This window comes from Nerophis lumbriciformis, linkage group LG16 (assembly GCF_033978685.3).
Source record: "Nerophis lumbriciformis linkage group LG16, RoL_Nlum_v2.1, whole genome shotgun sequence".
NCBI classification, from domain to species: domain Eukaryota; kingdom Metazoa; phylum Chordata; class Actinopteri; order Syngnathiformes; family Syngnathidae; genus Nerophis; species Nerophis lumbriciformis.
Window position 1 is genome coordinate 37,013,798 of NC_084563.2, and position 144,179 is coordinate 37,157,976.

At 40.9% G+C, this 144,179-nt stretch overlaps 1 protein-coding gene across 3 annotated transcripts; it reads left to right on the forward strand.

The window, feature by feature from the left end:
* Nucleotides 1-36,200: 36,200 nt before the first annotated feature.
* On the forward strand, nt 36,201-95,637 carry LOC133617228 (high affinity choline transporter 1-like). Of its 3 annotated transcripts, none has more exons than XM_061977087.2 (9): nt 36,201-36,478; nt 54,642-54,842; nt 54,937-55,050; nt 63,303-63,458; nt 71,948-72,096; nt 87,924-88,067; nt 88,289-88,442; nt 88,538-88,755; nt 92,902-95,635. In XM_061977087.2, exons 2-9 carry the CDS (start codon nt 54,659-54,661, stop codon nt 93,421-93,423), a joined length of 1,641 nt encoding a protein of 546 aa, XP_061833071.1. In that variant the 5' UTR covers nt 36,201-36,478; nt 54,642-54,658; the 3' UTR covers nt 93,424-95,635. The 3 variants fall into 3 exon arrangements, with proteins under 3 accessions (XP_061833071.1, XP_061833073.1, XP_061833074.1); XM_061977089.2 differs by lacking the exon at nt 36,201-36,478 and adding an exon at nt 53,563-54,156 and having other exon boundaries at nt 92,902-95,637; XM_061977090.1 differs by lacking the exons at nt 36,201-36,478; nt 54,642-54,842; nt 54,937-55,050; nt 63,303-63,458 and adding exons at nt 67,546-69,211; nt 71,283-71,329 and having other exon boundaries at nt 92,902-95,631.
* Nucleotides 95,638-144,179: the final 48,542 nt, after the last annotated feature.

Below are 144,179 nucleotides of genomic sequence, written 5' to 3' on the forward strand. Positions count from 1 at the left end.
TACTTGGTTCTAAACATTCATCATCCACAATTATCATGCCTTTTTCTGGGATATGTTTTCTTTCTACCTTACAGTCAACAAGGGCACAGCCGTTGTAAAGGATCGTTAGTCCATTTGCAGCATGAAGTGTCAGCCAATGGACGTTGTCAGCACCAGTCATGTCAGGCCCTTGTAAGTGTTTTGCAAGCAAGCTTTTGCTTAGCAGGGTAACTTGAAAGCCTGTATCAAGCACAAAAGAGACAGGGCATCCATTAATTTCTACAATGACATCAAGACACTCACCGACCGAGGTAGGCTTTTGCTGTGTGGCTATAGAGCCTGCATCTTGTGCAGTCACCCCCACGGCCCAGCCGTTGGCTGCAGGGGAAGTTAAAAATCCTGGCGCCTTGATTGTCTCTGTCAACACCATCGCTGAATATGTCCCACAGCACCACATCTGCAAGAAATAGGTCCTCCAACTGTAGTCTGCTGAATGTTATGGGCTGTTGTGGCTGCTGATCTGTGTCTGTTGGGCAGCAGGTGCTGAAGGGGTCTAATAGTTTAGCAGTGAGGCTCTAGGAGATGGCTTTATCTCTCTGGGGAGCGGAACCTTCTTTTCAAACTTAGCGGTAAGCGCTTCCATCATGTTCCATGAGCGCTTTCACTTCATCCATAATATTGGCTCGTAATCCAGTCTGTATCTGTAACTTCTCGGTTTCAGTTGCAATCCTAGGGGATGGAGCAGGAACTCTGTGAGCATCGATTGCAGCTTCTGCTCCAAAGCTTGTGCTTCTTTGCAGGCATCCAAAAAAGTTCTGCAAGCATTGCTGTGACTGCTCAGTTCTTGTTTCATAGGTCCTGGCTGAAGCCCAACTATCAGCTGGTCCAGCAGGAAATTCTAACCCCCAGCCGTGCCATCTTCATCATGCGCTTGCCATCTAAAAAACAACTCTTTAATTCTTAAAATAAAAACATGAGGACTTTATTTTTTCTCTGGGCTTGATCACCTGCAACTCATGCTTAGCCTCTCCCTATAAAACACTAAGGACAAAATCTGCTGGTTGGTGACTTAGCCCCTGTGCTCGCAGCATAGCTTCCACCTGAACCCTCCATTCTGTAAATGCATTCTTTTCACCATTGAATTTGGAAATCCAAGCAGCCCCCATAAGTTGTGTACTTACTGGTGTATTAATATTACCCTGAGTAGTATCATTTCTCAGCAGTGGTGGTGGTACTGCCAAATTGTCACGCAAGGCGAAGTTCTTTTGATGTCTACCAGCAATTAAAAGGCAAAGTTCCACAGTCAAAATAAAATACACCAAATGTTTCAAATAATTTGATTCCAGCTAGAAAATTATATAAAAAGGATGATTAAAATCAAACAATAAAAACAATTGCAACAAATGTGCAATAAAATATTAAAAAGTTACACATCAACTAAAATAGTTCTCAGCTCCAGTTGAAGCCCCTTGATTTGTTCCAGCTGCTTTCCTTTTTGCTGGGGGGAGGGTCCAGAAGGTGGCCACGCCCCTTGACGTATTTTGGCTCAGCCCTGGAACTCCTGCTCCAGTCCATCATGTGACGTCGCTGTGAAGGGAGCAGAAAGGTGCACTCACTAAGCAGTACGTGACAACTTACAATACAAAACACGGCCGACAGACAAACATTTTTTTGGCTTTCCTTAATTAAGCGTATTGTGAATGTTGAGCCGATATCTCCATTCGGCGCACACTCTTCCTGCCGTCAGTCGGCCGTGCGTCCTCATTCAAGAATGATGCTCCACATCAGACTCTCGACAACCTCTGCGTCCCGTGGTCACTAAACACTGTGTGTGGCGTGTTACTGCTCCTCAATCAATCATCAATCAAATTTAACATATGTAGTCGCTAATCACAAATGTCTCAAAGGGCTTGGGTGACCGGTGCAATGGATGCCGAGTGGATACGGTTAATAATGTGAGATGCCGGGTCCATAGTGGGGCCAAGAAGGGATCTTCTTGCACACCGACTGATGCATAAAGAGTGGTCCACTACGGGTCCCGACTTCATAATGTGAAAGACCAGTCCATTGGGAGGCCAGCAGGGTATCATCTTGAATGGAGACAAGTCAGCAGCGCAAAGACGTCACCAACTGATGCAAAGAGGAGTGGTCCATCCTGGGTCCCGACTTGGAAAAGCGAGCACCTCCTCCATGGAGGCTGATCCGTGGTCAGATGATAACCACTCCATGCAGGAGGGGGTCAGAGCCAAAAAGAGAGACAGTAGATCAGTTGGTCTAAAAAGGGGTCTATTTAAAGGCTACAGTTTGCAAATTAGTTTTAAGATGGGACTTAAATGCTTCTACTGAGGTAGCATCTCTAACTGTTACCGATAGGGCAGTGGTCCCCAACCTTTTTTTTAACTGCGGACTGGTCAACACTTGAAAATGTGTCCCACGGACCGGGGGCAGCTGGGGGTGGGGGGATGTTTTTTTTAAATTTTTTGGCATAAGAAAATACAATCATGTGTGCTTACGGACTCTATCCCTGCAGACTGAATTGATCTATATTGGTATATAATGTAGGAACCAGAAATATTAATAACAGAAAGAAACAACCCTTTTGTGCGAATGAGTGTGAATGAGGGAGGGAGGTTTTTTGGGTTGGTGCACTAATTGTAAGTGTATCTTGTGTTTTTTTATGTTGATTTAATTAAAAGAAATGTTTTTTTTATTTTTATTTTTTTTTATTTCTTGTGCGGCCCGGTACCAATCGATCCACAGACCGGTGGTTGGGGACCACTGCAGTAGGGCATTCCATAGTACTGGAGCCCGAATAGAAAATAGCTCTAAAGCCCACAGACTTTTTTTGGGTTCTGGGGATCACTAATAAGCCGGAGTTCATAAAACGCAGATTGGTCCAATACAATCAGCAAGATAGGATGGAGCTATATCATTTAGTATTTTATACGTAAGTAGTAAAACTTTAAAGTCGCATCTTAGTTGCACAGGACACCAGTGCACTTTAGTACTGAGTATAGGCATAATATGATCAAACTGTCTTGTTCTTGTCACAAGTCTAGCAGCCGTATTGTATACCAACTGTAATCTTTTAATGCTAGACATAGGGAGACCCAAAAATAATACATTACAGTAGGGCTGGGCGATATGGCCTTTTATTGATAGGTTTTTTTTATAGATTTTTTTAGGCCATGTCACGATACACAATATACATCTCGATATTTTGCCTTAGCCTTGAATTAACACTTGATGCATATAATCACACCCGTATGATGATTCTATGTGTCTACATTAAAACATTCTTGTTCATACTGCATTACTATATGCTCATGTTAAACTTTCATGCAGAGAGCGAAATCACAACTAAGTCAATTTACCAAAACTGTATTTATCAAACAGTTATTAAGCAGTGGCACAAACATTGATGTAATTTCAAAACAGAAAGTGCAAGATTGTCAGAGACATTTTAAAACAGGCTATTAGTGCACTTTTGTGCATGATGTCACTAAGAAGACTTAGAAAGTTTTTTTTGCTTTGTGCTATATATAAACAAACTACATTTTACATTTATGAAATCAATGAACGACTGCAGAGAAAATGAAAGAGCATTTTTGAATGCAACAAAATGTTTTTAACTCCGAAAAAGACTTCGGGTTGAAGGTTAAGTAAAATACTTAATGTCTATTTAAGTCCTCCTTGTAGTAATGAAACAACAAAACGCCAAACTTAAATTATGAGTGATGACAACCTGTCGTCACGTCCGCTTGGCCAACCAAAAAGTAACCACAGAACACTATATAGTGTTCTGTGGTTACTTTTTGGTTGGCCAATGGTTTACGTTGTATTGCACAGAGAGAGAGAGAGAGAGAGAGAGAGAGAGAGAGAGAGAGAGAGAGAGAGAGAGAGAGAGAGAGAGAGAGAGAGAGAGAGAGAGAGAGAGAGCATAAAGCTTGGGCGTGGGTGTGTCCCGAGGTTTGACAAGCAGAGCGCATGGATGAGGCAGCCTTGACAAGCTGAGCGCATCAGAGTGATCAAAGAGCCGCGTGCGTCTCCGGAGCTGCGGCTTGCCGAACCCTGCCCTAAGGCTATGTTGATGTTTAATAGCAGACACTACCAATTAGTGATCTTGTATTGCGTAACACACATGACGCTACTACCAATAATGCAGTGACATGCGGTGATTTTCATGGCTGGTGAGGCACTGACTTCATCACAGTCAGATTTACAAACATATGAACCCTAGAGAGTATCTTATTCACCATTTGATTGGCAGCAGTTAACGGGTTATGTTTAAAAGCTCATACCAGCATTCTTCCCTGCTTGGCACTCAGCATCAAGGGTTAGAATTGGGGGTTAAATCACCAAAAATGATTCCCGGGCGCGGCACCGCTGCTGCCCACTACTCCCCTCACCTCCCAGGGGGTGATCAAGTGGATGGGTCAAATGCAGAGGACAAATTTCACCACACCTACTGTGTGTGACAATCATTGGTACTTTAACTTAACTTTAACTTTACACATACAAACTGTAGCACACAAAAAAGCACATTTGATTTAAAAAAACATTATTATGGTCTTACCTTTACTTATAAATGAAGTCCATGCGCTGCTCCTTTTGAACAAAGGCATCAATAACTTGTTTATAAAGTTAAAGTTAAAGTACCAATGATTGTCACACACACACTAGGTGTGGCGAAATTATTCTCTGCATTTGACCCATCACCCTTGATCACCCCCTGGGAGGTGAGGGGAGCAGTAGCAGTGGCCGCGTCCGGGCATCATTTTGGTGAATTAACCCCCAATTCCAACCCTTGATGCTGAGTGCCAAGCAGGGAGGCCATGGGTCCCATTTTTATAGTCTTTGGTATGACTCGGCCTGGGTTTGAACTCACAACCTACCGATCTCAGGGCGGACACTCTAACCACTAGGCCACTGAGTAGGCCTTATAGAAGTCTTCCTTATCTTTCTTCAGTTTTAAAAGTCACTCTGTCTCGATGGAGATCTTCCTTTAAGTATTACCTCCTGCTTCGATTGAAAGTCCAGTTTAGAAAACTGTTTTATTTTAGATATGTAATCCTCCATGTTAATAGTCCAGGCAAGAGGAAAAGATAAACGATCGCTGCTAACTGTTGCTGCTTGTTGTCACTTCTTCTGCAGCCGAGAAGTCGTAGAAATGCTCCCTGGGATCACTACCGCCCTCTACCACCAGGAGGCGGGATTACTGCGAGCCTCACACAGTGCGTCTTCGCAGCAGTTTTATGATTGCTCAGCACAAGAAATACGTTACACACATACAGTTGTTGACAAAATACACTGTACATTATATACCTCAGCTAACTAAACTATGGAAATGTATAATATAATTCATATAGCAATACGGTCTCACTGCACAGCAGGCCAGCAGATAGCCGAGTCATTGCGCAATCCATGGTGAGGCTCAACTCAGTGACGTGCCTCAACTGGCTGCTGACTCACAGGAAGTCTCTTCTCAGTATTTGAACGGAAAATGTGAAAATTCAGCGATTTTGAATACAAAATAATCTAAAACTGGTGAAGTTAAATGGAAAATAACTTTATAGTATAATCACTGGATACATATAACAATTTAATTATTTATTTTTAAACACCAATCAGAAGTGCACAGTGTGTTCTCAGGTGCAGCCCACACCTATCAGCTTATGGTTTGCGTAAAGGCTAACTTGTTATTTTCCTTTGTAATGCCTACTGAGCCTATGGTGCTGTTAAGTTATTGTGGCTCAATTTGCCTTAATTTTTTTATGTTAATGTATTATTATTTAATATGTATTATTGTTTTAGTTGCTTAAGAGATATTCCTGGCTCTGAATTTGCTCATTGCTATTTTTATGTTTTTGTGCATTATTTGTTGCCGTCATCATTAAACGAACAGGATACTCATCATTTACTCAGTACTTGAGTAGTTTTTTCACAACATACTTTTTACTTTTACTCAAGTAAATATTTGGGTGACTACTCCTTACTTTTACTTGAGTAATAAATCTCTAAAGTAACAGTACTCTTACCTGAGTACAATTTCTGGCTACTCTACCCACCTCTGGTTATAAGACATAAAGTGTTATAGTGTGACATATTTTGTATTTTGTGACAACTCCATGTCCCTTTAGAAAAGGACATTTGAGATTTGAGATTTAAGATTTGAGATTTAAGATAAAGACGAAAATAACTCCGTGCCTACCTACTTTATGGGTTATAGATAAACCTATGGATAACGGAGACATATATAATAGTCTCCTTTTCAGGTGAGAGACGACGCTGAAGGCAGTGCCTTTAAGGCAGGCCCCCAATATAGTTGTCCGGTGGTCCAAGTTCCTCTATACCGGGGGTCGGCAACCCGCGGCTCTAGAGCTGCATGCGTCTTTTTAGCGCCGCCCTCGTGGCTCTCTGGAGCTTTTTCAAAAATTTATGAAAAATGAAAAAAGATGAGGGGAAAAAAAAAAGTTTTTTGTTTTAATATGGTTTCTGTAGGAGGACAAACATGACACAAACCTCCCTAACTGATATAAATCACACTGTTTGTATTAAACATGCTTCACTGATTCGAGTATTTGGCGAGCGCCGTTTTGTCCTACTAATTTTGGCGGTCCTTGAACTCACCGTATTTTGTTTACATGTATAACTTTCTCCGACTTTCTAGGGCGTGTTTTATGCCACTTCTTTTTCTGTCTCATTTTGTCCACCAAACTTTTAATGTTGTGCGTGAATGCACAAAGGTGAGTTTTGTTGATGTTATTGACTTGTGTGGAGTGCTAATCGGGCATATTTGGTAACTGCATGACTGCAAGCTAATCGATGCTAACATGCTATTTAGGCTAGCTATATGTACATATTGCGTCATTATGCCTCATTTGTAGGTATATTTGAGGTCATTTAGTTTCCTTTAGGTCCTCTTAATTCAATTTATATCTCATGACACACTATCTGTATGTAATATGGCTTTTAATTTTTTGTGGCTCCAGACAGATTTGTTTTTGTATTTTTGGTCCAATATGGCTCTTTCAACATTTTGGGTTGCCGACCCCTGATCTATACTATCGGAGCACTGTTGTGTTTTTAGGAATTTTCTGCAAAAATGTTTGTCCCCCAAGTTTTGAGCTGAACTCCGGGGCCAGTATGGTGTTATTCCCAGGCCAGATTTTTTGGCCATCTCCACGCCAGCAGCCAGGAAGCGGGTTTGTAATTTGCAACCTGTTTTGAAAATGATTTTTTATATAATATTTAAACAAAGGATGTCGCAAATTTCACCCCTGTGGTTTAAAACTCCTTTATTATCATCCGTTCTCCTAATGTCTCTGGCAAAAATCTTAAGTAACTGAGCAAGCGCCTACTGATTTCAAGTTTGGTTATTATTATTTTCAGTCAACCTGTCAGGCTTGCCCCTGACAGTTTGGTTGTGTTTTAGTTTTTCCTCTGTGTGTGTGTAGTATTTCCTGTCAGCTCTCTTGTTTTGGTTCTGTTTCCTGTTTGTCTCCCGGAGTGCTGTGTCCCCTCAGCTGTGGCTGATTGGCACCTGGCCACACCTGGTGTCAATCAGCCAGCTGCTAGTTGAACCTGACTTCCCATCCAGTCTGTGCTGGATTATTGTCATTCCTACTTGTCGGTGTCAGTGTAACTGTAAGCGGTAGTGATGGGTCCGATGCATCGGCGCATGCGTCGAGCTCATAGAGCAAAACCCTTTGTCGGTGCGCGTACCGCTTTTAGAAAGTCACGTGACCGATCATGAGCTGTTTTGGTCACGTGACCGATACGCGAACTGTGTCGCACTGACGCCTCCTCTGTGTCTTTTCTACAGTCGGAGAAATAATAACTAAGAAGAGAAAGCGTCTAAAATTGAATACGTTGGAAAAACTGTTTTTTTTAAATAAAAATGTGTAAAAAAATAATAATAATTTCCCAGTCCACAAGCATCCTCATTCACAACACGTTCTCTTAGATTTCCATGTTATGATACATGTTCACATTATTTATTGACTGTATAAAAAATATATTTTTATTTAAATTAAGTTATGAAATAATCCTAAATTAAATACAATGACTTGGTTTATATTATTGTATATACTAGGTCATAACATCAGTTTCAGTTGAGTCGGTTGCCTGTAGGGATTTTTAATGTCCAGCAGATGTCAGTATTTAGTGACACAGTATCGACACAGTATCAATACAGTTTTGCAATGTGTCGAAACGCTTCATGACGCCTCATCAACCCATCACTAGTAAGCGGTAGCGGTAAGCTATATATTGTAGATGTTTGTAGCTTGCTGTCTTTTTGTTCCTCGTCTTCCAGTTCCTGTTTTCCTGGCATCCTTTTTCCTGTTCCTGGTTCCTGGTTTGTGTTTTTTCCTTTATTTTATGAACATTAAATCATGTTTTCCTGGACAAAGCCTGCCATCTCTGCATCTTGGGGTTCGTCACCAACAACTCACTGTGACACAACCACTGATGTCGATGAGTGTCAGCCTGTCCGAGGTGCATCAACTTACTTATCTGGTTCCGCTACAGTGTTTCAATGTAACTATTATTCATTTGAAAGGCTTTCCTGTCTCTTTGTGGATGATTGACTGATCACTCAGGAAAAAAACACGATGTAACAATCATTTATTACAAACCCAAACATGTCACGTATGTGAAAAAATAAAAAATTTAAAAATGATGCTGCACACTATTCCTTGTCCCATCTGAAATGAATCACTGTACCAGAACAGTTATTCTTTGATGATCCAGTTGTTTTGATGACGTATAATGTGCTCCTGTTTTCAGCCAAACACAACACAAATCATGTCCTACCGATTGATTATTAACTGTTTTACGCACAACCTGTCTCGTATTAAAACAAGGTGACATCTGGTTAGTGATGTTTGAAAATAATCTAAATCAAATAAACTGAACAATGGAATGGAACTTTATTGTCATTGCACTTAAAGTGCAACACACTTACATTTTCAGTACAAATCAGGTGTGAAGGAGTTGGAGGGTTTAGGTACAGTAAAAAGGCCTTTACTCTTCATGTTTTTTAGGACCAGGTAAAACATTTTAAAACATAAACAAACATTTCAGGTTTTATATTATCTTGAAGATTGGATAGTTTAATTTCATATGCCTGTGCTACAATATTAAATTAATGTCCTTTTCAATTTTCTGTTGGTGCCTATGGTTACCCCCAGAGGGCTAGTTATAACAGTTAAGGATGTATAAATAGCTCATCATTAGTACATCATTATTACATTTGTAATATTTTACTTAATTATTAATCTATCATTCCTCTTTCTACACCATTGCTCTCATTAGGACAGGGGTCGGCAACCCGCGGCCAGTGTTGGGACTAACGCGTTACAAAGTAAAGCCGTTAGTTTCGGCAGTAACTAGTAATCTAACGCGTTATTTTTTTATATTCAATAACTCAGTTACCGTTACTACATGATGCGTTACTGCGTTATTTTACGTTACTTTTTATGTAGTATCGGCTAAAAACTGAGGATCTGAGTGTGTTTTATTCCAGCGAAGCAGAGACATGCTTCTGATTCTTCCTCTGCGCTCTCTGTGTGTGCGTGTGACTGTGTGTCTGAGTGTGGGAAGGGGAGGGGAGGGGAGGGGGGTGCGCAATACAACCGTTGGCCAACAAAAAAGTAACCACAGAACACTATACGCCTATACGGTATAGTGTTCTGTGGTTACTTTTTGGTTGGCCAAGCGGACGTGACGACAGGCTGTCCCCACTCAGATCCGCACAGACCGGGAGGGGGCGTGCCTTAAGTCCGGCTGGAAATCGGCAGAAATTTGGAGAATGGTTGTCCCAGGGAGAGGCAGTGAAATTCGGGAGGGTTGCCAAGTATGAGATATTCTCACTTCTTTTCTTTTGTCGAGCACAAAGAAAAGAACATTTTAGTTAAATGTAAGTTGTGTCTTGGATCAAAGATCCCGTCTACTGCCCAAAACAACAATTCAAATCTGCCTGGTTAGGCTCTGTGTATGTCACGTGTGCCTTCCTTAGGTGAAGCCAGCTTTACAGCTATGTTGTTGATTGATTGATTGATTGATTGAAACTTTTATTAGTAGATTGCACAGTACAGTACATATTCCGTACAATTGACCACTAAATGGTAACACCCAAATAAGTTTTTTAACTTGTTTAAGTCGGGGTCCAGATACAGAAATATACTATCAAATATATACTAACATCATAATACAGTCATCACACAAGATAATCATCAGGGTATATACATTGAATTATTTACATTATTTACAATCCGGGGTGTGGGATATGGAGGGGGGGGGGGGGGGGGGGGGGATTAGGTTTGGTTGGAATCAACACTTCAGTCATCAACAATTGCATCATCAGAGAAATGGACATTGAAACAGTGTAGGACTGACTTGGTAGGATATGTACAGCAAGTAGTGGACACAGAGAGAGAGATCAGAAAGTATAAGAAAAAGTGTCTACATTTGACTATTTACAATCCGAAGAGGTATTATGTGGAAGGGAGGGTGTTAGTTTAGGGTTGTAGTTGCCTGGAGATGTTCTTTTAGTGCGGTTTTGAAGGAGGATAGAGATGCTCTTTCTTTTACACCTGTTGGGAGTGCATTCCATATTGAAGTGGCATAGAAAGAGAATGAGTTAAGACCTTTATTAGTTCGGAATCTGGGTTTAACGTGGTTAGTGTTAGTGTTAGTGTTAGTGTTAGTGTTATTATGCTGTTTGTTACTTATGTATGTTATGTTGCAGCTATTTAAAATAGTTTTGTCAATTTGTTCTGGCCTGAAATAAATTGGCCCTTTGAAACATATCTTTGTCTTTGTGTGTTGTATGTAGACCACATTGCTTAGCAGAGTTCAGTGATGCAAATGTATGTCAAGTTGATCAACAGATTGTATTATTCTCCAGTGCAATAACAGTACTAAAATGAAGGCTAAAAGGGCATTAATGGGAGCTTTAAAAAAAAAAAAGTAGAAGAAGTAACTAAATAGTTACTACTCACAGTAACGCATTACTTTTTGGTGTAAGTAACTGAGTTAGTAACTGAGTTACTTTTGAAATAAAGTAACTAGTAACTGTAACTAGTTACTGCTTTTCAGTAACTAACCCAACACTGCCCGCGGCTCTAGAGCCGCATGCGGCTCTTTAGCGCCGCCCTAGTGGATCTCTGGAGCTTTTTAAAAAATGTATGAAAAATGGAAAAAGATGAGGGGAAAAAATATATTTTTTGTTTTAATATGGTTTATGTAGGAGGACAAACATGACACAAGCCTCCCTAATTGTTACAAAGCACACTGTTTGTATTAAACATGCTTCACTGATTCGAGTATTTGGCGAGCGCGTTTTGTCCTACTAATTTTGGCGGTCCTTGAACTCACCGTAGTTTGTTTACATGTATAACTTTCTCCGACTTTCTAGGACGTGTTTTATGCCACTTCTTTTTCTGTCTCATTTTGTCCACCAAACTTTTAACGTTGTGCATGAAAGGTGAGTTTTGTTGACGTTATTGACTTGTGTGGAGTGCTAATCAGGCATATTTGGTCACTGCATGACTGCAAGCTAATCGATGCTAACATGCTATTCAGGCTAGCTATATGTACATATTGCATCATTATGCCTCATTTGTAGCTATATTTGAGGTCATTTAGTTTCCTTTAAGTCCTCTTAATTAAATTTATATCTCAAGACACACTATCTGTATGTAATATGGCTTTTAATTTTTTAAATTTTTGCGGCTCCAGACAGATTTGTTTTTGTATTTTTGGTCCAATATGGCTCTTTCAACATTTTGGGTTGCCGACCCCTGCATTAGGATAAGATGGGGCCGATTTCAAACAAGTTTTGAAATCATAAATCAAGGAAAGACTGTGCTTAGCATTGGTTATAAGTTGCTTGTTGACAATGAGTCAGAACTTAAAATGTTATAAGCTAATGATCTTACATTACTTTAGTGTACGGTAGTACCATAACTTTGGAGGTGGTGACAAGGACGAGATCTATCGTATTACCGTTGCGATGCGTGGGTTCATTTATTATTCGTGTAAGACCACAGCTATAAATTATAGTCCTAAAGGGGAACTGCACTTTTTTTGGAATCACAATCATCACTGACAGGATGCAGTGCGTCTCCCATAACAATTTGACCTCGGAGTATGTTAAGGTTATGTGCGCAGTTCTTGGCCCTGCACTCGTCAGCATCTACATGCTGCGGCTAGGTGACATCATACGCAAATACGGTGTTAGCTTTCACTGTTATGCTGATGACACCCAACTCTACATGCCCTTAAAGCTTACCAACACGCCGGATTGTAGTTAGCTGCAGGCAGGGCCGGCCCGTGGCATAGGCCGTATAGGCAAATGCTAAGGGCGCCGTCCATCAGGGGGCGCCACGCCAGTGCCACAAATGTTGGAGAAAAAAAAAAAAAGTTGGTACTATTATTTCTAAATACAAAAAATAATCCCACGTTAATTAAAATGCAAAGTAAAGCCTATTTAATATAAATATTATTTGTTACAACATTACCCCCCCCCCCCCTCCCGCACGGTGCGCCCCCTCCCTTCCCGTATCATGACTCTTTTTGGACGTCACCACATCAAAAAATCAACACAAGATGTCAAAACGGCCAAAACTGTCAGGTGCCCAGGGAAGAAAAAAGAGAAAAGAAGAGGAGTAGAAACGAGAAAAGACAGAGGTAGCAGGTAGGTAACGTTAGCCTACATTAAATTATTTGTCTGTTGCAGAATGTGATAGTAGCTGGCTTTTTAGCATTAAGCTAATGTTACATGATTCGGCAATTGCTAATCAATAAATAGCTAGTTCTGTTTTAACGTCGGGTTAATATTGTGGAGGGGGCTAAATTGTTATGGAAAATAATAATGTAATGTTAGCTAATTACATTCCTCAGGGACATTTGTATTAGATCTTTTAAGCATGTGTTTTCTTTGTTTACATTGTTATTGTCTTCTGGTTAGCTAATGTTTGCCCTGCAGGTAATAGTCACTTGTCCACCCCTTTATATATTAGGTGTAGTTGCAAGGAAAAAAAAAGGTCAAAGACAAAGCTATTCGGTTTCTTGTGAGTATATACACTTCACTGCCGATGTGGGGGGGCGCCACCTAAAATCTTGCCTAGGGCGCCAGATTGGTTAGGGCCGGGCCTGGCTGCAGGCGTGTCGAAATTAAATTAAACAATGGATGTACAGCAACTTTTTGCATCTTAACACTAAGAAAACGGAAATGCTGATTATCGGTCATGCTAGACACTGGCACCTATTTATTAATACCACCTCAACATTTGTCAACCAAACAATTACACAAAGCAACTCGGTAAAGAATCTCGGTATTACCTTCGACCCAACTCTCTCATTTGAGTCACACATTAAGAGTGTTAGGAAAACAGCCTTCTTTCATCTCCGTAATATCGCAAAAATGTGTCCCATTTTTTCCACCAGCGACGCTGAGATCATTATTCATGTGTTCGTTACGTCTCGTCTCGATTACCATAACGTACTATTTTCGGGTCTCCCTATGTCTAGCATTAAAGATTACAGTTGGTACAAAATGTGGCTGCCAGACTTGTGACAAAAACAAGAAAGTTTGATCATATTGTGCCTATACTGGCTCACCTGCATTGGCTTTCTGTGCACTTAAGATGTGACTTTAAGGTTTAACTACTTACGTATAAAATACTAAACGGTCTAGCTCCATCCTATCTTGCTGATTGTATTGTACCATAAAACCCGGCCAGAAATCTGCGTTCAAGGAACTGCGGCTTATTAGTGATTCCCAGAACCCCCAAAAAAGTCTTAGGGCTTTAGAGCATTTTCTATTCGGGCTCCAGTACTCTGGAATGCCCGACCGGTAACAGTTAGAGATGCTACCTCAGTAGAAGCATTTAAGTCGCATCTTAAAACTCATTTGCAAACTCTAGCCTTTAAATAGACCCCTTTTTAGACCAGTTGATCTGCTGTCTCTCTTTTTGGCTGTGCATGGAGAGGTTATCATCTGACCACGGATTGGCCTCTTAGGACGTGCTAGCTGTTCCAAGTCGAGACCGAGGATGGACCACTCCTCTTTGCATCAGTTGGTGACGTCTCTGCGCTGCTGACTTGTCAAGATGATCTATTCAAGATGATCCCCTGCTGGCCTCCCAATGGACTGGTCTTTCACATTATAAAGTCGGGACGCAGAGTGAACCACTTTTTATGCATCAGTCGGTGAAGACTCGGCGCTCCGACTTGTCTACATGCAAAAGGATCCCTTGCCGGACCCTCTATGGACTGGACTGTCACATTATTAACCATATTCACTTGGCATCCATTTCATCGGTCATCTGAGGTGCCTTCCAGGGTTTCACATTGTTACCATTGGGTTAATTTTTTTTTCTTGCCCTGATGTGGGATCTGAACCGAGGGTATCATTGTGGCTTGTGCAGCCCCTTGAGGCATTTGTGATTAAGGGCTATTCAAGTAAACTTTGATTTATTGATTGAAACAGATTTATGCAGTACAAAGTACAAATGAACGCACAAGAAGAATTCTGAGAATTTTTGAACTTGTGAATATTCACGACAGAGACCCCTCATTGACTTTTCATGCCCAGAAGAGATGGTATCCAGTTCAAAGTTTGATCAAATGTTGTGATGACGCAGGCTTTGTTAGTCTTTAGCATTCATTTACTTGGCCTTTGACGTCAATGTCTGTTGTTTTTTTACCTTAATGGCTTAAACTTTGATTACATATTACAAACATAAATAAAACACACACACACACACACACACACACACACACACACACACACACACACACACACACACACACACACACACACACACACTACCTAATCAACACCTCACAATTTAAATCATTCTGTTTTACTGAGTTTCTGTTTCAAATGTTTTCTTTTGCCAAAACAGGCAGCTGATCCCCAATGGGCAGCATGGTCTCATTTGAGTTCTTATAATAAGTCCTGCAACGCTTGTATCAGTAGACATCTGCTAAGGGGCCTAGAAACCGGGGGTGTCATGTAAGGAGGTTAATTTGTTTCTTTATTACAAAAGCTTTTTTAAACACTGAATTAATTGTATTATATTAATTAATTATTTAATCAATATAATAAATATTTTGCGTTTTAATTTTGTGAACTGAATGTTTTACATCAAATTATGCTGACAATTTAATAAAAAAAAATCAGTGTATAAAAATTCAATGTTAAAAAAATCAGTGTACAAAAAATCAGTGTAGAAAATTCAATGTATAAAATTTCAGTGTAAAAAAAAGTCAGTGTAAAAAAATTTGCTGCTACAAAAAGGAAGACTCACTTTCGATAAACTAAGGTTGAAGCAATCGATCCTGCCTCAGAACCAGCCAAGGAAGTGTCGTGTTTGAAGTCACGTGAAACGTGTGTTTACAGCCATAAACACCAATAATTTATATATAATACATAAAGTCGTGAGGCAGGTGGAGTAATGAAAGGTCGACTGAGAAGACTTTGGTAAGTTCATGAAGGAGTGAAATATAAATGAGCTAGTTATCATTTTTTTTAGATACAAAAATTAACTAACTAATACAGTCAGGGAAGAGAAGGGAGTGTCAAGTGGAATTTTAAGGTATAACAAAATATTTGTGTGTGTGTGTGTGCGTCCCCCCCCAATGTTGAACCCATTCCTACGCCACTGGAGCTGCTAACTTACCGCCACATAACCGTAAAAACGTTGGCTGCATAAATGAACTAAACAATTATGGAATACAATTCAAACTACAAGCAGTTAAATGGAAACAAGAACGCAAGAATTTCATAAAACAAAACAGTAATGCAGGGGTGTCAAACACATTTTCGCTCAGGGGCCGCATGGAGGAAGATTTATGCACACGGGTGCTATTAAAATCATGGCATTAAAACAAAAAAATAAAGACAACTTCAGATTGTTTTCTTTGTCTTACTTTGGCCAAAAATAGAATCAATAGAACATTCTGAAAATATTACAATAAGAATTTAGAATAAAAAACCAGCAGTGGTAAAGTTTAGATGCATGAAGGAAAAAAAAAAGTGAATGAATGTTTAGAACTGAATACATTTACATATGCAAAAATATGAATTAAGTAACGTTTATGACAACCTTTTTCCAAAACACAATATAGAAGTGAGATATAACAGGATAATGCATACATTTATCATTTGTTCTCAAAACGGTTACAAAAAAGTGGGACCCAAACAGTTTACTTAAGACTTGATTTGGTCCCTGGGACCCCATTTTGAAAATTCCTAGCGCCAACATGATGGAGTATTGGTGCGTGCAAAACAGCAGCAGGCGGTTGTGGCCTACGGGTTGGTTCTAATACTAATCAAATATCATTCCGGGGGCCATAGATAATTCATTACTGGGCCGAATCTGGCCCGCGGGCCTTGACTTGACCCCACTGCAGTAATGCAAATATTAATTCCTCTACTACTAAAACTGAAAGTTGATTAAATTGTATGACTTTTTACATCAAAGTCTCCTATTTACTTGCCAATTGTATTGTACCATATGTCCCGGCAAGAAATCTGCGTTCAAAGTACTCCGGCTAATTAGTGCTTCCCAGAGCCCAAAAAAAGTTTGCGGGCTATAGAGCGTTTTCTATTCGGGCTCCAGTACTATGGAATGCCCTCCCGGTAACAGTTAGAGATGCTACCTCAGTAGAAGCATTTAAGTCCCATCTTAAAACTCATTTGTATACTCTAGCCTTTGAATAGCCCCCTTTTTTTTAGACCAGTTGATCTGCCGTTTCTTTTCTTTTCTCCTCTGCTCCCCCCTATCCCTGTGGAGGGGGAGACACACAGGTCCGGTGGCCATGGATGGGGTGCTGGCTGTCCGGGGTTGGGACCCGGGGTGGACCGCTCGCCTGTGTATCGGTTGGGAACATCTCTGCGCTGCTGACCCGTCTCCACTTGGGATGGTTTCCTGCTGACCCCACTGTGGACTGAACTCTTACTGTTATGCTGGATCCACTACACTCTTAGAAATAAGGGTTCCAAAAGGGTTCTTCTACAAGGGCTGCGGTTCTAACTGGAACCATTTGCTTCTGAAAAATCATTTCCCGAAGAAAGGGTTTTTGAAGGGTTCTTAGTAACGCTAATGGTTCCAGTAAGAACCATTTTGATCCAGAGAACCCTTTAAAACCCCTTTTCTGAATAATTGGTTTTAAAAGGGTTCTCACTAACACTAAGGGTTCCAGTAAGAACTATTTTGATCCAGAGAACCGTTTTTGGAAGAAAGAGTTCTTCAGGGATTGTTGAAAGCATGGGTAAGATCCTGTGTCACCAGGGACATACTTCCTGATAACATTTGCCAATAATGGTGCAAAATACATTTCCTTGTGACTACTGATACAAATACTTTTCATATACAATTTTTTTGTTTATTTTAAAGCAAACTCTTCTTCCCCAGATCCTGTTGATCAAACTGTAACATAATTGCCCATCTTGGGATTTGAACACCTGCCACCCAGTCTAAAGTCACTGGCAATAGTGACTGAGCTAACCAGCTGGCTGCCTTCAGTCATCAGGTCCACCATACTAGTCTATTACCTTACACCTTCTGATCAGACATACACATAATGGCAGTCCTATAACTGAAATGTTCTGTTACCAATTTATTTCCACAACCATTAATTATAAGAAAGCAAGATCTTCATCAGCAAATCTTGTTGACTCAGGCAAAGATTAGCTGTGACTGGGAGGACCATTTTTGAAATCTGCCTTGACAACTGCTGTCTGGCTAGTGATTCCAATTGAGAAATAGCTCAGTGATTTAGAAACTGGTTCTTGGTGCCAAAGAACCTGGGTTCAAGCCCTAACAAAGGTGGTGATGACAGCTCATGAAAATGCCAGATGGTCTTTGTGAAGCAAACATATACATTTTAGAGTCATGATAGATTAAACATCAGTTATTAACTTATGGAGCAAATCGAATCAATTAAAAAATCTAATTACCAATATCTCCATTCTGTCTAGATGCAATATGTGTATTTTCAGATTTTTGTCTTGATAACTGATATATTTACAGTGGTTTCAAATCTGCATGCACAACAGTGAATGGCTTAATCAATTTGTGAAGCCACTGTTGAATTGTCACTTGCCAATTAGCTCAGCATGATAGACCACAGTCTTTGGTTCTATTGTTGTGGATTTTAGCCTCAACTGGTGCAAAAGGAACATTATAATGTCAACTGTCTTGCCTTCCTGTTCTCCTGTTTGTTGCTCAGAATTGCCTTAATTTGCCAAAAATCGCCCGGACCCGACCCATCGCTGCGCAGCAGTTATTATTGTGTTTATTTCGTTTAGTTACACTACTCCCTTCTTCAGGAGGAAATGACACACAGCAAAGAACTAGCAAGGTGGTCCCTGCAGCAAGGATATAACCCCTCTTTCTGGGGCATCTAAGTGAGCTATACGACTCACTGGACAAAGGCTTTTGAAAGTTTGTTACAAGTCATGTGATCTAGGGATACAGTTTGAAGTTGTGAGTTCAAGGCCTGGTTGATGCAGAGTGACCATGTTAATGCATACTGAGGTGATGTGTGGATTAGTGACAGACAATTTAAAAAATATTAAACACTTATTTTACAGACAATTTTACTCATGTATTTGTCTCCTCCTCATACTTTTCCATGATCGGCCTCATCCCATGGCTGCTGTACCCTGCTGACTGGCTTAGTCCAGTTGTGAAGCTGCACATAAGTTCATTGATAGACAACGGTCTTTGATGTCAGAGGCCAAGCCTTAACTGATGCAAAAATCACACTGTAATGCTGACTTTTAGGCTACTACATCAGGGTTTGTTGATGCTGGGAATTGAACCCTGATCTCCCAGGGGAAAGGGCAAGGTTTGGTGTGTTGAGCCAGGGAGCTGGCATGATGGTGGCTGTCATGTGTGAGTTAAGAGCTGGTTGCCCCATGCATTGCACCACATGGTCTGGTCTTCCCTGCCCACAAACCAGGTGTGACATATAATAGTGATTACTGTGAACAGAACAGAACAAAGAAGAACAGGAGAGAGAACAGAAGAAACTTCCGAGAATCAAGGTGAGCTAAATATAATATCTTATTTCAGCATGCTTGACCCTAGCTGAGGGCTTTTATGGTAAAAGGTGGACTAAGCATTTGTTTCTTGGTATGTTTTGTTTGTTTGCTTATTTGTTTGTTTTCTTGTAGAAATGACTTACACTGCATGGACCAAAGCTGAAGTTTGCCATTGGCTTCAAAAAGAGGGGTTTGCTGATTCCTGCAAGACATTTTCTGGTGGGTTAAAATGAATTTTCAGTGTCAACGTTGTCCGATTAAATCCAGAACACAAAAGAGATACCTGAAACATCTAGAAATATATCATGAAAGTGAACCTAGCTTCGTTGTTGAATGCGGCCAAAATGGATGCCCCAGTACTTATATCATCCCTTCGAAAACACATAAACCGGAAGCACAGAACTACAGTTCAAGAGGAAAATGCTGAAGTTCAGAGAAATGGTGAAGATCATTTTGAAAAAGAGCCCCACATGGAGACTTCTCCCTCTCTTTTAGAGAAATTGGCAGCAGTGAAAAGAAACTTAAAAAGAGATCTCACCTTTTTTATGCTCAAGCTTCAAGTTCACACATTACCTCAAGTGATAAAGACAACTCTTGCTAAAGATGTTGGGGAGCTTTTTCACAAATTCAGTGAGCAATATCAAGAACTACTAAAAATCTGTCTGGAGGAAAAGGCAGAAGTTGAACAAAACCTCAATATCCTTTTGGAGGACAACATATTTGACTCATGTTTTGAGGACATTAATAGTGAATATGAGTTCTATCAGTGCTGCATCAATGACTTTGGCCTTGTAGAGCCAATTGAGTATCTGCTTGGACACGATTCACATGGGAAGAAGGAATCCTTCCAATATATTCCAGTCGTGAAAGTTCTGCAAACCATTCGTACCAGAAGTGACGTTAGGAATCATGTTTTAGAGGATCTTAGGGTGTCTACAGGAGGCATTCTAGGCGACTTTTGCGATGGATCAATTTTACGACTCACCCTTTTTTCAGTGTAGCAGAAAAAAAATTGCAGATACAGTTATACACTGATGAATTTGAGGTTTTGAATTGTTTGGGGTCTAAGAAGTTGAAACACAAAATATTGACTTTTTATTTTGTTATTGTAAATCTACCCCCAAAGTACAGATCACAACTACAGAACATTCATGTCGCTATCATTGTGAGACACAAGTTTGTGCAGAAATATGGATATGAATCAGTTCTGAGACCACTGATAGCTGACTTGTTGAAACTCCAAGTTGACGGGTTGACCATCAATATTAACAGCAAACAACATAAAATCAAAGGGGCACTCGTATCTATAGTGTCCGACAATCTTTCCGCTCACTCTTTGGCTGGATTCTCTACTTGTTTCAGCAGTGGAAGAATTTGCAGGCATTGTCTGTGCCGCCATGAGGAGTTAGCAGTCCACACTGCTGAAAATTCCTGTGTACTACGTACACCTGCTGTTCATAAATGTCATGTGGACATTCCTGATAGACAGGCTTTTGGTGTGACAGGACCCTGCCCATTTGATGTCATTCCTCACTTTGTGGTTTCTGAGAAGTTTCCCCCAGACCTCATGCATGACATTCTGGAAGGCACCATTCCACACATAATTAAGTTGCTATTGAAACAGTTTCAAGGGGAGAAAATTGTAACCCTCCACAAGTTCAATACTCAATTGAACAAACTTTGCTTTGGCCAGAATGACAGGAAGCATAAGCCTGTGCCTCTAAAAGAATCAGTTCTCCGTGATGCAGCTCTGACAGGGAAAGCAATAGAAAAGTGGACTCTCTTTCGCCTCTTTCCTCTAATGATTGGTAGATTTGTTCCCAAAGACAGCCCTCACTGGCATCTGTACCTGCTTCTGCGGAACATTTGTGACATCATCTTAGCCCCACAAATCAAACTCAGTTGGCTTGGGTACCTGTCCTCCCTCATCTCTGAATTTCTGGCAGAGCTCCAGCTCCTTTTTCCTGGCAAATTTACCCCCAAAACCCACTATCTTGTCCACTATCCACGACTCATTCGTGAATTTGGGCCTCTCAGAGCACATTGGTGCATTCGGTTTGAAGCCAAACATTTGTATTTCAAGCAGCTATCATCTGTTGTATGCAACTTCCAGAACATTTCATTAACACTTGCTAAAAGATATCAAATGCGCCAGTGTTACGATATACAGAAAGGCACGGCCACTGCTGTGGCACCTGGTGCATGTAGAGAAGTACCTCTATCCAAACTACAAGCACTGAAAGAAGTGATCACTTCTGGGGACATTCCAAATGAAATAGTCTGGAAGACTGAACAAATTGTAATAGACAGTACCACATATAAAGTTGGAGATTTCTTTGTACTTGATGTGGTTCATGGGGAAGAGGTCCCAATTTTTGTAAAAGTCCTCCATATTGTTAAGTATCGGGGTCAGTGGCTGGCTTGTGGACTTATCTATACATCAACACATTTTGAGGAGCACCTTCATGCGTACTGTGTCCAAAACACAAGGAAGTGGGTTGCCTTCAAACCAGGGAATGAAGCAGATTTCCATCCACTAGATGCATATACAGATGTTAATGACAACCTGTTCATCACTCTGCACCACAAGCCACTAGGCCATGGCGTCCTAGAAGACTGACACAGAGTGAGCACAACACTACATAAAATAATGTCGTTTGTTTTCTTTTCTTATCAAATAATAATTTATATTTCTTTTGCTTTGAAGAGAATGACATTGATGGAGCGACCCTCACATTACTAACTGAGAGGATGACGGAGAGATTGTTCCCCTCAATAAAAAGACAAGCTCAGTTCCTTAGGTGCCTTCAGGACCTGAAGTCATCGTCATCGTCGTTGTCATCTATGTCTTCATCTTCATCAACAACAACAACAGATGAAACCAGGTAAAATGCTGTGAATATACTGCTATTCTAGTCATTTGCTGGGAGAAACTATGTCTCAGTACTAGTTCCAGTAAGTTCAGTGCTACTTCACAAAGCTCAGCCTAACACATGTCTATCTTTCCATATTTCACAGACCTCATGATGAGCAAACAGCTAGTGCTTCACTGCAGTTTGTTTTCCCCAAAACCCTAAGGGATGTACTTGACGCGAAGGATCCAGAGCTTCTGGCCCCTCAGAGAACCAAGATTAAATATGTTCTTATACAAGCTCTATATGACACCCTCAGCAACAAAACTATGTAGGTTCCTTTATAATTCTTATGGACAATTACTGCACATTGTAGCTTTTAGTTGAGATTATAAGCCACTTCTTACATTGGGGATGCCTGCAGACATATCAGAATACATACCTATCTTAGGTTTACTGTTGCTACTCTCACTCGGAGCCTCCACTGATGTGTAATCTTGCTATAGTATGTACAAACATTTAAAACTTGTTTCACTTACTCTTCAACCCCCCCCCCAAAAAAAGGTATCCCTCAGCCAAACAATATACGGAGATTTTAAGCCGGTTCACACGCAAGTATCCCTTCATGCGGGAGAAAGTTGGTTCAGGACATGTGAGTAAGCACAAAATTAGGCTGTTAGTATATGTTCACATTCAGCTCCATTGTAAGGATATAGCTACTGTAACTCCCCTGTCTTGGTTGCAGGATGCTTTACGTGAGTCTTTAAAAAACAAATTCAAAAAGGAAAGGCGACCCCTTATTGGTGACTCAATGGTGCAACAAATGCGTGCAAAATTTGCTGTGGCAGGATCTGGAAGGAAGCGTAGTTTTCCGGGTCAACCAAGCCAGCTTCTCCACATCAACAGGCCCACTGTATGTATGAGTAATATTGTGCTATGATATTTGAGTCTTTGGAAACATATGGAAAAATCATCCTATCCTTAATCAAGTGTGTGGATTTTCAGTTTGAGAGCATGGTTTCATTCCTCTTCAGTGATACAGCTCCTTTTCATGTTCAGATGTTTTCTCCTCGTGCTCACATTTTGTGCTAGCACTGAAATGTCTGCTCTGACCAGTGATGAATTATATTGTAACCTATTTTTGTTATGGCAGCCCTCACAGATACTTCATACTGTCTTGTCCAGCAGGGGAAACTTTGCTTGTCCTCTCAATCCTGACTCCACTGGTGAATGGCCTCTGACCGTCGCTCTCTGTCATGCAGTGGCTCCTGGTCAAACAATACCTGACAAAGCTACAATATATCTGTACAATTAATCTTAAATCATCCTAAAAAGGTTATCGTAGTTGTTATTTTAATGAAATATTATAGTATAAATTGTCAATGTTAGAAGGAGCTTTAACGTTGTCGGTAGCGGCGTTGCGGTCACCATCTAGCTCGTCTTTGGAGGGATGGGTGGGCTGGTGAGCACCATGGATCGCTTCATGAGGCGTCATGAAGCGTTTCGACAATTGCAAAACTGTATTGATACTGTGTTGATACTGTGTCACTAAATACTGACATCTCCTGGACATTAAAAATCCCTACAGGCAACCTATGGACCGACTCAACTGACACTGATTTTATGACCTAGTACAGTGGTTCTCAAATGGGGGTACGCGTACCCCTGGGGGTACTTGAAGGTATGCCAAGGGGTACGTGAGATTTTTTTTAAATATTCTAAAAATAGCAAAAATTTCAGGAGGAACAGTGTGGTTTTCGTCCTGGTCGTGGAACTGTGGACCAGCTCTATACTCTCGGCAGGGTCCTTGAGGGTGCATGGGAGTTTGCCCAACCAGTCTACATGTGCTTTGTGGACTTGGAGAAGGCATTCGACCGTGTACCCCGGGAAGTCCTGTGGGGAGTGCTCAGAGAGTATGGGGTAACGGACTGTCTTATTGTGGCAGTTCGCTCCCTGTATAATCAGTGTCAGAGCTTGGTCCGCATTGCCGGCAGTAAGTCGGACACGTTTCCAGTGAGGGTTGGACCCCGCCAAGGCTGCCCTTTGTCACCGATTCTGTTCATAACCTTTATGGACAGAATTTCTAGGCGCAGTCAGGGCGTTGAGGGGATCTGGTTTGGTGGCTGCAGGATTAGGTCACTGCTATTTGCAGATGATGTGGTCCTGATGGCTTCCTCCGGCCAAGATCTTCAGCTCTCACTGGATCGGTTCGCAGCCGAGTGTGAAGCGACTGGGATGGGAATCAGCACCTCCAAGTCCGAGTCCATGGTTCTCTCCCGGAAAAGGGTGGAGTGCCATCTCCGGGTTGGGGAGGAGATCTTGCCCCAAGTGGAGGAGTTCAAGTACCTCGGAGTCTTGTTCACGAGTGGGGGAAGAGTGGATCGTGAGATCGACAGGCGGATCGGTGCGGCGTCTTCAGTAATGCGGACGCTGTATCGATCCGTTGTGGTGAAGAAGGAGCTGAGCCGGAAGGCAAAGCTCTTGATTTACCGGTCGATCTACGTTCCCATCCTCACCTATGGTCATGAGCTTTGGGTCATGACCGAAAGGACAAGATCACGGGTACAAGCGGCCGAAATGAGTTTCCTCCGCCGAGTGGCGGGGCTCTCCCTTAGAGATAGGGTGAGAAGCTCTGTCATTCGGGGGGAGCTCAAAGTAAAGCCGCTGCTCCTCCACATCGAGAGGAGCCAGATGAGGTGGTTCGGGCATCTGGTCAGGATGCCACCCGAACGCCTCCCTAGGAAGGTGTTTCGGGCACGTCCGACCGGTAGGAGGCCACGGGGAAGACCCAGGACACGCTGGGAAGACTATCTCTCCCGGCTGGCCTGGGAACGCCTCGGGATCCCCCGGGAGGAGCTGGACGAAGTGGCTGGGGAGAGGGAAGTCTGGGCTTCCCTGCTTAAGCTGCTGCCCCCGCGACCCGACCTCGGATAAGCGGAAGAAGATGGATGGATGGATGGATAGCAAAAATTTAAAAATCCTTTATAAATATATTTATTGAATAATACTTCAACAAAATATGAATATAAGGTCATAAACTCAGTGAAGCACAAGCTCAGGTTTGTCACTAAAATTTCTGTCAAAAAGAACTGTGAAAAGAAATGCAACAATGCAATATTCAGTGTTGACAGCTAGATTTTTTGTGGACATCCATCCATCCATCCATCTTCTTCCGCTTATCCGAGGTCGGGTCGCGGGGGCAGCAGCCTAAGCAGGGAAGCCCAGACTTCCCTCTCCCCAGCCACTTCGTCCAGCTCCTCCCGGGGGATCCCGAGGCGTTCCCAGGCCAGCCGGGAGACATAGTCTTCCCAACGTGTCCTGGGTCTTCCTCGTGGCCTCCTACCGGTCGGACATGCCCTAAACACCTCCTTAGGGAGGCGCTCGGGTGGCATCCTGACCAGATGCCCGAACCACCTCATCTGGCTCCTCTCGATGTGGAGGAGCAGCGGCTTTACTTTAAGCTCCCCCCGGATGACAGAGCTTCTCACCCTATCTCTAAGGGAGAGCCCCGCCACCCGGCGGAGGAAACTCATTTCGGCCGCTTGTACCCGTGATCTTGTCCTTTCGGTCATAACCCAAAGCTCATGACCATAGGTGAGGATGGGAACGTAGATCGACCGGTAAATTGAGAGCTTTGCCTTCCGGCTCAGCTCCTTCACCACAACGGATCGATACAGCGTCCGCATTACTGAAGACGCCGCACCGATCCGCCTGTCGATCTCACGATCCACTCTTCCCTCACTCGTGAACAAGACTCCGAGGTACTTGAACTCCTCCACTTGGGGCAAGATCTCCTCCCCAACCCGGAGATGGCACTCCACCCTTTTCCGGGCGAGAACCATGGACTCGGACTTGGAGGTGCTGATTCTCATCCCAGTCGCTTCACACTCAGCTGCGAACCGATCCAGTGAGAGCTGAAGATCCTGGCCAGATGAAGCCATCAGGACCAAATCATCTGCAAAAAGCAGAGACCTAATCCTGCAGCCACCAAACCGGATCCCCTCAACGCCTTGACTGCGCCTAGAAATTCTGTCCATAAAAGTTATGAACAGAATCGGTGACAAAGGGCAGCCTTGGCGGAGTCCAACCCTCACCGGAAACGTGTCCGACTTACTGCCGGCAATGCGAAACCAAGCTCTGACACTGATCATACAGGGAGCGGACCGCCACAATCAGACAGTCCGAAACCCCATACTCTCTGAGCACTCCCCACAGGACTTCCCGAGGGACACGGTCGAATGCCTTCTCCAAGTCCACAAAGCACATGTAGACTGGTTGGGCAAACTCCCATGCACCCTCAAGGACCCTGCCGAGAGTATAGAGCTGGTCCACAGTTCCACGACCAGGACGAAAACCACACTGTTCCTCCTGAATCCGAGGTTCGACTATCCGGCGAATTGTGGACATGTTCCATAAATATTGATGTTAAAGATTTTTTTTGTGTGTGAAGAAATGTTTAGAATTAAGTTCATGAATCCAGATGGATCTCTAATACAATCCCCAAAGAGGGCACTTTAAGTTGATGATTACTTCTATGTGTATAAATCTTTATTTATAATTGAATTACTTGTTTATTTTTCAACAAGTTTTTAGTTATTTGTATATCTTTTTTTCCAAATAGTTCAAGAAAGACCACTACAAATGAGCAATATTTTGCACTGTTATACAATTTAATAAATCAGAAACTGATGACATAGTGCTGTATTTTACTTCTTTGTCTTTTTTTTTCAACCAAAAATGCTTTGTTCTGATTAGGGGGTACTTGAATTAAAACAAAATCACAGGGGGTACATTGCTGAAAAAAGGTTGAGAACCACTGACCTAGTATATACAATAATATAAACCAAGTCATTGTATTTCATTTAGGATTATTTCATAACTTCATTTGAATAAAAATATATTTTTTGTCTTTTTTAGATCAGTCAATAAATAATGTGAACATGTATCATAACATGGAAATCTAAGAGAACGTGTTGTGAATGAGGATGCTTGTGGACCTGGAAATTATTATTTATTTATTTTTACACATTTTTATTAAAAAAAACAACAGTTTTTCCAACGTATTCAATTTTAGACGCTTTCTCTTCTTAGTTATTATTTCTCCGGCTGTAGAAAAGACCCGCTCACAGGGCACAGAGGAGGCGTCGCAGTGCGACACAGTTCGCGTATCGGTCACGTGACCAAAACAGCTCATGATCGGTCACGTGACTTTCTAAAAGCGGTACGCGCACCGACACAGGGTTTCGCTCTATGAGCTCGACGCATGCGCCGCCGATGCATCGGTGTTGCCGGACCCATCACTACCTCTTACTATATTGCTTGTCATTTTTCTTGAATGCATATAGGCTAAGGAGAGTGAAGAATGTAGAGAGGATGAAAGGAGCATTGAAACTCATATCAATGACATGTCTACAGAGATGCTTAAGGTACACCCAGATCTGAACTCTTTAAAGGAGAGAATGAGACGAACATATGCATACTGAAAGACCTTCATTGCAACTGCCAAGGCAGAGGAAATCATCGAAAAGTTTCCCGCACTGAAGCTTCCTAAAATAGTTGGTATCTTCAAGCAATGAATTGACCATATTTAATTGTATGTGTATTATTTCATTTATGATCATCGAGTATTTTGAGATGACACTTTTTATCCCTCCTTACAGCTTCTGTGGGAGATGAAGGAGCAATTCCTTGTAGAAGCTGATCGCAGAATGGTCACAGAGCTGGATCGAATGGCAACAAAGATGGTTCAAAGAGCATCTATGTGTGACCTAAAAGACTGCTGTCCGAGGGTAATCAATGCCTGCCTGGATGATTCAGTAAGAAGAGGTATCTAGGCCTATATGTGTATCTATAGGAGCCACAATCTGTATTTCTGAAAACAAAAAATATTACAGAATAATTGTATTTCCTCAGGACTCATTAGGGATGCAGCAATTCTACTGCTGCCTTCCATTTTCAGAGAGGACTCATCCTTTCTATACACTCTACTGGAGGTAAATACTGCATTTAAGGTCAAGGTTTAGGAATTGGCATTATTCATATTATGGCAACATTGAGTCATTTTGCTGTTTTCACAGCAGGTTTTATTTACTGACATGTATCTGTTTTTATTGCATAGGAGCCAAGCGTGCCTACTCCAGCAATCATGCTTCATAACACACACGAGGGGAACCCTTTGCAGGCACAAAGGATAACCCTATACCTGGATGGTATACAGGTTTTGACTGAGGTCAACAGCATGGACATATCATATGCTATGAGTGCATTAATGTCACTCTATTTTGTTTTTGCTGTCCAGTACCCAAAGGAACTGAGAAAAACTCTTATTTTCATTGAAAGATTTGTTTTGGGGATCAAGGACCACAGTGTTGTACCTATTTCAGTGAAGAGACTATACAACTGTGTCGGAAGTGGGGAGTAGTGAGTAGATGTGTTGCAGCAAGGGATTTCATGCTTTATGTTCTGGTTAATGGTCAAATTCCTGCTGCTGCCCTTTGTTTGTACATATTTATAAAAAAAAATATCCCTTATTTAATACATATTTTGGACCAATACATTTTGTTTGATTTTGGCATAGTGATGTCTCTAGATTTCCATTATTGTTACAATACGTAACATTTTGAGTACTTGTTACATAACAGTGAAAAGTATTTCAACATTATTTAAATCAATGTGAAAACTTTGTGGGATTCCCTCACTTTCTCATGATTCTGTTCCACTGTCACAATTAGTACCGTATTTTCCGCACTATAAGGCGCACCTAAAAACCACAAATTTTCTCAAAAGCTGACAGTGCGCCTTATAACCCGGTGCGCTTTATATATGGATAAATATTAAGATTAATTTTCATAAAGTTTCGGTCTCGCAACTACGGTAAACAGCCGCCATCTTTTTTCCCCGTAGAAGAGGAAGTGCTTCTTCTTCTACGCAAGCAACCGCCAAGGTAAGCACCCGCCCCCATAGAACAGGAAGCGCTTCTTCTTCTACTGTAAGCAACCACCCGCCCGCGTAGAAGAAGAAAAAGCGCGCGGATATTACCGTACATTTCATTTCCTTTGTGTGTTTACATCTGTAAAGACCACAAAATGGCTCCTACTAAGCGACAGGGATCCGGTTCATGAAAAGACGCAATCTCTCCATCCGCACACGGATTACTATTTCACAGCAACTGCCTAAAGACTTTCAAGAAAAGCTGGCTACTTTCCGTGCATATTGTAAAAACAAGATAGCTGAAAAAAAGATCCGGCCAGAGAACATTATCAACATGGACGGACGAGGTTCCACTGACTTTTGATATTCCTGTGAACCGCACTGTGGATACAACGGGAGCACGTACGGTGAATATTCGCACCACAGGGAATGAGAAGTCATCCTTCACTGTGGTTCTAGCTTGCCATGCTAATGGCCAGAAACTTCCACGCATGGTGATATTCAAAAGGAAGACCTTGCCAAAAGAGACCTTTCCAGCCGGCGTCATCATAAAAGCTAACTCGAAGGGATGGATGAAGAAAAGATGAGCGAGTGGTTAAGGTAAGTTTACGCGAAGAGGCCGGGTGGCTTTTTTCACGCAGCTCCGTCCATGTTGATATACGACTCCGTGCGCGCCCACATCACGCTGGTTTTTAATATATTATTAAAGTTTGACTGACCTATCTGACTGTTTTTTTGACATTCCTTTAGCGCAGTTAGATGCGGCTTATAACACGGGGCGTCTTATAGGTGGACAAAGTTTTGAAATATGCCGTTCATTGAAGGCGCGGCTTATAACCCAGGGCGCCTTATGGTGCGGAAAATACGGTACATACATTATGTCCACTGATTCTTTTCATTGGACTATGCATTATTTTATTGTTTGTAGATAGCTTACAATAAGGCGCAGTAAATGCAGTAAGTGCACCTTGGATTGATTGAACTAAAACTATTTTGTGTCTCTTTCTTCCATGTCACCATTGCTGGAGATTTATTTACACAAATTCACCTACTGAGGACAGCATGATGTGTCTGGCCTGTCATGTTGCTGATTCCACTGGACCTATGCTGACTTTTGACCTGTTCTCCCCTGGGACTTGCACAGCCTCTCCTGTTTTGTTGGACTATCTTTAAATAAATGTTTTTCTCATTAAAATGTTTTGAATGTTTGTTCAATGTCAACATGATAAATGACCACAATATAATATGAACTAAACTGATATGTAGAATACAATATGGTTCTTTATAGAACCCTCAGAAGACAAGACGGTTATCGGTGAAAACCTTTGAAAAGGAATGTTTTTAGAACCCCCTGTGTCAGGTCTAGATGAAACCCTTGAAATACAAAAGGGTTCTTAGTGGAACTCCCTGTGTGGGTTCTAGATGAAACCCTTGAAACATGAAAGGGTTCTTAGTGGAACTCCCTGCATGGGTTCTAGATGAAACCCTTGACAAACGAAAGGGTTCTTAGTGGAACTCCCTGCGTGGGTTCTAGATGAAACCCTTGAAATACGAAAGGGTTCTTAGTGGAACTCCCTGTGTGGGTTCTAGATGAAACCCTTGACAAACGAAAGGGTTCTTAGTGGAACTCCCTGCGTGGGTTCTAGATGAAACCCTTGAAATACGAAAGGGTTCTTAGTGGAACTCCCTGTGTGGGTTCTAGATGAAACCCTTGAAATACGAAAGGGTTCTTAGTGGAACTCCCTGTGTGGGTTCTAGATGAAACCCTTGAAACATGAAAGGGTTCTTAGTGGAACTCCCTGTGTGGGTTCTTTGTAGAACCTCTCATGGGGGGTTCTGGGTGGAACCTTACACACACAGTTCTAGGTATAACCCTTCATGTTGGGTTCTAGGTAGAACCCTCCAAAAGGGTTCCAGGTGGAACCTTTATAAAAAGGTTCTACCTGGAGCCAAAAAGGGTTCTCCTATGAGGACGAGCCGAAGAACCTTATATGGTTCTACTTAGCACTTTTATTTCTAAGAGTGTATGGACTGTACTCTCACAATATTATGTTAGACCCACTCGACATCCATTGCATTCGGTCTCCCCTAGAGGGGGGGGTTACCCACATATGCGGTCCTCTCCAAGGTTTCTAATAGTCATTCACATCGACGTCCCACTGGGGTGAGTTTTTCCTTGCCCTTATGTGGGCTCTGTACCGAGGATGTCGTTGTGGCTTGTGCAGCCCTTTGAGACACTTGTGATTTAGGGCTTTATAAATAAACATTGATTGATTGATTGATATAGTGTTACGGCTCAGGCTCCTGCCAACGCCGCTCATCCGTCTGTGCGCACCTCGGGACACGCCCACGGGTGCGCACATCCAGGCACGCGCCGCGCACGTCCCCACCCTGCAGCAGCCACCAGCTGCATTCACTCGCTGGCAATCTGCACACCTGCGACTGATCAGGGCGAGATCAATAAAGGACCAGTGGACCCAAGGATCGTCGCGGGAACTTAGTTTTTCTCATGGTGTACCGTAAGCAACAAGCTTTATGCTCTATTTGTGTTTCCTCTCCGTGCCTTGATTTGTCCCTTGTCTTCTCCCGTGTCCCCGCAGTACCCTTCGTCACCTGGAAAGTGAGCTGTGCATCTCACCTTTTTCCCTGGATCTCCCTCTGGACTCTGACTGCCTCTTTCGTTCCTCGACCTCTTGCTCGCCCCTGGATTCTGACGTCTCTCTCTGCCCCCGGATCATCTGCCTGTCCCCTGGACTTCCTCGTATCTCGTTCAACACGTTGGTAACACTCACTTCAGTTAAATTCTACACATAGTCTTACACCATTCCCTTTTGTATTCTAGTTCACACTCCATTTCCTTAGTTTAGTAATATTGTTTATTATTATTTATATATATATATGTTGACTATATATATATAATAAATAATTGTATATACCGCCCCCTGGTGTCTGAGCCGTCACCCCCTCTCAGTAAACATAACAGTAAGTTCCCGCCAAAATTATTAAAGGACCTGACGGCACAGTTCCTTAGCCCCTCCCCAGTGACTTTAGTTCCGCCCCTGTGAATTTTTTTTTTTTTTCTGCCTCTTGCCCCATTCACCATGTCTTTTTCTTTTTTTCGCTTCAAACCAGAGGATTTGTCTTGTCCTGCCGAGCAGTCTTGGAAAGGCATGTTCAGTAGCGAGATAAGCAAGGAGGAATTTTCTCGTCGCCTGGACACCCTCCTTCCACCCTTAGAGACTCAGTCAGCAGGAAGCGTCTGGAACCCGCCTTTGGAGGGGGGGAATGGTACCGACAGCCGTGCTGGTGAGGTAGCACAGCTGCGGCCAGCAAGACCGCTACCATCGATCTTTTAGTTTGCCTGGCCGCACCCACCAACCACGCTACCAGCACTTGTCCCCGAGCTAGCGTCCGAGCTAGCACTTGTCCCCGAGCTAGCGTCTGAGCTAGCACCTGTCCCTCGGCTAGCGTCCGAGCTAGCACCTGTCCCTCGGCTAGCGTCCGAGCTAGCACCTGTCCCTCGGCTAGCGTCCGAGCTAGCACCTGTCCCTCGGCTAGCGTCCGAGCTAGCACCTGTCCCTCGGCTAGCGTCCGAGCTAGCACCTGTCCCTCGGCTAGCGTCCGAGCTAGCACCTGTCCCTCGGCTAGCGTCCGAGCTAGCACCTGTCCCTCGGCTAGCGTCCGAGCTAGCACCTGCCCCTCGGCTAGCGTCCGAGCTAGCACCAGCCCCTCGGCTAGCGTCCGAGCTAGCACCAGCCCCTCGGCTAGCGTCCGAGCTAGCACCTGTCCCTCGGCTAGCGTCCGAGCTAGCACCTGTCCCTCGGCTAGCGTCCGAGCTAGCACCTGTCCCTCGGCTAGCGTCCGAGCTAGCACCTGTCCCTCGGCTAGCGTCCGAGCTAGCACCAGCCCCTCGGCTAGCGTCCGAGCTAGCACCTGTCCCTCGGCTAGCGTCCGAGCTAGCACCTGTCCCTCGGCTAGCGTCCGAGCTAGCACCTGTCCCTCGGCTAGCGTCCGAGCTAGCACCTGTCCCTCGGCTAGCGTCCGAGCTAGCACCTGTCCCTCGGCTAGCGTCCGAGCTAGCACCTGCCCCTCGGCTAGCGTCCGAGCTAGCACCAGCCCCTCGGCTAGCGTCCGAGCTAGCACCAGCCCCTCGGCTAGCGTCCGAGCTAGCATCAGCCCCTCGGCTAGCGTCCGAGCTAGCACCAGCCCCTCGGCTAGCGTCCGAGCTAGCACCAGCCCCTCGGCTAGCGTCCGAGCTAGCACCAGCCCCTCGGCTAGCGTCCGAGCTAGCACCAGCCCCTCGGCTAGCGTACGAGCTAGCACCAGCCCCTCGGCTAGCGTACGAGCTAGCACCAGCCCCTCGGCTAGCCTCCGAACTAGCACCAGCCCCTCGGCTAGCCTCCGAGCTAGCACCAACCCCTCGGCTAGTCTCCGAGCTAGCACCAGTCCCCAGGCTGGCCCCCACGTCTCCACCAGCTCCCAGGCTGGCCCCCACGTCTCCACCAGCTCCCAGGCTGGCCCCCACGTCTCCACCAGCTCCCAGGCTGGCCTCGACCTCAGCACCTCGGCCTGCTCCGCCGACTCCAGCAGCTCGGCCTGCTCCGCCGACTCCAGCACCTCGGCCTGCTCCGCCGACTCCAGCACCTCGGCCTGTTCCGCCGACTTCAGCACCTCGGCCAGCTCCTCAGCTGCCCTCCTCGTCTCCGGCTTTGACGTCCGCTGCTTCCACGCCTTTGACGTCTGCCGCTTCCACGGCGCCGATGACGTCTGCCGCTTCCACGGCGCCGATGACGTCTGCCGCTTCCACGCCGCCGATGACGTCTGCCGCTTCCACGCCGCCGATGACGTCTGCCGCTTCCACGCCGCCGATGACGTCTGCCGCTTCCACGCCGCCGATGAAGTCTTCCTCCACGCCTGCCTCGCCGATGACGTCTTCCTCCACGCCTGCCTCGCCGATGACGTCTTCCTCCACGCCGCCGCCGATGTCATATCCTCGTTTCCGGCGAGACGCACCATGGCGCCAATCACGTCCGCCTTCCCGACAACCAAGATGGTGGCCGTCCCTTGGTCGCCCGCCTCGCCGGCTTCAGCGGCATTCTTCTCGCCGCCGCCATCAGACTCGTCCTCGGTGGATTCGGGGACACTGGGGCCGGCGACCCACCACCAGTTCTCCCCTCCACCCTCCCTTGTTTCGTGAGTATGTTGGACATCTGGAATCTGTCCTTAGGGGGGGGATACTGTTACGGCTCAGGCTCCTGCCAACGCCGCTCATCCGTCTGTACGCACCTCGGGACACGCCCACGGGTGCGCACATCCAGGGACGCGCCGCGCGCGTCCCCGCCCTGCAGCAGCCACCAGCTGCATTCACTCGCTGGCAATCTGCACACCTGCGACTGATCAGGGCGAGATCAATAAAGGACCAGTGGACCCAAGGATCGTCGCGGGAACTTAGTTTTTCTCATGGTGTACCGTAAGCAACAAGCTTTATGCTCTATTTGTGTTTCCTCTCTGTGCCTTGATTTGTCCCTTGTCTTCTCCCGTGTCCCCGCAGTACCCTTCGTCACCTGGAAAGTGAGCTGTGCATCTCACCTTTTTCCCTGGATCTCCCTCTGGACTCTGACTGCCTCTTTCGTTCCTCGACCTCTTGCTCGCCCCTGGATTCTGACGTCTCTCTCTGCCCCCGGATCATCTGCCTGCCCCCTGGACTTCCTCGTATCTCGTTCAACACGTTGGTAACACTCACTTCAGTTAAATTCTACACATAGTCTTACACCACACACACTCTTGTATTTTAGTCACACACTCCATATCTATAGTTTAGTTGTATTGTTTATTATTATTATATATATTTATTATATATAATAAATAAATTGTACATACTGCCCCCTGGTGTCTCTGAGCCGTCACCTCCCCTCAGTAAACATATAGCTCATAAAGATTCAGAGAAAAAAATATATGTATTTTGAATATATAATTTTTGCAGCAAAGCAAGGGTTTAAGACAGGGGTGTCAAACTCATTTTAGATCGAGGGCCACACAGACTGGTAAAATCACGGCATGATAACTTAAAAATAAAGACAACTTCAGATTGTTTTCTTTGTTTAAAAATAGAACAAGCGCATTCTGAAAATGTACAAATCATAATGTTTTTTTGTTTTTTTTACTTACATGTCACGGTAAATAGTATTCTATCTTTATTTGTCATTATTTATACTTTCTGAATAAATTATGCGATAATGTTCATCAGTGAACTCATTGGTTTATTTTAAAAAATAACATCAAAATCAAATTACAGGATGTTACTTATGTAGTTTGCTCATTTTCCTCGTCATGTGGTTTATTTTATTTTACATATGTAGCATAATCTACAAAGATACAAATAATTGCTATTGCGACATCTAATATGTGTAGAACAGCAGTTTTTTTCATTAAAAAATGTAGGCTAAATTTTATACTTAGCAAGCGCATCCCGCGGGCCGTATGTTTGACACCCCTGGTTTAAGAGTTTATACTTAAATTACTATTGGTGTGTGAAAAAGCTTTATATAAATATAATATATTCATTGCTGCTGTGCAGGCTATAAGCTCCAATCCTGACAACTGTTGCTGTAAAATGGATCTAAAAGTTACACCTATACAGTATGCCATATTTGTTGAACGTGAAATGAATTTGTCACGGGAGTGAAAATATGTCATCATTTTTTGTTTTTGTGGCTGCACGCAAACAGGTTTGACTTCACCGGAAGCAAATGAGCTTTGGAATAGCGTAAAATAAAACAACGTTAAAATGTTTTATTTATTTTGTTTAAAATCCCATTTATTCACCGCTGCAGCACAGTTTGATTCCATGTGATTCCCTAGATGCTACATGCACGCCACCATATGGAAAAGAAACAAGGAGGGCTTTGTGGAAGTCTTGAGCAAGAAAGCACACACTCACACACGAGTACACACCAGACGAGAAGGAAGCAACATAGCCGAGGATATGTTATTCCTCCCATAGTTTTACTCATTCAATTTCTTTCGGAGCAGATTTAAAACCTAAAATCGAGAGACCCACCAGAAATGTGTTGTTTGACCCAATTTAAGGCAAAATCTTGAAAACAAATATGATGGCCTAAGTGACCAGCAGAGGGAGAGGTTAAGGAGCTGTAGTGTAGTGTCCCTTCACAGCAGGCCCCATATGGATCGCCCACGTGGGTTGGGCCTCCCACTGCATTGAGAAGCCATCTAAATGGCTATTACTCAGGAGCCTTGGAGTAGCCACCAATCAGCTGGCGTTTTCCCCCCCCCTTTCCACTTTGACGTTTGGCCGGCCCACTTGGTGAGCTTTAAAAGAAAGGCTCGCTGCTTCTGGAGAGGTCCATCCTCCCTCATTGACCGCGTCAAATGAGTGAAACCCAACTTTTAAACTCTCCACAGATTTTTGTTGTTGTTGTTTCTACACCTCCTTAAAGACAAAAAAAACCATTTGATTTTATTTTTATTTTGTAAGAGAAAAGTAATTGACCAAGCCCATTTTGTTTCCTTGTTTTGCCATAGTCTTTTGGCAGAGTGAGCACCATTCCTGGTGGGTCTACATATTTTATATTTTTTTACCCCCTGAACTGACTAAATCATCTGGTGTATATCACTTTCATCCACATTTCAGGTAAGTATCATATTGTGTTTGTTGAATTAGCCCCTCATATTTTTAGGTTTTGGTTTGATTGTATGCAGATTTATTGGATGAACTTTAAAGATAATGGATGCATGCGTACTTGACATTTCTTTTCAAATTGGGATTAGACACATACCTAATTTGGAAAAACCAAATACATTTCCAACCAAGGGTCTAGCTGTGCTGCTTCATGAGGCTGACTAAAACCAAAGCACAAACGATCTAAACCCTTAAAACATAAATTATTTGTGTGTTTGATTTGTACAACATAAAATATGGTAGGGTTACCTAAACACTGTTATATACTCAAAAGGATTTTACTTAAAACATACAAAGTCACCACATCTTAACAGGCCACTGAAGTTAATTTGGTTAGTGATACAATATTATTCAAAGTGAACTTACATGTATCTGCAAATCAGTGAGTCCCACTACTAAAAAGCGGTGCTAAACAATTAAGCTCAGAACTATAGAAACATAATGGTTGATTTCTGATACATTGATAACCAATTACATAGAAGCAGCCAGGTCATGCTTTATGTAAAAAAGTGCTTCATTTAAAATAGTGCATGCCTTGAATATAGTTAAGCTTACATTACTCACGACTTATGCAGGCTCAAGGGATAATTGCAAGAAAAAACAGTTAATCAAGTGGGACGGTATAGCTCGGTTGGTAGAGTGGCCGTGCCAGCAACTTGAGGGTTGCAGGTTCGATCCCCGCTTCCGCCATCCAAGTCCCTGCCATTGTGTCCTTGGGCAAGACACTTTACCCACCTGCTCCCAGTGCCACCCACACTGGTTTAAATCTAACTTAGATATTGGGTTTCACTATGTAAAGTGCTTTGAGTCACTTGAGAAAAAGCGCTATGTAAATGTAATTCACTTCACTATCTAATTGTAGCCTAATAGTGTTTTGTGTTATTTTTAAGGCACACAATCGTTCTAGTGAGTCTCCCCCTGGTGTACATTTGTTGTCTTTGTATTGTCAATTTAGTGCTACTGATGCAGTTCCCTGTAATTTGAATAATGGAGATTACACTATGCAAATAAAAGTACCAATTTGGAAAAAAACAAAAACCTAAATGTAGTATTAACTGTATTAGTGGTGTTTGTGTTTTTGTCACAAAAGTGCCATGTTTGTAATTCCTGCAGCAAATATGTTTTTTTCATAGCAGTACACTTTCATGATCTGACTGACATATTTTATTTACCTGGTCCTCTTTATCAATAACATAGTCCCTGAGGTGTTCTACTTGGTTCTGATCCAGTTATTTAATACTTGATGGAAGCTGCTTTAAAAACAATTAGGAGGAAAGAATGAGTGATAATATTATGGATGGTTTGCATATACTGTAAATACTCTCCACTTTCTTAGTGGGTCTTCTGTTTATTCTTTCTAAAATAAAACAATATTCTTCTGTTTAAATTGATATTTGACAGTCCGTCTTTGTAAATATGCATGTACAGAATTCAGTGAAAGTCAATATTTACATACAATTTGGGTGCTAGTGGATAATAACCTATCAAAAAGCAGGAGATTGAATGGGCGGGGATGGAGAAGTGGTGGGCAGCGGAAAAGTACTGGAAGGCAGGGTAATGGAGACCTGTGGCTAGGGAGGAAGGTATTCATAGACAGTATTAGCTGGGCTCTGCCAAGTCACACGTTTGCACCTGTATCAAAGAACATGCCTTATTTTGACAGATAGTGTCCTCATGTCGAAAGCCGCTCAGGTTACATAGGCGATAAATAAAACCTTTGCCAGTTTGCTGCCAGCCAAACACCACCAAAGGTTACATTGAGCCCTCTGATGCAACGACTTCAAATGTCAGTAGGGGACGTCAAACATGCAGTGTGTTTACTTCAACTGTACATATTTACAATTGGTGTCACTGTGTGGAACGTAAGACCCTAAATCTATCGAGACTCTGTAAAGAACAGTATATCTGCACACCACCCATGTTTATATTTGTATATATTAAAGAGTTAGGTTTTTGTCTAATGACTTGGGATGTTTATATTATTGTCTTTTTGGCACCTTAAAATTAAATGAAAATAACTCTAGTAACTGTACGTCATCTTAATTACTGCATATTTCTATTAATAACATCAGTTCCAACCCCGAACTTTCAGCATCTGTTAGTTTCCTGCAATGCACTCTTGTTGAGTTATGGAAAGTTACCAAGTGCTGCGTAAGCAAGTTGCTGATGTAAAGAATGTAAGTCGCTTATGTTAAGAGTGACAGCTCATTACACTGTTATGTGATTATTGTTTTAATCATTAAACTATTAATTAATATTAGTTACTCGCTAATAGAAATTAGTAATAGCTGGGTTATTTTCCAGACATGGTTTACAAATGTAACTATTTGGTTTAGTGGTTAAGTTTACTTGGGAACAGCATGTGGTCACTATGCTCTTGCACTTGCAGCTTTACATTAAATTACATTATCGCATGGGTTTCTATCATTGTTTTTACTTAAATACAGACATTTTTCCCACTAAGATCAGTTATGATTAATGATATTTGAAATGACTTAATTGTCAAATTTGCATGATGTCATACATACACGTGAGTATATATGCATATACATATACAAACATATATATACATATACATATATACATATATACACACACATACATATATATATACACATACACATACACATACACATATATATATACACATACACATATATATATATACATATATACATATGTATACATACAAACATACATACATACATACATACATACATACATACATACATACATACATACATACATACATACATACATACATACAGAGAGAGAGAGGAGAGAGTACAGGTCAAAAGTTTGGACACACCTTCTTATTTAATGCATTTTCTTTATTTTAATAACTATTTACATTGTAGATTGTCACTGAAGGCATCACAACTATGAATGAACACATGTGGAGTTATGCACTTAAGAAAAAGAGGTGAAATAACTGAAAACATGTTTTGTATTCTAATTTCTTCAAAATAGCCACCATTTGCTCTGATTACTTTTTCGCACACTCTTGGCATTCTCTCAATGAGTTTCAATAGGTAGTCACCTGAAACGGTTTTCACTTTACAGGGGTGCTTGAAGCTCATCGAGAGAATGCCACGAGTGTGCAAAGCAGTAGTCAGAGCAAATGGTGGCTATTTTGAAGAAACTAGAATATAAAACATGTTTTCCGTTATTTCACAGGTTTTTGTTAAGTCCATAACTCCACGTGTTCATTCATAGTTTTAATGCCTTCAGTGACAATCTACAATGTAAATAGTCATGAAAATAAAGAAAACGGATTGAATGAGAAGAAAATGTGTGCAAACTTTTGGCCTATAGTTATTCTATACAACATTAGCACTCTGTTTTTTTTAGGAATTTGCTGCAAAAATGAATGTCTCCCATGTTAATAGGATAATAATACACAAGGTCTATTTTATTTTAACAATTTCAGGCAACTTATTTGTTAATTATGTTAATTCTCTGCCCAAACAAAAAGAAAAACCTAAATGAGTGGCGTCTTGCACTACCCAATGTTACATGAGTATATCCAGCCTCACTGAGGAATGGCAGATGATTCATTATCGCTGGCCAGGTCCAGATCCTAACGAAGGAATCCAGGCCACACTTAAATATTGTAATATAATATTATTGTTTCAAGCTTTACAAGTAAATACTCTTGAACTATATATCCGCAAATCCCAAATATTACTACAGTAAATAAGTAATTATTGTGAACCCAAACTATGTGTTTAAATCAGGGCATGGGTTTAAATATGGCGAAAGTCCATGGTCATCGATTGTATAAATGAATGTGTTAAGTTTTAAGTATATTATGTTGTGTTGACTATGAACATTTGCAATTGTTTTGATGTTCTGGACTTTGTGTCGTCTGGTGTATCCTTTCAAATGCTTTTTTACAAGCTGATAAAAAATACCAGCAGCCCAAATGGGAATTCTACCAATTAACCCTGTGTGAAAGGACTCTTTCCTCCGGGTTCTTCTGGACCAACAAGACACCGTCACACCCCTCGGATGCAGAGTTACAATAGTCTTTTATTTTGTCTTTATAAAGTTTTTGCGCTTTTCAGCCGCCTTCCACTCAGGTGCTTTTCGGCAGTCTTTCAGCCTCCCACTCCCTCCTCAGTCTCGAAGCGTCGAACCTCGTAATTTTTCACACGGCAAGTGGGTGAGGTCACCCACTTGCCGCGTGACCTCAAAAGGTCCTTGCCACTTCGCAAGTAATTTGGAGCTAGAGGTTGGAAGCAATACAAGCACTTTTTCTCCCGGTGAAAATTTTCGTAGCTGGGTCCCCTTGTTATACGCGCGCTGCTGACGCTCCTGAGCGATGAGCAAATTCTCGCGTGACAAGTGCCCCAAAACAGGTATCCACTCACCTGTCAGCTGAATAATTGCCGGGCTCCTGCACACACACACACACACATACATATATATATATATATATATATGTATCCATTTTCTACCGCTTGTCCCTCACGGGGTTGCCGTGGGTGCTGCAGCCTATCTCAGCTGCATTCGGGCGGAAGGCAAACACACACACACACACACACACACACACACACACACACACACACACACACACACACACACACACACACACACACATACATATATATTAGGGCTGCAACAACTAATCAATTAAATCGATTAAAATTGATTATAAAAATAGTTGGCGATTAATTTAGTCATCGATTCGTTGGATCTATGCTAGGCGCAGAGGCAATTTATTTTTATTTTTTTTTATTTTTTTGTAATTATTTTTTATAAACCTTTATTTATAAACAGCAACACGTACAAACAGCTGAGAAACAATTATCAAAATAAGTATGGTGCCAGTATGCTGGGGTTTTTTTCAATAAAATACTGGAAAGGATAGAAATGTAGTTTGACTCTTTTATCCGATTATTAATAAATTAATCAAAGGAATAATCGACAGATTAATCAACTATCAAATTAATCGTTAGTTGCAGCCCATATATATATATATATATATATATATATATATATATATATATATATATATATATATATATATATATATATATATATATATATATATATATATATATATATATAAGGGCTGTAAACATTAATTCATTACGCATAAAAAAAAATATCACTGTTAAGGTTTCACCAAAGGGGAGGACGGCTCAGACACCAGGGAGCAGTATCTACAAATATTTATTATATATATAATATATATATACACAGGGCAGCACGGTGGAAGAGGGGTTAGTGCGTCTGCCTCACAATACGAAGGTGCTGAGTAGTCTGGGGTTCAATCCCAGGCTCGGGATCTTTCTGTTTGGAGTTTGCATGTTCTCCCCGTGACTGCGTGGGTTCCCTCCGGGTACTCCGGCTTCCTCCCACCTCCAAAGACATGCACCTGGGGATAGGTTGATTGGCAACACTAAATTGGCCCTAGTGTGTGAATGTGAGTGTGAATGTTGTCTGTCCATCTGTGTTGGCCCTGTGATGAGGTGGCGACTTGTCCAGGGTGTACCCCGCCTTCCGCCCGATTGTAGCTGAAGGGAATAAGCGGTATAAAATGGATGGATGGATATATATACACACAATAATAAAACAATATTAATATAAACTAAGGAAATGGACTGTGATCTAGATCCAAGAGTGTGTATGGTGTAAGACTATGTGTTGTATTTAACTGGAGGGTTTTACCGCAAAATGTTGGTGAGAGCGAAAGAACACGAAGTCCATGGGGCAGGCAGGTGATCCGGGCCGAGAGAGAAGCGTCAGAGTCCAGGGGCAAGCGAGGAGTCAAGAAACGAGGGAGGCAGTCAAAATCCAGGGCAACGGAAGGAAAACACTGCTCAAACACAGGAAAAGACAAAGGACACATCAAGCCATGGCGAGGAAACAAACAAATAGAGCATAAAGCTTAAGGTTCACCATATGAGAACTAAGTTCCCGCGCCGATCATAGGGTCCACTGGTCCTTTTATCCAGCTCGCCCTCATCAGTACCAGGTGTGCAGATCGCCGGTGAGTGATTGCAGCTGGCGGGTGCTGCAGGGCGGAGAGTCCCTGGATGTGCACGCCCGTGGGCGTGTCCCGAGGTGAGCCCAGACGGATGAGCTGCATTGGCAGGAGTCTGAGCCATAACAATCACCTTAGCATAAATAAATTAAGATTATTTACAGGCAGTGATCAAGTCACACACACACACACACACACACACACACACACACACACACACACACACACACACACACACACACACACACGCACACACACACACACACACACACGTGTGTATATTGTATACACTTTGTGTATAAACACAAAGTGTATACAATATACTGTATATATATATACACAGTTCTGAAGTACATATACATATAAAATATACCGTATTTTCTCGACTATAGCGTAGGATATATAAGCCGAAACCACTATATGTTAAAAGAAAAAACATGTTTCCATATACGAGCCACACCGGACATAAGCCGCAGATATATACGTTGCGACATGAGTTATTTACAGCGTAAGATTCTGTAAATGTTTATGTATCACAAAGTTGACATTCAATAGTTTCTAAACGGTGCTTGTAACACGGCAGTAAAACAGCTAATCAAACAAATCAGAAGTCATCGTCATTGGACCCACTAGCTCTTCAAACAGCTAAGCAGACTCAATAACTCCACGGTGAAGTTTTGGTGAGTTTACTGTGGAATTTGTAAAACTGATACAATACAAACAGAATCCCATTGTAAGTTAATACTCTATTAACACAGACACTTGTAAACTAATGCCAACCACGCTAGCTTCATTACATTACCATAGCATGTACAAATATGCTTAAAAACACTCCTACAGACATCACACATGGGACGGTTATATAAACATTTTTAGTTATACTGTAAAATTTACAAATGTTGCTTAGAAAGATGAATGAAAAATCCATTAGAGTAGAAACGCTTTGTGCAATGAAAAGATTGAGTAGCACTCAAAAAAGGACTACCGATAAATGAAAGGACACTGCACCACCTGCAGTAAGCAAATTCGTCCAAAAGATGGCACCATAGCACAAACAGTAAAACACCCTGTCAGTGTTTTTTCTTGTTTTTTTTTTATACGATTAAAAATCCATAATTTAGCCACTCCGTTTTAAAAGTAGAGGCTTATAGTCCAAAAATTGCGGTGTGTGTAATGTAATTAAATCAGCATCTAAACAATCTGGAGTGTCTCGCCATCCGGTGGCGAGGCACTCCGTTGCAATGGAATCGTAATCCACCTCACCCACTTGCCGCGTGACCTCAAAAGGCCCTTGCCACTTTGCAAGTAATTTGGAGCTAGAGGTTGAAAGCAATACAAGCACTTTTTCTCCCTGTGAAAATGTTCGTAGCTGGGTCCCCTTGTTATACGCGCGCTGCTGACGCTCCAGAGCGCGGAGCAAATTCTCGCGTGACAAGTGCCCCACAGTGTGGAGTTTTGCTCGCATGTCCATGGTGAGGTATCCACCCTAACCCTGCTTAATGGCCGGCTCCTGCACACACCCTGCCCGCAGGGAACGCGTGGACCACGGCCCTTCCATACCCTGCTATTATGTAACCATAATAAGCATTTTTACATCCTTGCATAAAAAAAATAAATGAATAAAAATAAATAAATAAATGAGCTGCCACCTTACCGTGGTAGAGGAATTTGCGTGTCCCAATGATCCGAGGAGCTATGTTGTCCGGGGGCTTTCATGCTCCCTGGTAGGGTCTCCCAAGACAAACAGGTCCTAGGTGAGGGATCAGACAAAGAGCAGCTCGAAGACTTCTATGGGAATGAAACAACAAAGACTCAGATTTCCCTCGCCCGGAAACGGGTCACCGTGGTCCCCCTCTGGAGCCAGGCCCGGAGTTGGGGCACGATGGCGAGTGCCTGGGGCGCCCGGCCGGGCACAGCCCGAAGAGGCAACGTGGGTCACCCCTCCAATGGGCTCACCACTCATGGGAGGGGCCGAAGAGGTCGGGTGCATTGTGAGCTGGGCGGCAGCCAAAGGCAGGGCACTTGGCGGTCCGATCCTCGGCTACATAAGCTAGCTCTTGGGACGTGTAACGTCACCTCGCTGGGGGGGAAGGAGCCTGAGCTAGTGCGCGAGGTAGAGAAGTTCCGGCTAGATACAGTCGGACTCACCTCGACGCACAGCAAGGGCTCTGGAACCAGTTCTCTCGAGAGGGGATGGACTCTCTTCCACACTGGCGTTGCACGCAGTTAGAGGCGACAAGCTGGGGTAGCAATTCTTGTTGTCCCCGGCTCAAAGCCTGCACGTTGGAGTTCAACCCAGTGGACGAGAGGGTAGCCTCCCACCGCCTTCGGGTGGGGGGATGTGTCCTGACTGTTGTTTGTGCTTACGCACCAAACAGCAGTTCAGAGTACCCACCCTTTTTGGGGGTACTGGAAAGTGCTCCCCCGGGTGATTCCCTTGTCCTACTGGGTGACTTCAACGCTCATGTTGGCAACGACAGTGAAACCTGGAGAAGCGTGATTGGGAAGAATGGCCGCCCGGATCTGAACCCGAGTGGTGTTTTGTTATTGGACTTTTGTGCTCGTCACAGATTGTCCATGACAAACACCATGTTCAAACATAAGGGTATCCATATGTGCACTTGGCACCAGGACACCCTAGGCCGCAGTTCCATGATCGACTTTGTAGTTGTGTCATCGGATTTGCAGCTTCATGTTTTGGACACTCGGGTGAAGAGAGGGGCAGAGCTTTCTACCAATCACTACCTGGTGGTGAGTTGGCTGCGATGGTGGGGGAGGATGCCGGACAGACCTGGCAGGCCCAAACGCATTGTGAGGGTCTGCCGGGAATGTCTGGCAGAGTCTCCTGTCAGAGAGAGTTTCAATTCCCACCTCCGGAAGAACTTTGAACATGTCACGAGGGAGGTGCTGGACATTGAGTCCGAGTGGACCATGTTCCGCACCTCTATTGTCAAGGCGGATGATTGGAGCTGTGGCCGCAAGGTAGTTGGTGCCTGTCGTGGCGGTAATCCTAGAACCCGTTGGTGGACACCGGCGGTGAGGGATGCAGTCAAGTTGAAGAAGGAGTCCTATCGGGTTCTTTTGGCTCATAGGACTCCGGAGGCAGCGGACAGGTACCGACAGGCCAAGCGGTGTGCGGCTTCAGCGGTCGCGGAGGCAAAAACTCGGACATGGGAGGAGTTCGGGGAAGCCATGGAAAACAACTTCCGGATGGCTTCGAAGCGATTCTGGACCACCATCCAAATCCTCAGGAGGGTGAAGCAGTGCACTGTCAACACCGTGTATAATAAATGATAAATGGGTTGTACTTGTATAGCGCTTTTCTACCTTCAAGGTACTCAAAGCGCTTTGACACTACTTCCACATTTACCCATTCACACACACATTCACACACTGATGGAGGGAGCTGCCATGCAAGGCGCTAACCAGCACCCATCAGGAGCAAGGGTGAAGTGTCTTGCTCAGGACACAACGGACATGACGAGGTTGGTACTAGGTGGGGATTGAACCAGGGACCCTCGGGTCGCGCACGGCCACTCTCCCACTGTGCCACGCCGTCCCTATGGTGCGGATAAGACCTCCTCAATCCCCCCAACACGTCTTCCTATGAGGAAGCAGTGCCTGGGGAATCTGTGGTGTGGTCTCCTATTTCTGGGGATGAGGTTGCTGAGGTAGTTAAAAAGCTCCTCGGTGGCAAGGCCCCGGGGGTGGATGAGATCCGCCCGGAGTTCCTGAAAGACTCTGGATGCTGTGGGGCTGTCTTGGTTGACAAGACTCGGGGGCGGTACCTCTGGATTGGCAGACCGGGGTGGTGGTTCCTCTCTTTAAGAAGGGGAACCGGAGGGTGTGTTCCAACTATCGTGGGATCACACTCCTCAGCCTTCCCGGTAAGGTCTATTCAGGTGTACTGGAGAGGAGGCTACGCCGGATAGTCGAACCTCGGATTCAGGAGGAACAGTGTGGTTTTCGTCCTGGTCGTGAAACTGTGGACCAGCTCTATACTCTCGGCAGGGTCCTTGAGGGTGCATGGGAGTTTGCCCAACCAGTCTACATGTGCTTTGTGGACTTGGAGAAGGCATTCGACCGTGTACCCCGGGAAGTCCTGTGGGGAGTGCTCAGAGAGTATGGGGTAACGGACTGTCTTATTGTGGCAGTTCGCTCCCTGTATAATCAGTGTCAGAGCTTGGTCCGCATTGGAAGAAGATGGATGGATGGATGGATATATATGTATATATATGTATATATATATATATATATATATATATATATATATATATATATATATATATATATATATATACAGTTCTGAAGTTCATATACATATAAAATATACTGTATTTTCTCGACTATAGAGTAGGATATATAAGCCAAACCCACTAAATGTTAAAATAAAAAACATGTTTCCATATACGAGCCACACCGGACTATAAGCCGCAGATATATACGTTGCGACATGAGTTATTTACAGCGTAAGATGCTATAATTGTTTATGTATCACAAAGTTTACATTTAATAGTTTCTAAACGGTGCCTGTAACACACCTACTGCATTGTTTGTCAGTGTAGAACAGGCGTGATGGTTGTTTTTTTGTGGGGTGGGGATATTGCACGGACCCAGTTTAGAGAGATGCTTCTGTAAGTACAGTCAAGCTTATTTTTTACCACAGACTGCATTTTCGTAAACTGTATATTTGATGTTTAAATTGTTTTGCTATGATCCAGCGAAGTCCGGCAGATGTGGCATTTGGTTTACCAGTTTCAATTGCAAATTGCTTAATAATCCTATAAAACGAAGTAAGACATTACATTATCTCCGTCATCTGGGCGCCAAAGTACACTTCTTGCAGGAGACTCATCTTAAGCCTTCTGATCACTTGAGGCTGAGGAGAAGATATAGATAGGACAGACTTACCACATTTCATTTTCGGGCAAATCTAGGGAAGTTGCTATTTTGCTACATAAATTTGTTTCTTTTGTACACTTGAATAGTATTTCAGATCCTGATGGGAGGTATGTTACCGTCACTGGCCAAATTGAAAACCCCCCAGTAGGTCTCGTAAATGTTTATGCTCCCAACTATGACGATGACACCTTTTGAAATGTCTTTTTCTGAATCTCCCTGACATGTCAATGTAATATTTAATGCCAGGAGGAGACTTTAAGATTTTGGCTTTATCCCCAGCTTGATTGCTAATCACCAAAAACTCGGCCATTATCAAGGTCTGCTAAGGCAGTGGTGCCCAACCACTGACCGATTGGTACCGGGCCGCACAGGAAATAAAAAATAAAATAAAATAAATAACCTTTTTTTTTTTTTTTTTTTTAAATTAAATCAACATAAAAAACACAATATATACATTATATATCAATATAGATCAATACAGTCTGCAGGGATACAGTCCGTAAGCACACACGTTTGTATTTCTTTATGAAAAAATAAAAAATAAAAAATAAAAGTGGGACAAATTTTCAAGCGTTGACCGGTCCGCAGCTAAAAAAAGGTTGGGGACCACTGTGCTAAGGTGTTTCATTGTGATAAAGCTGTTAACCTATTAGCTCATCAACCACACCAGATATCAGCATCCCATTTATGTGCAGCCCTTTGAGACACTTGTGATTTAGGGCTATATAAATAAACATTGATTGATTGATTGAATCTGCAGAATCAATCAATCTGATTCAGGTATACAGGTAAAAGCCAGTAAATTAGAATATTTTGAAAAACTTGATTTATTTCAGTAATTGCATTCAAAAGGTGTAACTTGTACATTATATTTATTCATTGCACACAGACTGATGCATTCAAATGTTTATTTCATTTAATTTTGATGATTTGAAGTGGCAACAAATGAAAATCCAAAATTCCGTGTGTCACAAAATTAGAATATTACTTAAGGCTAATACAAAAAAGGGATTTTTAGAAATGTTGGCCAACTGAAAAGTATGAAAATGAAAAATATGAGCATGTACAATACTCAATACTTGGTTGGAGCTCCTTTTGCCTCAATTACTGCGTTAATGCGGCGTGGCATGGAGTCGATGAGTTTCTGGCACTGCTCAGGTGTTATGAGAGCCCAGGTTTCTCTGATAGTGGCCTTCAACTCTTCTGCGTTTTTGGGTCTGGCATTCTGCATCTTCCTTTTCACAATACCCCACAGATTTTCTATGGGGCTAAGGTCAGGGGAGTTGGCGGGCCAATTTAGAACAGAAATACCATGGTCTGTAAACCAGGCACGGGTAGATTTTGCGCTGTGTGCAGGCGCCAAGTCCTGTTGGAACTTGAAATCTCCATCTCCATAGAGCAGGTCAGCAACAGGAAGCATGAAGTGCTCTAAAACTTGCTGGTAGACGGCTGCGTTGACCCTGGATCTCAGGAAACAGAGTGGACCGACACCAGCAGATGACATGGCACCCCAAACCATCACCCAACCATGCAAATGTTGCATTTCCTTTGGAAATCGAGGTCCCAGAGTCTGGAGGAAGACAGGAGAGGCACAGGATCCACGTTGCCTGAAGTCTAGTGTAAAGTTTCCACCATCAGTGATGGTTTGGGGTGCCATGTCATCTGCTGGTGTCGGTCCACTCTGTTTCCTGAGATCCAGGGTCAACGCAGCCGTCTACCAGCAAGTTTTAGAGCACTTCATGCTTCCTGCTGCTGACCTGCTCTATGGAGATGGAGATTTCAAGTTCCAACAGGACTTGGCGCCTGCACACAGTGCAAAATCTACCCGTGCCTGGTTTACGGACCATGGTATTTCTGTTCTAAATTGGCCCGCCAACTCCCCTGACCTTAGCCCCATAGAAAATCTGTGGGGTATTGTGAAAAGGAAGATGCAGAATGCCAGACCCAAAAACGCAGAAGAGTTGAAGGCCACTATCAGAGAAACCTGGGCTCTCATAACACCTGAGCAGTGCCAGAAACTCATCGACTCCATGCCACGCCGCATTAACGCAGTAATTGAGGCAAAAGGAGCTCCAACCAAGTATTGAGTATTGTACATGCTCATATTTTTCATTTTCATACTTTTCAGTTGGCCAACATTTCTAAAAATCTCTTTTTTGTATTAGCCTTAAGTAATATTCTAATTTTGTGACACACGGAATTTTGGATTTTCATTTGTTGCCACTTCAAATCATCAAAATTAAATGAAATAAACATTTGAATGCATCAGTCTGTGTGCAATGAATACATATAATGTACAAGTTACACCTTTTGAATGCAATTACTGAAATAAATCAAGTTTTTCAAAATATTCTAATTTACTGGCTTTTACCTGTATTTACGGATGATCTTGAGAGCAATAATATATTTAGGAATTCTTATGCGTCCCTCTACTCATCTTCTCACTGTTCTACTCCTGAGCTTGAAATTTTTTCAAATCAGGACATCAGCTCGGTTGATCAGTCTGAGTTAGAGAGACCAATTACGGCTGCGAAATTAAATGTTATCACTACTAAACGGAAAATTCCCAGAATTTGGTATGAACTAGCCACTCTATTATTGAACATGTACAATGAATCGTTAGAATCTGGCCGCCTCCCGCAAACGCTCAACGAAGCTTTAATTTCTCTCCTCCTGAAAAAAGGCAAGGACCTTTTGTCGTGCACTTCTTATCGCCCTAATTAGTCTGTTAAATGTAGACTTTAAATAATTATCTTAACTGCTGGCTTCACGTCTGGATACCATTCTCCCTTCTATTGTATTGGTTCATCTGGAATAGGCACTCCTTTTCTAGTCTTAAAAATCTTTTCATTATATTGTATAATGTGCCTGCTCTTCACACTAAAGAAGCAGTGATATCTGTGGATGTCAAAAAAGGCATTTAACTAAGTGGGGTGGGATTATCTCTTTTATGTCTTGGAGAGATTCGGCTTCAAAGATTAAGCTCCTATATTTATCTCCTGAGGCCTCGGTCAGGACAAATACTACTTAATTTCGCCTTTACCATTCCACACGGCGGGGCACTCCGCTGAGCCCATTGCTTTTTGCTCTGGTCATTGAGCCTCTGTCATTAGCGCTTTGTATCAACCTGCTTATTACGGGCATATGTAGACACAATGTGCAAGTGAAAGTCTCAGATTACCTCCTTCTGTATGTCTTAGACATCTACGTCTTGATCCCGACTGCCTTTTGGAAATGTGTTTGGCTGCAAATTGTTTGGCTGCAAATTGAACTTGGGTGAAAGTGAATTTCTGCTGTTAAGAAATGATCTCTGCACAATTTTCCATTTAAAATTGCCTCACAAAGTTTCACACTAAGCTTCCAGTTCACACATACGCTTGCAGAGCTTTATAAAGCCAACTTTGTCCCGCTGTTGTCCAGAATCCATGGAGATTTTGATCGCTTGCCCTTACTTAATTTATCTACAACGGCTCCTGTCAACTCTGTTAAAATTAATGTTTTTCCACGATGATCCTATTTGTTCCCATGCATACCACTTTTTCTCCTTCAGTCCTTCTTTCGTAAATTAGATAGTCAGATTTTATTTCGTAAATTAGATTAAAATTTAGACTTCCTTTGGAATAATAATATTCACAGATTATATAAACCATATTTACCCAAATCGTCGGGAGGAATAGCACTACCAAACTTTAGGTTTTACTGCTGGGCTAACAACATTAGAATTCTTAAATATTGGCTGCAATATGAAGCATTTGATCCCCCTCCGTTATGGCTGGTTATGGAAGCTAACTCAACTAAACCAGTATATTTTAGGACTCTGGTTTACTCTCTCATCCACTCTCCTATCTCCTATTTCCATTCTTTACAAAAAATCCAATCGTAAAAACCTCATTCAGAAATTGGGTTCAGTTTAAGCACCATTTGGCTTACAGACTATTTATAGTCACCATCACTGCTAAACATGTTTTTCCCCACTCTCTTGTTGATAGTGCCTTTTTAAGATGGTCAAGTCTGGGGATCAACAACATTAAAGATTTATAAAATGTTACTTAGTTCCAGTAACGTTGTGATAAATGTTACTACTTAATCAAAACTTTTTTTTTTTTAGATATCTACAGATCCGCAATTTTGTTCTCAACAATTTTCCCAGGTTTCAAAACTTACCGACTGACAAAGTTTTAGATGCTTTTTTTGACACTACTTCTGACTTTAAAAGGATCAATTACACGTATTTACAATCACATTTTTCATTTTTCAATTCAATTAAGTCACTTTTGGGGTGAGGGGTGACTTGGGAGTGACCCTATGTGAGGAGAGCTGGACAGAAATATTAAGTAGAGTTCATAGATTTTCAATTTGTGCTAGACACAGCCTTATGCAATGCAAGCTAATACATCATATCTATTATACCAAGGTCCGGCTGGTTAAGATGTATGACAAATTGTCTCTATTATGTGATCTGTGTCAACAGTCTACAGCTAACCAAGTGCATATGTTTTGGCTTTGCCCATCCCTATGCAGTCGTTGGACAGAAATGTTTAAAACTTTGTCTTTGATAATTGGTCAAAGCGGACTACTTGGGGTATCCCCTCTGTCATCATCGCTTAGCAAATCCAAAAAGAACGTTAACTGAGAAAGTATATGAAATTAGAGGCAAGCTTTTGACAAAACATTTTGTTGAAAAACCGAATCGTATGAAAATTGATACGTATGAAAATCGAGCAGGGGTGGGATGGAATAGGTTTTGCTTCTTCCTACTCCTTTTTGGACATGTTGTAATGAGAAATGGAAATGTGTAATATGTGATTTAACATACATACATTTTCGCAATAAACAGAAACAGTATCACTGTATATCATTCTAACCTGAGCACAGCCTCTTGCTGGCAGTGACGTGCAGTCAGGGGAGGCAGGTGAGGCGGGGCCTCACGTGCCATCATGGAAATTTAAAAAGAAAAAAAAATAAATTAAATTGTTATATGTATCCAGTGATTATACTATGAAGTTATTTTCCATTTAACTTCACCAGTTTTAGATTATTTTTCTTCAAAATCACTGAATTTTCACATTTGCCGTTCAAATACTGAGAAGAGACTTGCGGTGAGTCAGCAACCAGTTGAGACACGTCACTGAATTGAGCCTCACCATGGATTGCGCAATGACTCGGCTAACTGCTAGCCTGCTGTGCAGTGAGACCGTATTGCTATATGAATTATATTATACATTTCCATAGTCTCGTTAGCTGAGGTATATAATGTACAGTGTATTTTGTCAACAACTGTATGTGTGTAATGTATTTCTTGTGCTGAGCAATCATAAAACGGCTGCAAAAGACGCACTGGGTGAGGCTCGCAGTAATCCCGCCTCCTGGTGGTAGAGGGTGGTAGTGATCCCAGAGATCATTCTTGCGACTACTCGGCTGCAGAAGAAGTGACAAGCAGCAACAGTTAGCAGCGATCGTTTATTTTTTCCTCTCGCCTGGATGTTTAACATGGAGGATTACATATCTAAAATAAAACAGTTTTCTAAACTGGACTTTCAATCGAAGCAGGAGGTAATACTTAAAGGAAAATCTCCATCGAGACAGAGAGACTTTTAAAACTGAATAAAGATAAGGAAGACTTCTATAAACAAGTTATCAATGCTTTTGTTCAAAAGGACATGGACTTCATTTATAAGTAAAGGTAATACCATAATAAAGTTTTTTTTATTAAATGTGCTTTTTTGTGTGCTACAGTTTGTATGTGTAAAGTTAAAGTTAAGTTAAAGTACCAATGATTGTCACACACAGTAGGTGTGGTGAAATTTGTCCTCTGCATTTGACCCATCCCCTTGCTCACCCCCTGGGAGGTGAGGGGAGCAGTGGGCAGCAGCGGCGCCGCGCCCGGGAATAATTTTTGGTGATTTAACCCCCAATTCCAACCCTTGATGCTGAGTGCCAAGCAGGGAAGAATGCTGGTATGAGCTTTTAAACATAACCCGTTAACTGCTGCCAATCAAATGGTGAATAATATACTCTTTAGGGTTCATATGTTTGTAAATCTGACTGTGATGAAGTCAGTGCCTCACCAGTCATGAACCTCACCGCACGTCACTGCTTGCTGGACTACAGAGATGCACATTACACATTTAGAAATCTTCAATGTTTCTTATAATAAGAGTTGTACTGTACAGTGCACACACATACACACTTGTAGAGCAAAAACACATGAGCTATGCATGTGAGTGAGTTTTTCAGGCATTTGTTGACTTTGGCAACAGACCCATCTTCTCATCCATTCCTTCCATGCTTTCTCTTAAACGCACACACAGTACATACTCAGTTTGGCTTGCATTTTTCAGACATTTCCCTAGACAAACATTTCCTTTTCCCTTTACGCATTCTCAAGTGAATGTCCATACATTCTTCTGACAGCTTTAATTCCAGCTTTCATGTGCATTGTTTTTCCTCCATAAAATGCTTTCCAAGAAACTGTGATAATTTAGATAAACACTCAAGTTGTTTGGGGCTGCATTAACACAGTTGCGTAAATGTAAAAGTATTTCAATGTGCAGGAAAATAAAATCAAAGTTTAAAAGACCAGTCAGTACACTGTGAACAAGCACTCATCTTTACGCACTAATATGTCTGAGTTGTGTTCACTTCCCAATTTTGTTTGGGGTCAAATCGCGGGCCACCCAACCACTGAAGAGGGGGGACAACTGTCCACCATCTTCTAAGTACGGCCACGTACATGGTGAGACCCCCTTTTGCCTCTCAGTCTTTTCCCTCGTCCACTCGTCACGTACACATTTGGCCTTCTTGGTTTTTTTTCTTTTTTACCCCTTATTTTCAACTTCTCCTCACCCCATACTACAGTCTGCCATGAAAGTAAAGCCAGGTCATAAAGTTACTGCTGCTACTCCATTTTCCCATGCACCGTTGCCTCTTGTCTTTCCACTTTCTAGGAAAACCTATAGAATTTCTCCTCAACCACACATCTCCAACTCAATGTTCCGTTGTTTTTACCCACAGGCTTCTTCCATATCATGAATATTTTAAAGCATGGTCTTAGAATCTGCGCAAACTAAATCCCATAGTTTCTCCTTTCCCTATCAATGTTTTTTTTTTTTTTTTACCAAGACTGGATATACTGTATCCTATAACATGTTCTGTTATTTAGTTGTTGCCTTCTGCTGTGTGGTCCTGTTTTGTGTATTCATATACATTTTCTGTTAACAGAAACACAATAAATAACAATGACAATGAACATACCGGGTCTGGTGGTGATGGTGGCGTTCTACCTCCTAATCCTGGGAACGGGCATCTGGGCATCAATGCGCTCCAGGAAAGAAGAGAAAAAGTGGACAGGAGATGGAATAGAGATCACGCTTCTGGCTGGACGTAACATCAACTTGCTCGTGGGCATATTTACTCTTACAGGTAAAAAGCTTTCTTTTGACATTAAGCCATCAGACGAAATCAAGTAATAATTGACTTGTATTAAGAAAAAAACTTGTTTGTCATGTTTTTGCAGCCACATGGGTAGGAGGAGGGTTTATCCTCGGCATTGCTGAAGCAACATACAACCCGACATTAGGAGCAGTGTGGGCTCTCATGCCAGTGCCATATGTCCTTACATTCTTCTTAGGTAAGTTCTACTTCAAAACCTAAAGGTATGAACTGAAATTTAACATTCCGATCAGTGTGAGATGATAAATGAAAGACAGCATAGTTGTACTCAAGAGGGATGGGTGTAGGTTGACAACATGCAGCAGGAAATGCCAGTAAAATTAGATACTGACAGGAAGGTGTCCAGTTGTACATTATGTAATATATATATATATATATATATATATATATATATATATATATATATATATATATATATGTAACTAGATCTGGAGGATAGGCGTTTCACGTTAAGTTGGTCAATATCCTTTATTTCACAAGAAGATGCAATAGGATACCTACAATTCAGTACAAATCATGTTTAATGGCAAGAGTCACAACCATAACTCTTACAGGGAACCTATGATGATTCAACGCCAGTGTTGGGTTAGTTACTGAAAAGCAGTAACTAGTTACAGTTACTAGTTACTTCATTTCAAAAGTAACTCAGTTACTAACTCAGCTACTTACACCAAAAAGTAATGCGTTACTGTGAAAAGTAACTATTTAGTTACTTCTTTTTTCTTTTCTTTTTTAAAGCTCCAATTAATGCCCTTTTAGCCTTCATTTCAGTACTGTTATTGCACTGGAGAATAATACAATCTGTTGATCAACTTGACATGCATTTGCATCACTCAACTCTGCTAAGCCATGTGGTCTACATACAACACACAAAGACAAATATATGTTACAAAGGCCAATTTGTATCTGGCCAGAACAAATTGACAAAACTATTTTAAATAGCTGCAACATAACATACATAAGTAACAAACAGCATAATAACAGCATAGCTGTAAAGCAAGAAAGGCACACACTACATACACAAAGTCTAACCAGGCATTTTCTTCCTCAAGTAATTCTGATACAAAATCATGTCTGAAGCCCAGAACACTCTACACATTTCCCCAGTTTTAGTTTAGAGATAAGGAAAGATTGGCCTGGCCCACTAGGATCCCTCTTTATGTTTGTGAACTTTATAGTCTATACATTTAGAGTGATGTGATAATCAAACACTCAAGAAGTCTAGAATGAAAGAGTATATAAGAGAATTGACAGCAACGTTCCCTCTCAGGAGCGCACATGTGCAATTGCGCACTGCTCAAGCGTCCTCTGCGCACGGCAAATCTATGCCATGCACAAAATCAAATAAAAAAATAAGCGCATAACAATTTTTGACACGACACGGACACGACAGAGAAAACCGTTTTCGTCATCATTGTTCAAATATTGTAACGTCTGTCGAGACGCTTTGAGGACATGAATTCCATCCATCACTTTACTGAGCAAAACTCTTTACTGTCGGCCATAAACACATCACCAAAACATTAGTAAAAAAAATGATATCTAGCAAAACTGGTCATTTTCTGCAGTACAAACCAGACCAAAAGCAACTTTGTTATATCAACAGCAGCCGCTCGCTCTCTCACGTGCGCCAACACTTGCACATATGGCAACTTAGCCAGTGATGCGTTTACAGCCACACAAAAAGTCGGACAACTCCAACACCACACATAAAGTGTCATTCCAGGTCGTTACACTATGATTTACCAATCAAATGTGTGCTTATTCTAGTGTCATTTATTAGGAATCTTAATTTATAAATATTAATCATTAAATGCTGTTAGTATATTAAATAAATACTAATAAAAATATATTTTTTACAAACAGGAAGTTGCAGGAATGTACACATGATCCCCTGCTTACATCTCATTGTGCAACATGTGAATGTTTTAATGGGAACTAAATGCAATGTCTGAAAGGGGTACAAATTATTTCCAAAGCAGGACCTCCACCCAGACAAACAATACAAGTACACAGTTCATGAAAAACAATATTTGTTGTTATTGTCATTATAAGTGGGCCTAAACACTTATATTAGAAATGGAAATGACTGCTGTCATTTGATTATAATAATAAGAGAATGTTGTCTGTCTATCTGTGTTGGCCCTGTGATGAGGTGGGGACTTGTCCAGGGTGTACCCTGCCTTCCGCCCGAATGCAGCTGAGATAGGCTCCAGCGACCCCGAAAGGGACAAGCGGTAGAAAATGGATGGATGGATGGAGATGTAAGTTGTTATTTAGTGAGGTTTGGGACAGGTGTGCTGCTGGTGTAGCCACAGTGTGCACGTCTAAAGTTGCTCACATGGACTCCACTCAATGCTCAGGGACTTTTTGCATTTGCTCACACATGAACAATTAGAGGGAACATTGATTGACAGAGTGTGTACCTTCAGCGGTGAATGGTGGTGGTGGTGGAGGTGAAATGGCATCAGAGTCTCTGTCTCTCTTTACTAGCTTCGTCGAAGCATGTTGCTATGTAGCTTGTTTCAGCAGATTTGAATTGCTGTTTTGGGCAGTAGATGGCATCTTTGATCCAAAGCACAATTTACATTTAACTAAAATGTTATTTTCTTTGTGCTCGACAAAAGAAAAGTAGTGAAAATATCTCCATGTTAGCAAACTCGACTTCTGGCTCCGCCATGATCAGACACGCCCCCCCCCCCCTCGCTCCCCACACTCACACTCAGACACACCCACACAGAGCGCATGTCTCTCTCTCTTCTCCGGCTTGTGACACAAGAAGAATCAGAACGATGACAGAGCAGCGCTCCAATAAAACACACTTTATACTACATAAAAAGTAACGTAAAATAACACAGTAACGCATCATGTAGTAACGGTAACTGAGTTACTAAATATAAAAAAATAACGCGTTAGATTACTAGTTACCGCCGAAACTAACGGCGTTACAGTAACGCGTTACTTTGTAACGCGTTAGTCCCAACACTGTTCAACGCACATACTTGTGGTCTGGATAATATGTATTGCTTGTCAGGCTTGTCCCTGACAGTTTGGTTTGGTTTTAGTTTTTCCTCTGTGTTTGTCTTCATTTCCTGTCAGCGCTTTTATTTTGGTTGTTTCCTGCTTGTGTCCCTGAGCGCTGTTTCCCCTCAGCTGCGGCTGATTGGCTCCTGGCCATACCTGGTGTCAACCAGCCAGCTGCTATTTAAACCTGCCTTGCCATCCAGTCTGTGCTGGAGTATTGTCGATGTGATTGTCATTACTACCTGTCGTTACTACTTGTCTTTGTCGCTGTCGTCGTAGCGGTAAGCTGTACCTGATAGCTATTTGTAGTTTGCTGTCTCCTAGCTTCTTGTTTTCCTGTTAGCTATAACCAGTTAGCCATTAGCTGTTTCCAGTTTTTCTGTTTGCTGGTTCCTATTTTCAGTTTGGCCATTCCTAGTGCCTGGTTTGTGTTTTACATTTATTTTGGACATTAAATTATGTTTTCCTGTACCAAGCCTGCCTTCTCTGTATCTTGGGGTTTGTCACCAACACCATGTGACAGAATACTTCAGCCTAACACGGACCCCGCAGAGATTTCGATAGTGGAGAGGCTTGACAGGATTCTTGTGATGATGGCTAAATTGAAGAATAGTTCGGCCTCATTTCAAGCCCTCTCCCACCCATCCCTTTCGTCTGTGGGCCTATCTGGGGACGTCTGGGATCCGTTCCTTGAGGGGGGGGGCTATGAGTAGCTGTGCAGCTGGGGAGGCACAGCTACTTCCCACCCCAGTGGGTCTGCAACAGACGCCACCATGCACTCCGGTGGACCAGCAGACGCCACCATGCACTCCGGTGGGCCAGCAGACGCCACCATGCACTCCGGTGGGCCAGCAGACGGCACCATGCACTCCCGTTGGCCAGCAGACGCCGCCACCATGCACTCTTGTGGGCCAGCAGACGCCGCCACCATCCTCTCCGGTGGGCCAGCAGAGGCCGCCACCATCCTCTCCAGTGGGCCAGCAGAGGGCGCCACCATCCTCTCCGGTGGGCCAGCAGAGAGCGCCACCATCCTCTTTGCTGGGTCCTCCCACGCAGGTGAACGAGCCGCCTCGCCAATTGCGGTGGCGTTCAACTCGCACCGTCGCCACCTGACTCTTCCCCGCTGGTTGAGGGAACACTTGGCTTGGTGGCCCACCGCCTTGTCCTACTTCCACCTGCTTGTGTCCCTGAGCGCTGTTTCCCCTCAGCTGCGGCTAATTGGCACCTGGCCACACCTGGTGTCAATCAGCCAACTGCTATTTAAACCTGCCTTTCTTCCAGTCTGTGCTGGAGTATTGTTGATGTGATTGTCATTACTACCTGTCGTTACTACTTGTCCTTGTTGCTGTCGTCGTAGCGGTAAGCTGTTCCTGATAGCTATTTGTAGTTTGCTGTCTCCTAGCTTCTTGTTTTCCTGTTAGCTATATCCAGTTAGCCGTTAGCTGTTTCCAGTTTTTCTGTTTGGTGGTTCCTCTTTTCAGTTTGGCTATTCCTAGTTCCTGGTTTGTGTTTTACATTTGTTTTGGACATTAAATTATGTTTTCCTGTACCAAGCCTGCCTTCTCTGCATCTTGGGGTTCGTCACCAACACCTTGTGACAATGCTTTGGTGTATACATTTAAACCCTCTTTTTGAGTTAGACTGCAATTGAAACAGGGGATGCCCCCCTTTTCCAAAAGTATCAGAATGTATTCTTGGAAAATGCACACTGTTTATCACACTAGCACACTATATATCTTGAATGTGACCATGTTCTCTATTAGTACAGTATATAGCAGACCTGGGCAAATTAAGGCCCAGGGATGCGGCCCGTTCAGTTTTTCAATCTGGCCCGCCGGACAGTCCCAAATAATTTTTTTTAGATCTTTAAGATCGAAACTGCAGCTGCCATTATGATGTGCAGTGATGTTTTCAAATGACTGTCAGTCTGGAACTATACAAAGTATTTCAATGGTTGGAATCTGCACTTTTGCATGATATACTAGTTACTATGGTAATCTAAGTCACAGCAGCTCAGACGAGGCACCAAGCAGTGTGGGGGGAGAGCGTTTCCACAGAGTGTTACCAGAGCGGCCAGCCTGAAATGCGGGTGTCAGGGACAGACGCGGAAGGAGATTTTTACAACCAAGTTCTAAAGCTTAGTGATATATCAGATGTATCAGATCGTAGCTGGGTTTGTTTTTTACCTTTGGCGTTCATATTTCGCTGTGTGTTGCATTTTTGGTGAGTTTCGGTTTATTGTAAAATATGTCGATCGAGAGGGGGTGTGACGTTCATATGTTGTCAATATTCAATGTTTTATCGTTCATAGTTAATATTGTAAATCCCAAATTCTTTATTTTTATTTTTTATTTTTTTTAAGAATGTATTAATCAATCAAACAAAACAATACACCATAATAATGCAATCCAATTCCAAAACCAAACCCGACCCAGCAAAATTCAGAATAGTAATAAACACAGCAATTGAGAGGACACACAAACATGACACAGAACAATCTAAAAGTATCGAAACAAAAATGACAACAACAGTATCAATATTAGTAACAATTTCAACATAGCAGTGATTAAAAATCCCTCATTGACATTATCATTACATACATTAATAAAAAATAAAAAAAATAAATTAAAAAATGAACAAAAGTGTGTCACAGTGGCTTACACTTGCATCGCATCTCATAAACTTGACAACACATTGTGTCCAATATTTTCCACAAAGATATAATAAGTCATATTTTTGGTTCATTTAATAGTTAAAACAAATTTAAATAATGGTTCCCATATTCCAATATATGACTCATTATTATCTAAACTAAATGCCGTTTTTTCTACTGATATTATCTCCATAGCTTGTGTATACCAGTCAGAATGTGTTGGACTATCAACAGCTATCCATTTTTTAAATATTACCCTTTTTGTTATTATGCATATTGAAATAAATGCATTTTTACTCTTTCATGTACATTCTAGGTGTCTCACCTTGTAAAATGTTGTGGACAAATGATCCCAGAAGTATTTATTTCAGAGAAATGAAACAACAGTTTCAGTGGTGTGGGCTCAGCAGAGGGGAAGGAGGCTTGTCGACACAACATGTCTGAGAATAACTACAAATGTATATCCGTCAATCTGTGACATCACAAATAGCCCACTGTTAAAAAGAAGACACAAAAACACAGCTTTTAGGTGCATACAAAACTGCGTGCAAGCTCACACCCCAATGAACCTTATGATTTAACGCTTCGGCATTGTTTAACCTGAGTATTGTTTGAAATGAGAGTCCAACATTGTAACATTTATAATTGAGTCAAGAGGAAGATTCTCTTCCATACCTTAAAGGCTGTCTATAATCTCTACCCGCCATATCTGTCTGACAAGCTCAACATCAATATTCCTACCTCCTCCATCGATTTGACCGTCCCATCAACCCGCCTGTGTACCATGGGTTTAAAAGCCTTCAGGCTCTCTGCGCCTCACCTCTGGAACTCCCTCCCTTCAGGAACATTGACTCTATTGTCATTTTTTAAAACTCACCTCAAAACCCACTTGTTTGGGCAGGCCTACGCCTGTTAATGCAAATCTCTGTTTTTAATTTAACTTTAACTTTGCTTCAATCTTTATTATTGCTGCTTTCACACAATGTACGGCGAAAGGTGCCTTACAAAATAAATGTATTATTATTATTATTATTATTATTATTATTATTATTATTATTATTATTATCATTATTATTATTAAAATCATCACAGGTCCCCTTTAAGAAATGTACACTGGATACATTTCCAAAATTCTAGTGTTGTTGACCACCAATGTTGCCAACTGTCCTTTTAAAAACAGAATTACCCTGTCTTTAGAAACAAACATAGGAATGCAGTATTGAGCTAAAAAGGGACACATTATTGTGTTACTATAAGAAGAAAAAAAGGTCTGTAAAATTTTAATAAATTCTATTGACAACAGCTTGCCAAAGGCTAATCCAATTCATCCCAGCTTGTTTGATAGCTCACCTATAAATTTCACTGTTGTTTAAATTTTTTGAGATGTTTTTTAATCTATTTGCTTTAGCTGTTACTCTGCCTTGGCAGTTAGCGAGCAGTTGCTAGCTAGCTAAATAAAATGTATCCACTTAGCTTCTGGTCCTCAAACTTCCTGTATTCATTTTTCCAGAGGTTGGCAAAACGTATTAGAATATCAATATCCCTGTAAACCTATAAAAGTTTCTCTCACGTTAAAAATAGGACCACACGGAATCAGTTCAGGATGGTAATTTGAGGCAACAGGTGCAAAGTGATGACTTGAACCCAAGAGACCTGAAATTAATGAGCTTATACACTCAGTCATGAACATTTGCAACTGGTTGTTGCCACAAAGGCCACCATACTATGAGAGTTAAGAACAGTGTTGGGTTGGTTACTGAAAACCAGTAACCAGTTACAGTTACGAGTTACTTTATTTCAAAAGTAACTCAGTTACTAACTCAGATACTTACACCAAAAAGTAATGCGTTACTGTGAAAAGTAACTATTTAGTTACTTTTTTTTTTCTTTTCTTTTTTTAAGGCTCCCATTAATGCCCTTTTAGCCTTCATTTCAGTACTGTTATTGCACTGGAGAATAATACAATCTGTTGATCAATTTGACATGCATTTGCATCACTGAACTCAGAAAGCAATGTGGTCTACATACAACACACAAAGACAAAGATATGCTTCAAAGGGCCAATTTATTTCAGGCCAGAACAAATTGACAAAACTATTTTAAATAGCTGCAACATAATGACACTTTAACTTTAACTTTAAGTAGATGGGATCTTTGATCCAAGGCACAACTTACATTTAACTAAAATGTTATTTTCTTTGTGCTTGACAAAAGAAAAGTATTGTCATAGGCCCTGGAGGAACGACTCCCCTGCGCTCCTCAACTACGGTCTGGTAGCCCCCCCCCCACCCCCCTCCCCACACAAAGCACGCCTTTTCCTTTCCTTGTGACACAGAAGGACGACACCGCAGTGCTCCAATAAAACACACTCAGATCTTCTGTTTCTAGAAGATACTACATAAAAAATAGCGTAAAATAACGCATCATGTAGTAACGGTAACTGAGTTACTGAATATAAAAAATAACGCGTTAGATTACTAGTTACCGCCGAGAATAACTTTGTAACACGTTAGTCCCAACACTGGTTAAGAATAAAGGAAATGTCAAAGTTCCCAATCAAGAAATATAGCATTGAATTCTCTGTCCTTGGTCTTTGTCGCTGTGTTTAGCTCATAGTGTTTAATCATCTAGCAGTCAGTTAGCATTCTCCTGACCAACACCTTACCGGTCTTCTGTTTGTGCTTTCCATTGATAGCTGCATAAGTATGCTTACTTTTTTCTGAAGCCTAACACCAACACTTTCCCTTTCTCAGGTGGCTTTTTTTTTGCAAAGCCCATGAGAGAGAACAAATATGTGACAATGATGGATCCTTTCCAGCAGAAGTACGGAAACGTACTGGCCACTGCTCTAATCTTTCCGGCACTAGTCGCTGATGTGTTGTGGGTGGCACGCACACTCGTGAGCCTGGGTGAGTTTCTTTGCACGAAATAATTGTTTGCTATGTTCTATCATGCGTGCATGCGTCATGCAGACATAAACATATCAAGGCATGCAATGTATAAAACACTTAAGTAAAACAGATGGCCATTGATGATTGGTGCCAGACACAAGACGCAGAACCAAGAAGGAATAGAAATACTATAAACACCGGCACAAACTACAGCCTTTTATGGTTCAACCTTATAATACAAGGCCATAAAATCCTCAAGTATATTATCCACATATAAAATGTTTAATCTGCCATTGATTCCATGGCAAAAGTAAACTTGCATGTTGGAGTTTGTTTATTTCTGCATATGTTGAAGCCATGCATCAGGGCTAAAATAATATAATGTTAACTTTTTAAGTCCAACGGCACTGGGTCTCTCACCAGTCAGACACTCAAACTAAATCAAGCTCTCAGCTCTTCTAATGAGAATGTCGATTGACACTTTAAGTGTTAAATTAAATTAGATTTAAAGATATGAACAAGTAACAACTCATCAAAAGGTTGGGTTCACCTGGAGATGTTTGTAAAATCAACAGTTGTTTTGTGATAAAACTCCTATTTACTAGTTCATCTTGACAAGCAAATTTTGGGGGATGATTTTCGCAAGTGAAAAATATAACCGGACCAATCGCTGTCCTTTACAAGCATGCAGGCTGCAGGTGTGTTTTTTCCTGTTATGTCAGGCTCTGATGGTAAAGAATTATTTAACAAGAAAAATGAATGCAGACAGTGATCTGGGTCACCTACGAAATTAAATAACATTGACATTTGCTGTATGTTTAATTAACAACTGCCCATATATTTTTGAGAATTAAATAAACTGCGTGAGCCCTCTTGTCAGTCAGCCACTGTCTTTTTCACTGTGGGTAGAGGTGGGACCGCTAGCATACACACACACAGAAGTATGGTCTTGTAACTTAAACATGAGGTAACATAGTCAAAATGATGGATATCACTCCCAACAGATAGACAGACAAATCCCGGCGATCACATCAACTCCTGGCGGAGGTAGCATAGAAAACTATTCCTTACTTTTATTCCTGTGGTAGTCTTGCTCTCTGACGGGTGGCGTTGCAAAGGAGGAAAAGACACTTCTCGTAGCTTTGCGTATCAAAAGTAAGCTTGTAAAAATTATTAAACAGCATTAAACTGCAAAAGTAGTTTAAACACTACGGCTGAATAAAAACACTGCAAGATAATTGCACTAATCAGCGTTCTTCAGCACACAGATGCCCCAGAAAAGTTCCTGCACCTTGAAAGTTCCTATCATTCTTCTTTCTCACTTTGCCAAGTATGTTGTAATAGAAATGCCTGGTGGAACTTTATTTACACACATAGGGTATTTCATTATCTAGGGTATTTTGGAAAGTTCTTGTTAAAGTTCCTGGGGTGGAAAAAGACCTATTGGGGGATCCTTTAAACAAAATGTGTCTTTTAGTAATTGTAACTTTTAAGGGGCATTTTGAACACTATTTTTTTTAAAGAATATTTGGAGTATATTATTACGTGAATTGCATTTAAGGGAATTTTTACCTTGTAAATCAATTTGTAAATGTGATTTTTGTATATTGGCTACAACATCATTCCTACTGTATCATTTTGTATGTAATGCGTTTGAATAATATGTTTCTGTGTGTGGGTGTCAATGGTGGATGTCGGTGTGAATGTGCATCATTTTGTGTGTGTGTTTTAACGCTGTCTTCTTTTCCAGTGGTAGCAGCCTGTTGATTGTGAAAGGTGGTCAAATATTCAAATCAGGTTGTTCACATGATGAGAGTTTAGTTTTTTGTTCTTTGGCTGGTTCAATGATACGTGCCTTACATAACAAATTATATGTAATATGTTTATATGTAAATTACCGTATTTTCCGGACCATAGGGTGCACCGGATTATAAAGCGCACCGACGATGAGCGGGTCTATTCAGGTCTATTTTCATACAAAAGGCATACCGGATTATAGGGCGCATTAAAGGGGTCAAATATATATATTTTTTTCTAAATTGAAAACACTTCTTTGTAATCATTACATGTTATGTAATCACCATTACATGTTATGTAATGGTGGTTCTTTGGTCAAAATGTTGCATAGATTATGTTTTACAGATAATTTTAAGCCGCTTTCTGACAGTAGCTTCAGGATGCATCGTTTTGTGGGCGGTCTTATTTACATGGCTCACTTTCGGCAACGTCTTTTCTCCGTCATCTTTGTTAGCGTGCAAGGACGGGAGTGGAAGAAGTGTCAAAAGATGGAGCTAACTGTTTTAATGACATTCAGACTTTAGTTAAATCAATAACGGAGCAGCATCTCCTTATCCGTGGCTCACTAGTGCAATAACAATGCCGGAAATGTGTCCTGTGAAAAACCGTCCGACCGGAACTCTCTAACTAAAGATCCTTGGGTGAATAATGTAAACTCACTATGCCGGTATGTTTTAGTGCTTTCATGGCGAGTTTACTGACAGATATAAGTAAGAACTTTACAATACTTTATATTAGAAATGGCAACAGCAGAGGATGAAAGTCCAATAACAAAAAGATAGAGAAAAAGAAGAAGCTTATCGACTACGGTGTCGGCACAAACTACAAAGGCGGACCCGGGAAAATTTTCAGGACTTATGCAGATCCCAAATACAGATCAGCAGGTACCAGAAGGTAAGAAAAGTTGCTTTTGCATAATATTGCGAAACTAAATGCCAGATAATGTGTCTTACCTTATACACACACCATTATAATACTTGCATGTTCAAGCACAGTATAATCCATAGTTTACCAAAGTCGTACTAAAACATTTTGATAGATTTTTGAGCGCCGTGTGTTGTTTACTTGAGTCATATTGCAGTCTACATGTATCTTTTATGTGTGACTGCCATCATATTGCAGTCTACATATATCTCTTATGTGTGACTGCCATCATATTGGTCACACTTATCATTTCACCATGTAACAAATAAAATAGCTTCGAGGTCGGTAAGCACAACCAAAATTTAAATTAAAGGATTTTAAGTGCGCCTTATAGTCCGAAAAATACGATATGTGTAGGAGCATACATTTGCATTTACATTTGCTGTAAAACGTGCAAACACACCACAAAAAGAATGGCTAGGAGACAGGAATGTTCATGAGACATTTTAGTCCAAACCTATCAAACCAATTTAGCCTTGGGTGGGTGGTTGACTCACTGCTCAGTAAAGCCTCCTGTCGTCTGTAGAATAGCTATGCATCCCTACTGTATGTCTAGCATGACACAAACACAAACACACTCACAGACACACACCGACCAACATTTGATGCACTAGACTGAGAGTATGCTGAGCTTATAGCCCACACGTGTGCTGTCGATCACGAGCCTCTTCATCTGCTCTATACACTAACTTTATTGGTGTTTGTGTATGGATTCAGCATGTAAATTTAAGACCGACTTTGTGCACTGTCAGGACCCTGTAGTATCAACAGGAATTTCTGCAGGAAAGGAAAGCAGGGCTGGGAACATACAGTATGTTGAAAATGGTGTATGTTTGTGTGTGTCTTTGTGCATGCATGTGTGCGTGTGTTTCTTCACACACTTAGCCATGTATGTGGGTAGGCAGAGGATCTAAAAACAACACGAGGGTATTTAGGCAGCTCTATCTGGTCCACTCAAGTCCTTTCCCTGGAGCCAAAGGGGCCACGGAATCTCATTCCAACATTTTTTTTTCAAACCCTAAATTTAGAACAGTGGTAAAGGGCACAGCTCAGCACACAAGAGATAAGAAATCTGGTTCTAAAACTGGAACGCAAACCCACCAGGAATTATTTACGATGCAGTTAATGTTATGTCATGGCCAACCATACATTAGGTAAGCAAAGTGACCTGTTACATAATGTCTCAGTCTGGCATCAACTTCATAACTATACATTTTTAAATATATATATATATATATATATATATATATATATATATATATATATATATATATATATATATATATATATACTATACATACATTGTATACTATATGTATATTGTATACTATATGTATATTATTTGAAATTTTACAACATATTTAATAAGGTGTTAAGTGCTTATTCTTTTATTTTTCATTAAAGAGACTTTGAAATAAAGGTCTTACTATAAAACAAGAACTCTTGCAGCTAATGGGATGTTGAAATGAGAGTTTAATCATGCAACATCTTTTACGATCACCTTGTCATTTTCCAGTCAAAACATACAGTAATTGCTCTTACAATTAATTACACTTTGCAACATTGCCAACTTGGCCCTGAATGTTTATGTCCTTGTGTCACATGGGTTAATCCTGCAAGAAAGAATTTAAAAAAGTTAATTATTGTTCAATTTTGTCAAATTTACTGATGTAAAGCAATGAGTTTACTGGAGCGTAGATTACACTAAATACTTTTATTTTGAGGATTCATAATCAGATTTGTCAGAATTTGCCAAACTACCAACCAATCAATCAGACAAATACTTAAAAAGATATCAAATGTTTTATAAAACTGCAGCAATTATTCTTGAACGTTGCTATTTACCGGTAGCAATAACCAAAACATGCACCAACAGACATTAAAATATTAAAACATCTCTCTCCACCACCAATACTTGATTGCATGCTAACAAACATAAACCTAAATGTATACAAGTGTGGATTAAAGCAAGAAATGTAGAATAAAAGTAACATTTTCCTCGCTGTGGTTGGTGTGTGACCAAAAGTGACTAACAGTCAGTTAACACAAGTTTTTGTTTTTATGTGTACAGTATGTGTTGGAAATACACTTCTTTGTCATGAATAGCGAATTTAATATTAGGAAATGTGTGAATGATTTTCACTTTTTTCCACATCATTCACTACATTGTTGGATGGATGGCTTGCAAAATACAGTGGATTTGGACATTTGTCTAATTGAATGGTAAAAATAAAAAATAGAAAAGAATAATGTGGCGACTCAGAAGCACACTGTAAAATCGCAAATCTCCGCCAGGCCATATCTTCCGATAATAAAGAATCTTTAAAAAAAAAATCCTGAATCTATTTTATAATTTGGATCATCCCCAAAATCTAATCAGCTGTGCCTCATCTCATTTCTGACTTTTCCTTCCCAAGTTTAGCAAAAATCCGCCCATAACTTGTTTAGCTATGCTGCTAACTAACAGACAGACAGACAGACAAACAAAACCCAGAATATGTATGGCTAAATAAAATTGCTGAGTTTGTGTGTGTTAGTTTTGTTCGCCTGTCGCTCCCAAAACGGTTGCTCGAGAGTTCACTCTTTGCAGCTACATATGTTCTACTGTATAGCGGAATGTAGAAATTATTCAGATCACCCTCAAAATATACTCACTTGATCCTTATCCATTTCGGACATTTTTATATAAGGTTCATTAAATTTTCTAGGGATGTGAAATTTAAGACAACTCAGCATTAGATTTTGATACTTCGCGTAGAGTTTTTTTATTTAAATAATTTCTCGCTGTATATTATTTGGGATAAAATTAATAATAAATCTCAGCATTTCCAGTAAGGTCTATTCAGGTGTACTGGAGAGGAGGCTGCGCCGGAGAGTCGAACCTCGGATTAAGGAGGAGCAGTGTGGTTTCGTCCTGGTCCTGGAACTGTGGACCAGCTCTGTACTCTTAGCAGGATCCTCGAGGGTGCAAGGGAGTTTGCCCAACCAGTTTACATGTGCTTTGTGGACCTGGAGAAGGCATTCGACCGTGTCCCTTGGGAGGTCCTGTGGTGAGTGTTCAGAGAGTATGGGGTATCGGTCCGCTCCCTGTATGATCAGTGTCAGAGCTTGGTCAATGTCTGTAGCAATTCAGACCCATTCCCGGTTGGGGTTTAACTCCACCAGGGCTGCCCTTTGTCACCTGTTCTGTTCATAATTTTTATGGACACAATTTCTAGGTTCAGTCAGGGTATTGAGGGGATCCAGTTTGGTGTATGCAGGATTAGGTCTCTACTTTTTGCAGATAATGTGGTCCTGATGGCTTCATCTAACCAGATCTGTAGCTCTCGCTGGATCGCTTTGCAGCCAAATGTGAAACGATTGGGATGGGTATCAGCACCTTCAAGTCCGAGTCCGAGTTTGTGGTTCTCGCCCGGAAAAGGGTGGAGTGCCACCTCCGGGTTGGGGAGGAGATCTTGCTCCACATGAAGTTCAAGTACCTCGGAGTCTTGTTCATGAATGAGGGAAGAGTAGATCGAGAGATCGACAGTGCGACGCCCGCAGTAATGTGGACCCTTTATCAATCCGTTGTGGTGAAGAAAGAGCTGAGCCAGAAGGCAAAGCTCTGAATTTACCGGTCGATCTACGTTCCCATCCTCACCTATGGTCATGAGCTTTGGGTTATGACTGAAAGGATAAGTACAAGGATACAAGCGGCCAAAGTTAGTTTTCTCCTTCGAGTGGCGGGGCTCTCCCTTAGAGATAGGGAGGAGCTCAGCGTAAAGCAGCTGCTCCTCCACATTTTGAGGAGCCAGGTGAAGTGGTTCAGGCATCTGGTCAGGATGCCCCCTGAGGTGTTTAGGGCGCGTCCAACCAGCAAGAGGCCTACGAGGAAGACCCAGGACACATTGAAGGGACTAGGTCTCCCAGCTGGCCTGTGAATGCCTCTGGATCCCCCAAGAGGAGCTGGACAAAGTGGCTGGGGAAAGGGAAGTTTGGGCTTCTCTGCTTAGGCTGCAGCCCCCAAGACACGACCTCGGAGGTGCATGGATAATTTATAATAAATTGTCATTTTAAAAATTGATTCTTGAAAATAATTAATCAATTCACAATTTGTAATGAACAAGAATTGCGATTGGATGTAAATCCATTGTTTTCTGGCACTAATAAAATGTGCCCATAACTTTTGAGTTATGCTGCTAACTAACTAAAAAACAGACAGAAAAACAAACCCCAGCAAATACATATACTACCTCCTGGCGGAGGTAAACAAAAACAAGTTGCATTAAAATAAAGGCAATAGGTGGGGATTTACTTAAGATATCACCACCTCCACTTGATAACATAACGGGTGAGCACTAATAAGCAAAGCAAGCTTTTGGTTCCAGAAAAAATAAATAGTATAACACCCCTTGAAGCCTAGACAGTGGAAAACAAAAGATCTGAAAGCCCTCTCCAAACCAGCTCTGAAACTGTGACAGTTTAAAAGTAGTATGTGTGATACTATATAGTATCACACATGAACAATGAACATCGGGTGTGTTCAAACTTTTTTCAGCGAGGGTCGCATACAGAAAAATTGAAAGGTCAAGATTATTTATTCTCTTTAAAATGACAATTGGGCTGTTTTAGTTTTGTGAATACAAAACCATTAAAGCAATCTGAAGTGAGGAACATTAATTTACAAAGGTTCAAACCAATGTGACTTGAGGACGACAGTGGCATTTTGGAGATTTGTCATCCAAGGTTTTATTTACCATATGCTTATGTGACTCACCACAAAGTGGAGTGCACAGGGTCTTGTGCTTACACCATCATGTTGAGCTCACCGAGCACATTCTGGTATTTTAGTGCCAAGTGTGAACAGACCGTTGATGACTGCAGTCAAAGTTATGTAAAGGTTAGTAGGTTACTGTAGGTGTGTACCGACTAATAAACTAATATCACGAATGCATTCAATGGGAGAGGGGTAAGAAGAGCAAAACTTAGCATTTAACACAAAGGGTACACGTGGGCTAGGGAAAAGTGTGTATGAGGTTAGTTAGGGGGAGGGTACGGTTGGTCATAGGGGTGGTAAGTGGCGATAGATGGTGCAGATCTGACACTTCTCTGTTTAAGGGCATTGTTGTGGTGTGGCTACAGGCTGCGGCTGGGGGGACCCTGGCTATGTGGGAGAAGAGACTGTAAAGGTAGTGACGTTTTGCTTGCCTTGTTTGAGTAACAAGATGTCTTTTTTAATTCATGTTTACTTTTACTCATTTGAACTTCTTACACAGTTTTTTATTACTTAAAACACACTTTATGTTTTTTTCTTTTCTTTTTTTGAATTGTTTTAAAGGGTGACACACATGTTTTGAGTGCACAATCGATAGGCTGCTTTTGTTCAGTTTTATTTTTGTACGGTTCTGTTACACTTTATGTCAGCTTGTTGCATTAAGTTTTTTCATATATTTTTTAAAATGTTAGAAGCAAACTTTTCTCTGCCCAAGTCTAAGTTTATTGACCTAGACGACAATTGCACCACTATTCACACATCATTGTTTTTTAGGTACTACTGCATTAAGGCATAGAACTTAAATAATGTATAGCTCCTTAAAAGTGGATGCATGTATATGTGTGTCTGTGTGTGAGAGAAATGATTTAAAAGTAAATGAGAGATTGAGAACTTAATAATAATCATCTAAACCTGTGATAGTAAAATGTTGCATGTATTGCCAGCAATAAATATATGTGCATTAGACAACTTATTGTTACAACGTTTGTCCCATCAGTCCTCTGGTGCTCACCACTATGCTGTGTTGTTCCAGGTGGAACTATGAGTGTGATCCTAGACCTTTCTTACATCTACTCCATCATCATCTCCTCGGTGGTGGCCATTGTCTACACGCTCCTAGGGGGGCTCTACTCTGTGGCTTACACAGATGTCATCCAGCTCATCCTCATCTTTATCAGCCTGGTAGGTAGCATCTTTCCACACACTTGTCAGAGAACCTTCACAGTTCCTTGTCTCAACATTGTGATGAGTATCTATGTATTATTGAATACCGTCAAGGAGAAAACAATAGTTTGTACAATTGGTCATAGAGTTGTAGCTAGTCAATATTTGAAAATCAACATCAACTGGCATCTGCAAATAAGAAGACTGTGTGGGGACTGTCTTGTACATTTACAATTTTTGTTTGATATTGGTTCTAGGGGCCACAGTGGTATTATTGGGATGCATTGCAATAACCATGCTTACTAAGGATGTCAGATTATTACCAAAAGTAGCAATCTGTACATGACTTAAAAAACGACACCACCAGAGTCGTGTATAAGGAGAGTTGTTGAGTATTAAACTCTGAGACTGGTTTATTAGGATATTGACCACGTTGGGGTTCCAGTCAGATAACACATGGTCATCATTTGGACTCGTCAAGCTTTAATGGTGCATATTGGATACACAGCGGTACTTTTGGGTTAGGTTAGTATCTGTAATACACAAGTTAAATACTTATTAATATTTATGTTATATAATTAAACAACAATCTGTGTCTAATGCCTATATATGTTTAAAGTATATATGTATTAGAGAAATAATATTAAGAACAGAAACCATACATGCACAAACAAGCTGTCAATATATTGCAGTTTCACAATAGCCTGTGTGAACTAGCCACACATGCTATTGGCTAGTTAAGGATTACATTGCTGCTGCTAAGCAGCAATGCAATCCTTAAAGGGGAACATTATCACAATTTCAGAAGGGTTAAAACCATTAAAAATCAGTTCCCAGTGGCTTATTTTATTTTTCGAAGTTTTTTTAAAAATTTTACCCATCACGCAATATCCCTAAAAAAAGCTTCAAAGTGCCTGATTTTAACCATCGTTATATACACCCGTCCATTTTCCTGTGATGTCACAGAATGATGCCAATACAAACAAACATGGCGGATAGAACAGCAAGGTATAGTGACATTAGCTCGGATTCAGACTCGGATTTCAGCGGTTTAAGCGATTCAACAGATTACGCATGTATTGAAACGGATGGTTGTAGTGTGGAGGCAGGTAGCGAAAACGAAATTGAAGAAGAAACTGAAGCTATTGAGCCATATTGGTTTGAACCGTATGCAAGCGAAACCGACGAAAACGACACGACAGCCAGCGACACGGGAGAAAGCGAGGACGAATTTGGCGATCGCTTTCCAAACAAACGATTGGTATGTGTTTGTTTGGCATTAAAGGAAACTAACAACTATGAACTAGGTTTACAGCATATGAAATACATTTGGCAACAACATGCACTTTGAGAGTGCAGACAGCCCATTTCAGGCGCGCTAAGAACATATATTTTTCCACGATTTCAGCACTCAGGTTAACCATACCTAAATAGACACAAAATACTGCATTACACAAGACTACCCGAATGTACTCGAATGATTGAAAAAAATAAATGTTTTTAAGCTAAATTATTGGTAAACACAGTTTATGTATAATAATTTACGTAAAACCGCGAGTAATGAATAAAGTTTTCATCAATTAATATATTCTGTAGACATACCCTCATCCGCTCTCTTTTCCTGAAAGCTGATCTGTCCAGTTTTGGAGTTGATGTCAGCATCTGCTTTGAGTGTCGCAGGATATCCACACATTCTTGCCATCTCTGTTGTAGCATAGCTTTCGTCGGTAAAGTGTGCGGAACAAACAACTGACCATTTCGTCGGCTTTCCCCACAGCCTCGTATTTTGAACAAATTTCGTCCAATTTCTTGCCACTTTCGCATCTTTGGGCCACTGGTGCAACTTGAATCCGTCCCTGTTCGTGTTGTTACATTCTCCGACAACACACCGACGAAAGTGAGAAAATGGCGGATTGCTTCCCGATGTGACGTCACGTTGTGACGTCATCGCTCCGAGAGCGAATAATAGAAAGGCGTTTAATTCGCCAAAATTCACCCATTTAGAGTTCGGAAATCGGTTAAAAAAATATATGGTCTTTTTTCTGCAACATCAAGGTATATATTGACGCTTACATAGGTCTGGTGATAATGTTCCCCTCTAATAGTGAGATGTTAGTCGGTAGCTTCTTAACAACCCGGCACCAATAATGTTCATAAAACACCACTAAACATTACACAAACACAGTAATGTCTATTAATAATCTAAGTGAGTCTTATACAATCATAAACATACTCACATCGTAAAAGACTAGAGCACCGATTGAACGAAGCAGAGAGAAAACAAGTTACCACACATTAAAGCGGAAGCGGAAGTGACACCTACAGGAAGGAGGCAGAAGTGAAACTGTCAAGAAATGCTTCAAAATAAAAGTATATGGAAAACTATATAAACATGAAGATTTCTTAACAAGAGTATACACAACTAAACAACAGGCACCAGGTTTGCTACAAAGGACGTGTGTGGCTGTGCCCGGAAACATAACTTGCAGTCATTCTGACGTTAGTATTCCTGACAAAAAAACACAAAATAATACGGCTAAGTACAACTTTTAATATTTTCCAGCTCATGAACTTTCAATAAAACTTTTATTTTGTCAAAATTAGGACTGATTAATTGTTTTTATCAGATTATACACACTTTAAACCTGTGATTAATCATGATTAATCACGGGTTATTATTTTCTTGCATAAATAAAATTTGCTGGAGAAAATAATCCAATATTTAGGTACAAATGCAATTCAGTAGTCAGAATGTCATAGAGAAACTTTTTCTTCATGTTTTACTGAATTGCAAGTCATTGATTTGCTAAAACTTTGTGAAAATAAGTTTAATACAAATTAAGTGCACATTTTGAAAGTCTTTTCAGTTTGCAATAATCTTGCAATCAAGGTACAGTCACTAATCGATAATGTAGTAAATGCACTCATTAACAACTTAACATAGCGCACCATGATTTACTCTTCTTTAGTTTGAACAGTTGTTGAGACAAGCGAGCTTGTTTACCTTTTTTTGTTAATTTTTTGGTACAATGCGACCCAGCTCGTTGTGATTATTTACATTGGTAAGTAATCACAACGAGCTGAGGAAGCAAAATAAATTCACATTCAGTCTGTAGATGCAAAGTGATGGTTTTGTTTGTGTAACACAGTTGGTTTATCCTTCCTGTAACTGCCTCTTCAAGGTATTGTACGACAGATCAGCTGTGGTGATTGGAATAACATCTTTTGCAAGACTTGGTCTTAACAGGTGTTAGATGTCCTGCATGCGTTGGCTGTACGTTTAGCAAAGGCATATGTTTACCTTAACTGTAATATTTTTGTTGACAACATTGAATCGGTGAACTTTGCCTGCATCGCGTTCTCCTCTGCTTCTTGTCGATGTAGCTAGCATTCATGCTAGCATGTAGCTACCGGCGTGGCAGCACCAGCTGACCGGCAGCAACCGTCAATGCTCGCTGAGGACGGTGACTGCTGCTTGCTTTTACCTCAGAGTCTTTAAGACACAAAAGAGTCTCCAATATCCCCGGGAAAAGTCACAAGATTTGTTGCTAGTTGCTCGAGTACGTGTTTTGCTTTAAGATGGTATTTTAAACTGTGCGCCGATGATAACCCAGAAGACAATAATAGAGGATCCTTTAAAAATCCATATTTTACTTTTGCCTCTTGCCCACAGTAGTATGTAGGTTTTCGTCCCCAATGTTAGAACATTTGTAAGACTTTTTTGAAAGGCTTCCGCGTTTGTGTGAGGACAGGTTAAACCGACCTCTGTGGATTAAGAAATGTGCTACATTATCTCATGTTTTTAAACCCTAAAATCATTCATGTGGATGGAGATTTGTTGATCGTATTCATGTGGATACAACCTAAGTTGGCCAATTCATCATTAATGTTGCAAAATATGTTGATTGTTGACAGTGAGCTGTGTCTAAAATCTGGACCAAGTACAAACAGCATGTGAAGATTTTAAAAAGTTAAAGCTAAAGTTGCTAAAAAGTTAAAGTTAAAGTGAAAGTCCCAACGATAGTCACACACACTAGGTGTGGTGAAATTATCCTCTGCATTTGACCCATCCCCATGTTCACCCCCTGGGAGGTGAGGGGAGCAGTGAGCAGCAGCGATGGCCCCATTCGGGAATCATTTTGGTGATTTAACCCCCAATTCCAAAACTTGATGCTGAGTGCCAATCAGGGAGGGAATGGGACCAATTTTTATAGTCTTTGGTATGACTCGGCAGGGGTTTGAACTCACGACCTTCCAGTCTCAGGGCAAACACTCCACTGAGCAGGTCAAAAGTCAAGCATACAAAGTTTCCTTGAGTTTTATGAAAGGCGCTTATAAATTGAATGTATTATTAATATTATTGTACTAGCTAAATAAAGCATACTTGCCAACCCTCCCGAATTTTCCGGGAGACTCCCGAAATTCAGCGCCTCTCCCGAAAACCTCCCGGGACAAATTTTCTCCCGAAAATCTTCCGAAATTCAGCGGAGCTGGAGGCCACGCCCCCTCCAGCTCCATGCGGACCTGAGTGACGTGTTGACAGCCTGTTCACACGTCCGCTTTCCCACAACATAAACAGCTAATGATCGAGGGCGAGTTCTTGGTTTCTTATGTGGGTTTATTGTTAGGCAGTTTCATTAACGTCCTCCCAGCGCGGTAACAACACACAACAACAGCAGTCAAGTATTCGTCTACCGTAAAGCAGTTTGTCTGCCGTAAACAGCGATGTTGTGACACTTTTAAACAGGACAATACTGCCATCTACTGTACATGCATATGTGACCCACCCATAATGTGTCACATTTTTGTGTTGATTTATTTATTTTATTTTGTGGTTTGAATTCGTTTTTGGAGCTGTCATTACACATTTATCAGTATTCACATTGGTCAGTAGGGGGCAGTAGGGCGTTTCTTCCCAATTGAATGCTATCACCTGCAGACCGGAAGTGTCTTGTCATTCTGATGAGAGCGACCAGTCTGTGAACAAATGAAACGTCCCGTGTGCTTTTTCCTCCTGTATAACAGGTTAGTTTTGGTGAATCAACTCACTGAATAATATCCATGTGATCTTTATAAGTTTAAGTACACATTCTGATGGTGGAGCCTAACTCTAAAGTGTTTGTGAGTTGTAGTTTGTATTTGTGAATGAATCCAGTGCACAGCTGCAGTAATCAATACAAAAAGGCGACGTGAGTGCGCAATGTTTATATAGGAACTTCTGATCCTAATTCAGACTCCCAAATTAGAGCTCCCGTTTTCTTATTGATTTTATAATGTATATTTGTATAATGTGTGTGTTCTGAAATAGTCACAGAGAATAGAACAAGGATGGACAATTCAACCCTTAACTCAACAATGAGTAGATGAGTGTTGTGTGTGTGTATATGTGTAAATAAATGAACACTGAAATTCAAGTATTTCTTTTATATATATGTAGCCGGTTCGAGTCTGCGTTGTGTATTGCTGGTGTTGCTTGGAAGACAAGGGGACTCGGTGGTTGCCTTTAGCCGAAACAGGTGGCGTATTTATTGCTGTATGAAATACACAGGAAATAATGCAGCAGCATTAACACACGACTCTGCAGCACACCAGTCTCCTCACAGCATGTCTCAACAGCAAGTGAGTTTAAATGACCAGAAATGCTATATAAAACATTCACAAATGTCACAAAATCTATACATCACAATTACAAATACACTGAAAATTATTATACCACCGTCAAATATTATATACAATAGCAAAATAAACAATGAATCAAAACAGTACAGAAGAATAGAATAAAGTTTTGGGAGCAACAGAAACATACCTGTATGAAATACACAGGAAATAATGCAGCAGCATTAACACACGACTCTGCAGCACACCAGTCTAAAATGGAGGGAAAACTTCAATGAAGTGCCGCAGCCACTGTGTGTGAGTGAAAAGTGCTACCAAACAGTACACTGGCAAAACGTTTGCTAAAGCACTCAAACTCTGAGCAAAACAAGTGTTCATGAACATGTTAGCAACATTAGCAGCACAAGAGTAACTTATAACCTCGTTTCACAGTTACATTCTCTTTAAAACACGAGAGCAGAGAAAAACACTCACCTCCTCACAGCATGTCTCAACAGCAAGTGAGGACGACAACGTCACTACCGGAAGAAGGTAGGACTTCAAAATAAAATGACATATGCTCCCAAAACGAACTATTTGCTGAAAAAATTACAAAATAAAAGTGACAATGAATACAATAGAGCAATCAAATAAAACGTGAGGGAATTTTGGTGGAATGCATAACATATATATTATATACCTGCTACATTCACCCCTCCTGAATTACACCAAAATCCTGAGCAGCTGACTGGACATGACCAGTAACACTGGGCCATACACATGGGTTTACATTAAGATCTAATCTTCACATTCAGCTTGAGAGCTACCTGACAAACAGGTTTAGAGAAATCAAAGGGTTGCGCAAGCCCTAGTCCCTCCCAGAATCGCCTGGTGCCGTGTACACCAAACTACCCGGCCCACTTTACTCTTAAGTCCCACTTGCAAGGATACACACTAAGTACTATCTTACAGCGGCAAAGTGCAAAACAAAATAAAAACAACAATACAATAGACACTATATCCCAGGAAAAAATGAAACATAAGACAACCTTTCAGAACAGAATAGGGCAAGAAGACACTTTGATTACCAACTAAATGAGTTTAAAAACCCCCCATGATAATCGGCGTCTGAGCCATTGTCTCTACTAGGCGGCTGACCCTCTTAACAACCCTGCCAGCACGTGTTCTAAACACACCGCCTTCTTGTGTGGATGCCTGGCTTACTCGACCCCGTCCCCCAACTGGTAACATTGTGTCAGGGATAACAGTTGGGACATGGCCTGTGGCAACCCCCGACACTGTGTCTGCTGTGTCAACTGCTGGCACTGTGACTGGTTGAAACGACTGGATACTGCTTGCATCAATCACTGATACTGTATCTGGTGCCATTGACCGGTCTATCTCTGTATCAGAAGAGTCTTGCTCTATATCAGACTGGGCTGCATCCATAGACACTCCGTCACAGGGTTGGTGACTGGCGGATTCTTCAGCCCCGCTCAATACCCATGCACTCGTCCTATCCTCCAAACTCTCCCCCTCCAAAGAGTCAATGAGATCCTCCAATTGACACTCATCCTCTGAATCATCAAGACTGTCCTCAGTTCCTGACATGTCTCCATCAGCAGACTCTATGGGCAGGAAGCTGATGTCCAGGATAAGGTTGCGATGTACCACCTTTGTTTTTCCTTTGTCATCTTCCAACTTGTAGACATGAGTCTGCGGGTTGCTGTCCATGACAGTATAGACTGTTGGTTCCCACTTGTCTGCAAGTTTCTTCTTTCCCTTCTCGCCTTTGTTGGCGAGGAGTACTCGATCTCCCACATTCAGGTAAGTCCCCTTGACCTTCCGATTGTAACCTCTGGCTTGCTTGTCTTGTTCTTTGATAGCATGCCTTTGAGCAATGCCGGCTGCTTCATGGAGGTAAGACATAAGAGATGTTACATAGCTGTCATAGTCAACGACCACCGGGTCATGTAGGACCTGTTTGAACATCACATCAACGGGGAGCCTCGGGACCCGCCCAAACATGAGATGAAAAGGTGCGTATCCAGTTGTTTCATGCACCGTTGCATTATATGCAAATGTCAGGGTCTGGATTTGCTGGGGCCACTTGGCCTTCTCTTTCAGCGACAACGAACGCAGCATATTCCCAAGAGTCCTGTTAAATCTCTCGGTCCCTCCGTTCCCCATGGGGTGATAGGCTGTAGTGTGCGACTTGGAGACTCCTGATAGTTTAAGCAGCTCCGCAATAAGCTCACTCTCAAAGTTGGCACCTTGATCTGTGTGGATGCGCCTTGGAAACCCGTATACACAGAAGACGTTATCCCATAACTTTTTGGCAACCTGCTTTGCCTGTTGGTTTGCACAGGGAAAGGCATGGGCCAATTTTGTGAAGTGGTCTGTCAGGACAAGAACGTCCACTGAACGCTGCTTGCTATCCTCTGCACTCCAGAAATCCAAGCACACTAGTTCCATTGGAGCCGAGGTCCTGATACTCTCAAGTGGAGCTCTGGCGGAAGGATCTGGTGTCTTGGCCAGGATGCACCTCTGACAACACTTGATGTAGTCTTTAATTTGATGCTCCATTCTAGGCCAAAAGAAGCGTTGTCTTGCCAGGTGAATTGTTCTTGCCTGCCCTTGATGTCCGGCCAAGTCATGCACACCGCGCAAGGCCTTTTCTATCAGGCTATTGGGCAACACAAACTGATGCCTCTTCTGTTTGCTCATGGAATCTCTGGTGACTCTATAGAGCACTCCATCAATAACTTTAAGCCTCTCCCACTGTCTGATAAGGACCAGGGCACTCGTGTCCAGACCGTCCTTCTCTCGCCTTGAGGGCCTCCTCTGCCGATTCAGAAATGGCATGACTCTAGAGATGCCTGGGTCAAGTTCTTGACTTTTCCGGAGCTCTTCCACGGAAAAGACAGGTAGCAGGTCGTGTCCCGGTGAAACAAGGTTCTGAATGGACTGAACCAATTCTGTCGCTCTGGACTCTGTAGCTGCACCCCAGTGATCGTGAGAATCAAGAACAGCCTTCACAATGTCGCCATCCAGAGATGGGTGACAACGGGATTGAGTTGCACCTCGTTTTGTCCTCTTCATCTGGTGACACTGGACTTTTAAACGGAAGACATCCTGAACTCCATGTTCTCCAAATCCATCAGATTCGGCAAGCAGATTGCTGTAGGACTCTGAGACTAGTCTATTCCCAATGGTCTTTGCAAACGGGTCCCTGCTGAGAGCGTCAGCCACTTTGTTCTTGGTTCCTGCAATGTGCTTCAGACTGAACGTGTATGGAGCAAGCTTTGCAACCCATCGCTGTTCGCAGGCGTCGAGTTTGGGCTTAGTCATTATGTATGTGAGTGGATTGTTGTCGGTCCATACTGTGAAGGAATTACCCTTCAGCCAATGGCTGAATTTGTCACACACACTCCACTTCAGCGCCAAAAACTCGAGCCGATGAGCTGGATAATTTTTCTGAGAACTGCTTAGGGTCTTACTTGCAAATGCTATGGGCCGCGCTTTATTTTCACCAGCCGGTACTTGTGACAATACTGCACCAAGCCCGTCCAAGGAAGCATCGGTCGACAGAATCATGGGACGTGAGAAGTCAGGATGTGCAAGAACCACACAGTCCAGCAAACTCTTTTTAAGACTGACAAAGGCGATGTCACACTCTGCAGTCCAGTCATCAGGTTTGAGTTTCCTGAATGTTCCTGCCTTCCCATTTACTTTTTTCTTTCCTCTTCTCTTTTGACCAGCAGTTAGAGCAAAGAGTGGCTTGGCAATGGAAGAGCAGTTGGGGATGAAATGCTGGTAGAAAAACACCATGCCCAAAAAGGATTTGATCCTTCGCACTGAAGGTGTACATCCGTCATCTTCCATGAGATCAGACCTTGACATACTGGATATGACTTCCACCTTCGCAGGGTCCACGGCCACTCCACTTCCATCTACGATGTGACCCAGAAACTTGACGGATGATCGCAACAGGTGACATTTTTTGGGACTTAACTTCAGGTTGTGGTCTCGCAGGCGCTGGAATACGACCTCCAGTCTCTGTAGGGCCTCCTCTTCAGTCGCTGCAAATACGAGCAAGTCATCTAAATAACATAACAGGCTACTGAAATTCAGATCCCCAAATATGCACAGCATCATGCGCATGAAAGAGGCCGGACTATTGCACAGTCCTTGCGGCATCCTGTTATACTCATGCAGGCCTAGCGGTGTTGTAAAGGCCGTGTATTTTTTGTCCTCTTCAGCCATGGGGATGTTGTAGAAGCCGGACGTTAAGTCCATGGTACTGAAGTAGGTATTCCCTCCCAAGGAAGCCAAGCAATCTGACTGGTGTGGCAGAGGATGGGCGTCCTTGAGTGTTCTCGCATTTAACCAGCGGAAATCGGTGCAGATCCTCAAGTTTCCATCCTTTTTCCATACCATCACTAACGGTGAGGCATAGTCACTAACAGACTTCCGAATGATCCCTTGCTCCTCCATTTCTGTCAAGACTTGACGTAGCTTGTGGTAGTGAGCGGGGGGTACTCTCCGGTAAGGAAGGCGGAATGGCCGGTCATCGGTAAGTCGAATGCGGTGGACAAAGCCCTTCGCTTCACCACAGTCCATTTCGTGCTTGGAAAAGACATCGTTGTAACACTCGAGCAACCGCACTAACTTTTCCTTTCCTGCGTAGCTAGTCTGACAGGGCTCTATGTCAAGGTTGCCAAGGCCTACATCTCGTAGTCTCTGTTTGAGATCTGAATGACTAATTGGTGTGTGGTGTTTGCCTGTTAGAGTTTTGTCAATTTGACAAGAGCCTTGGAGGAGTTCAAAATCTTCCACAGCTAAGCAAGGGGACACATCGGCAAGCTTACAGTTCCTCTTCAGTGTAACTGGTCTATCAGACAGGTTGGTGACCTTCATGGGGACCCACCTATCACCCCACAGAGGTGTCACAACACGGCCAATCATGATGTTACGTGGCATGGACCTGGATGAGGTCGGCTCAACCAACACAGTGCTTCCTTGTGACATGGCCGTATCATTAGGCAACTTGCCCCAGACAAGGTGTTCTTGCATCGCTAAAAGAGTTACTGACTGCTTGAGCTTGACTGTGCCAATCTTGTCTGGTAGCTCCTTACCCCTCCAACGAGATGTATTTGCCATGAGGTCCAAGAACTGTTCACACTCTGGGGATGACAAAGGACTGCAAACAGAGATAAGCCGCCAGTAATCATCACTGTTTTTCAACTGGTGCATGAGAAACTTAATCACATTTGTGCCGATGATGAGATCATCTCGCTGGCCTGGCACCACTAGAACTGGAACGATACAGCTAATCCCATATACCTTCAGTTCAACCTCATACATACACTTCGGTTTAGTGAGTTTTCCTCCACACCCAATTAAAACCACTGCCTGTGTCATCAGTCTAGGTCCTAACAAGACTTTTTCACTCAACATCTTTTCTTCTGCTTCTTCACTGAAAGTACAGGCCATGGAACCTGAATCAAGCATTCCTTGCATCTGGAACATATTATTCACATTGACTGGAGTATAGAATAGTTCATCATATGGCTCAACTCTATGCGTGTTCTGTGCTATTATCTTCACATCAGCCGGTGCTGCACTGCACACTTTCAAATAACACTGTTCAAATTCACTGTCACTTTTGAGGGATTGATTGTCCTCACCCACACGTCCCCTCTCCCAATGCGGGTCAGTTAGTTTAAACCCTGCTGCTCTTGAGGTGGATGTGCAGCTTGATCCTCCCGTCCGGGAATGTAGCTTGGACATTCTCTCTTTAGATGGCCAGGCTTAAAGCAAGACAAACACAGGTAGTCCCGCCTGCAGTGCACTAAAGTGGTGTGTTCCACAGACTTGCACACCTTGCAGGGTTTTCTCTGTGACTGGTCAAACGGGCGCTGTCTATACATCAGCTGATTTTTCAGAGCCAGCGCCTGGCTGTTCTGGGCGAGTGTGCGGTCAAGCAGACCAATCAGAGTCTTTAGACAATTATCATCAACCTGAGGAGTAAACTTGGCACTCACTTCGGCCTGGACAGGAGGCAACTCTGGGTAGCTATGTGTAGACACCCCCTCAGACACAGGTGTTTGAATATGAGCAGTCACATGTCTTGCTGGTGCAAGACAGTTTGTTCTGGTGTTAAGCTGTTCTCTCATGTCGATCTGATAACGGTCAACGCGCTCCTGTATTTCACCAGCAGTCCATTTCTCTGGTGCTTTGAACCGCAGCACTGCAGCAAGGGAGGGATCGGGACAATATTTGACAAACATCATTGTTACCTCTCGACCAGGATCATCAATATGCCGCCCCTGCCTGCTCAAGCCCTCCTCGGCTGCATCAACAGCTTTGTTAAGGCGGATCCAGTATTCGACTGGGTTCTCTCCTGTTACAGGTACAGTGCTATAAAAGTCTGCAAGAGGCATACTGGAACATGACACACCACTAAAATGCTGTTTCAGTAAGTCAGTAATAACTTTTGGGTTCTCATGAGGCCTCAGTGATGGATTGCTACGGAGTGTTATCTTTACAATGTCTTTAGCTTTCCCCATTAATCTAGACAACATCTCCTGATGCTGCTCTTCTAGACGTATGTTCCTTTTTCTCAAGTATGTGTCCATGAGCTCTTCCCATTCATGTACTGAGAGCTGGTCGGACCCATCCCCTCTGTACACAGGAGGCTCCCTCACATCGGACTGCATGACTAATTTCACACCAGTCAGGTTAAGCGTGGAGTCAACTATTGACTGGCCTGCACCTGAGTTCTGAACTCGTGCTTGATCGCCTTCAATTGTCTGACTCTCTCCCTTTAACTGAGCTGATATAGACTGTCCTACTTGCTGGGCGATGTGTGTGATGAGGTCACTCAAAGCTGGGTCACTCCTGTCTGGGATGGTTGAAAGACAAAAAGTCGGTCTGTGGGTACGGGGTGTGTGAACAGGTAGACAGGTGGGAGTGAAAGCTGGGGAAGCTACATTGCCTGGGACATTAACTGAATGGGTGGAGCTGAGCGCTGGTGATCCCACAACACCTGGACTTGTGACTGGAGAATTAGACAGCTGCGCCCCCCTCCCAAAACCAGCAACGGGAGAGTTAAACATATGTGCCCCCCTCCCAAAACCAGAAATTGGAGTGTTAAACAGCTGTGCCCCCCTACCAAAACCAGAATCAACAGTTCGAACAGCTGTCCCATTTACAACATTGGATTCCATCTTTCAAAATAGTTTGGTTGATGTCAACAAAAATTTTAAAAATATATTACTATTGATTTACATTAACAAATGGAAAGTGCTTTTTTTCTCATCTTTCACTTGACACTTTACTTTTTTTTTTTTTTTAAATGCCTTTTTAACTTTCCATTTTAGGTAAATGAAGAAAAAAAATACCAAATCCCCCTTTTTACTGGGACAAAGTCACTTCAATGTAACCCCCTTAAAGAAACCTTCATTTGTTGTTGTTCTGACGTTCAACAACCTCCGGTGACCAAACTGGTGTTGATCCACGATGTCATCCGGGTCACGGCACCAATGTAGCCGGTTCGAGTCTGCGTTGTGTATTGCTGGTGTTGCTTGGAAGACAAGGGGACTCGGTGGTTGCCTTTAGCCGAAACAGGTGGCGTATTTATTGCTGTATGAAATACACAGGAAATAATGCAGCAGCATTAACACACGACTCTGCAGCACACCAGTCTCCTCACAGCATGTCTCAACAGCAAGTGAGTTTAAATGACCAGAAATGCTATATAAAACATTCACAAATGTCACAAAATCTATACATCACAATTACAAATACACTGAAAATTATTATACCACCGTCAAATATTATATACAATAGCAAAATAAACAATGAATCAAAACAGTACAGAAGAATAGAATAAAGTTTTGGGAGCAACAGAAACATACCTGTATGAAATACACAGGAAATAATGCAGCAGCATTAACACACGACTCTGCAGCACACCAGTCTAAAATGGAGGGAAAACTTCAATGAAGTGCCGCAGCCACTGTGTGTGAGTGAAAAGTGCTACCAAACAGTACACTGGCAAAACGTTTGCTAAAGCACTCAAACTCTGAGCAAAACAAGTGTTCATGAACATGTTAGCAACATTAGCAGCACAAGAGTAACTTATAACCTCGTTTCACAGTTACATTCTCTTTAAAACACGAGAGCAGAGAAAAACACTCACCTCCTCACAGCATGTCTCAACAGCAAGTGAGGACGACAACGTCACTACCGGAAGAAGGTAGGACTTCAAAATAAAATGACATATGCTCCCAAAACGAACTATTTGCTGAAAAAATTACAAAATAAAAGTGACAATGAATACAATAGAGCAATCAAATAAAACGTGAGGGAATTTTGGTGGAATGCATAACATATATATTATATACCTGCTACATATATATATATATATATATATATATATATATATATATATATATATATATATATATATATATATATATATATATATATATATATATATATATATAGCTAGAATTCATTGAAAGTCAAGTATTTCTTATATATATCTTAACCACGCCCCAATCACGCCCCCCGCCCCCCACCCCCCACCTCCCGAAATCGGAGGTCTCAAGGTTGGCAAGTATGTAAATAAAACGACACTGTCCCAAAATTGGTAACGCTGATCCCTCATGTTATGTCTTCTCATTTTTGTCAGACAAGGTGCACACTAAGTGTTTTAAAAAGTACAGTTATGGCAGTGCCCAAGAATATTAAACTTCCATGGCTTCATTTAATCCCAGGATTGTAAAACCGGTCTAGTGCGAGTGAGATTTAAGGCATAATAATTGTCAGACAAACAATGATGCTGCAGTTATGGTCAATGACTTTGATTGAAGACATTCACTTAGGCTTGATTTGAATATCCCTCCTGCATCCTTTTTTTTTTTGCCCTCCACCTTCGTTTTGCACGTTCACGTCAATCAAGAGTCGTTCGAATTATCCATCAGGTAGGGTGGAAGGGCAAAATACCTCCCTCAAAGTGAAGTGAGGTGAGCTCACTTCGCTTCACATACCTCCCTACACTGTCGAGTGTGAGGAGAAAGATGGCAGACCAGAAACGTGTACGAATATAAGTAATAAGTATAATTATTGATTTTCATAGTAATGACACTGGTGGTTTAGTTTAGACTTATGCGACTTTGCCACTGTATGTAAATATTGGCTTTAAACACAAGTACACAATGAAACATATTTTACATATGCACTTTCGTATTTCGCCAAAAATATTGTCTTCTAAATGATCTTATTAATAAAGACAGGCAAAACAAATAAAAAGAGTACAAGCCGAACATTGCGTGTGACAACATCTTGAAAGTAAACAAATATTTGTCACATCCGCCTTACGTCACTGCTGTCAAACGGTGAGTGCTGATGACGGCGAGACTCCATCGACGTCTGTATGCTTAAAAGCGTATTTGCAATACTTTGCCATGGCACTAGATGCTAGAGTCAAGGAGGCGGGTCAGTAGAATAGTAGAATATTCATTCATCACATATCTAGGATGTCATCTCGATGTACACTTTCCCGAGTAGCCATGTGGTATGGTATTAACTATTTCAACAGAATGTCTGCATTCAAATGCATTTTTGTATGGGGGGGATTACCCATTCTTAGATCAACATAGTAGTATGTATATGCATATGTAGTACTGTAAGCCTGCCGTGGTGCTTGAGCTAACCACTAACAATGCAGCCATCTAGGAACAACTGTTCCAGGAGCTCTGAGTTTATATTTACTGCACACCTTATCCGTTCTGCGCACACGCCTAGCATGAGTAATCTGCCTAAATAATTTTTGAGCTTAAAAGGTCTTCGTCCTCGTAACTGGAGCTGATTGGCCCACCTCGCCACAAATTATGTTTATTTTTAGTTTCTGACCTGGAAGCTCATAATTATGAGCAGATGCACTTGGCAAAGTTGTTGTTGTATCAAACATGTATATTTTCTGATAATGTACTGTATTATTCTGAATTGAGTTTCAAAGTTCGGGAAAGTCCTTTATTCAACCTCATGATTACATCATAGTTTTCATCTAGTAAATGCAATTCAAGCCTCAACTTTCTGCGACAACAGTCTGAATTAAAGAAACTTGAGCTCAAACTCTAGATTTAGATCCATATTGTTCAGTGTCAGAGAGCAAACGTTCTCTTCCACTGAATACATAATTAGATAAGCTATTTTTGTGTGTGTGTTTGTGTATACAGTGGGTGTGTGTTCCTTTTCTGTTGACCAACCCTCACTCCATGGACATCTCAGTGACGGCCTATAATCAGAGCTTCCAGGCTCCATGGATTGGCAAGGTGGAGCTTAATGAAGCTGGCAAGTGGTTTGACGACTTCATGGTGCTGGTGAGTTCAAATTGTTTATAAATACACATAATGAACAGTAAAATTTGCAAATGGGACAACTTGGGCTAGGTTTTTATTACCCTTTTCCTCATGGGAGCTTCAAATGAAACTGACATATTTGTTATTTACGCAAAGAATATTGATGGCTTATTAGCATAGCATGTCAGGAATGACCCTCATTGTGTTTTCTGTCATCTTAATGGTAACCATGTTTCTACCAGGCTCTGGGTGGATTGGCCTACCAAGCGTTCTACCAAAGGATCCTGTCCGCCTCATCTTACACCCAAGCTCAAGTGACCTGCTTTGCCTCGTCAGCCTTTTGCCTGGTGCTTGGTATCCCCTCTATACTCATCGGAGCTGTTGCTGCGTCTACTGGTACATATTTAACTGTTTTAACTTCAGTTTTGGCAGATTTTTATCTTGTGACTTCCTTGTTTGTGATCACTGATAGTTATTTAATAATTCCGTAGACTGGAACTCAACCATTTATGGACTACCAACTCCATATGACCGTGGAGAGGCAGGTTCCATCCTCCCCATCGCCCTACAGTCCCTCACACCTACCTACGTGTCCATCATTGGCATTGGAGCTGTAGCTGCTGCTGTCATGTCCTCCATGGACTCGGCCCTGCTGTCTTCTGCCTCATTGTTCTCCTCCAACATCTACAAGAACATCCTCCGAAAGCAGGTGAGAATGTCAACAATACATTTCCTAAATAGAGTGACTCTAGGGCTATAGAAATATATTGTTGTTTAAGTTTGTTTAAGTTGTTCAGGATTGGCAGGTCAATGCAATCGTGTTTAAAAATGTTATATTGTTGTTATGTGGAGAAACAATAGATAATTTAGTCACCTCATTTTGAACTGCATGCATCATTCAAGGTTTGTCACCAATTGCAGAGGAGTGTTTTAAGAGCAAATACAAGTTCTGAAAGACAGTTCTGTTGGCATTAAAAACATGATGTTATAAAACATTATTAAAAAATTTAGTTATTGTTTTGCTATATTTTGTAATGAACAAGTCAAGAAGGACAACACAACACTGTCGACAACATATTCTTGCTATTGTTTAGTTATGTTAGCAGATAACATTAAATGCTGACATTTCCCCGACAGAATTATTTAGTCTATTGACAGGATTTATTTACGCTAAATTTGAGAGATAAAGATGTGTCGGAAAGACAAATTATGTATTTTAACATTCTGTATCTGGAAAAGGCATTCGACCTTGTCCCTTGCGGTGTCCTGTGGGTGGGGTTTCTTGAGTACAGGATTCTTAGCACGCTACGTTGTGCCATTCAGTCCTTGTATAACTGAAGCAGTCAGTTCAGCTTGTTCCTGGTAAACAATGACCTTTGCCAAAGCTGTCTTTTGTCACCGGTTCTGTTAATATTTTTTATGGGAATAGTTTCTAGGTGCAGCCAAGGCATTGAGGGGGTTTGGGGCCTTTAATATCTCACCTCTCAGACTGTAAGAAAATGTAACATTTCAAGCAGAAACAAAATGAAAAATACGAACACGTGTCCAGTCTGAGGGGCCTTGGCATCTAATCTCTGATATTATTAGATGTGGTCCTGATGGCCTCATCGGGCTGTTACCTTGAGCGTTTACTGGGGCAGTTCATAGCTGAGTGTAAGCTTCTGAGAGGCTTAGGTGGTAGAGTGGTTGTCCAGAAACTGAAGTGTTTCTGGTTCAAAGTTCAAACCCATCCATCCATTTTCTAACATTTGTCCCTAAAGTTCAAACCCTCAGTCCTCAATCCCAGTCACTGCCATTGTGTCCTTAGACATGATACCCACTTTGCCAAAATGGTGCTGGTGTATACATTTAAAGTTTTTGTCAGTCCACGTCAGGGCTACAAATGAAGTTGACCACCACCAGTGTGTAAATGTGGAATTAAATAATAATGTGTTTAACTGGAAAGCATTGTAGGTCTCTGAAATATGAAAATCCAATCCATTATAATCTGAGTCCCTGGTTCTCAGTCGCACAAGGTAGGCTCTCACTCAACTCAGGTTGGGAGTGAAGTCTTGCCCTTGGTGGAGGAGTTCAGGTATCATGGGATCCTGTTCATGAGTGAGATTGAAGCGTGGAATCTACAGGCAGATCGGTACATGCTGTCGCTGTATCGGACTGAAGAGAGAATTGAGCCATAAGGCAAAGCTCTCGATTTACACATTGATCTATATTTAGAATAGAATAGAAAGTACTTTATTGATCCCTGGGGGAAATTCAGCACCACAGTTTGCTCACAATAGACAGTAATAATAATAAATAATAAAGTATATATAATATATTATATATATAATATATAAATAATATAAATATATTCTACATATACTCTACATTTAAGTGCAGTCAAGGAACATATGCATTATACAGTCTGATGGCTGTCGGTATGAAGGACCTCCTGTGTCGTTCCGTGTTGCATTTTGGGAGTCTGAGCCTTCCACTGAACGTGCTCATTCTCTCTGCAAGGTCTGAGTGTAGTGGGTGGGAGGTGTTGTCCATAATGGATAGGAGCTTTGCTAGACTTCTCCTCTCTGACACCACCGCCAGAGAGTCTAGCTCCACTCACACCACGTTACTGGCCTTCTTTACCAACTTGTCCAGTCTGTTTGCGTCCCTCGCTCTCAGCCCGCTGCCCCAGCAGGCCACGGCGTACAAGAAGGCGCCCGCCACCACCGACTTGTAGAACATCTTCAACATCTTTGTTTATATCCTTACCTGTGTTCTGAGCAAGACTGCGAATACAAGTGTCAAAAATGTGTGTCCTCTCTAGTGTGGGCTCAGAGTAGAGTCACTGCTCCTTCAAATTGAGAGGAGCCAGTAAGGTTCCAGGATGCCTCCCTGGTGAGGTGTTCACTTGCATTAACCTGGGGTAGACCTACGACATGCTGTGGAGATTATGTCAGACAGTCAAAAGAAAGAAAAAAAAAGGAAACCCTTGTTTTTATTTATTGGAATATCATTACCCATTTACAAGAAATAACCAGTGTTGGAAGTAACGCGTTAGACCCAACACTGGTTATTATTACTGGTTATTATTACTGTAATTACTGTAACGCCATTATTTTCGGCGGTAACTTGTAGTCTAACGCGTAATTTTTTTTATTCAGTAACTCAGTTACCGTTAGTACATGATGTGTTACTGCGTTATTTTACGTTATTTTTTTATGTAGTATCGGCTAGAAACAGAAGATCTGAGTGTGTTTTATTGGAGCGCTGCGGTGTCGTCCTTCTGTGTCACAAGGAAAAGAAGAGGCATGCTTTGTGTGGGTGGGGGCGGAGGGGGGGGGGGGGGGGGTGGGGGGGCGTGTCTGTGTTTACTATCAAGACATGGCAGAGCCAGAAGTTTCTTAACATGGAGATATTCTCACTACTTTTCTTTTGTCGAGCACAAAGAAAAGAACATTTTAGTTAAATGTAAATTGTGTCTTGGATCAAAGATCCTATCTACTGCCCAAAACAGCAATTCAAATCTGCTGAAACAGCTACAAAAGCAACATGCTTCGACAAAGCTAGTAAAGAGAGACACACTTCACCTCCACCTCCAACAGCGGCTGGATTTTAACGGAGTGACTGCTAGCCAGGACAAATTGATAGTGTCATTACAGCGTATGTGCTAGAAGACATGCAGGCTATTTCTACAGTGGAGTCACCCGATTTCAGGCAGCTGGACACAGTGGACAGTGAGTACATAAACATGGAAAGCGAGCTAAAGAAAACACTCTAAACGTTGACTCTGCTCATCATTCAGCACTGAAGGTACACACACTCTGTCAAATCTCTTATATACTCTTTCATTCTAGACTTCTAGAGTGTTTGATTATCACATCACTCTAAATGTATAGACTATAAAGTTCACAAACATAAAGAGGGACCCTAGTGGGCCAGGCCAATCTTTCGTTATCTCTAAACTAAAACTCGGGAAATGCGTAGATTGTTCTGGGCTTCAGTACAGTGTTGATCTCATGATTACATGATTTTATTTCCGAATTCCTTGAGAGAAAAAAAATGCCTGGTTAGGCTTTGTGTATGTCATGTGTGCCTTCCTTGGGTGAAGCCAGGTTTACAGCTATGTTGTGACGTGTTGTTATTATGCTGTTTGTTATTTATGTATGTTATGTTGCAGCTATTTAAAATAGTTTTGTCAATTTGTTCTGGCCTGAAATAAATTGGCCCTTTGAAACATATCTCTGTCTTTGTGTGTTGTATGTAGACCACATGGCTTAGCAGAGTTCAGTGATGCAAATGCATGCCAAGTTGATCAACAGATTGTATTATTATCCAGTGCAATAACAGTACTGAAATGAAGGCTAAAAGGGCATTAATGGGAGCCCTAAAAAAAAGAAACAAAGAAAAAAAAATAAGTAACTAAATAGTTACTTTTCACAGTAACACATTACTTTTTGGTGTAAGTAACTGAGTTAGAAACTGAGTTACTTTTGAAATAAAGTAACTACTAACTCTAACTAGTTACTGGTTTTCAGTAACTAACCCAACACTGGAAATAACATACTATAAACAGGACTATTAAAGTTCAAAGACTGACCACAGTCCATAAGCAAAGTCTTAGTTGACAGCAACAAAGTAGCTATTCTGTATTTAGAGACTAATAATGCATACTGTAGCATGCCCACATTGTCACACTGAATCTGGCCTATGATAAGAGTCATTGTTGGAGAGAAAATATCATAATGTCTCCAAAGAATGTTTGTTCCCTGTATTGAGACATGTACACTGGTAAGGCTTATGGTCATTGTGTTGTATTTGTTATGATCCCAAAACTAGAAGATCCATATTTTAAAGTTCTCTCTTTCTTTTGTGTCAGGCATCAGACCGTGAGATGCAGTGGGTGATTCGTATCTCAGTGGTGGTTGTAGGTCTGGCTGGTACTGTCCTTACCTTCCTGGACAGCAGTGTTCTGGTCTTCTGGCTTGTGGGTGTGGACATGTCCTTCACCATCATGTTCCCTCAGCTGGTTTGCATTCTCTTCTTCAACGTGTCCAATGGCTACGGGGCCAGTTTGGGCTTCTTAGTAGGAATCCTCATGAGAATCCTAAGCGGAGAGCCCCTCATCGGCTTGCCGCCCGTCATCCGCTACCCCGGCTGCCGGCTGAACGCTGAAGGCACGCTCACCCAATATTTCCCCTTCCGCACTACTATCATGGTCACCTCACTGCTATCCATTCTGCTGTTCTCCTGGCTGGCGAGTATCATTTTTAACAAAGGCCTGTTGTCTGAGAAGTGGGATTTGTACAAGATCAAACGCAAGCAGAAAGAACCTGCAGACAAGAAGACGGGTGAAAACAAAGAAGAGGCTAAGCAGTTCATGGACACCACCAGCTGCTGAGGTGTTTCAAAGGGAGCAGATGATGGGTCGTGACAGGAGGAAGACATGCACAGAGGGCTACAGTCTTGACATGAGAGTAACTCTACAGAAACAGTTAATGTGTGTCACATCCTGTACAGATCAACATCAACATGTCCTCTGAACACCTTAGCATCAGTTACCTTCTACAAAAAAAGTAAAATGATCAACTTAAATCTTGTATGACAGTAAAGAGCTCATGAACCTGTATAACACATTATGGGACTGATTCAAAACACAGTGAACAATTATGACGAGCCTAAATTATAACAAGGCTTTGAAATGGAAGGACTTAGCTCATCCATTTAAATTCCTTTCCATTTGGAAAGTATTGATACATTTATGAAATAAAATATTTTTTCACTCTCGCAAATTGAGATAATGTTCCTTTTGGGCATATAAATGTTGTTCCTAGACTAGAGTGCACAATAAACACTTTTTGGTCATCGGTGTAAATGAACCACATATTCAGTCGGACTGAAAAATAATGAAGTAGTTTCAGCTCCCTCTTAACGAAATGCTCTTGTAGCATTAATCCAAATTGTCACATTAATCAGATATTAATCATCTTCCTTGAATGAGTTATTGAAATTCAGCACAATTAGATAATTGTACAATACCACAAAGAGAGCACTTCTGATATTGATTGACACACGTGTTTCTATTTTTGATGTGTTGGATTGTTGCTTTATTAACATCACAGAAAATTAATCTGACAGTTATCCAATCACCATCAACCCAATGAAAGGTGAGCATGTCTATAATGTGAAAGCACTATTTTGCCTCAAACAGTCGAAAAAAAACCCAGAGCCTGTTCAAAACTTGCCATTTTTATATAATTTTCAACAATGCTGTGACAATGAGGCAACCTCCATCAGGTTGTCCCATCAGGTCTGACTGCTCTGGTTGCAGTCGCTTGCTGCTAAACAAATATTCAAAGAGTCAAATGTGAAAAACAAACACTATTTAAACACACTTTTCTTCAAACTGTCATTAATTGAATTCACTTTGATGTTTTTAAAAGATTCATGTACATGTAGAGATTAATGGAAAGGTTTATTTTGTTATGATCAACCTCCAAACATTGTGTTGTATCAAGCACTATGTGTATGACAATCTAAACATCTAGCATCGTACTATTTACCATAATAATCACTGGAACCTGGTCTGTGTTGTCACATCAGTGTGTTTTTTTTTTTTGCTGGGTTCCGTAAAACAGGTGTATACAAATACCTTGTGGAGTAGCTCAAGAGCTCATCACATGAGTCTGAAATAGTGGTCAAAAGAAGGTCAAAATCGGTTTCTTTCCAAAGGCATCTTGTAGAACACAAAACAGGACTATTTGCATGCATCTTTTTTTACATAGGCGTGACATTTTTAAATGTATTATACTCTTGTACAGCCTAATCACAATTTGTACATTAACACATATTTTTGTATCAAGGTTGATTTGCCATGCATTGTTTGTTGAGGAGGAAAAAAATACCAATGTGTAAAATTGTATTGTAATTTGTATCTTTTGGCTATATCTGAAGTTAAATTCACACTCAGTGTTGCTGAAAAATGAATGAAGACCTGCAATCTCTTTATGTTCACATTGGCCTTATGATTGGCCTGCACTTTCAAAAAGTGTTATTGCCTATTATTTGCTTTCATGGTCACCACAATCAATACACTCTCATGCATCGTCACAAATTCAGCCAGCAGTTGTCACCAATGGGAAATGGTGCCTTATTGGAGCATATTTACGTGGTACTGTGTATTGGTCATTGTTGGGACAGGAATATTCGTTTTTCCATTTTAGGTTGTTGAAGGTCATTGAAGTTCTGGACTGGTTTTAATTTCATTAAAAATACAAAGCTCTGTTTTTCTCCTTCCATGTCTGTATTTGGTTTTATATTTATATGCATGACACTTGTCAATGACCTTTGTATGTATACTGAACTTTTGCGAAGGCTGTTCCTCTCTTGCCACTTGGCAAGGTTCTACTTTGTAATCAATTAATGTAAATCCCCATGGGGTGAGGTTCTTTAACAATAAAAGCTAATCTAAAAATGTTGCTACTTTGGTTTTATTTGCCGCATTTGCAAGTACATGTCTTTGGGCACAAAAAGGGAAGGGGTGAAAATTATAAACATCCAAAGCAGGATTAATTTACTATATTTTTTGGACCATAGGGCACACCGGATTACTAGTAGTAGTTTACTCTTTATTTAAAGGCCTACTGAAACCCACTACTACCGACCACGCAGTCTGATAGTTTATATATCAATAATGAAATCTTAACATTGCAACACATGCCAAAACGGCCTGGTTAGCTTACTGAAGTGCAATTTTAAATTTCGCGCGAAATATCCTGCTGAAAACGTCTCGGTATGATGACGTCAGCGCGTGACGTCACGGATTGTAGCGGACATTTTGGGACAGCATGGTGGCCAGCTATTAAGTCGTCTGTTTTTATCGCAAAATTCCACAGTATTCTGGACATCTGTGTTGGTGAATCTTTTGCAATTTGTTCAATGAACAATGGAGACAGCAAAGAAGAAAGCTGTAGGTGGGAAGCGGTGTATTGCGGCCGACTGCAGCAACAACACAAACACAGCCGGTGTTTCATTATATACATTCCCGGAAGATGACAGTCAAGCTTTACCATTGGCCTGTGGAGAACTGGGACAACAGAGACTCTTACCAGGAGGACTTTGAGTTGGATACGCAGACACGGTATCGTGAGTACGCATGCAGCTGCGGCTTCCAAACATTTGATCGCTTGCCCGTACGTGCATGTCACGTACGTAACTTTGGGGACTTTGGGGAAATATATGTGCTGTATGAACTTTGGGGAGGTGAACGGTACTTTGGGCTCTGGGATTGAGTGTGTTGTACAGGTGTTTGAGTTGTATTGGCGGGTTATATGGACGGGAGGGGGGAGGGGGGAGGTGTTTGTTATGCGGTATTAATTTGTGGCATATTAAATATAAGCCTGGTTGTGTTGTGGCTAATAGATTATATGTCTTGTGTTTATTTACTGCTTTAGTTATTCCCAGCTGAATATCAGGTCCCACCCGCCTCTCACAGCATCTTCCCTATCTGAATCGCTCCCACTGCCCTCTAGTCCTTCACTCTCACTTTCCTCATCCACGAATCTTTCATCCTCGCTCAAATTAATGGGGAAATTGTCGCTTTATCGGTCTGAATCGCTCTCGCTGCTGGTGGCCATGATTGTAAACAATGTGCAGATGTGAGGAGCGCCACAACCTGTGATGTCACGCTACTCGTCTGCTACTTCCGGTACAGGCAAGGCTTTTTTATCAGCGACCAAAAGTTGCGAACTTTATCGTCGATGTTCTCTACTAAATCCTTTAAGCAAAAATATGGCAATATCGCGAAATGATCAAGTATGACACATAGAATGGACCTGCTATCCCCGTTTAAATAAGAAAATCGCATTTCAGTAGGCCTTTAAAAGGACAATGCACAGAAACATTAAGCTCGAAGACAGATAATACCAGATAATAGCTAAATAGCTCATTTCCATCTGCAGTCCCTGGCTACCTAAATTAAAGGGATACAAAAATCATGCAATAAAATTATAACAATAAAATCATACTATAGCATGTATTCAAATTAAGAAAAGTCATAAAATGCCCTTTCATTGACACATACTTAATATACATTACAACCACACCTCATTTACATCATCACACAGAGACAATACATGTTCTTGTTCACATCTGTCATCATTTGTAAAAACAACCATGATTTTAACAGACACACCTCACAGTTTACAACAAAATGCTCTCAAGGATAAATATAATACACATTAAGTTGATGTGTCAATCATAGTGCCCACCTTGGTGACCGTGTGAGCAGCTTTGTTTCCTTCAAATCCACTTTTTAACTTCAATTGTGAATGAAGGGTAATCTGTTAGACTTTTCAAGTTTGTTGTGAGGTCGTTCCATTCCTTATCGCTTGAAAAGGCTGATTGTGCAAAAGATGTTTTACATCTGGGTACGCTACACTGCCCCCTGGTGGATGCTCGTGTGTTTGTAGTTGTCACAGCAGATGTAAACTGGACAAAGTGCTTAAGTGGCGCTGGTGCAGTGTTATTTAGGATTCAATGGGCCATTCGTATTGATGTTAATCTTTGAATGCCAGCTAAATTTAATAGTCTATATTTTTGGAGAACTAAACAGTGATGGTGGTGTTGTGGTATTCGGTCAAGGATTTTGAGCGATTGTTTGTGCAAAGTTTCCAATGGCCTCAGTGTCATTTTGATTGCCTGGGACCAACATGTTATACGATAATAAAAACGAGACATAATCATTGCATTAAAATAAGTTTGAGCTGCCTCCAGTGTTAACAAATTCCTGATACATTTGAACATTTTTATGTTGTATTTAAGACTCCGGCACATCTGTTTGATATGTTTTTTAAAGCCAATGTCACGGCCGGGGCACACATCAGTGCGCAATCATCTGTGAGCCGCGCTGAGCGCACCTCCAAGTGCGCTAGCGCGCGCGTTACTCATGCTGCGGCGGGCAGCTGCTTTCCATCTGCAATCAACACACCTGGCACTGATGAGAGGGACGCCTACTTAACTGCCAGAACGCAGCAATTTGTACATCGTACCGTAAGCTCGTTTCCAGCTCCCTCATTGCCTTTTGATCCTGATCTCTGTGTTTTCCCTGCGTTAATTGTCGTGTCCTTCCTCGCCCCGCAGTTCCTTGTGTACATCCCCGAGTCAAGCTGTGTGTCTTGTGCTCCTGGATCTTCCCTGTCTCCCTCGTGCTTCCTGGTTCTCGACTCCTCGCTTGCCCCCGGACTACGACCACTCGCTCCTGCCTCTCGACCACGCTTCCGCCCCTGGACAACCCTGCCTGCCTTGCCCTTGTCTGACAGCACCGCTCCTCTCAACACGCACCTCCAACATTTACGGTAAAACCCTCCAGTTAAGTACTACACATAGCCTGACACCCAATTCCTTTTGGTTACATACACTGTAAAAAAAAAATTCTGTAAAAAAACGGTCATCTCCTGGTAGCTACGGCTGCCAAACGAAAACCATAAAATTAAAGTAAAACATTGTAAACCAAATAATGATCAAAAACATTATATTTACAGAAATTTTCATGAAACGTTTTGCGGAAAAATATCGTAATTTTACAGATTTTTACTCAATTATTAAGATCAACCACCTTTAATAAAGTGACGATGCAAACAATTCTGCAGAAAAATACCTTTTTTCAATGCTGGCAGTTCCACAGAAAAATACCATTATCTTACAGATTTTTTCTGAATTATTAAAATCAACCACCTTCAATAAAGTGACGAGCAAACAGTTCTGCCATACTTGCCAACCCTACCGGATTTTCCGGGAGACTCCCGAAATTCAGCGCCTCTCTCGAAAACCTCCTGGGACAAATTTTCTCCCAAAAATCTCCCAAAATTCAGGCGGAGCTGGAGGCCAGCTCCATGCGGACCTGAGTCCGCTTTCCCACAATATAAACAGCGTGCCTGCTCAATCACGTTACAACTGTAGAATGATCGAGGGCGAGTGCTTGGTTTCTTATGTGGGTTTATTGTTAGGCAGTTTCATTAACGTCCTCCCAGCGCGGTAACAACACACAACAACAGCAGTCACGTTTTTGTCTACCGTAAAGTAGTTTGTCTGCCGTAAACAGCACTGTTGTGATACTCTTAAACAGGACAATACTGCCATCTACTGTATGTGACAATAACATCTACGGCTTTTAGAGAGTGCAGTGCACAACTGCGCACACAACAAGGAGACGAAGCAGAAGAACGAGGAAGATACAGTCATGGCGACGCCAACGAAGAGTAAGATGAAGAAATACGCTTGTAAGTTCCAAGCCACAGCTGCGATTGGACCTGGATAGCCTCCGGGAAGAAGTAGTGGACTACCAAGTGCTTGGCAGTGAAGATCTTCCCCAGGAAGCAAAGATTGACCGGTTTTGGGCCATGCTAGGGAGAGATGGAAGATTTCAGACTCTAGTGCATTTGATTAAAGCACTTTTGTCCGTGCCACACAGCAATGCATCATCAGAGAGGGTGCTCAGCATGGTTAGAAAATTAGTGACAGAGAATAGAACAAGAATGGACAATTCAACACTTAACTCAACAATGAGTAGATGAGTGTTATGTGTGTGTATATGTGTTAATAAATGAACACTGAAATTCAAGTATTTCTCTTATTTATATATATATATATATATATATATATATATATATATATATATATATATATATATATATATATATATATATATATATATATATATATATATATATATAGCTAGAATTAACTGAAAGTCAAGTATTTCTTATATATATATATATATATATATGTGTATATATATATATATATATATATATATATATATATATACTGTATATATATATATATATATATATATATATATATATATACTGTATATATATGAAATACTTGATTTGGTGAATTCTAGCTGTAAATATACTCCTCCCTTCTTAACCACGCCCCCAACCACGCCCCGCCCCAACCACGCCCCCAACCCCCCAACCCCCACCTCCTGAAATCGGAGGTCTCAAGGTTGGCAAGTATGAGTTCTGCAGAAAAATACCTTTAGATTGTTAGTATGAACATAGACTTTTATGTAACAAGCTACATATTTAATGAAAGATAATTACTGTCATTTTACATAAATTTGAAAGTAATTTAAGAAAACAGAAAATGCTATGTATAATTAATTTGGTATTTTTCTGTAAAAAAAATAGAAATATACATAGTTTGTCATTACTGGCAAACTGCTATATGCTATACGCGACTGCCGGAGCTATTAAAATGGATCACATCAACGTTGACAACTTATAAAAACTGAGAAGCACTGAACTAAAATGGCACCGAAAAGGAAATCATATACTGCAGATTACAAGCTGGACGTAGTGAAATATGCACCAGAAAACGGCGATTGAGCAGCAGAAAGAATGGACGCTAGCGGGGCATACCAGGAGCGACACCGAGGAGGAAGATTTCATCGGATTTAGCGATCGGGCTGGCCTGGGAACGCCTCGGGATCCCCTGGGAAGAGCTGGACGAAGTGGCTGGGGAGAGGGAAGTCTGGGCTTCCCTGCTTAGGCTGCTTCCCCCGCGACCCGACCTCGGATAAGCGGAAGAAGATGGATGGATGGATGGAGTGACAGATTGTTTGGTAAACGTATAGCATGTTCTATATGTTATAGTTATTTGAATGACTCTTGCCATTATGTGTTGCGTTAACAAACCAGGCACGTTCCCAGTTGGTTATTTGTGCGTAATATGGCGTACACTTATGCAGCCTGTTGTTCATTATTCTTTATCTATTTTAAATTGCCTTTCAAATGTCTATTCTTGGTGTTATCAAATAAATTTCCCCATAAAATGCGACTTATACTCCAGTGCGACGTATATGTTTTTTTTCGTATTTATTGTGCATTTTCGGCCGGTGCGACGTATACTCCGGAGCGATTTATAGTCTGAAAAATACGGTACTTATGTCCAGACCGTCTGTGACAGTAATGCCATTGATATTTAATATTATTGTGTTGTTTCTTGTTTGCTCTCTTCCAGTGAATTTGTCAATGCTTTTCCAAAACAGTCTAATGTTCCCTTTTGCAGCTTTGATTAATTCTAAGTGAAAGTCAGCTCTAGCCTTCCGCAGCAGCATTGTAACATTGTTCCTCAAACTTTTTAAAATCATACGACCCGTTTTTAGACCTGTTTTAATTGCTCTTTTGAGAGCTGAGTCTCGATTTTTCATTAGAGTCCAACTTGTTTCATTAATCCAAGGTATTTTTATTTTAGCACTTTTCTTTCTGGGTTTTGTTTGTGTATTTACAGATAATCTCTTTGATTTTTGTCATTAAGTCATCACCGGCATGTCCGGTGCTTATCCAATTTATGTCACTCCATGGGACAGTTCTAAGTTCATTCTCTAGTAAGCGTTGGTCTTTTTTAGGGATATAGGGCAAACACTTTTGTGTACCTTTTTGGCTGTGATGCCTAAATCTTAACAATTTCCGTGTTATCAGTGTGATGTTATGGTCTGATAAGACTGTTAGCATAAAAAAACTTACAATTTACTATCAGGTTTATTAGTAAATACCAAATCCAGCAAAGTTCGGGAGTAATGTGTAATTGCTCAGGAACACTACAGAAACCCACTGTCAGTAACCACAGTTGGTCTCTACATCTGAAGTGCAAGTTAAAACTCTCCTATGCAAGGCAAAAACCGTTTATCAACAACACCCAGAAACGCAGTCGGCTTCGTTGGGCCTGAGCTCATCTAAGATGGACTGATACAAAGTGGAAAAGTGTTCTAGGGTCTGACGAGTCCACATTTCATATTGTTTTTGGAAACTGTGGACGTCGTGTCCTCCGTACCACAGAGGAAAAGAACCATCCGGATTGTTATAGGCGCAAAGTTGAAAAGCCAGCATCTGTGATGGTATGGGGGTGTATTAGTGCTCAAGACATGGGTAACTTACACATCTGTGAAGGCGCCATTAATGCTGAAAGGTACATACAGGTATTGGAGCAACATATGTTGCCATCCAAGCAACGTTACCATGGACGCCCCTGCTTATTTCAGCACGACAATGCCAAGCCACGTGTTACATCAACGTGGCTTCATAGTAAAAGAGTGCGGGTACTAGACTGGCCTGCCTGTAGTCCAGACCTGTCTCCCATTGAAAATGTGTGGCGCATTATGAAGCCTAAAATACTACAACGGAGACCCTCGGACTGTTGAACAACTTAAGCTGTACATCAGGCAAGAATGGGAAAGAATTCCACCCGAGAAGCTTAAAAAATGTGTCTCCTCAGTTCCCAAACGTGTACTGAGTGTTGTTAAAAGGAAAGGCCATGTAACACAGTGGTGAACATGCCCTTTCCCAACTACTTTGGTACGTGTTGTAGCCATGAAATTCTAAGTTAATTATTATTTGCAAAAAAAAAATAAAGTTTATGAGTTTGAACATCAAATATCTTGTCTTTGTAGTGCATTCAATTGAATATGGGTTGAAAAGGATTTGCAAATCATTGTATTCCATTTATATTTACATCTAATACAATTTCCCAACTCATATGGAAACGGGGTTTGTAATATCCTTAAATTTATTTCTACGCAATTTATTTAACCAGTCCAGATTAAAGACCCCCATAACGATCAATTCTTTCATACTGGGCTGTTTGAGGATGTCTGAAAATGAATTGACAAAAATGTCTTTAGCTGTGGGCGGTCGGTATGCTACAATTACCTTGAAATAAATTTCTGAGGACAATGTGATTTTAATTCCAACACACTCAAGATTATCTACTGGGAGGGTTATGTGTTCACTTTTAATGTTTTCCCTTACATAAATCATAACTCCTCACCCTCTCCCACTTGATCTGTCTTTTCTGTAAATCTTGTACATTAGAGCAAAAGGTTTTGTAGGTTTTAACCAGTGTTGGGTTAGTTACTGAAAACCAGTAACTAGTTACAGTTACTAGTTACTTTATTTCAAAAGTAACTCAGTTACTAACTCAGTTACCGTACTTAAACCAAAAAGTAATGCGTTACTGTGAAAAGTAACTATTTAGTTACTTATATATTTTTTTTTTATTTTTTTAAGGCCCCATTTAATGCCCTTTTAGCCTTCATTTTAGTACTGTTATTGCACTGGAGAATAATACAATCTGTTGATAAACTTGACATGCATTTGCATCACTGAACTCTGCTAAGCAATGTGCTCTACATACAACACACAAAGACAAAGATATGTTTTAAAGGGCCAATTTGTTTCAGACCAGAACAAATTGACAAAACTATTTTAAATAGCTGCAACTTAACATACATAAGTAACAAACAGCATAATAACAACATAGCTGTAAAACAAGAAAGGCACACACTACATACATAAAGCCTAACCAGGCGTTTTCTCAAGGAATTCTGAAATAAAATCATGTCTGAAGCCCAGAACACTCTACACATTTCCCCACTTAGTTTAGAGAAAAGTAAATATTAGCCTGGCCCACTAGTATCCCTCTTTAGGTTTGTGAACTTTATAGTCTAAACATTTAGAGTGATGTGATAATCAAACACTCTAAAAGTTTAAAATGAAAGAGTATATAAGAGAATTGACAGAGTGTGTGTACCTTCAGTGTGCAGTGCCTCATTAAAATCCAGCCGCTGTTGGAGGTGGATGTGTGTTCACTAGCTTCGTCGAAGCATGTTGTTTTTGTCGCTGTTTCAGCATATTTGAAACTTACATTCAACTAAAATGTTCTTTTCTTTGTGGTCGATAAAAGAAACGTACTGAAAATATCTCCATTTTAAGAAACTCGACTTCGGGGTTCGCCATGACGTCTTGATAGTACACACAGACACGCCCCCTCCCACACACACACACTCACACACACACACACACGTACACACAGACAGCGCGCGGCGCGCCTCTTTTTTGTCGCCTCTTCAGCAGCGTTGCAACACTCAGATCTTCTCAGTTTCTAGCCGATACTACATAAAAAATAACGCAAAATAACGCAGTAACGCATCATGTAGTAACGGTAACGGAGTTACTGAATATAAAAAATAACGCGTTAGATTACTAGTTACCGCCGATAGTAACGGCGTTACAGTAGTAACGCGTTAGTCCCAACACTGGTTTTAACCATGTCTCCGATAGACGAAAGTAATCCAGATTAGAGTCTGACAGTAACTGCTGGATATGTTCAGTCTTTTGGACAACACTTCTAATATTAAGGTGACCCCCAAATATTCCTTTGGGCTTTGAATTTTGGTCCCATAATATTTGTGCATGGTTTACAGTTTGAAACATCTTTGGAGCTCGTTGTTTGGAAGCGGCTGTGTTATTTGTAATTTTAGCTCTATACTGTTCACGGGGCCCAGTGCTCCTGTGCTGGTATCGACCAAATGCCTAGGCTTGCATCCCAGGTCTAGTAGATGAGCACGGATGTCATCGATTTGTTGTTGCGAGCGTCTTCCATATGCTGCACCTGTTGTCGAACCGCGGCCCGGTTTCCCTGGGTCTGGCGGTGATATGTGAACACGGAGTGTCCACTCTGTAAGCCAGCCATGAAATTGAAAGAATTGTCCGGTATTTTTGCCAAATTGTTCTATACTACCATGAGCGTCTGCAAGCCGCAGCCCGTTAGGGTGCCGCCATCTTGAATAGTTTTTTTTACTACTTGATCATCATTGGGACAGAGGAGGAAAGTTCATCCATGTTGTCCTCCAAGAGGCTTTATGCAGCTGCTCCAAGAAAGAGTTTGCTGTCTGGCAACTGTAGGCTGGCATCCTTGAACTTGATGTCCTTCAGTGGGACATCAGCAATAAGGCTGGCAGGGAGAAATCTCCTGGTGCACCCTTTGAACCATCACTCCTTCAGCCTAAAAACACATGATTATGATCAGTTATAAAAAAAAATGATAACAGCATTATCCATCCATCTTCTTCCGCTTATCCGAGGTCGGGTCGCGGGGGCAGCAGCTTAAGCAGGGAAGCCTAGACTTCCCTCTCCCCAGCCACTTCGTCCAGCTCCTCCCGGGGGATCCCGAGGCGTTCCCAGGCCAGCCGGGAGACATAGTCTTCCCAACGTGTCCTGGGTCTTCCCCGTGGCCTCCTACCGGTCGGACGTGCCCGAAACACCTCCCGAGGGAGGCGTTCGGGTGGCATCCTGACCAGATGCCCGAACCACCTCATCTGGCTCCTCTCGATGTGGAGGAGCAGCGGCTTTACTTTGAGCTCCCCCCGGATGATAGAGCTTCTCACCCTATCTCTAAGGGAGAGCCCCGCCACCCGGCGGAGGAAACTCATTTCGGCCGCTTGTACCCGTGATCTTGTCCTTTCCGTCGGGACCCAAAGCTCATGACCATAGGTGAGGATGGGAACGTAGATCGACCAGTAAATCGAGAGCTTTGCCTTCTGGCTCAGCTCCTTCTTCACCACAACGGATCGATACAGCGTCCGCATTACTGAAGACGCCGCACCGATCCGCCTGTCCATCTCAATATCCACTCTTCCCTCACTCGTGAACAAGACTCCGAGGTACTTGAACTCCTCCACTCGGGGCAAGATCTCCTCCCCAACCCGGAGATGGCACTCCACCCTTTTCCGGGCAAGAACCATAACAGCATTATTTATTATCATAATTATTTAAGTTTATCTTTTGATTGGCTGACTGACCTGAAACATAACATTGAACTCTGCCAGTGGTTTCAGAGCCTGGGAGAGGAAGAGGAGGAAGAACTTTGTCTTCTTGCTGGTTACATGCTCTGCCAGCATCTTCACCTTGCCAGGCTTCTCCACATCCTCATGACTGGCAAAATATACTTGCAGTGCATCCCACTGGTTGAGCACCCGGTTTATGCAAGTCAGTAAGCTGAGCCACCTGGTTGCACAGTATCGAAGTATCTACAGAGTTTCTGAGTCTGTGAACTCCACAAACTCTTTGAAGATTTCACAACGTTTGGCACTAAAGTTGAGAAAGGTTAAAAACATTTTTTTTTAAATAAATAGGAAAGAAATTGTTAAATAATGAAAAGCCAGGGACCCAAAATGACATCCAATAACTGTCAAACTGTGGCACAGAGGCTCTCTTTTAACATGCGTCATATCAATATGCTCACCTGATGTCAAAGTGAGCATATATACTGCTGAGGATGTCTTCAATGGGCTGGCGTAGAGCCCTAATGCCACATCCTGTGGCCAGCCGGACCAGATGACAGATGCATCCCATGTCAATTAGGAATGGCTGGTTAACGAAAAATATATATATATATTTAGAGAGCAATTTTCACTGACAGCAGCCACAAAATTACCTTACAAGAGAAGTGTAAATACAAAATACATACTTTATCCGTGTTTCTGCTTGTGCTTTCATCACACATTAGACCAAAGGGTTGGTTTTGGCACAGTTCGATCGCTTCCTTGTCCAATTCCGGGGCAATGGCACCTATCAAATACACAGTAATGAAAACACATTTTTTTCTACTAACTGTACTGTACTTGCTGCTTACTTTAAAAAAAAAAAATTAACAATTTAATCTTAAAATACGGGACTTCCGGTTTGGGCAAGATGGAATAAACACGTGTTGAGTCTCCCTCCCACAACTTTTAACATTGCCACTCTTTTAAAACTCCATAAACTACGCCAACGAACCAGCGAGCGGGTGGTTATATTACTCCGGAGTTGCAACCGGCAAAAAATGCCAACTCACTCGACGAAGCGGAGCGCCAGAGATACTGGCGGGGGTGCCGGCGAAGTCAACATGTCGGCTATAGCTAGTCTTCTGGAAGAACACCGCCAGGCCCTTGCCATTTGCCAAAGCACTGGTGAGAAGCAGTGCTGTATGCAAGTCATTAAATAATACAAATAATAATTTCCCATTTGAAAGGGTTGTTTAGTAAATATTAACTTAAAATAAAAGTCTTATAGTATTCAGTACACCAATGATACTTTGTTTGCTGCAGACTGTTTGTGATGACAAGCAAAAACAACAAAATAACTTTGAGTAAAAAAAATTGTTGTCTTTACCTCCAGAAAACTAAGTAAAACTGTGGCCCTACAGTCGAGGTACGGACTACAGGGTGGGTTACGTTTACCGTTCCACATCTAGTAAACACAATCATAGATATGAACAAAATGACAGTTGTCAACTGTCAGCATATATTACCTCCATCAAACATAGCAGAATTGTCTCTTACAAGATACTGCAGTAGCAAACAGTAGGGATGCGGTACTCTGCGGTAATTCTGCACAGGACAAACCGCCTTTAATAAAAAAAAAATAAAACAATCGTGATATTAATCTAAATCGGATGATATGAAAAAATGAATCGTGATGATTTTTGTTTGCCATATTGCCTAGGCGTTTAATAGAGTACCGTACTTTTCAGACCATAGGGCGCACCGGATTAAAAGGCGCACTGCCGATGAACGGGTCTATTCAGGTCTTTTTTCATACAAAAGGCGCACCGGATTATAAGATGCATTAAAGGGGTCATATTATGATTTTTTTCCTAAATTTAAAACACTATCTTGTGGTCGACATAACATGTAATGGTGGTTCTTTGGTCAAAGTGTTGCATAGATTATGTTTTAGAGACCATTTTCAAGTCGCTTTCTGACCGTCTCTTCAGGATGCGCCGTTTTGTGGGCGGTCTTACCTACGTGGCTCACCTTCGACTGCGTGTTCTCCCCGTCATCTTTGTTGTAGCGGTGTAGCGTGCAAGGACGGGCGTGGAAGAAGTGTCAAAAGATGGATCTAACTGTTTTAATGACATGCAGACTTTACTTAAATCAATAACTTAACTCATCATCTCATCCGTGGCTCAATAATGCAACATAAACGCCGGAAATGTGTCTCATGAAAAAACGTCCGACCGGAACCCTCTAATAACTAAAGTCCCGTGAGTGAATTATGTAAACCCTCTACAGCTTTTAGCGCTTTGATAGCTAGTCTACTGACAGATATAAGTAAGAACTTTGCGTTACTTTATATTAGAAATGGCAACAGTGGAAGATGAATGCCACATAAGAAGGTAGAGAAAAAGAAGAAGCTTATGACTACGGCGTCGGCACGGATTACAATTGCGGACACGCACACATTTTCAGGACTTATGCAGATCCCAAATACACATCAGCAGGTACCAGAGGGTAAGAAAAGTTGGTTTTGCACACTGTGAACCCGAACAGTTCTACAAACTCACAACTATTGACGTCAACTAAACCAAAGTGAGTTAATTAGTTCACCCGACACTGAAACATTAAGTTTTCCTAACGAATAATAGCGTTTTGAGTTCACAGCGGTTAGCAAGTGTAAGTGAACACTGTCCCTCAACTTGAAAAGTCTAAGTTAACGGGCGTGCGTGAGGGGGCGTGATGTCTGACGTCACTACCCCTAGCGGTTTAGGGCACGTATCCAGAAAAATCAAGATGGCTGGACGCTAGCGGGAGGTGAGGCGGGAGCGAAGAAAAGTGGAAAAAGTGTGTTATTCGTCAAAAAACCCACACAACGACGGTCATTTTTTCGCCGTGCTATTGTAAAATTGTCTTTTATCTGTGTTTTGTGTTCCGGGGACCCCGACTCCAGAATTTGAAAGCTTCGCGCGTGAAGCCGGTGAGTAACGTAGTAAATTAACGTTTCAAAAGTTCAATACAGTTAACTTAGGCTATCTTTTGTTACACTCTGTGAATGTGTGTAGGTTACATGCTACGATATTCGACATATTTCCAACTGGTTGAAACGAAAGCGTATTACTTTATTGTCAGTGTTGTTTGTAGGCCCAGGTCGCTAACGTTACTTCGTTACTGTCAACAACGTAACGTTAACGTTAAGGGTAACGTAGTGGAAACAGCCGTTCTTTGCCTTGATAAATATGCAGAGGACGACGTGTTTCAAATATTGGTGAAATGTTTTAATTAAAGCAGTTACTGCATATGTGAAAGTTTTTTTTTAATTATTAGACATTGGAGAAAAAAGCAAAATCATAATATGTTCAGAAGGGTTGCTTAACGGAGTCACCCTCACCAATAAGGGATTGACGACTTAATACAGTACACTATACATAATCATATGCATTTTGCATCTTAAGTGACATTAAACTGTTTGTGCTCTCTGTTATGTTATAGTACCATAGAGTGGTTGGAAATAAAGTTTGTCATTTTGAGCAACATGTGTGATTATATTGGTGAGTATTTGTTCATTTTAAAACACCCTTTGGTTATGACATTCACCATGATTTGGAAATAAATTACATTTGTTTATTGTCTGCCTGCCCCATTCCAAGGTAGATGGATTGGAAGTGCAAGCTGTGCTCTGTGTCCTTGGACACACGTCCAAAGTTATTTAGGCATTATCAGTTGCACCATAACCACTTCTCAAGCGTCAGCCCTGTACCATGTTTGTACAGTTACTGCATCTGTGCTTTCCGGTCATTTAATGCACTTAAAGCTAATTTGTCTCGGTGTCATAGTGATACAAGCAGAGTAAATGTGACTGATGGTTCACAGTCGGGAAGTGCATTTTTTACATGTCCCTTGTGTGGCACCAAACAGACATTTTCTGAAGCATCACTATTTTCTCATTTAAGGAGTCATTTAAGAAATCATGAGATGGTAGTATGTCCATACAGTAACTGCAGTTACAGTACAAATGCGTACTCGTCCTTCAATGCACACAAAAGCCGAAACCATGCGGGCAGTTCAGATGTTGATACGAACATTGTATCTGCAGAAATGAATGGTACACCAGACAAACCTGCTGGTGCAAATGTTGAGGAGGGACCTGCTCAGTGTGACGGCACAGACACCTTTGACCCTGTTGAGGTAGAGAGTCAGTGTGACACAGACACTTTAAGAGCGCAGCTGCACCAAAGTTTAGCGTCGCTATTCTTAAAGATGAAAACAATTCTTCATGTGTCTGACCTGGCGACTCAGGACATAGTGGAGCATCTGGCACAAATATTTTCCCTATCCCAGCCTCTAGTCAAACAATCTCTTAAAGAAGTCTTAGAACATCATGGCATCTCTGTCAGTGAAAATGCTCTAGATGACATAGTTACTGCAGTTCCGGAAAGCAACATTCTTGTAAGTGCCACAGTTAAAGGTAAGAGTTATCTTCAACTAAAATAAGGAAAACCTACCCTGTGGTGAAGCCTGTAGAGTATGTGCTGGAGCCGGGACACACAGCAGTCTACATTCCTATTGTTGACATGATTCAGAAAATGTTCAAACATACAGACATTCTGGACAAAATTCTAGAAACAAAGATGTCACAGGAAGGTCATTTCATGAGCCACCAAGATGGCTCATACTATAAGGAGAATTAATTATTCTCTTCCTCAGATGATCTAAAGCTACCACTCATTTTGTACATCGATGATCTTGAAATAGCGAACCCACTTGGAGCATCTCGGAAGATCCATAAACTATGTTCAGTCTACTGGGTATTTGCTGACCTGCCTAGTAAATATAGATCATCATTGCACGTGATTCAGTTAGCAGCATTATGTAAGGTGTCTGACGTTCAGCGGGTTGGATATGAAAGATTGTTTGGTCCTCTGTTACAAGACATCCAAACTCTTGAGCAAGATGGTGTTTTTATTGAGTCCATTGGTAAAGCTGTAAAGGGAACAGTCTTGTGTGTCGTGGCTGACAATCTTGCAGCTCATGGATTAACAAAGTGTTTCACAGCTCTGTATGTGTGTAGATTCTGCACAGCTACCAAAGACCAAATTCAGGCTCATGATGTTGGTAGTGAAGAATTCAGTGTGCGTACAAAAGTCAGTCATGATGTTGATGTTGATGCTGCACTGCATGGGGTTAGTGGTGTTCAGCAAGTCTGTGTTCTGACGCAGGATCTACAGTATTTTCATACAGTCACAGGCTTCCCACCAGATATCCTGCATGACCTTCTTGAGGGCATTGTGCCTATAGAGCTGGCCCTGTGCATTGGGAAAATTATACATAATAAATACTTCACCCTGGAGTATTTAAACAGGAAAATTGTCTCATTCCCATACAAACACACAGACAAGGTTGACAGACCTCAGCCTATCCCAAAGACCTTCACTGTGAAGAAAACAGTTGGTGGAAATGGCCATTAGAATGCTACTTTGCTCAGACTTCTTCCATTGATGACTGGTAGTAAAGTTCCAGAAGAGGATGGAGCATGGTGTGTACTCATGGATTTGAAGGAGATAGTTGAGTTGATGGTTTGCCCAGTGTTTACAGACAAATCCATCCAGTATTTGAAAATGAAGATACAAGATCATCTGTCACGATCCGGATCATGACATGATTTATGTTGGTTATGTTTCTGTTTTAGTCTGTTTCCTGGGTGCACCCTCTTTCCTTGTTTACTGTTGGTTTCCATGGGCACTGATTCTCCTCACCTGTCTTAGTTTTGCAATTAGTGTTCCCACCAGGTGTTTTGGTTAATCACTCCTCTTTATAGTTTCCTGTCACCCAGCAATAGTTGCTGGGTCAATGTTTGCAATTGGCAACATTTACATTCCCCTGGTTTTCTCCTCGCTCTTTAGATTATTCTGCCCTCCAGCATTCCTCGTTTTTCACCCTTGGTGACATTTTGGTTTTTGTTTAGCTCCACGCTTGCTAGCGTCCTCAGTTTTGTATTTTTGTCCTGCCTTTTATTTATTAAAAATACTTTAATCTTACCTGCACACTCCTCCTGCTTGTCTTCTGCCTTGGAAGGAACACGACAATCGCAGCCATGCGTCGAAGACGTAACATCATCGACACATACTGCAGGAAGTTTTTCCTGATTTCACACTCAGACCAAAGTATCATTACACTGAACATTATGCTGACCTCATATGTTGTTATGGACCTCTTGTCCACTTGTGGACAATGAGTTTTGAGGGAAAACACCGCTTTTTCAAGCGTGTAGTCCATGACACACAAAACTTCAAGAATGTTTTAATAACACTAGCAAACAGACATCAGCACATGATGGCATACTCTCTTAGTTCCCCATCCTTCTTCAAACCCCACCAGCAGACATCAAGCGTCTCATCTGTGATGGTATCAGGGCTTCCTGATGTTGCAAAGGCATATGTTGAACACATGACAGAAAGCAGCATGATCTACAGCACATCAGTTGTCAATGTTGATGGAACTGATTATGGCGTGGATATGTTTGTGTCTGTGGGACAGGAGGGAGGCTTGCCTCAGTTCAGCAAAATTGAACAGATTCTCCTTGTCGATAACCAGATTGTCTTTGTTTGCAAGACACACACATCATATTACATTGAGCATCTCAGATCATATGAGCTTTCACCAGGGAACCTGACTGTCCACCTTCTACAAGAGCTCAATGACCCATTGCCTCTCTCTGCATACAGAACGAATGGAAGACTGCTCTTAACACCAAGACAGTTCATCTTACTACACTGAATCAGCTCATTTAAGGTAAATGGCTTATAACTTTGTTCAAAGATTTTTCTTAATCACAATGAAACTAACTCTATTTACTAACTGTTTTGTTTTTTTGTTACAGCGCATCAACACATCAAGATATGGCTGCTCCGCAGAAATTTGTGCTCCGTGTTTGTGTTGCAACACATATTGCCATGAAGCTCATTCTAACCGAGCGACCACAGTCAGTAGAATAGCTCAAGAATACAATGCAAAAGAAGTTTAAGCCAAGGCTGGACTGTGAGTTTTCCCTTCAATATGAAGACCCTGACTTTGATGGGCAGCTCAGTGTTCTTATGGATATTCAGGAGCTCCCTGAAAAAGGAACACTGAAAGTGGTGAGATCGGAAAGTGATGTATCCTCCATTGGAAGCTCAGCCACAGACATTCTACCGCATACCCCTTTAAGACAGCGTGAGAAAAATTGGCCAGATTGTTTCCCTGTGCCAACTTTTTCTTATGAAGTTGTGCATGTATGTGCCCAGGGAAATGCTGCCTTTGAAAGTTCTGGGAAGACACTGAAATTAACAAGAGCTCAAAAACACAATATCTTGGAAAACATGGCTGAAACAATGTACAACTTCAAGCCATATTCACATGACAAGGAAGTGGCTATGGCTGCTGAAGCTCTAGTAGCAGCTCATCCATGTCTCAAAGAACATGGGAGTAAGAATGGATGGTATGGATGGAAGGTGGCCTTGAAGTTCAAGATGGGGAATTTTCGCACAAAGTTGGCCAGATCTGGTTGTGCGGAGGTCTCCATCAATGCAGGCAAGAGGAGCCTAACCAACCCTGAAAACGACTATCCTCATTCCAACATCAAAAGAGCAAGAAGAGCCGAGGTGAATTTCCTGCCCAACTTCCCCAGTGAAGAGAATGAGGCAACCTTGGAGGAAATGAGAGTACAAATCACACGAGACTGAAAAGACTGAGAGAGACCAGATACTGATAGAGAAACGTATGCACACAACCTTTGCCCTTCGCCGGCAACACATTGTTCAAGGAAGTCCAGGGGTGCGGGAATTCCTGGAGAACTGGCCGGCCTTGCGAATGCAGTCACAGGTAAATATATAGTATGTTTTGATTAATAAAAGTAATTGATTTCAACATTTCATGTAGAAAATATCTGACAACTCCACATTGTTTTTACACCTAAGTATTTATATCTGTACAGGTATTTGCAGAGTTTCATCGTATTACAAATGTGAATCTACGCAACCAGTTCTACTGTGAACTTGACCGCTACACACCAAAACCAGTTGCACAGTATCGAGGAAGAAGTCCTCAAGGACTGGAAAGGGAGCAGAGGCACTGCAAGAGATGCTGAGAATTTATGACTTGGAGGTAAGTTTATGTTTGACTTTTTCATGGGGACAATGCTGATCATATGTGTTGTCATTGCAGATTACAGGTGCATTGATAGTAGTCAGTCATCCTGCTGAATCATAGATAGATTACTGTTTTTAACATAACTGAAGCATATACTGTACATTGTTACATCAGTGACACGGACTGGGCATGCTGGCATTTATCTTGTTTCTCAATCTAGGAAGAACATGACATCAACATGCGACGCACTCTGGTTCTTCGTGGACTTCCAGTGTATCTCCGGCAGGATGACACTGAATTCTACAAAACCTGTAATGTAAGTATGTCTCTGCAGCCAGAGTTATGCTTCACTCGCTCTCTCTCACACACACAGTGACTGATCTCTCTGTGCTTGGAGAGGAGATTTGAGGAGATGAGGAGGAGGAAGAAGGACAGAAGAGGAGAGGAGGAGGAAGAATGAGAGGAGAGGAGAGGAGGGAAAACAATGATGGGAAAGGAGAGGAGAGGAAACAATGACAGGAGAGGGGGAGGAAGAAGGAGCAGAGGAGATGAGGAGGAGGAGAGGAGATGAGGAGGAGGTGAGGGGGACTATGCATACTGTATGTTTTGGCTCTACAAACAAGAATTGTGTGACATCCTTCTGGATTGGTTATAATTTATTTTCTTGTGTTTTGCAGGGTGAAGATGAGATGGAGACCACTGACACACCACTGGCGTTTCTCTCTGTGGCCCCTGACTCCACTGGTTCCAGCAGCTTCAACTTGGAGAACATATCCATCATGATAGAGGATGAAGTTGTTATGAGCGAGCTTACCAGGTTGGCTGATGCATTTGTGGTGCTGCTTGGTTTAATCTATGCATTACACTTAGATTATCCAAAAAAACTCACTCACACATTCACATTGATCCAGAAAGTCCTGCTGTGTCTGGATGATAACAAAGCACTGAAGCCATGCCTACTCTCCCTAAAAAATGAGTTGTTAAAGGAGTAAATAAGCTGAGAAATGCATGCCTGCACTCATTAACCATGCATACATTTTGTTCAGATCAGCATCATTATTGCAGCCATGTACTGTTAACATGTCTGATTTTGATAGACATGTCTGTTAAAATGTTGAAAGCACTTTTGCGTATGCACAGTGGGCTTTTTATAAGGTTAGAATGAGAAGTCAATATTTTGTTAATTTTATTGTACTGCCTCCGTGACCTCACTGATTTGAGTCAGCCCTCAGTTGTAATGATGATTCAGTTATGTATTGATATTATATTTTCTTTTATTTATTAAATTTTATTCTGTTTTATTTGGTATGTTTTTATATTTTCCTCATTTGCACAAATGTAGATGTCTGTGCTGCTGCTTTCATAAGTTTTTTTTTCTCTCTTGAGAAAATACAGTGCAGAGAAAGGGAAGTTTGTTCATCCCCAATGATTCAAAATAGGCTGCTAAAATATTTGTAAAAAGAAAAAGAAAAAAGTTTGACTCCAGGTGTTGCACTTTAATGTTATTCGACATTTCACAGTTTTACTAAGCCTGTTCTGGGAAAATAAAAAACTTAAAATGTAACAGTTGTTATTGCCTTTTTAAAAGGTAGGTTTTAAGGTGCTGTTTTATACCCTAATACATTTTTGAAATTTTGACAGTAACACTTTAGTCAAGAACCTTTTATTGTATGGATGATGTTTCTCTTGCACAATCATACATGCATGATTCTAGTTCTACAGTTACATGTACACAACAATCTGCACAACTGAATTTGCACACTTAGTTGTTTTTTTTGGCATGTCTTTGGGGGACAGAACCTCTCAGAAAACACAGCTCTCTAAAAACAGGGCATCTTGCACATTAAGTCGGCAAGAAGTAAATATTTTGAGTTCATAAAGGTGTAATATTTTGAGTAGATACTATTGATATTAATACATTGTATTCAGTTATTTTTTTTCAAGTCCATATAATTTAGTTTTTATAAGTGTATTCAATCAGATCATTTAAGTATGACGAAGACATAAATATTAAGTTAATGATCATTTAAAATGTTATATTGAACTTAGAATATAAATTAAGTCAACTGAACACAAATTTTTAAGTATACTGTAACTCAAAACATTTATTATGATAACTTAAAAGATTTTACGTAATCAGTTACCTAAAAAATGTTGAGTTTTCTGAACTTGCTCGGGTTTACAGTGCATAATATTGTAAAACACATCGCCAGGTAATATGTCTGCTAATTGGCGCCATTTTGTGGTCCTTATACGCGTACCATAATAATACTGGTATGTTTATTGCGCCAACAATCCATCAAGCGGAGCGGCTTCATAATAATAACTGAATTATTTGACAAATCAGACAAATTTAGTACATAGAAACGCACTGGCTGATAAAAGTCACATGGCCTCAGACAAGACGTGACAAATCTTTAATGATTACTTTCAAACTAGTAAAAAGAACATTTATATCATGTGTTGTCATCTGTGTCAGTAGAATTATTCACATTTCAGCCGACAGGAAATCCACTTCCAACTCGAGAAACCTTGTTGCAGTAAATTTTATGTGAGTTTTATGCTTTACACACGCACGCACACACTTTACAGGGGAACTGCACTTTTTGGGGAATTTAAATGAGAGGTACTCTATTCTGCCTATACAATCTGATAAAAGCCCCAACAATTCTCCATTTATATTTCGTAACTTGAATGTTAACCAAGTATTAGTAATATTGTTATTATAAGTGCTAACGCACACAAACTATTTATAGCGCTGTGATCACTACCGTGTGTGCCAATGTTTACATCATTGAGTGGTCTGCTGTTTCCTCGCTTCCCTGCTCCTTGGAAGTTTATTGTTAATTATAAATCATGCCTCTCACATGGAACGTAGATGGCTGAGGATATAATCTGAGAAGTTGGGAAACTTTGACAGCCATTTAGGATAATAATAATAATAATAATAATAATGGATTAGATTTTATATCGCACTTTTCTATTGTTAGATACTCAAAGCGCTCACAGAGAAGTGGGATCCCATCATTAATTCACACTTGGTGGTGGTAAGCTACATTTGTAGTGTTGGAGGCAGATAATTAGATACATCCAGGGGGTGTATAATGTAGCCCGGAAGAGTCAGGGCTGCATGGGATTCTGGGTATTTGTTCTGTTGTGTTTATGTTGTGTTACGGTGCAGATGTTCTCCCGAAATGTGTTTGTCATTCTTGTTTGGTGTGGGTTCACAGTGTGGCGCATTATTAGTAAGAGTGTTAAAGTTTTTTATACCGCCACCGTCAGTGTAACCTGTGTGGTTGTTGACCAAGTATGCCTTGCTGTCACTTAAATGAGCAAGCAGAAGCCCCATACAACGTGTGGCTGGGCCGGCACGCTGGTTGTAGTGGGTGCTAAATGCTGTACCATTACGGCACGTACGAAAGAATAATTGCCCTGAAATTCGTAGTCTGCCAAGCATGACGCTGTCAAGCGCCATTCATATAAAACTCGCGGGCCGCACTAACATTCAATTTTCATATTAAGGTGGGGGCCGCGTGTCTGAGACCTTTGGTTTATACATAGCACAAAGCAAAAAAAAAAACTTTGTACGCAGTGTTATATCATTTTAAATTTCAAAAGATCTTTGTGGCTCCCATTGTTTTCTTTAATTTGTGAAACTGGTCAAAATGGCCCTGAGTGGTAAAGGTTGCCGACCCCTGCCCTATACAGTCCTCTAAAAAACCTCAAAAATGTTTTTGTCATTCCAAGCATTACCGCAACTTTGTATCTGGGCGCATTGATTTCACAGAGCGCATAGCAACGAATGCTATTTCCGTCAACAACAACATATACTAAAGTATACTAAAGAACTGTTGAAGTAAAGTGACAAATATATTACTATCATGTATTTATTGTGGGACTGAGGTAGCATATGAATAAGTTCTGATTTACACTGATGTACTCCATCTGAATTATTTGTTACTTCTTATCTGTGGCTGCTCTATATAGTCTCTCTCTCTCACTCTTCACAATTGGTCGAGACAGACAGCCACCCCCAGAGTCTAGGTTCTGTCTTAGGTTTCTTCCCACTGGGTTTTTTTTTTTTTTTTCTTTTGTCTGCCAAAGTGATTGCTCATGTGGGGTTTAGTTACTCATTTTATTGTTTTCTTTTTCTTTTCTTTTTTTTTTTTCTTTTTTTTTTGCTGTTTACTTTATATGGGTGGTAGAAGTTGATCACTTGAGAGAAATATGTGCTTGTAAAGTTTTGACATGTTTCAAATAAATAAAGTTGAATGTAATGTATCATTGTAACTGAGCTACTGTGTTGAACAATTTCCCTTGTGGATCATTAAAGTTTGTTTAAGTCTAAGTCTAAGTAATTTATTTTAATCACTAATCATGGCAGACTTGATGACACGCAGCACTATTGCTAAACGTTCAACGGACAAAATAAAAGTTGGGATACCAACTGTGGATATTTGTGTCTTTCAGCACTTGTGCTGTCCTTGAGCTGTTAAACTCAACATAGTAAATTCAACGTAATAAAAGTGCAAGGAGCAAATGTGTATTTTGCTTCCCAGCAATTTTGTTGGTCTTTTTCCTGTGTTCTGTTATCTTTTTTAGACCAAAGTTGAGAGCAAGTACCCTTTAATCGGTACGGAGTTAGAATTTTGCACGTGAAATTTCAAAGTTGACTAACTTCTCGGCTTGATGCCGCAATCTTCAACTATTTAGGTGCTTTCATGATTTATAGCTTTTGACTAACTTTTAAAAACTCTAAGGTAGGGCTGGGCAATATGGCCTTTTATTAATATCTCGATATTTTTAAGCCATGTCACGATACACGATATATATCTCGATATTTTGTCTTAGCCTTGAATTAACACTTAATGCATATAATCACAGCAGTATGATGATTCTATGTGTCTACATTAAAACATTCTTGTTCATACCGCATTAATATATGCTACTTTTAAACTTTCATGCAGAGGGCAACCACAATTAAGTCAATTTACCAAAACTGTATTTATTAAGGGGCTTCACGGTGGAAGAGGGGTTAGTGCATCTGCCTCACAATACGAAGGTCCTGAGTAGTCTTGGGTTCAATCCCGGGCTCGGGATCTTTCTGTGTGGAGTTTGCATGTTCTCCCCCTGACTGCGTGGGTTCCCTCCGGGTACTCCGGCTTCCTCCCACCTCCAAAGACATGCACCTGGGGATAGGTTGATTGGCAACACTAAATTGGCCCTAGTGTGTGAATGTGAGTGTGAATGTTGTCTGTCTATCTGTGTTGGCCCTGCGATGAGGTGGCAACTTGTCCAGGGTGTACCCCGCCTTCCGCCCGATTGTAGCTGAGATAGGCTCCAGCGCCCCCCGCGACCCCAAAGGGAATAAGCGGTACAAAATGGATGGATGTATTTATTAAACAGTTATTAAGCAGTGGCACAAAATTCATGTAATTTCAAAACAGAAAGTACAAGATTGTCAGAGACATTTTAAACAAGCTATTAGTGCACTTTTGTGCATGATGTCACGAAGATGACATATCAAAACAACACTAAATTAAAGTGCACTTTTTGTACAGAACGCAAGTACAATAGTTTAAAACAAATAAAGTGCACTTTTGTGCATGATGTCACACAAGATATTTCAATAACTGTCAAATAAAAATGAGCTGAATAATAGGAAATCAAACAGTGTATGTCCTTTGCTATGTGGAAGGTTACTGCAGATGTTATCTCATTCTGTTGGTGACAAATTTTTTCATATGGTGTTGATCTGGAAATGGTTGCTTCGGCATTTTGTGGGTATGGCACCGAACGGAGATGTTGACATGCGGAATTTCAAGCACTCTTCATTTTCTAGCGGGTGACTTTCAAATGATGCTACACATTAGCAGTAGGAGCAACTTTTTGTAACAACACTTTTGCCGCATACTTGTTCGACATCTTCCCGCTTGAAGCCAAACCACCGCTAGACAATGAACCCCGTGCTGTTTTTCTTAGGAATGAATTCTTCCTTCATTTGTTACCAGATTTGCACCTTCTTTCTCTCGTATTACCACTCGCACCACTCCGCTAGCATCACAGCTAATGTGAGGGCGTATGACGCGACAGTATGTGACGTATGTAAGAAAGTGCGCTTGTTTTATGTCTCTGTGAGAAGGAGAGACAAGAAAGAGTGAAGAACGCCTGTAGTGTAATGCCCGCCGCTAAAAGCGTATACTCAAATATCGCGATATAGTCATTTTCTATATCGCACAGAGACAAACCCGCGATATATCGAGTATATTCGATATATCGCCTAGCCCTACTCTAAGGCTATGTCTACACTAAGCCGGATAACCCCTTAAACAAATAATTATTTAGCCTAAGCCTCGTTTCAGCCACACTAAATCACCGTTTAAGGTCCCTCTCCTTGGACAATTTTTTACATGTTTAAGTCCGCTGTCTGTTTCTTGAATCTACGGCTCTTAGCTTTGTATGGACTCATTGATCGTTTACAAACTAAGTTCGGAGAGGAAGTGACGCCAGAAAGACCGCGCCCCACACAGGAAGTGACGTCAGAAAGATGGCGGCGAGTCATTCAGACATGCCCGTGTGGAAATCACACGGGCATAAGAATACCTTATGAATACCAAAATCAGTGGCCTAGTGGTTAGAGTGTCCGCCCTGAGATCGGTAGGTCGTGAGTTCAAACCCCGGCCGAGTCATACCAAAGACTATAAAAATGGGACCCTTTACCTCCCTGCTTGGCATTCAGCATCAAGGGTTGGAATTGGGGATTAAATCACCAAAAATGATTCTAGGGCACGGCCACCCCTGCTCCCCTCACCTCCCAGGGGGTGAACAAGGGGACAAATTTCACCACACCTAGTGTGTGTGTGACAATCATTGGTACTTTAACTTTAAGAGAAGCAAATGCGCGATTGCAGCTATTTCGGATACAACACCTCTCAGACGGCAACATAGATGGTTGAGCGACGGTTTTGGATAAGGCCTGGAAGAATGGCAGCCTGGTGGGATACGAAAAACAGTGAATACATTTGGACTGGCAAAGCAGATGTCCGCAATGTATGTCGAGCGATTACTCAATGTCTAGTTTTGTACTCCATAACTATTGTGAAGCCATTAAGTGGTTGCGGCCATCAAGAATGACCGCCAATTTCAGCCTTCAAGCACAGTGTTCTGAACAGATATCTATGATTGTGTACATTGTTTACTTCCACTCGCTAATTAAATATATGATTCATGTATGATGGCTCGGCAATAGTGTGTAGACTGTAGTCTATTGCCACATTTCTTTTAACAGTAAACCTTGCTTGCCTCACCATCAGCAGCTGTTAGACTATTGTAGTGAATCACACCCGAGCCATCATACATGTGTGCAACCACTTCATGGCTTCACAATAGTTATGATTCCAGTGAAACATAGGGTAAGGATACACTTCCAGGTACAGGTGACTATGATGTGCGCATTTTTTTCACGCAAGCGTACTAGGTCGTGTTGCGCCGGTAGACGGAGAGGATAAGGGGGTCTTAAATGACCATTGTGTGTGTGTGGACACGAATTAGGTTAGGTGGGATTTACCGTGGATAACCTTAGTGTAGAAGGGGCCTAAAGCAGGGGAGTCGAACTGGTTTTCATTGAGGGCCACATCGCAGTTGTGCCTGGCCTAGGAGGGTCGCTTGTAACCGTGAATAATATATGGATTTAAATGTATGAGGATTCACCTCAAGGTATTATTATACAATTGCCTATGCATTTCATTATATATATATATGTAAATATATGTAAATATATATATATATATATATTTTTTTTTTTTTTTTTTTTTTTTTTTTTTAATCTTTAGATTTTGTAGTAAAATAACTGGCAGCTCAGTCGCTACAGTTTTACTGTAAAATGTATGGTGGTTTTTACAGCATATTACTATAAATGGAAAAAGGGTACTATAGTTTTTGTACGACAAACTCCTAGCAACCGAGCTGCCTGTTTTTTACTGTATATTCTACAGTATTGTTATTTTGACAGTGTACAGTTGGATGGAAAACTTGCTTTGAAATCATAAGTCAAGCACATATTTGTCATTATTATTTTTATTTTAACAAAAAAAGTTTTAAATGTATGATAGTATTATATTTGTTGCATTATTAGATAATATTACATTTTAAAAGATATGCAATTGCATGCATCCATCCATCCATTTTCTACCGCTTATTACCTTTGGGGGCGCGGGGGGCGCTGGAGCCTATCTCAGCGACAATCGGGCGGAAGGCGGGGTACACCCTGGACAAGTCACCACCTCATCGCAGAGCCAACACAGATAGACAGACAACATTCACACTCACATTCACACACTAGGGCCAATTTAGTGTTGCCTATCAACCTATCCCCAGGTGCATGTCTTTGGAGGTGGGAGGAAGCCGGAGTACCCGGAGGGAACCCACGCAGTCACGGGGAGAACATGCAAACTCCACACAGAAAGATCCCGAGGCCGGGATTGAACTCACGACTACTCAGGACCTTTGTATTGTGAGGCAGACGCACTAACCCCTCTTCCACCGTGCTGCCCCAATTGCATGCAATAGTGTATTTTTTCCTGTCAAAATGGAAAGAACTAATACATTTTGTAAAGTACGTGATCGACGCATATTATTTCAAATCTTTTGCGGGCCACGTTAAATATTGTGGCGGGCCAGATCTGGCCCCTGGGCCTTGGGTTTGACATATTTGCTCTAAGGCAAAATAGCAGCAGCAAAAGAAGCTCAAGTAGCTAGTGTACTGCTCGCTAGTGGCCAGAAGAGCAGTGTGAGTGTAACGTTGTGTCACAACGGCAGAAAAGTAGCGCCTTGGTGTTAGATCTCACAATAACAATTTCACTATAGCTTGGTTAATATGAAGGTCACAGCATAGTGTATTTGAGAGCAAGTGTGTTTGGGATCTGTATAAGTCCCGAATAATTTATATATATACAGTACAGGCCAAAGGTTTGGACACACCTTCTCATTCAATGTGTTTTGTTTATTTACATGACATTGTAGATTGTCACTGAAGGCATCAAAACTATGACTGAACAAATTTGGAGTTATGTACTTAACAAAAAAAGATGAAATAACTGAAAACAAGTTTTGTATTGTAGTGTCTTCAAAATAGCCACCCTTTGCTCTGATCACTGCTTTGCACACTCTTGGCATTCTCTCGATGAGCTTCAGAGGTAGTCACCTGAGATAGTTTTCACTTCACTGGTGTGCCTTATCGGGGTTGATTAGTGGAATTTCTTGCTTTATCAATGGGGTGGGGACCTTTAGTTGTGTTGTGAATGAGAAAGTGTGTCCAAACTGTACTATATATCGTGTCTTCAAAGTGTGCTGTTTTTTACTAGAATAGGGACTTTTGTCGAGGCTCGAACCAATTATTCATGTTTACATTGACTGTTATGGGAAACTTGGCTTCACTATCCAAACGTTTCGGTTTGTGAACCACGTTCAAGAATCAATCGAGGTTCCACTGTATTTATTTCTTATTTTCGTTTTATTGATAAACCCAAGTTTTAAGACACACTTAATATGTAGCGTTGACTTCTCTCCCTGACTGCTCTGCACAGCTTGCTCGCAGGTCACATGACCAGTCAAACGGCTAGAAAGCTGTGTTTTATCACATCACAATTAGATTCCAAATGCAATTAATCGTTCATCCTTAGAATAAAGTAAATCGTTTTTAGAATGTAATCTCGTAGATGTACTTGTTGTGTTTGTTGTCTTCTCCCTGCCTTCTCTATTGGTTTGTCAGTTTCTTTCCCCAGTCTTTTGTCCCCAACGAGGCACACCTGCTGCTAATCACTTCCCCGGTAGCATTTAAGCGCGTCTCCACCAGCTGGTCCCTGCCGGTTACTGTTCCTGAACGCCGCTCTGACATGTGCTACCTTGATTCTGCTTCCCTGGTATGTTGCCTTCTCATATTCCTGTAATATTGACCTTGTTGTGTTTTTGTTTTCCTAACCACCTTGTTTTGAGAGGACTAGTTTTGCCACGCTGTGTGCGTCCTGGCCTTTGCTCCGTCAACCTCTGAAAGAGACTACTTTTGTTATATTTCCCATAGTGTGCACTTTTGCCCCATCACCCTTAGTTACCATTTTGGACTTATTAAATATTTTCATTTTTTATCGCATACCTTGCCTCCATTCTCTGCATCCCGGCGTCCACCCTTGAACTCAATCTTAACAGTACTGTTTATGTTTGAGTTAGGCGTTCAAGGACTAGTAATGTATTCCCCCCTCGCTGAACTGAAGCAGTTGATCTAAAATGTCCCCCATTGTGGTCATCTGAGATCTGACATCTGAGTCATGCCAAGGTCTTCCTGGAGAGGACACACCACTGTGTATGCTTTCTTCATTTTTTTAATAAATCTTCAAATTAATTCCATTTTCCAACATAGAAAAAAAGTGTGTTCAAAATGGGTGAATAAATCTAACATAGAAATGAAGGTAAAAGGACTGCTTGCAGCTAACCGGAACTGCAGCAGACATCTATGTAGAATAAAGAGTACACTGTTTGAAAGAAGGGTCTGTTCTTAGATCCCAAAGAAAGCATAAGTCAGATGGAAACACCAACAGTTTACTCTGGTGTAGAGATACACCTTTTAATAAGGGAGCTTCCGTTCAATAAAATTCTAATTGCAAAGACCAGTAAAATGGTGTGAAAATGCAGAGACATGCTTTCTGCTGATGACGACACAGATCAGTTCCCTGCCCCGCGTAGGACAGGTATTTTGGTTATACCGGTATGTTTTAGAAATCAATATATATTTGAGACAATACCACCATACCGGTATCTTTTGATGTGCCTTTGTCACGGCAGTTTGCTCTTCTCTACGCTTGACAGGCGAAGCACAGGGCATTCCTTTTGGCTCAACCCCGCCCCTTGTGCATTTACATAGGCTTCTTTGACGCACGATGACGCTACGCAACAAACTTTTCAAAAGAATATGGCAGCTGCCTGCTCCAGTGCCAACTTTTCAACTCCCAAGTGATGCAACACTTTGGTCACCAACTGCATTTGGCTATTGGTGAGTGACTACAGCTTTACTTACACATGCACCAATTTGTTTGAGACATTATATCTCTCCTTTTAGCGACTTGACACTAATCGCATCTGTTTGTGTTGTTCACTTCTGTTAGGCAATTAGCACAGCAACTAGCGATAGCTCCTCTCTGCTGCTCGCACGGTGTGTCAAATGTTTAGCTATTTCTTGGCTTGAAAGTGCCTCCCCCCATAGCCCGTGCGGACAGCGGCTGGGTGGCTGAAAAGTAGTTTCAAACTGAACAGCCAGCGGCCGGCCTATCCCCGCGCACAAGCGCTAGGCTTTAAACCTAACATTAATGAACAAAATTAACAAAAACGGCTTTGACATAGGAACGCAGACCTGAGCAAATTAAAGCCCGTATGCCGCATGCGGCCTGTTAAGCTTTTCAATCTGGCCCGCCGGACATTCCCAAATAATTGTTTTAGATATTTAAGATCGAAACAGTAGCTGCCATTATGATGTGCAGTGATGTTTTCAAATTAACGTAAGTATTGAACTATACAAAGTATTTCAATGGTTGGAATCTGCGCTTTTGCATGATATACTAGTTACTATGGTAATCGAATGGTAATCTACGTCACAGCAGCTCAGAAAAGGCACCAAGCAGTGTGGGTGGGGTGCGTTTCCACAGAGTGTTTCCAGGACGGCCAGCCTGAAATGCGGGTGTCAGAGACAGACGCAGAAGGAGATTTTTACAACAAAGTTCTAAAGCTTAGTGATATATCAGATATATCAGATAGTAGGTGGGTTTATTTTTTATCTTTCGCATTCATATTTTGCTGTGTTTGTTGCATTTTTGTTGCGTTTCGCTTGACTGTAAAATATGTCAATTGAGACGATGTGTGAAGTTCATATGTTAATATTCAGTGTTTTATCGTTCATAGTTAATATTGTAAATCCCACATTCTTTATTTTCATGTACATTCTGGGTGTCTCATTCAGTAAATAAATGTAAAATTGTATTCCGTCTGTCATAACATTTTTAGCATTAAATCAGACACTGGTGATGGGTTGATGAGGCGTCATGAAGCGTTTCGACACATTGCAAAACTATATTGATACTGTGTCGATACTGTGTCACTAAATACTGACATCTGCTGGACATTAAAAATCCCTACAGGCAACCGACTTAACTGACACTGATTTTATGACCTAGTATATACAATAATATAAACCAAGTCATTGTATTTCATTTAGGATTATTTCATAACTTCATTTAAATAAAAATATATTTTTTATCTTTTTTAGATACAGTCAATAAATAATGTGAACATGTATCATAACATGGAAATCTAAGAGAACGTGTTGTGAATGAGGATGCTTGTGGACTGGGAAATTATTATTATTATTTTTTTTTTTTACACATTTTTATTTAAAAAAAACTGTTTTTCCAACGTATTCAATTTTAGACGCTTTCTCTTCTTAGTTATTATTTCTCCGGCTGTAGAAAAGACCCGCTCACAGGGCACAGAGGAGGCGTCAGTGCGACACAGTTCGCGTATCGGTCACGTGACCAAAACAGCTCATGATCGGTCACGTGACTTTCTAAAAGAGGTACGCGCACTGACACAGGGTTTTGCTCTATGAGCTCGACGCATGCGCCGATGCATCGGTGTTGCCGGACCCATCACTATCAGACACTATTGTGAGGTTTTGTATTAGTGTTCCTAAAAATAAATATACCGGCTCCCAGACACATTTTTTTCTCCTCGAGTCAAAATAATTGCCCAGGTCTGTAGTAACAACTAATTACGTAATAAGAATAAACAACAACCTTTGTTACTACTTACAACAAAAATAATCTGAGTACCCTCAACACCAGTTATTGAGCCATAAAACACTTAAGCACTAAGCACGTATTGTTTAAAATACCGTTATATACCATATATATCACCATTCGGCCTAAAAAAATACTGGAGCGTCATACCACCTTAGATAACATCAGAGCAAACTGATTGGGCACTTAGAGCTAAGAAATTAGTTTGAGATCACTGTCTGTGTGTCTTAACATTCAATATCTCAATACGGTGGAACCTCTTTATGTCATACTTGCCAACCTTGAGACCTCCGATTTCGGGAGGTGGGGTGGGCGTGGTCGGGGTGGGACGGGGACGTGGTTGGGGGGCGTGGCAAAAAGGGGAGGAGTATATTTACAGCTAGAATTCACCAAGTCAAGTATTTCATATATATATATGTATATATATATATATAAAATAAATACTTGAATTTCAGTGTTCATTTATTTACACATATACTCACACATAATACTCATCTACTCATTGTTGAGTTAAGGGTTGAATTGTCCATCCTTGTTCTATTCTCCAGAGGTGGGACCAAGTCATTGCTTTGCAAGTCACAAGTAAGTCTCAAGTCTTTACCCTCAAGTCTCGAGTCAAGTCCCGAGTCAAGACAGGGCAAGTCCGAGTCAAGTCCAAAGTCAAGACTGGAAAGTCTCAAGTCAAGTCCCAAGTCCTGCATTTTGAGTTTCGAGTCCTTTCAAGTCATTTAACCACAGACTAATATATTTACACAGATTGTGTATGCTTTTAAAACGCTGTATTTATTTATTAAAACAAGTGCATTTGAAATTGCAGGGAAAAAGATAGTGCTGACATTGCACTTCAAAATAGCACTATTAACCAGTCATTTTAAACATGTAACTCATTCCTTTACAGAATAAACACATTTGAAAAAAACAAGTGCAACTGTACTTATTTGCACAAAAGTGTTAACATTGTATTTCCATGGCATATTGCATTGTAACTAGTTCCACAGCAGTTTATATCCTGTTCTTACCTTATCTCATCTCATACTGTATGTGTGTTTATGTGTGCGTACACATGAAAAACATAACACATATATGAACATAACAATGAACAGAGTTGTACTTTTTAGATGTCAGGACCCTATGCAATATGTACACATATTCTTAATATAGTATACATTTTAACTGACCTTTATTTGACTATGTTTGTCTTTTTGTAGGTGGCTAAAATACGCGGTGCTGCTGACTGCCGTCTAACGTTACGTTACTGTGTGTGATACATTGACTAACGTAATGTTACTGTGTGTGATACATTGACTAACGTAATGTTACTGTGTGTGATACATTGACTAACGTTACGTTATGTATAGGTACCTCATGAAACCCTGCTTTAAAAAAAATCACTTGACAAAAAGTATGAATAAGGTAGCAAACTGCAGTGGACGCAACAGATTGCCGTGTTTGCAATGACGTTATAACCATAGACATCTTATAAGTAGACGCAGCATTGGTTGCTGTGACGTGAGCAATTTGGCCGCCATCTTGAAGTGCTGATGAGGAGCCGGCGAGCAGCCGAAACTGACAGTTGAAAGGTAGAAAACCAAGATGGTGTTCAGCGTTTTCCTGCTCAAATGAGCGGACTGTTGAAAATAGGAATCGGGGGATTACTTTTCACAAGTAAGATTTAACATTAACGTACTATTGGTTGTATTTTATGAAAATAATATTACCACAGAGTTGAGAAGGATCAAAGATCTTCAATATTTGTATGTGAAAATCACAAAGAAATCTTCTGGGGGAGGATGACGCCCCTACAGGGGTTTGGTTTACAAACTTTCAGCCCCACCTAAAACAAAATTCACCAGCCACTACTGATTATGATGCATTCTCATTTTAGGCAAAGTATAAGACAATACTTTCTTAACAGTATAATTGTAACCAGGAATCAGTCTTCAAGTAACAATATTCAAATACTAACATTGTTGGGTTAAACAGAATTTGGTTTTATTCTGAATCCAGTGAAACAGATTGGTGGTTTTAGCTGATATGAAGACTTTCAGGTGTTTATATATGTTTAAGTATTTGGCAGACGCTTTTATCCAAAGCGACTTACATAAAATAATACATATAAAACAATCACTGCAAACATTATCATTTAAGGGAAGAATGTAATAGAAAATATCAATACAAAGTGTCAAGACAGAATAAACTCTCTGCTGCTGAAGCAACAGAGATACAGTCTATAGGTCCCTAAGATATATAGATATCTAATGTATTCATACATTGTTTATGTAGGATACACGCATATGTATATATAACCTAATCATATTGTTTCTTCAACTTAAAAATAGTTTACCGTTTTTTTTCCCCTTCTCTGGGATTATATTCCCAGTTTTGATCTCAGACGTCTGGTCACTTATAGCGTATAAGAATATTATATTACTGTTAAGCAAACTATGAATAATAAAACACGCCAAAACATGTGTCTGTTACACACGTATGACAAAAAAGCGCGTGAAAATCAGTGGTATTCAGTGAGGTAAAATGAATTAAATGCGCTGACAGTTCATTGCTCCTGCCAAATGAATTGCACTGAGTGGAGCGGATCACCACTCCAAGATGGCGGCCCCGCGCCTCGTCTGCGCCAGTAGGCAGTAGCGCTCTATGCTGCGTCTACTTATAAGATGTCTATGGTTATAACGTTAGCAGTGAGTTTGCAGCCTCACTGATTTAACTACACAGCAAATAAAAGTCACGTTACTTAGCCAATAAACGTTATCTTACATTCAAAACTTACCCTTCTTTGTGCAACTTCAAATGTCGAACGAAGTTGGAAGTTGTTGCGTCTCCGTCTGTAATATTCGAACTGTGTGATTTGCATACGGCAATTCGTTTTTTGTTGACCAAGTCGTAGTTTTTATACCCGAACGAAACCAACTTTAACATAATTGTTTATCACTGGCACGTTGTTGGACAACTCTTGGTCATTGGTTGTCCTGCAATTTGATTGGATGAATGCTGTGTGATGAAAACAACGTAGTTCTAATTTGATTGGCTGTTGTACTGACAGCACACCAGCTGATAGACAGACGAAGAAAATGAAAAATACGGAGCGCTCCCAAATAACTTTTTAAGCTTTGGATTTTGGGGAAAGTGGCAAGTCATGTCAAGTCATGTCAAGTCAAAAGGCTCAAGTCCAAGTGAAGTCACAAGTCATTGATGTTAAAGTCTAAGTCGAGTTGCAAGTCTCTTTACATTTTGTCAAGTCGAGTCTAAAGTCATCAAATTCATGACTCGAGTCTGACTCGAGTCCAAGTCATGTGACTCGAGTCCACACCTCTGCTATTCTCTGTCACTATTTTTCGAACCATGCGGAACACCCTCTCTGATGATGCATTGATGTGTGGCACGCACAAAAGTGCTTTCATCAAATGCAATAGATGGCAGTATTGTCCTGTTTAAGAGTGTCACAACATTGCTGTTTACGGCAGACGAACTGCTTTACGGTTCACAAAAACGTGACTGCTGTTGTGTGTTGTTGCCGCGCTGGGAGGACGCTAATGAAACTGCCTAACAATAAACCCACATAAGAAACCAAGAACTCGCCCTCCATCATTCTACAGTTATAACGTGATTGGGCAGGTATGCTGTTTATATTGTGGGTTAGCTGAATTACGGGAGATTTTCGGGAGAACATTTGTCCCGGGAGGTTTTCGGGAGAGGCGCTGAATTTCGGGAGTCTCCCGGAAAATCCGGGAGGGTTGGCAAGTATGCTTTATGTCGACGTCCCTCGGACTGGCTGACTAACGTCGACATAAGCGTTTTTTGACATACAGTAAACAGAAACGAGCTATTGTTTGCACACTCATTTGTGACTTTGGCTAGAACAGGAAGTCCCTGTTGAAACAGTTGAATGATGTTTAACTACGAAACAATAGTTTCTGTTGTCGTTTCACGCTGCTTAGCAATGATGATGTTGACATAAAAGGAACCTTTTTCCATAGAAATTACCTCTCACATTTAATGTCGACAAAAGCAGTCAACCATGTATGACAACACTACATTAAAGGGGAATTGCAATGTATCTACAATTTGAAAAACTTTACCTGCCTACTATCCACAATCCCTGTGTGACACAAGAACACACATATTTTTATTTTCTATAGATTTTATATAGTAAAAAAAATAACTGCTAGCAAAAGGCGGCTAACAATGCAGGTGATGGGTAAATTATCTATTCTCCTTAAAGCCTTCGAAAAAACATCCAACCAGGGTTTACTGTATTTAATGGTCATTTTAAAACTAGAACTTCTTTCCTGGGCGCATTGATTTCACAGAGTGCATAGCAACATTTGCTATTTCCACCAACAACAACTACTAATAATCATGGCTTCATGAGAGACAACAATTACTACTTTGGGACAAATGATAATCCAGAGCCTTATATTTCTATATTTTTGCAGCAGCTCAGTCGGTCAATCGCTGCAGTAGCTTTAGGATCAAGGTGCCGTCTTACTCAAAATAGTTTCTTGGTGTTAGCTCTTACAATAACAATGTTGCTAAAGTTAACATGCCAACCAGAGTATTGTTGGCGGTTTTTGGTTGTTGTTTTTTAAGGCTTTATAAGCGGAGTAGATGAATACTTATTAACTGCAGCGTTATCCGCCTCTTGCTAGCAGTTTTTTCAAGATTTACGCACAGATCAGAGAAAGATTTGTGTTCTTGTCTCACATAAGATTGTACAAAACCCAAAACCAGTGAAGTTGGCACGTTGTGTAAATCGTAAATAAAAACAAAATACAATGATTTGCAAATCCTTTTCAACCAATATCCAATTGAATAAATGCAAAGACAAGATATTTCATGTTCGCACTGGAAAACTTTGTAATTTTTTGCAAATACTAGCTCATTTGGAATTTGATGCCTGCAACACGTTTAAAAAAAGCTGGCACAAGTGGCAAAAAAGACTGAGAAAGTTGAGGAATTCTCATCAAACACTTATTAGGAACATTCCACAGGTGAACAGGCTAATTGGGAACAGGTGGGTGCCACGATTGGGTATAAAAGCAGCTTCCATGAAATGTTCAGTCATTCACAAACAAGGATGGGCGAGGGTCACCACTTTGTGAACAAATGCGTGAGCAAATTGTGAAACAGTTTAAGAACAACATTTCTCAACGAGCTATTGCAAGGAATTTAGGGATTTCACCATCTACGGTCTGTAATATCATCAAAAGGTTCAGAGAATCACCATTAATGCTGAAAGGTACATACAAGTTTTGGAGCAACATATGTTGCCATCCAAACAACATTATCATGGACGCCTCTGTTTATTTTAGCAAGACAATGCCAAGCCACGTGTTACAACAGCGTGGCTTCAAAGTAAAAGAGTGTGGGTACTAGACTGGCCTGCCTGTAGTCCAGACCTGTCTACCATTGAGAATGTGTGGCGCAATATGAAGCCTAAAACACCACAACGGATACCCTGGACTGTTGAACAACTTAAGCTGTACATCAAACAAGAATGGGAAATAATTCAACCTGAAAAACTTGAGAAATTGGTCTCCTCAGTTCCCAAACGTTTACTGAGTGTTGTTAAAAGGAAAGGTCATGTAACACAGTTGTAAAAATGGCCCTGTGCCAACTTTTTTGCAATGTGTTGCTGCCATTAAAGTCTAAGTTAATGATTATTTGCAAAAAAAAATTAAGTTTCTCAGTTCGAACATTAAATATCTTGTCTTTGCAGTCTATTTAATTGAATATAAGTTGAAAAGGATTTGCAAATCATTCTATTCTGTTTTTATTTACGAATTACACAACGCGTCAACATCACTGGTTTTGGGTTTTGTAAATGATAGGCAAATATCCAAAGAAGGTCCTTTAAGCAGGCACATTTTATTCTTAACAACATGATGGGTATGTCAATAAATGAAGGTTGACAAATGAAGCATGTTTATAGCAAATGTTTCGGTTATGAAATTGCCATGGCAATTAGTGAAGACACAAACAGCAAAAGGGGACAATGAAAATTCACTGTAAAATAGTAAAAAGTAGCAACACAAATTGAGATCATTGTATTTAGCTTCAACAAAAATACATTGTTGCACGTGCGGCGTGTCATATTATCTCCCAATATATCGCTTCACTGCCTTTTGGCCAACATCACGCAAGTGTACTAGGTATCTGTTTTTATCAATGCTGCATTCTATCTATGGCCCTCAGTCTGTAAACACTTGGCTTTAGAACAAAAGTGTGTCTAGTTCAGTTACTGCTGTCAAACCAATGTATAGAAATAAGAGGTCAAATAGATTGCTATCTGTGGACTTGTCTTCACTATGGCATGGCCATTGGGTCCTCTTTATGCACGACTTACGTAAAAAGTAAAGCGTAAAATAGAATTCCCTGGAGGCCTAATCACGGATTCTTGTTCTTTTTCTCTTTTTCCTGTGCAAATACATATACAAGGAGACTCCCACCGCTCGGTGATAGCAGTGATATGAGTACATGCACACTCCCTGTACTGCTATGTCCAGTACTTTTCCACTGACTAGGACACCAGTCTGCATTTATGTGTGAGACGTGTGTGCAGGGGGTGGTGAGGTTGGGGGCCAGTGCGCCTCTGTGGGGGGGACAACCATAATTTTTGTACCTTAGAAGAGGAGGAAAAGATGTAAAACGTGGTAAAAGTAAAATCCACTGAAGTGGGATTTAGGGTACGAAAATTCCCCCATTTAAACGGGGGTGTCCAAATTACAAAAAACAAACAAAAAAAAGGAGGAAGTCAAAATATTGACAACATAAAGTCGTAATATTAAGAAAAAAAATGGTAATCTTACGGGGAAAAAAGTTATAATTTTAAGAGAATATATTGAGAGAGAAAAAATGCAATATTGGAAGCAAACTTGTCTCCAAAAAGCAGACAGGATCCTGAAGGACACATTCCCCTCTGCCCACCACCTGTTCAACCTTCTCCCCTCAGGAGATTTCAGACACGCACCGCCAGGCAGTTCCATAGTTTCTATTTTCAATCCATTGCCAGAATAAGTAATACAATAAAAAAATTCAAAAACATAAGGCCAGAGACTATTTTTAAAAAATACAGATATGGCTTTTTTATGATCATGTAATATAATTAATTTTCTTGGTATTTATTGATTTCATATATTTTTACCTTATTTAAATGACATTTCATTGTATTTATTTACAATGACAATAAAGCAATATATCTACAGATAAAATATTGAGGACATATTTGAATTTTTTCATTTTTTAAATTTGGAACAAACAAAATTAAGAACAAAGTACATTTTGGGGGAAAATTAAGTTTTTTAAAAACATGCTGAACGCGAAGGTAAAAGTACTGCTACCGGTTCAATTTCCATAGAAATAAAACAGCACAAAATCGAATTTTAAGGCAATATTTTAATGAAAATCAACCCTTTTTTGTTTTTGTTTGTTTTCAAATCTGCCATATATATAAAAATCGGCCCTAACTTTGTTTTTGGATTTGCGTTTCAGAATTGGAAATAGAATGAACGGAAGGTTCAAAGTCATTATATTAAGAGAAAAAGTTATAATCTTATGAAAACATATATTTTCAAAAAACAAATTTTTGAGTAACAAAATGCTATTTTAGAAGCATCAAGTTGAAATATCAAAGAAGGAAGTAAAATATTACAAAAAACAAACAAAATTAAGAATAGAGTCAAAATATTTAGAAAATTAGTTTGAAAAAAAGTTGTAAGATTGCCAAAGAAAGCCAAAATATTACTTTTAATATTATTATTATTTGGAAGAAAAAAAAAAGACAAAAAAACAGAGCCATGGAAACAAAATGCACTGATTAAATTGATTTTGATTCATTTCAAAGTGTGGCACTGATTCTGAGTTATGAATTATGAGCTCAGTTGTAGAACCAATTGAAGCAGTACTGTTCTGTTCTTTACCTTCTTTAACAAAGTGCTGGCAACCAGAACTTTTTCATTGGCCCAATAAGACAAAAACGTTCAGAAACTGAGTCACCAACACATGGGATTCCTTCAGCAGAATGAACTGGTTTCTCATGTGGAATGTTTGACCGTACGATAACTGAGACTCTACGAAAACCATGGGGAGACTTTGGTAAAGCTGTTGTCCAACACCGAATGATACGAAAAATAAGCGGTACCAAAACAAGTTTATCTGGGTTTAATTAGAACCAGACGTGACCGCAATAAACAGATTTCCGCAAAGTAGGATTATTGTTATAATCACAATCAGAATCAGAATCCGAAGTACTTTACTAATCCCCGAGGGGAAATTAATATTTTCAGCACAATACCATTCAAAATCAGACAAACATTACGGGGAGACAGAACAGGATCGCTGACGGGTCTGCCAACTTCCAGCGGCCCTTACAAAAAAGGTGAGAAACAGGTAAATGCTGGGAAGGGGCAGGGTGAGAAAAAAAATCAGTCTAAGCCTGGGGCCCTGGAGAGGAGATCCAGACTGAGGCCAAAGAAGAAAAAAACCTTATAGCTGTAGCACATATAAACATGTGTGTAAGAGGGAAGCATCAAAGAACACAAAGGACATTAAAGACATTAAAAGAGCATAGCTGATGCAACCAGCTGCCACTCCAGCAGTGCCACTTCTACACTTCTTTGGGGCGGTGTAGCTCGGTTGGTAGAGCGGCCGTGCCAGCAACTTGAGGGTTGCAGGTTAGAGCCCTGCTTCCGCCATCCCAGTCACTGCCGTTGTGTCCTTGGACAAGACACTTTACCCACCTGCTCCCAGTGCCACCCACACTGGTTTAAATGTAACTTTGGTATTGGGTTTCACTATGTAAAAGCGCTTTGAGTCATTAGAGAAAAACGCTATATAAAAATGTAATTCACTTCACTTCACTACACACAGTCACAAGTAAAACAACAAAAAACAAAAAAATAATAATCAACCAATAATATACATTGCGCACACCCGATTGCACCATTCATAGACAAGCAACCAAACAAAAACATAATTTCAACACCCACCATACTTGCCAACCCTCCCGAATTTTCCGGGAGACTCCCGAAATTCAGCGCCTCTCCCGAAAAAATCCCGGGACAAATATTCTCCCGAAAATCTCCCGGTTTTCAGCCGGAGCTGGAAGCCACGCCCCCTCCAGCTCCATGCAGACCTGAGTGAGGACAGCCTTTTTTCATGACGGGAGGACAACAGGGTGACAAGAACTAAATCATCCAGACATAAATTGTATTATTATGTTTATCTTACCTAAAAATAAATATATTTATTAATTTAAAAAAAAAAAAAAAAAAACATTTTTACTATATTTTGCTAAAAACATCAAAATTAATTGTATTTTATTTAAATTTTTTCCTGACTCCTTATTACATCCAGCCATAGAATTATACATTAAAATAAACATATTTTAAATAATTGATTGTAAATTATCATAATAATTCATTTAAAATTACCATATTTAATTATTCAAATAATTGCTTGTTTATCAACAACTTTAGCATTTTATTCGTTACATTTTGAAACTCTCAGAAGCCAAGTTATGTTATATTTCTTAATATTTATTTATGCAAGTTTGAAGTATCAATTATCCAAACACAGTTTTGTTTGCACATTTTCAGGATGTAGATATATATATATATATATATATATATATATATATATATATATATATATATATATATATATATATATATATATATATATATATATGTATGAAATACTTGACTTGGTGAATTCTAGCTGTCAATATACTCCTCCCCTCTTAACCACGCCCCACCCCCGACCACGCCCCCACCCCCCACCTCCCGAAATCGGAGGTCTCAAGGTTGGCAAGTATGACACCCACACACACTGTGGTGGCCTCTGCGGTGTCTGCGGTGAGCAGACCCAACAAAGCAACCAAGAGAGCCGACTCCACCCTCGGCCGCCCACCAACTCTCGGTCAGTGTCCAGTCCGCTTGGATGAGCGAGGATGCGTCCAAGGATGATAAATCTAACATTTCAATAGTTAGAGCATAACATTTTTTTTACAACCTTCTAAATACGTTCTTTGCCCTCTAAATATGAAATAACATCCATTACACCTTTACACTGGTTTCACCCAATATATTAGCCTTGAGTGTGTTCTACTATAGATTAAAGTACACACTGGTAGATCATCCAAGCGTCTTTGCTATGGTTGCCACCCAGCCACTACATGGAAGTACTTCTTCACATCCTGGGTAATTTCTTTAAGAACCGGGCTTACATGTGCTTCCGCTTGGGTAAATTCCTCTGCAAAAGCTTTGTCACCTTAGCACTCGTAGCTATGATACCTAGTTTTGATTTTAGCATTTCGTGTTAGCATTACGTCTCTGCGTTGTCATTTAAAAAAAATATCTGCGATGTATTGAAGCCGCAAAATTCGAAGTGCAATGCAGCGACTGTGCTTGGTATTGGATCGACACCAAACAGGCAGCATTTCTCGACTCTTTTGGTTGCCAATCGGTCGCAGCACTGGCACACAGATGATTACCAACACTCACAGTAGTTGTTTTTGGAGGAAAAAATGACAAGCCATAGAGTAAAGCCCAATGCTGCCAATCTCCCAAATTTATTAGCGATTGGCAAACAAGTTTTTGTGACGTTACTGTTATGGGTCTATAATTTGGAGGTTGTGAGTGGAAAGAGCGACTTAAACATGTAAGTATAGCTTTATTTATTCATTTAAAACACCTAAAAGCAGACATATCAAGTTAGGGTGATAGTAGTGATATATATTTGTGTTGAAATACGAGACTTTGACTATTGTGATGTTGAGCGACCTCCGTGCTCTTTGCTATTCTTTTTACCCCAAAGGGAGAGCCAGACTGCTTCGTGCCCAAAGTATTTTTCAACGTTTGGAAGTAAAGCCTTACGACTTTTCTAGACCGCAAGAGGTCGAATTATTTATATCCAAATAATGTGTGGCCGGAAAAGTCTAGTATTGTAAATGTTTGCATCAATGTACCAATTAGGGTTGTCCCGATACCAATATCTGTGTACCGGTACCAAAATATATCTCGATACTTTTCTAAATGTCAATATTGGTTTTATTTTAACAAAACATCTTACGATCCATTAAACATATATTTCTTACTTACGAAGAACAATTGTGTCCTTAAATAAAATAGCGAACATACTAGACAACTTGTCTTTTTGGAGTAAGTAAAAAAAAGGTTCCTAATTTGTCTGCTAACACAATAAGATATTGTGTCATTTCTTATTCATTTATTTTGTCATTATGAGGGACAAGTGGTAGAAAATGCATTATTCATCCACTTGTTCATTTACTGTTAATATCTGCTTACTTTCTCTCTTAACATGTTTCTTCTAAATTCCTGTTAAAATGTAACAGAAGTGTAATAATCACTTATTATTTTGTTGTTTGGATGCTTTACATTAGTTTTGGATGATACTACAAATGTGGGTATCGATCCGATACCAAGTAGTTACAGGATCATACATTGGTCATATTTAAAGTCCCCATGTGTCCAGGGACGTATTTCCTAAGTTTATAGATATAACATACATTTTTTTTAAAAAGGAAAAAAGATTTTGTGATGATAAAAAATATCGATGTAATTGATAGTATCGACTAGATACGCTCTTGTACTTGGTATCATTACAGTGTATGTCAGGTGTAGATCCACCCATGGCATTTGTTTACATTGAGGAGTACTAGCCTGTTTGCGGTGTGAGCTATTGTATCCTCCTACGGTGTGTAGTGAAGCATATTAGCTATTCCTTGTCCTGCAGGGATGATACTTGCAAGAAACGTACTTTATTTGTCGCTACAGAGGCGAGGATTAGTGATTTAGAAGTAACTAAAACACTGCCGACTACGGATGCACGTTAGCCGCTAGCTCTCCTTTTTCTGTCTGCTTTTAAGAATTCTGTGATTGTGCGCTGCCGAACATGTTCCTTGCAAAATCATCAATGTCACGATGTGACTCCGCCGTGCTGTCATGCCTGTTAATAAAAAATAAAACAAAAATTGAATCGGTACTTTTTAGAGACGGTATAGTACCATTTATGATTCTTTAGTATCGCGGTACTTTACTAGTACCACTGTACCGTACAATCCTAGTACCAATATTAGTTGTTTCTTTTTTTTGTGTACATTTGCATGTATTTGGAAATGTTTACTTCCATATATGATTCACGTGATCTTGTGTTTAACTTTTCTAGGGGCTTTTTGTTTGTTTGTTTGTTTGCTGTGGAGAACGATCAAGGACATGGACTTGAACAAGGCAATTAAAAAGACAACAGACCATTAAAAAACACATACATACCAGTTTGGATGATATTTTAAAAACAAAGTATTGTATGACCTATTTAAATTAATAAACTCATATGCTGAAACTGTCATTGGGATTAATTTTGTCTGCCTTCTGTTGTGTAACAGAGAAGGGAAGGAGGCGACAACCAGGGCAGGACTGCGGTTTAGAAGGTTTATTTTAAACCTTTGATGAATACGTGGCGTGTGTATGCTACTCAAAGTGAATGAGTGTTGACTATGTGTAATATTAATAATGTAAATGTTACCAAGGGTTGTTGTCAGCAAATGTTGGTTGTATATTTCGTCGTTATCCAAGGGGGAAGGTGAAGAGGCAGTTCGTGGACACGCAAAAGGTCGTGGGCAAGAGCAGGGCAGCGTGGTCTGGGTCCGAGCAGGGAGGTCGTGGATCGGGGAGAGCATTCAGTAATCCGGATGGGTGTCGAGTAGTGATGGGTCCGGCAACACCGATGCAGCGGCGCATGCGTCGAGCTCATAGAGCAAAACCCTGTGTCGATGCGCGTACCTCTTTTAGAAAGTCACGTGACCGATCATGAGCTGTTTTGGTCACGTGACCGATACGCGAACTGTGTCGCACTGACGCCTCCTCTGTGCCCTGTGAGCGGGTCTTTTGTACAGCCGGAGAAATAATAACTAAGAGAAATCGTCTAAAATGTAATACGTCGGAAAAACTTTTCTTTTTTTTTTTTTTAATAAAAATGTGTAAAAAAATAAAATTAAAACAATTCCCAGTCCACAATCATCCATAACACGTTCTCTTAGATTTCCATGTTATGATACATGTTCACATTATTTATTGACTGTATCTAAAAAAGATAAAAATATATTTTTATTTAAATGAAGATATGAAATAATCCTAAATGAAATACAATGACTTGGTTTTTATTATTGTATATACTAGGGCAGGGGTCACCAACGCGGGGCCCGCGGTCACCAGGTAGCCCGTAAGGACCAGATCAGTCGCCCGCTCGCCTGTTCTAAAAATAGCTCAAAGAGCAGCACTTACCAGTGAGCTGCCTCTATTTTTTAAATTGTATGTATTTACTAGCAAGCTGGTCTCGCTTTGCTCGACATTTTTAATTCTAAAAGAGACAAAACTCAAATAGAATTTGAAAATCCAAGAAAATATTTTAAAGACTTGGTCTTCACTTGGAATAAGCGGTAGGAAATGGATGGATGGATGGGTCTTCTGTTGTTTAAATAAATTCATTTATTTTTTACTTTGCTTCTTATTACTTTTAGAAATACAATTTTAGAGAAAAAATACAACCTTAAAAATGATTTTAGGATTTTTAAACAAACATACCTTTTTACCTTTTAAATTTCTTCCTCTTCTTTCCTGACAATTTAAATCAATGTTCAAGTAAATGTATTTATTTTTTATTGTAAAGAATAATACATATTTTAGCTTCTGGTTTTTCGACAAAGAATATTTATGAAATATTTCTTCAAACTTAATATGATTAAAATTCAAAAAAATTATTCTGGCAAATCTAGAAAATCTGTAGAATCAAATTTAAATCTTATTTCAAAGTATTTTGAATTTCTTTTAAAATTGTTGTTCTGGAAAATCTAGAAGAAATACTGATTTGTCTTTGTTAGAAATATAGCTTGGTCCAATTTGTTAAATATTCTAATAAAGTGCAGATTGGATTTTAACCAATTTAAAACATGTCATCAAAATTCTAAAATGTATCTTAATCAGGAAAAATTACTAATGATGTTCCATAAATTCTTTTTTTAATTTTTTCAAAAAGATTCAAATTAGCTAGTTTTTCTCTTCTTTTTGTCGGTTGAATTTTGAATTTTAAAGAGTCGAAATTGAAGATAAACTATGTTTCAAAATTTAATTATTTTTTTTTTTCGTGTTTTCTCCTCTTTTAAACCGTTCAATTAAGTGTTTTTTTTCATCATTTATTCTCTACAAAAAACCTTCCGTAAAAGGAAAAAAAAATGTACGACGGAATGACAGACAGAGATACCCATTTTTTTATATATATAAATGTATTTATTTAGCTATTCTTGTTTAAATCACACTTACGTGTAACTTACAAATGACAATATATTTATTTATTTAAGTGTGTATCAAACTGGTAGCCCTTCGCATTAATCAGTACCCAAGAAGTAGTTTTTGGTTTCAAAAAGGTTGGTGACCCCTGTACTAGGGCATAAAATCAGTGTCAGTTGAGTCGGTCCATAGGTTGCCTGTAGGGATTTTTAATGTCCAGCAGATGTCAGTATTTAGTGACACAGTATCGACACAGTATCAATACAGTTTTGCAATGTGTCGAAACGCTTCATGACGCCTCATCAACCCATCACTAGTGTCGAGTGACAATGCACAATCACGGAGGACAGGAGAGTCACTGTGGAAAATACAAAAGGGCATGAACCAAGGGAAAAACACGGAGAGAGAGAGAGATCATAACAAGGGCGAGGAAATCACTGGGAAAACAAGGGATGCCAGACGTGATGCTTACTGGAAGGTTAGCGACATTCTGGCAAAGGTTCCTCGGGTCCGCTGGTCTTTATGCTGCTCCCCCTCGTCAAGTCCAGGTGCGCTGATAATTAATTGTTTGCAGGCTTGTTGCTGTGTGGGCGTGTTGTGCTCAGCGCGAGCAGAGGCTTGTCTGAGTGTGCTGCCAGCAGAGGGGTTAAGAGAGGTGCCTGCAGAGGAAACGTGGGTTCGACTCCGCGTCATGACACCTTCATTGCAAATAAGTTTATGATAATAATATCATGCTATCCCAATTGATATCCCACCCAATATTTAATATTACTAGCTATAATGCAACCAGTTTGACAAGAATATAAAATTACATCAATTGTGAATGACAAATTAATAAAGTAACTGCTAAATAGGACTGTGTGATGTCGCTGTATAGATAGACCATGAGGACTATTTTTGGGACATATTTGGGTTGTCTGTGTGTTTTTAAGGGACATGTCCCACTACAACACAGGTGTCAAACTCAAGGCCCGCCACATTATTTAATTCGGCCCGCGAAAGCCTGGAAATAATATGCGTTACTAAAACGCTTAATCTTTTTTTACTAAATATATTTGCTCATTCTCTTTTGACATTACAAACCAAAGATATGACAATTGCATATCTTTAAATTCAATATTATCAAAATCAAAATATTGTAATATCATGTATCCCAAAAATATTTTTTTGTTAAAATAATATCTGCTTGACTTATGATTTCAAAACAATTTATCAATCAAATTATAGATTGTAGAATTGACAATTGATTTTACGGTTAAATTCCGCCGTTTTTTTTACCTTACAATCAACTTTGGTACTGTGTTTTTCCATATACTGTACAGTAAGACACTAAAACATTAAAAAAACAAACTAAAAAAACATTTTAAAAAAACAAGATTTTACGGTAAAAAATAAATAATGGCAGCTCTGTTGCTTGAATTTTACCGCTATAAACAGTGGTATTGTTTTTCCATTACATTCCATTTATTCAATTTGTTTATATGCTGGGAAAAAAAACAACACTGCTTTTACTGTAAAATTCTGATGACTGAGCTGCCAGTTTTTAAAGTAAAATTGTATTTTTTTTTTCATAGCTTATGTAAAAAAATATTGTTAATGTATTATATATATACATGTGTATTCATATATTACTCATTGTTAAAAGCGGCCCTCTGAGGGCAACCATAACTGCGATGTGGCCTTCAATGAAAACAAGTTTGACACCCCTGCACACTACAACAACCATTCACAAGCATTAACCATTAACACTTTTCTAGGAATCTATCCATCCATTTTCTACCGCGTGTCCCTTTCGGGGTCGCGGGGGGTGCTGGAGCCTATCTTAGCTGCGTTCAGGCGGTAGGCGGGGTACACCCTGGACAAGTCGCCACCTCATCGCAGGGCCAACACAACTTTAAAATGCTTGTCAACACGTGACACATCTTCATGTCAACCATTTGTAGGGTTGCCAACTGTCCCTTAAAAAAATTATCATCAAGTATTTAGAATTGAAAACTGTTTTAAGTTTAGCAGGACATACTTCTGTTAAAGAAATGTGTTTATTTGTATTCTGTTAAGTTAAGCAGGAAATATTTTAATTTAAGACAAAAAATATATATATATATTTCTATTTGTTAATTTAGTCATTTTGCACAAAAAAATATTGAACAATTTGTTTCCCATGTAGTCATATCAGGGGTCGGCAACCCAAAATGTTGAAAGAGCCATATTGGACCAAAATACAAAAACAAATCTGTCTGGAGCCGCAAAAAATTAAAAGCCATATTACATACAGATAGTGTGTCATAAGATATACATTGAATTAAGAGGACTTAAAGGAAACTAAATGAGCTCAAATATACCTACAAATGAGGCATAATGATGCAATATGTACATATCGCTAGCCTAAATAGCATGTTAGCATCGATTAGCTTGCAGTCATGCAGTGACCAAATATGCCTGATTAGCACTCCACACAAGTCAATAACATCAACAAAACTCACCTTTGTCCCTTCACGCACAACGTTAAAAGTTTGGTGGACAAAATGAGTCAGAAAAAGAAGTGGCATAAAACACGTCCTAGAAAGTCGGACAAATGTTCCATGTAAACAAACTAGGGTGAGTTCAACGACCGCCAAAATTAGTACGACAAAACGGCGCTCGCCAAATACTCGAATCAGTGAAGCATGTTTAATATAAACAGTGTGCTTTCTAACAATTAAGGAGGTTTGTGTCATGTTTGTCCTCCTACAGAAACCATATTAAAACAAAAAATATATTTTTTCCCCCTAATTTTTTTCCATTTTTCATACATTTTTGAAAAAGCTCCAGAGAGCCACTAGGGCGGCGCTAAAGAGCCGCATGCGGCTCCAGAGCCGTGGGTTGCCGACCCCTGAATATGAATCCAAAACATGTGCATCTAATAAAATTTCGGTTGGAGTCAAATAGTATAAACATATATGTGTAAATTGTCAGTCAGGGCATAAAATCCACAAAGGTTGAATGGAAGAAACTCTGAAACATCTTAAACAAAAAGAGTCCAGTTGCCTCCATTCAAACTTTATGGATAGTATAAAACTCTTTTCATGCAAATAAAAAAGGCCAAAGAAATTAGGACCCACACTTTGTCGACCGCATGGGCTGGTCCTTGGAAGGATGCAGCCACCCAATTGAGAAAGAGCTTTCAGTTTCTCCCCCTGATGGCCAGAAGCCAAACTGAGGTCTGAGTTCTTCTTCTGTATGAGCTCAGGACTAATGACATTATTGATGGTAGATTGCTGCCATCTCCTGGAGT

Bases quoted from the DNA above. Each gene is read 5' to 3' on its own strand.
- LOC133617228 (XM_061977087.2), top strand. From the start codon at position 54,659: ATGACAATGAACATACCGGGTCTGGTGGTGATGGTGGCGTTCTACCTC. The intron at 63,459-71,947 runs GTGAGTTTCTTT...GTGTTGTTCCAG, and splicing joins ACGCACACTCGTGAGCCTGG to GTGGAACTATGAGTGTGATC. The intron at 88,756-92,901 runs GTGAGAATGTCA...CTTTTGTGTCAG, and splicing joins AGAACATCCTCCGAAAGCAG to GCATCAGACCGTGAGATGCA.